At 41.5% G+C, this 144179-nt stretch overlaps 3 protein-coding genes, 1 long non-coding RNA gene and 3 other non-coding genes across 18 annotated transcripts in view; 5 read left to right on the plus strand and 2 right to left on the minus strand.

Moving 5' to 3' along the window:
- Positions 1 to 6195: 6195 nt before the first annotated feature.
- Positions 6196 to 23690, minus strand: LOC118144311 (uncharacterized). Its single transcript, XR_004728992.3, has 4 exons — positions 23532 to 23690; positions 20089 to 20320; positions 9273 to 9388; positions 6196 to 8312 (listed from the first exon to the last, which is right to left on the minus strand). It is a non-coding gene; the product is annotated as an uncharacterized LOC118144311 (long non-coding RNA).
- Positions 23325 to 23396, plus strand: TRNAD-GUC (transfer RNA aspartic acid (anticodon GUC)). The gene has a single exon. It is a non-coding gene; the product is annotated as a tRNA-Asp (tRNA).
- Positions 23691 to 24054: 364 nt separating the features above from the next.
- On the plus strand, positions 24055 to 24126 carry TRNAW-CCA (transfer RNA tryptophan (anticodon CCA)). The gene has a single exon. It is a non-coding gene; the product is annotated as a tRNA-Trp (tRNA).
- A 9894-nt stretch (positions 24127 to 34020) lies between these two features.
- Positions 34021 to 67101, plus strand: TMPO (thymopoietin). Of its 4 annotated transcripts, XM_002752893.7 has the most exons (9): positions 34021 to 34563; positions 43701 to 43827; positions 47620 to 47778; positions 52886 to 52983; positions 60946 to 61065; positions 61164 to 61259; positions 61663 to 61773; positions 62789 to 62877; positions 64343 to 67101. In XM_002752893.7, the coding sequence occupies exons 1-9, from the start codon at positions 34285 to 34287 to the stop codon at positions 64626 to 64628; spliced, it is 1365 nt and encodes a 454-aa protein (XP_002752939.2). In that variant the 5' UTR covers positions 34021 to 34284; the 3' UTR covers positions 64629 to 67101. The 4 variants fall into 4 exon arrangements, with proteins under 4 accessions (XP_002752939.2, XP_035113249.1, XP_003733873.1 ...); XM_035257358.3 differs by lacking the exons at positions 60946 to 61065; positions 61164 to 61259; XM_003733825.6 differs by lacking the exons at positions 60946 to 61065; positions 61164 to 61259; positions 61663 to 61773.
- Positions 67102 to 111657: 44556 nt separating this feature from the next.
- Positions 111658 to 119996, plus strand: SLC25A3 (solute carrier family 25 member 3). Of its 8 annotated transcripts, none has more exons than XM_035257360.3 (8): positions 111658 to 111700; positions 111984 to 112144; positions 113424 to 113548; positions 116355 to 116534; positions 117160 to 117341; positions 118166 to 118338; positions 119453 to 119563; positions 119650 to 119996. In XM_035257360.3, exons 2-8 carry the CDS (start codon positions 111988 to 111990, stop codon positions 119808 to 119810), a joined length of 1089 nt encoding a protein of 362 aa, XP_035113251.1. In that variant the 5' UTR covers positions 111658 to 111700; positions 111984 to 111987; the 3' UTR covers positions 119811 to 119996. The 8 variants fall into 8 exon arrangements, with proteins under 8 accessions (XP_035113251.1, XP_009002663.1, XP_035113252.1 ...); XM_009004415.4 differs by lacking the exon at positions 113424 to 113548 and adding an exon at positions 113721 to 113842; XM_035257361.3 differs by having other exon boundaries at positions 111988 to 112144.
- On the plus strand, positions 117848 to 118094 carry LOC118144694 (small nucleolar RNA SNORA53). The gene has a single exon (XR_004729444.2). It is a non-coding gene; the product is annotated as a small nucleolar RNA SNORA53 (small nucleolar RNA).
- Positions 119997 to 133176: 13180 nt separating the features above from the next.
- IKBIP (IKBKB interacting protein) overlaps positions 133177 to 144179 on the minus strand; it is a 24267-nt gene continuing 13264 nt past the window's right edge. The window contains exon 3 of one of the 2 annotated variants that reach the window (XM_035258508.3): positions 133177 to 134013. In XM_035258508.3, the coding sequence (XP_035114399.1) occupies positions 133258 to 134013 (756 nt within the window). In that variant the 3' untranslated portion in view covers positions 133177 to 133257. Of the gene's footprint in view, positions 134014 to 142588 lie in introns of those variants that run through there. The other variant, XM_009004416.5, reaches the window with a different exon arrangement.

A 144179-nucleotide genomic window follows, 5' to 3' on the forward strand; every position in this document is an offset into this window, starting at 1 on the left:
AGAAAACAGAAGCTGTAGAAGAAAACTTCGGAAAGACTCCCTGATAGTCTCAAAATGAAAATATTTTGTTTCCATAAAACAAGAACTAAATCCTATCATCTGAGCGTAAGAATGACCACTGGATACTTTAAAAGATGCTAACATAATTAAAAGCTCAAAATAAGGAATGGAAGATAAATTTATAGAAATCTTCCAAAAGTAGAGCAAAAAGACAAAGCTATAGGAAATAGCAATTAAAATTTTTTTAAAAACTAGCCCAGGTCAGGTGCAGTGGCTCATGCCTGTAATCCCAGTACTTTGGGAGGACAAGGCAGTGGATCACTAGGTCAGGACTGCAAGACCAGCCTGGCCAAGATGATGAAACCCCCATCTCTACTAAAAAAAAAAAAAAAAAAAAAAATACAGGCTTGGCGCAGTGGCTCACACCTGTAATCCCAGCACTTTGGGAGTGGATCGCCTGAGGTCAGGAGTACAAGACCAGCCTGGCCAAAAAGGTGAAACCCCGTCTCTACTAAAAACACAAACAGTAGCCTTGTGTGGTAGTGCATGCCTGTAGCCCCAGCTACTCAGGAGGCTGAGGCAGGAGAATCACTTGAACTTGGGAGGCAGAGGTTGCAGTGAGCCGAGACCATACCACTGCACTCCAGCCTGGGCAACAGAGCAAGACTCCTTCTCAAAAAAGAAAAAAAAAAAAATACAAAAAAATTAGCTGGGTATGGTGGCACATGCTTATGATCCCAGCTACTCAGGAGGCTGAGGCAGGAGAATCACTTGAACCGGGTAGTCGAAGGTTGCAGTAAACCAAGATCACACCAAGCCAAGATCAAGCATTCCAGTCTGGCGACAGAGCAATACTCCATTTCAAAAAAAAAAGGAAAAAGACTAGCCCAGGAAGTCCAATATCCAAATACAGTGGTTCCAGAAAGGCAAAACAGAAAAAATAAGTAGAAGAAAATAGTCAATCTAGAAAAATGTCTTAGAACTACAAGGCATGAGTCACCAGATTGAAAGGCCTCTTGGCCAGGCATGGTGGCTCACACCTGTAATTCCAGCATTTTGGGAGGCCAAGGCAGGTGGATCACCTGAGGTCTGGAGTTTGAGACCAGCCTGACTAACATGAAGAAACCCTGTCTCTATTAAAAATACAAAATTAGCCAGACATGGCAGCACAGGCCTGTAGTCCTAGCTACTCAGGAGGTTGAAGCAGGTGAATCACTTGAGCCTGGGTGGCAGAGGTTGCAGTGAGGTGAGATCGTGCTATTGCACTCCAGCCTGGGCAACAAGAGCAAAACTCTGTCTCAAAAAAAAAAAAAAAAAGAAAAGAAAGCCCTCTCTGGGAGCCATACACCATGGACAAAGACAGAACCACTCACAAAACATCATTGTGGAATTTCAAAACACTAAGGAACAAAGAGATGATTCTATCAACCCCCTGAGAGGTACAAAAGGGTAAACACATAAAATATCAGGAATCAATATCACTTCAGATACCTCAACAGTGATGCTGAGAGCAAGACAACTGATATGATTTGTTTGTGTCCCCAACCAGATCTCATCTTTAATTGCAGTTCCCATTATTCTCATGTGTCATGGGAGGGACCTGGTGGGAAGTAATTGAATCATGGGGATGGGTTTTTCCCATGCTGTTCTCACAATAATGAATAAATCTCAGTCAATCTGATGGTTTTATAAAGGGCAGTTTCCCTGCACACCCTCTCTTGCCAGCCACCATGTAAAATGTGTCTTTACTCCTCCTTTGCCTTCCACAATGACTGTGAGGTCTCCCCAGCCATTTGGAACTGTGAGTCCATTAAACCTCTTTTTCTTTATAAATTACCCAATCTCAGGTATTTCTTCATAGAAATATGAAAATGGACCAATACAACAAATTAGTTAGGATTTGACCAGGAGAACAGAAGACACTCTTGGTACAGAAATAGGAAGAGCACTAACAGAGGAAATCAAAGGTCCATAGAACTAAGTGTTGAGGCTGGGTATGATGGCTCACACCTATAATCCCAGCACTTTGGGAGGCCGAGGCAGGTGGATCACTTAAGGCCAGGAGTTCAAAACCAGCCTGGACAACATAGCGAAACCTTGTCTCTGTTAAAAGTACAAAAATCAGCCAGGCATGGTGGTAATCTCCATTTCAACCTGGGAGTGGAAGTTGCAGTGAGCTGAGGTTGTGCTGCAGCCTGGGTGACAGAGCAAAACCCCATCTCCAAAAAAAAAAAGAACTAAGTGTTGAGGATGTGACAGTCAGGAGAGCAGCCAATAGAAGAAAGTAATTCTCAGAACTTTACTGCAAGCCATGGAAAAATCTCAGCAATCTAAGGTAAGCCATTGCCTTCAATCCCAGCTTCTCACAGCACCAAAACAGGAAACTCTCAAGAGCTGGCCTTCAGCCCATGTGTCTGCCTTCAACTGCCTCTGTCGAATAATGGTTTCTTCTTTTCTATTTCCTTCTCATGCAAGTGCATCTCATTGGCAAACTCCAACTTGGAATCAAATGAAGGAAAGGATTCTGGCACATGTAACTACAAGTTCCTCTTCTTTAATACAGAGCGGACTCTAGAAGGGATAATGGGGATGCACAGCTGGACAACAGACAATCCAGCACAATGAAAGTGAAGTGATGCCTTCAAAATTTTGAGGGCTAACAACTTCCAACTAGAATTATATTGTCAGCTAAGCTATCAATCAAGTATAAACATAAAATAAAATCCAGGCATAGTGGCTCACACCTGTCATCCTAGCTGCTTGGGAGGCTGAGGCAGGAGGATTCCTTGAGCTCAAGGTTACCATGAACTATGATCATGTCACTGCATCCCATCCTGGGTGACAGAGCAAGACCCTATCTCTAAAAATAAAAATATAAAGGTTTTTATGGCTGGGTGCAGTGGCCCACACCTGTAATCCCAGCACTTTGGTAGGCAGATCATCTGAGGTCAGGAGTTTGAGACCAGTCTGGCCAACATGGTGAAACTCCATCTCTAGTGAAAATACAAAAATTAGCTGGGCATGGTGGGACATACCTGTAATCCCAGCTACTCGGGAGGCTGAGGCAGGAGAATCACTTGAACCCAGGAGGCGAAGGTTGCAGTAAGCCAAGATTGCACCACTGCACTCCAGCCTGGGTGGCAGAGTGAGACTCCATCTCAAACAAAAAAAAAGTTTTTTTAGACATAAAAAGTCTGAAAAAATTTAACTTCTGTGTACCGATTCTCAAGAAGTTTCAAGAAGATTGGCTCCACCAGAATAAGAGAAAAGCAAAAGATTACGAATTAAGAGTAAAGAGGAAGAAATGGGATGCAGGTAAGAAGCAATTCAACACGAGAGAAATAAAAAGGATCCTCAGGAGGATGATAAAAAGAGGTCCTAGAATGATGGCTGTCTGTCAGATGCAGAGGACAGTCAATCAGATTAGAGCAATGTGACAGAAAATGCAGACATCAAAGGAGCCATCTCCAAGATACTCTTTGCCATTTGACCATCTTTTTGAGGCCTGGTGAGTCTGACCTAGATTTTGTCTGTGCTTGGCATATCCTGACTATGTACCATTTAAGTTTCTGCCCTCCTCACTGTGACAGGCAGAATTCTAAAATGGTCTCTATAATCTCCACCACCCCTAGTTATGATTAGGTTTATGTCACCTTGCATGACAAAAAATTTGCAGATGTCATTAACGTGATTAATCAGTTGACTTTAAGACAGAGGATTATCCTAGTTGACTTGACTTAATCACATGAGACCTTTACAAACATTTAAAAGCATTTTCTCTGGCTGGTAGAAGAAGAGAAAGCCAGAGAGATTCTAAGCCAAGGGAAACTCAACATAAGGGAGACTCATCATAAGGGAGAGTCTCCATTGCTGAGTAGAGGAGCCCACCTGAGAGCAGCCTCTAGGAGCTGGCAGCAGTCCCCACTGACAGCCAGAAAGAAAATGAAAGCCAGGAGCAGTGGCTCATACCTGTAATCCCAGCACTTTTTGGGAAGCCAAGGCAGGAAGATCACTTGAGGTCAGGAATTCAAGACCAGCCTGGTCAACATGGTGAAACCCCATCTCTACTGAAAATACAAAAACTAGCCAGGCACGGTGGTGAATGCCTATAATCCCAGCTACTTGGGAGGCTAAGCCAGGAGAATTGCTTGAATCCAGGAGGCAGAGGTTGCAGTGAACCTAGACTGTGCCATTGTACTCCAGCCTGGGCAATAGACAAAGACTCCATTTAAAAGAAGAGGAAGAGGAAGAAGGACAAGAACAAGAAGAGGAGGAGGAGGAGAAGGAGAGGGTGAGGGAGAAAAAGAAAACCAGGAGGAGGAAAGAAGAGGAAGAAGAAGGAGGAGGAGAAAGAAAAAAGAAAGTGGAGGCTTCAGTGCTACATCTGCAAGGAAATGAACTCTGCTAACAACCTGAGCTACCTTGGAAATGAATCGTTCCCTATTCCAGCCTCCAGAGGAGGGGCCAGCCAACCAATGTCTTGATATCAGTCTAATGAGACCTTGAACAGAGGAACCAGCTAAAATGTGCCAGACTCCTGACCTGTAGAAACTGTAAGACATGTCAGTCACTGTGGCTCATGCCTGTAATCCCAGCACTTTGGGAAACTGAGGCAGGTGGCTCACCTGAGGTCAGGGTTTCGAGACCAGCCTGGCCAACATAGTGAAACCCCATCTCTACTAAAAATACAAAAAAATAGCTGGGCGTGGTAGTGGGCACCTGTAGTCCCAGCTACTCAGGAGGCCAAGGCAGGAGAGTCACTCAAACACAGGAGCTAGAGGTTGTAGTGAGCTGAGACTGCACAATTGCACTCCAGCCTGGGCAACCAGATCAAAACTCCATCTCAAATAAAAAAAAAAAAAAAAGAAGAAGAAACTGGGCACAGTGGCTCATGCCTGTAATCCCAGCACTTCGGGAGGCTGAGGCAGGTGGATCACGAGGTCAGGAGTTCAAGAACAGCCTGACCAATATGGTGAAACCCTGTCTCTACCAAAAATACAAAAAATTAGCTGGGCATGGTGGCACACACCTGTAGTCCCAGCTACTTGAGAGGCTGAGGCAGGAGAATCGCTTGAACTCAGGAGGCAGAGGTTGCGGTGAGCTAAGATCATGCCATAACACTCCAGCCTGGGCAATAAGAGCGAAACTCCCTCTCAAAAAAAAAAAAAGAAAGAAACCATGAGACAATAAATGTGTGTTGTTTTAAGCTGCTGTATTGCTGATAATTTATAATGTGGCAATAGAAAACTAACATACCCACCATGACATGCTGTCTGCATGAACTGAGGAAATTTGCCTTACCCTATACCCCCTAGAAGGGATTTTCTTTGATTTCTTCTTGAAAGTAGGTGAGAAACCATGGAGAGCTTGGGAGCTGCAGATAGAGAGCCTCCCACTTCTTAACTATGTTTCTGCAGATATTCATTACCTAACCCAAACTACAGCCCTGGCAGATGTCACAGCTCTGATATATCCTGTTTCCCAGAACTCACTCTTGACCCTGACCACAGACTTCCTAAAGGAGCTCTTGCATTCTCTCAGGAACGCTGCCACTGCACTTGACCCAGAGCTTATCTTTTGAGAGCCTGTTGCAGTGGTTGGGCTTGCCACTCAGTTGTCAAAAATAAGCAATATTTTTGAGCCGAGATCACGCCATTGCACTCCAGCTTGGGCAACAAGAGTGAAATTCCATCCCAAGAAAATAAAGAGGCCAGGTGTCATGGCTCATGCCTGTAATCCTAGCACTTTGGGAGGCTGAGGCAGGCAGATCATTTGAGTCCAGGAGTTCAAGACTAACCTGGGCAACATGGCAAAACCCTGTCTCTACCAAAAAAAAAAAAATACAAAAATTAGCCATTCATGATGGTGCATGCCTATAGTCCCAGCTGACTGGGGAGCTGAAGCGGGAGGATTGCTGAAGCCTGGGAGGTCAAGACTGCAGTAAGCTGTGACTGTGCCACTATACTCCAGCCTGAGCAACAGATCAAGACCCTGTCTCAAAACACAACAACAGAGATATTTTTTGGTCTCATCAAAGATAAGAAATAAACAAATAAACAATATAGTATTTAAGGATACATATAGGTAGTAAAACTATAAAGTAAAGCAAGAAATAATTATCAAAAAATTAGAACAGTGGTTACCTCTTGGGGAGGAAGAAGAAAACGATAAAGTAGCGTGCACAGAAGATTTTCAAGTCACTGGCAAAGTTTTATGTGTTCATCTGGATAATAAGTACAGAGGTATTCATTTTACCATTGTTCTACAAATTGTCCATATTTTTATACAATCTTCTGTGGCATTATGCTTAATATATAAATGCTTAATAAAAGATAGTACTATTATAAATTGAGGAAGTGGAAGACATGAAACCACAAATTAAAATTACATCCTGACTGCTTTGCCCTTGAGTTTCTTTCCTTAGAATTTGCAGAGTGTTAAAAGTTTCATAGGAAATAGTCTCTGAATATGAGGAACCTTTCAGAGTTTCCACCAGTGGGGAACAGATGAGCTATTCAATAAACAATATTAGATTTTATTCACATCTCAAAACTTACACCAAAATAAATTTCAGATAGATAAAGAGTTACATAAGAAAAAACTGAAAACTTGAAAGTAAGACAAGAAAATATGGGAGAATTATTTTACAATCTGGGAAAGTCTAAGCTTGATGCAAAATATAGATGCAATGAAAGGAAAGAAGCTAAATAAAAATTCATGTTTTAAATTGTGTTTACAACAACACCATAAACAAATGCAAAGACATGAAAACCTTGGAACAACTATTTGTATTTTTACAGATTGATAAAAGACCAGTAATTCACTGGGAAAAAAAAAAATGGGCAGAGGATATGAACAGACAGTTCTTAGAAATTTCAGACGGCTTTTAAACATACGAAAGTATGCTCTATCTTTTCATAATAAGGGAAATGCAAATTTAAACTACCAGATTGGCACAGATAAAAATTTTGATAACACCATGTGGTTGAAGGTTAGAGAAACAGATGCTCTCACATATTGCTGGTGGGAGTGTAAACCGGCTCAGCCCCTGTGGAGAATAACTTGACGGTATCTATCAAAATCTAAAACGCATGTTTTGGCAGGCACCATGAGTTGTGTACCCCAAAATCATTGCTTCATATTCCTTGTTAATAGAATCCATTTGTTCAAGTGGCAATGTGCCAAGTCCCAAGAAATGAATTTATGCACAGATGTATTCATACTTATTAAGCACTTACTGGGTTCTGGGTACTGTTCTGGGCTCTGGGGATACAACAGAGAAGGAGGCAGAACAAACCCCACCCTTTATGATGATCCTGCTCCCACTGGTGGAGACACCGTAGCAAAATGCCAATAGTGGTATTTTGATGTGTATTTCAGATAATAAATGACCTTTTTTTTTTTCTGGTGAGACCAAGTCTTGCTCTGTTGCACAAGCTGGAATACAGTGGCCTGATCTTGGCTCACTGCAACCTCTGCCTCCTGGGTTCAGTGATTCTCCTTCCTCAGCCTCCTGAGTAGCTGGGATTACAGGTGCCCAGCCTAATAAATGACTTTTCATCAAAATCAGACACTTTCAAGATTGAATGCAATCCTATTATAAAATATACTAGGGCCAGGTGCAGTGGCTCACACCTATAATCCCGTCACTTTGGGAGGCCAAGGCAGGAGGATCACTTGAGGTCAAGAGTTCGACACCAGACTGGCCAACATAATGAAACCCTGTCTCTACTAAAAATACAAAAATTTATCAGGCGTGGTGGCGCTTGCCTGTAATACCAGCTACTCGGGAGGCTGAGGCAAGAGAATCACATGAGCCCGGGAGGTAGAGGTTGCAGTGAGCCGAGATCATGCCACTGCACTCCAGCTGGGCAACAGAGCGAGATTCTGTCTCAGAAAACACACACACACACACACACACACACACACACACACGACAAGAGGTATAAACTGGCACTGTCTCAAGTCAACTGGGAAATATGGTTACCTGTAATCCTAAAATATTGATGATGTCAATACTGCCTCAGTTGCTATGATGCCCTTCAATTCTAAAATAACTCCATCAGGAAAGTGAAGAAAATCAGAACCCAAACTAGCTCTGGAAAAAAGATATTCAACCTCTTTAATAATGGGAAAATTAGAAACAAATAAATAATAAGATGCCTTGGAAGGAATTGGAAGACAAGAAGGATAGGATCAGAATGGTTTCAAAACTTTTCCAACTTTTCTAACATGGTGATGTCTGTGTAAAAAAAAAAAAAACTTGTCCAACTTGGATTTGAAATTGCAATGCAGTTTTCTGGATGTATCTCCTGAAACAAAAAAGATGAAAACATCATTGTTGAATTGAGGAGAAATGGTGTTACACTAACAAATTTTCATTCTTACACCCAGCAGAGAACACTAGAATACAAAAACAAAAAAACTGATAGTAGAATCACTATCCATTCCCTTTTGCCTGAGAGTCACTTTCCCAGCCTCTGTGTGACCCAATGGTGGTTAACGAAACAGGAAAGCAACCACCAGGATTTCTCTAGGAAGGCTTTCTCCCAGTTAAAAGGGACATTCAGAAGGAAAGTGTGTAGGCCGGGAGTGGTGGCTCATGCCTGTAATCCTAACACTTTGGGACGCCAAGGAGGGCAGATCACCTGAGGTTGGGAGTTTGAGACCATCCTGACCAACAGGGTGAAACCCTGTCTCTACTAAAAATACAAAAATTAGCTGAGGGTGGTGGCACATGCCTGTAATCCCAGCTACTCAGGAGGCTGAGTCAGGAGAATTGCTTGAATCGAGGAGGCAGAGGTTGTGGTGAGCCGAGATCCCACCATTGCACTCCAGCCTGCGTGACAAGAACAAAACTCCATCTCAAAAAAAAAAAAAAGGCAAATGTGCTGGAGCTGCCTCTTCCTTCATGTTCTAGCTTTGAAAGTGGTCATGATGGCTGCAGCAGCTATCTTGTAGATGACTCACGTGAAGTGACAAATCGTGAAAAAGAAACGTCCCTTTGCTAAAGGTAGCAGAGAAGAAAGACCCAGAATAAGAACAGAGTACCCAAAGCCTCTGATGGCCTTGTTGAGCTGCCAGATCAACCCGAAATCACTCAAGAGAATGTTATTAATTAGAAATGAGAGACAAGCCGGGCACGGTGGCTCACACCTGTAATTCCAGCAATTTGGGAGGCTAAGGCAGGCAGATCATTTGAGGCCAAGAGTTCAAGACCAGCCTGGCCAACCTGGTGAAACTACATCTTTACTAAAAAATACAAAACTTACCCAAGAGTGGTGGCATGCCTGTAATCCCAGCTACTCCATAGGCTGAGGCAGAAGAATCACTTGAACTCGGGAAGCAGAGGTTGCAACAAGCCAGGATCATTCCATTGTACTCCATCCTGGGCGACAGAAAGAGACTTGTCTCAAAAAAAAAAAAAAAGGAAGAGAGACTTTCCTCTGTATACCTTCTGGTAATTTTTGAACTTTGTTCTGTGTGCATGAATTGCTTATTCAAATAAAACTGTAATGCCTGAGATTTTGTTTGTTTCATTGATTTTTGGGGGGTTTTATCGTTTTGGGGGGATTTTTTTTTAGACAGAGTCTTGCTCTGTCACCCAGGCTGGAGTTCCTTGGCACAATATCAGCTTACTACAATCTCCGCTCCCAGGTTCAAGTTATTCTCCTGCCTCAGCCTCCCAAGTAGCTGGGATTACAGGCACATGCCACCATGCCTGGCTAATTTTTATATTTTTAGTAGAGATGGGGTTTCACCATGTTGACCAGGCTGGTCTCGAATGCCTGACCTCAGGACCTCAGGCCAGACCATGCCTGGCCTAATACCTGAGATCTTATCAATCAAATATTTAAACCAAAAATATTTTACATCTACATTTTTTAGTGGAAATATTATTTTAAAAAGCACAGTTTGGCCAGGTATGGTGGCTCATGCCTGTAATCCCAACACTTTGGGAAACTGAGACAGGCAGATCACTTAAGCTCAGGAGTTCGAGACCAGCCTGCCCAACATGACAAAACCCTGTCTCTACTAAAAATACAAAACAAAACAAAAATTAGCCAGGCATGGTGGCAGACCATGTCCAGCTGCTCAGCTGCTCAGAAGACTGAGGTAGGGAGAATTGCTTGAACCCAGGAGGTAGAGTTTGCAGTGAGCCAAGATCATGCCGCTATGCTCCAGCTTGGTTGACAGAGTGACTTCAGCTCAAAAAAAAAAAAAAAAAGGCACAGTTTGAGGGCCGGGGCTCACACATGTAATTCCAGCATTTTAGAAGGCTGAGGAGGGAGGATCTCTTAAGCCCAAGAGACCAGACTGTGGAACAAAGTGAGATCTCATCTCTATAAAAACCAAACAAAACAGCTTGGTGAAAAAGGCGATACAATAAAGTATATTATAGACAAAAGGAGCCTTCAGTATCAACTCTCACATATTGATTGTCAATGAAGAAAAGAGTTAAACTCTGTAAAATATTTGAAAAGACTTATTCTGAGACAAATATGAGTGACCATGACCAGTGACACGGCCCCAGGAGATCCTGAGAACATGTGTCCAAAGTGGTCAGGCTACAGCTTTTTATTTTACATTTTAGAGAGACATAAGACATAAATCAATTCGTGTAAGATATACATTCATTCACTCCAGAAAGGCAGGACAACTCCATACTGAGTGAAGGCGGATGGGGTGCTTCCAGGTGATGGGTGGATTCAAAGATTTTCTGACTGGCAGTTAGTTTGAAAGAGTTTGATATCTACAGAAGGGAGTGCATCCCTTCTATACAGATGGGGACCAAGGTTCTTTTTTTTTTTTTTTTGAGACAGAGTCACCCAGACTGGAGTGCAGTGGCACAATCTCAGCTCACTGCAACTTCTGCCTACTGTTCAAGTGATTCTCCTGCCTCAGCCTCCCAAGTAGCTAGGACTACAGGTACGCACCACCATGCCAGGCTAATTTTTGTATTTTTAGTAGAGATGAGTTTTCACCATATTGGTCAGGCTGGTCTTGAACTCCCTACCTAGTGATCCACCCCACTCAGCCTACCAAATTGCTGGGATTACAGGTGTAAGCCACCATGCCCAGCCTCAAAAACCAAGGTTCTTATTATGCAGATAAAACCTCCAGGTAGCAGGCTTCAGAGAAAACAGATTGTAAATATTTCTGAGTCTCACTCCATCACCCAGGCTGGAGTGCAATGCTGCAGTCTCAGCTCACTGCAGCCTCCACCTCCCAGGCTCAAGTCATCCTCCTACCTCTCAGCCTCTGGAGTAGCTGGGATTACAAGTGCATGCACCACTATGCCCAGGTAATTTTTGTTTTTTTTTTTTTTTTTTTTGAGATGGAGTTTCGCTCGTTACTCAGGCTGGAGGGCTATGGCGCAATCTTGGCTCACCACAACCTCCACCTCCTGGGTTCGGGCAATTCTCCTGCCTCAGCCTCCTGAGTAGCTGGGATTACAGGCACGTACCACCATGCCCAACTAATTTTTTGTATTTTTAGTAGAGACAGGGTTTCATCATGTTGACCAGGATAGTCTCAATCTCTTGACCTCATGATCCACCCACCTCGGCCTCCCAAAGTGCTGGGATTACAGGTGTAAGCTACCGCGCCCAGCCCAATTTTTGTATTTTTAGTAGAGACAGAGTTTCACCATGTTGTCCAGCCTTGTCTCGACTTCCTGGGCTCAAGTAACCCACCTGCCTCAGCATCCAATAGTGCTGGGATTTCATGCGTAAGCCACTGCACCAGGCCAGATTGTAAAAATTTCATTTTTTACCTTTTAAAGGTGCAAGACTCTTAGTTAATTCTCTCCTGGTTAAGGAAAAAGATCTGGAAAGGGAAGGCGATTCTCTACTGAAAGCAGATTCTCCCCACAAGAGACACCTTTGCAGGCCCATTTCAAAATGTGTCAAATATATATATGCATTTAATTATATAATTATAAATGTATATATATATATTATATATATATATGGGTAAAATACTTCAATTTACTTCAGGGCCTACTATCTGTCATGTTGGTGTCTTACTGCTACAAAAAGCCTGCTTTGTCAGACTTAAGGTCTCTGATTTAATGTTAATGCTGGTCAGATGTATGTGAATCCCAAAGGGAGGAGAATATAATGAGGCTTGTCTGACCACCTGGTCTCATCACAGCATGAACTAGTGTTTCGGGTAACTTTGGAATGCCCTTGGACAAGGAAGCATTCATTCAGTTGGTTGGGGAGCTTAGAATTTTATTTTTGGTTTACATGGTAAAGCTTACAGTTAAAGAAATCACTATCCTCAGTCAAGCTGAAGCCTAGGTAACCAGACCTCTTTCACCTAATTTATTTGCAATTAACCCAAAGTCCTAGGCCAGGCACAGTGGCTCACACCTGTAATCCCAGCCCTTTGGGAGGCGGAAGCAGAGAGGATCACCTGAGGCCAGGAATTCGAAGCTGCATTGAGCTAAGATTGCACCACTGCTCTCCTGCCTGGGTGACAGAGCAAGACCCTGTCTCTAAAAGAAATTTTAAAAGCAAATAACAATGTACTGGTTTATGCTGTGTTTATAAAACAACATATGTAGTAACATTTTCTTAGTTTGAGAACCCAGAAAGCTGTATCAAATGCTTTGAGAACTGACTTATTTACTATTAGGTTTTTTTAAAATTCTTGCAGCCCAGATACTGCTTTTAATTTTTTTTAAAAAAAGTATCCATTCTTACAGGCTCTGATTAAGTTTCAAAGACTAAGCCTGCCGTGCTTGTCGGTGTACGATTCCTTCCTCTAAGATTCCAGACATTCCCGTCTCCAGGCATCACTGTGTCGGGAGAGCGCTGTGTGAAAATGGCTGTGATCTTTGTGGGGTTTGTCCGGTTATACCTCATTGGGACACCAGAGGGAGCAAGGAGGGCCAGCACTTGTTTTTCTTTAAATCTCGAATACAAAGTCCATGCAGAGAACAACAAAAGACCCGGAACCCAGGGGCCCTGAAACAAAGGGACTCAGGGGAAAAGGCTGCACGCCCTGTTTTACTGAAGTTGAATTTGCTTCTTCACCCTCCTCACCTCCTCCCCACCTTAAAAAACTAGAAATAAACGATTTAAGCTGCAAAATAATGAAATCTTTGGTTAACAAGGAAAGCCAAACTAACATGTAATAGGCTACGAGGACTATCACAAATGTACAGTAGAGCTATTTGCTTTGCCTAATATTAGTAACTTTAAAGAAAATATTATTTCCTTTTCTGAGTTCAAGAATAATATTTGAACATAGAATATTTAGAAAAGATGGAAAAGCAAAAAGGACAGAGATCAACACACTCTTACCTAGATATAACTACTTTTAATATTTTCAGCTACTTCTTTCCAGATTTTTTTTTTTTTCCAAGACAGAGTCTCACTCTGTTGCCAAGCTGGAGTGTAATGATGCGACCTCAGCTCACTGCAACCTCCACCTCCCGGGTTCATGCGATTCTCCTACCTCAGTCTCCCAAGTAGCTAGGATTATAGGCACGTGCCACTATGACCCGGTAATTTTTGTATTTTTAGTAGAGATGGGGTTTCACCATGTTGGCCAGGCTGGTCTTGAATTCCTAACCTCAAGTGATCTGCCTGCCTCTGCCTCCCAAAGTGCTGGGATTACACCTGTGAGCCACCAGACATGTTCAATACTTACAAATGCATAGAAAAAAGATGTAATTCTGAGTACTAGCTTGTGCTGGTTCTCTTCTTATTACTGGATCACTAACTTCATTTTATTGATAATCTCTGATGATAAAACTTTGCTGATCACATGAGTTAATCAGAGGCAGGAGAATAGGAAATTTCAAAAACACTATAGGCAGCTTTTTTCCTAAGATAGCAGCAACTTGAATTCCAGACCTGAGTCATGCATTTGAAGCAGAAGTTTTTCTGTTGCTTTGTGTTTAGAAAACAGGTAAAGACTAAAGAAAAGGTTGGATGAAGTGGCTCACGCCTGTAATCCCAGAACTTTGAGGTTCCAAGGCGGATCACAAGGTCAGGAATTTGAGACCAGCCTAGCCAAAGTGGTGAAACTCTGTCTTTATTAAAAATACAAAAATTAGCTGGGCATGATGGCCCGCACCTGTAGTCCCAGCTACTGGGGAGGCTGAGGCATGAAAATTGCTTGAACTTGGGAGGCGCCAGTTGCAGTGAGCCGAGATCACACCACTGCACTTCAGCCTAGGCAACAGAGTGAGACAGTTCTAAAAAAAAAAAAAAAAAAAAGGAAGTAGAAACTATTCCATCCCACTCCAAACAGGCTGAAGAATTTGTCCTTTCCCGTAGTAGCCTGAGGACTGAACGCCAAAGGGCCAGAGGAGAGTGTGGGTCACCAGGCCCCCTTGTTCCTGATACAAGGGCTAGTGCTTGCCTTAAGGCCAACAAGATTAGCAAAGCTATTAACCCAGATAGGTCAGCAGGTGTTCAGCAAGGCAGGAAAAAAGTCAGGAACAGGGAGGGTCACTGATCTCCTGTTGGCTTGGGGCCAATGATGGTAGGCCAGTTCCCTGAAAGAAGCCTAGGCCAGTTCAGGAACAGATAACCCTAAGGAAATTGATGGCAAGATCTGAGGCCCTGGAAACCTCTGAGGGACACCTAATCACTAAGCCCACAGATTCCTTAATTTACAGCAACAGATAAAGGTGATGTTCTCCGCCACAGGAATTTAGTTAAATCACTGGAGCTGTCTGGCCTGAGTTTCCTTATCTGTATAATGAAAGGATCAAGAAGATCGGTAAGGTTCCCACCAGTTCCTCAAAGTCTGTGATGTTTAATTCTCCCCAGTTGTGCATTATAATGAAAGGTGAAGACATTTCCTGCTTCCTGCTACTCCGGTCCCCTAAGCAGCTGTCCCTCCACCATATACTCTGTCCCACATTGCCACATTTCCCAATTGCCACATGCTCTGAGCATTTGTATTAATGTTTCTCTGTTCCCTAAGTGCTAGAAAATATTTCCCCCATTCTTCTTCTAAGTTCATCATTATTCTTTGGAGGTCCAGCTAAAAATAGGTCTTTGACCACACCAGTCTTCCCTTCTCTGTAATCCCATAGTATTTTGCACACATGTCCATCACTTTCTACCTCTGTAGCCCTCATCATCCAGTGCCTCAGTTTCCTCATTGTAAAAAGGAGAAAATTATTATAGCAAACTCATAGGATTTAAATAAGGATTAAATAGTATTAAATAAAATTTATAGTAAGTCATTGGTTTGAACTGAGCTCCTACACTAGGCCCAACAGATAAACCAAAATAAAAGTCACTCATGCTGGAGTTCCACACCACCAAGTGGAAAATAAGTTGCTTATCCAACCTTGAAGAAATCAGGAGAGGGGCGGAGCCTGGTGGCTCACACCTGTAATCCCAGCACTTTGAGAGGCCAAGGCAGGTGCTGAGCTTGAGCTCAGGAATTCAAGACCAACCTGGGGAACATGGGGAGCCCTCCTCCAACACCACCACCTGTCACCCAGGCTGGAGTGCAATAGCACAATCTCAGCTCACTGCAACCTCACCTCCCGGATTCAAGCAACTCTCCTGCCTCAATCTCTCAAGTAGCTGTGACTACAGGGGTATGCCACCCTACTAATTCTTTGTATTTTAGTAGAGACAAGGTTTCACTGTGTTGCCCAGGCTGGTCTCGAACTCCTGAGCTCAGGAAATCCACCCACCTTGGCCTCCCAAAGTGCTAGGATTACAGGCGTGAGCCACTGCACCCAGCCTGTAATTTTACTTTTTTTGTTGTTGTTATTCTTTTACTAGTGATATGTGTCTCCTCCACTAAAATGAAAGTTCCTGGTGATCAGGGTCTTTGTTCATCATTGTATTTCCAGAACCTACACAATGAGTACTCAACCATTCAACTGACTCTTTGATGTCTCACCCTTAACACATCCAAAACTGAAATGCAGATCATCCGCCCACTCCCACCAGGGTCACTACTCCACATGCAAGGCTGCCATGGTGCACAATTCCAAGGAGTGCCATCCACAGCACGGTCAATGGATGGTACCTTGCCTCTGTTCAAGCGAACTAAATATAGCTAGAGAAGGACACCGTACTTTCATATTTGAGTCCTTGTGGACAACTGTAACCTAACTTAATGGGTAGACAAGATTGAAAACCTAATTTAGGAATATGCGCCTGCAACAATAGCTGGGTCTTAGCCAATCACAGCAGCCATACTTCAACCACTCATAAACTGAGTGTTCAAACTGTGTTCAAATAGGCAAACGCCAAACTGTAACCAATCCAGCTATTTCTGTACCTCACTTCCAATTTCTGTACCCCACTCCCCTTTTTGCCTGTAAATTTGTTCTGACTTCCAGGCATCCCTGCAGTCTCTCTGAATCTGCTGTGATTCTGAAGGATGCCCAATTCGCAAATAGTTTATTGCTCAGATAAACTACTTTACTTTTTTTAAAATTATTTATTTATATTTATTTTTGGGTTTGTTTGTTTTGAGACAGAGTCCCGCTCTGTTGCCCAGGCTGGAGTGCAATGGTGCGATCTTGGCTCGCTGTAACCTCCACCTCCAGGGTTCAAGTGATTCTCCTGCCTCAGCCTCCTGAGTAGCAGAGATTACAGGTGCCTGCCACCACGCCTGGCTAATTTTTATATTTTTAGTAGAGACAGCATTTCACCATGTTGGTCACACTAGTTTCAAACTCCTGATCTCATGATCTGTCCACCTTGGCCTCCCAAAGTGCTGGGATTGCAGATGTGAGCCACCACACCTGGCCCTTATTTATATTTATTTTTTTTTATTTTATTTAGATGGAGTCTTGCTCTGTTTGCCCAGGCTGTAGTGCAGTAACTGCAACCTCGCCTCCTGGGTTCAAGCAATTCTCCTGCCTCAGCTTACAAGTTGCTGGGGTTATAGGCATGTGCCACCACGCCCAGCTAATTTTTGTATTTTTAGTAGAGATGGGGCTTCACCTTGTTGGCCAGGCTGCTCTCAAACTCCTGATCCTCCCGCCTCAGCCTCCCAAAGTGCTGGAATTACAGGAATGAACCACCGCACCTGGCCAAACTCCTTTATATTTAATTCAGCTGAAGTTTTTCTTTTAACAACTTCTTCCCAGTTGTGCCCTTCACATGACTGTCAATATGAATGGTGCCCTCTGAAGCTGTGCATTACTCTTCTCAACCTCAGTAATGGCAGCTCCAGCCTTCCAGTTGCTCAGGCCAGCCAAAAATTTTGGAGGCGACTTTGACTCCTCTTTTTAACTCATACCACACATTTACTCTACCAAGAAATTCTATTGGCTCAACCTTCAAAATACATCAGCACTTGGGGCCAGGCACAGTGGTTCAGGCCTGTAATACTGGCACTTTGGGAGGCCAAGGTAGGAGGACCCCTTGGGCCCAGAAGTTCGAGACCAGCCTGAGCAACATTGTGAAACTGTCTCTACAAAAAATACAAAAATTAGCCAGGCATGAAGGCATATGCCTGTGGTCTCAACTACTCAGGAGGCTGAGGTGGGAGAATCTCTTGAGCACGGGAGGTTGAGGCTGCAGTGAGCCCTGATTGCATCACTACACTCCAGCCTGGTGGCAAAGTGAGATCCTGTCTTAAAGAAATAAATAAATGGCCAGGCACAGTGGCTCACGCCTATAATCCCAGAACTTTGGGAGGCCAAGGTGGTGGATCACAAGGTCAGGAGTTCGACCTGGCCCACATGGTGAAACCCCATCTCTACTAAAAATACAAAAATTAGCCAGGTGTGGTAGCACATGCCTGTAGTCCTACATACTCCGAAGGCTGACGCAGGAGAATCACTCGAATCCAGGAGGCAGAGGTTGCAGTGAGCTGAGATCACGCCACTGCACTCCAGCTTGGGCAATAGAGGGAGACTCCATCTCATAAATAAATAAATAAACAAACAAACAAACAAACAAAATACCTCTCATCTTCTCCATCACTTTCACTGTAGCCCGAACCACCCACCAACATCCCCTATATGGATTATTGCAATAGACTTTATAGTTCTTGCTTCTGCTCTTGCCCTCCTACAATCTACTCTCAATCCAAGACCCTTTTCTTTTTTTTCTCTCTTTTTTTTTTTGAGACCAAATTTTGCTCTTATTGCCCAGGCTGGAGTACAGTAGCATGATCTCGGCTCACCACAACCTCTGTCTCTTGGGTTCAAGCAATTCTGCTGCCTCAGCCGCCAGAGTAGCTGGGATTACAGGCATGAACCACCATGACCAGCTAATTTTGTATTTTTAGTAGCAATGGGGTTTCTCCATGTTGGTCAGGCTGGCCTTGAACTCCCAACCTCAGGCAATCTGCCCTCCTAAGTCTCCCAAAGTGCTAGGATTACAGGCGTGAGCCACTGCGCCTGTTCTGATCCTTTTTTTTTTTTCTTGAGACAGAGTTTCACTCTGTTGCCCAGACTTCAATGCAATGATATGATCATAGCTCACTGCAGCCTCAAACTCCTGGGCTCAAGTGAGCCTCCCACCTCAGCCTCTCAAGTAGCTAGAACTGTAAATGTGAGCCACAACACTCAGTTAATTTTCTTAATTTTTAGTAGAGATGGGGTCTTGCTATGTTGTCCAAACAAAGACGCTTTAAAACATAAATCAGACCATACACTACTCTCTTCAAAACCCTGCAGTTCTCATGAAGGTAGAATAGAATGATACTTATCAGAGGCTGGGAAAGAGCAAGGTGAGGAAGATGAAGACAGGTTAGTTAATGGGTATAAACATACAATCAGATAGAAATAATAAATTCTAGGCCAGGTGCTATGATTCATGCCTGTAATCTCAGCACTTTGGAAGGCCAAAGCAAGTGGATCACCTGAGGTCAGTTTGAGCCCAGTCTGGCCAACACGGCAAAACCCCGTCTCTACTAAAAATACAAAATTAGCCAGGCGTGGTGGTGCATGCCTGTAATCCCAGGAACTGGAGGGCTGAGGCAGAAGAACTGCTTGAACCCAGGAGGCGGAGGTTGCAGTGAGCCAAGATGGTGCCACTGTGCTCCAGCCTGGGCAACAAAATGAGGCTCCATATCAAAAAAAAAAAGAAAGAAAGAAAGAATAAATTCTAGTGTTGAATGGCATAGTAGGGTGACTACAGTTAACAGTAATTTGTTGTATATGACAAAATAGCTACAAGAGAGGATTTGAAATATTCCCAACATGAAGAAATGAGAAATGTTCGAGGTGATGGGTGTGCTGAATACCCTGATTTAATCATTACACATTGTACGTATGTATTAAAATATCACATACACTCCATAAATATGTATCAATTTTTTTAATGTTAAAAAAAAACCAACAACCCTGAAGTGGGTCCCCATTTCCCTAATAATAAAAGCCAAAGTCTTTACTGTGACCTCTAAGGCCCTCAGCCCTCCCAGACAGCTACATGACTACATCTCTTAATTCCTTCAAGTAGGCTCAAATTAGACCTTTGGCCAGGTGCAGTGGATCATGCCTGTAATCACAGCACGTTGAGAGGCCGAGGCAGGTGGATTACTTGAGGCCAGGAGTTCGATACCAGCCTGGCCAACATGGCGAAACCCTGTCTCTACCAAAAATACAAAAATTAGCCAGGTATGGTGGCACACACATCCATGATCACAGCGACTTAGGAGGCTGCGGCACAAGAATCACTTCAACCAGGGAGGGTAAGGTAGCAGTGAGCCAAGTTCTCACCACTGCACTCCAGCCTGGGAGACAGAGGGAAACTCCCTCTCATGAGGTTTACCTTGACCTATTTAACTTGCCACTCTCCAAATCCCCTTACTCTGCTATTTTTATTTCTGCTCTTATAACTGTCTAACATACTTATGTATAATATCTGTGTCAATTTATTGTATTCATTGTTTACTATCTGTATTTTTTCTGTTAGGATAAAAGATCCAAAAGAACAAGATTTATTTATGAAAACCTCCCCATGCATCTAAAACAATGTCTGGCACATTGTAGTTTCAATAAGTTAATGAATAACTACAGGATCTACCAAGTAATTAAAGATGAGCAAATATTAATATGGGAACAAGGGTGACATGTAGGTTGATACTAGTTATAAAGTTTTTCTCTCCATAGTATGTACTTATTTGTTAACATACATGTATATGGAACTGTGCAGCAGGGTGAAAATTGCAGTTTTTGCAGTCAGAGCTTGGGTGATTCCTGGCCTTTCTGTGTGGTCTTGCAGAAGATTCCCTTGGTCCACTTGTAAAATAGGAGTAAAAACACTCGTCCCGTTGACCCGGGAGGCAGAGGTTGCAGTGAGCCGAGATCACAGCCTGGGCGACAGAGTGAGACTCCATCTCATAAATAAATAAATAAGCAAACAGGCTGTTGAGAAAATAAAATGAATGTGAATCATTTAGCAAGCTGAGGTATGCAACATAGTTCTTTGGGAAGAGCAGGATTTGAAACTCGGTAACACCTATTGCCATCATGCCATTTATTCCCAAAGAGAGTTCTGTGACCTCTGTACTGCCGATCAGATTTTAACCTTTATTTTTGCCCAGTGCTGACAGGGAGGAATCTCTGAGCTCCCTCACCCTGTTCAGGTTAATTGCCCTCTCTTTTCCTTTCCATTTTCGGAAGATGGACAGCAGGTGCTGCGTTCCAGGATCCCTGATCTTGCTGACTCAGGCTGCCTCTTACTTTCACCAGGGATGAAAAAGGAGCAGTAACAACATGTGTGTGAGCACTGGCATAGCTTTATGAGAGCTTCAATGGACAGGATGTCTCTTCCAAAGGAAAAGATGAAGACTTTTCTCCCACAATGCAGAACAGGGGGCAAACAGGTGACTCAGGAGACCTGAGTTCACTGCCCCATACTCTAGGAAGTGAGAGATTTGGGGAAGTCCCTTCGATCTTACCAGGTCAAGGACATAGTCATGGCAATCACAGTGCCCTTTGGCCCTGGCAAAAGTTTTTGGAGGGACAAAGTGGAAGGAGGCCCCTGCACACTGAGAGTTTGTTTTGAGGCTTTTGGTGTAATTAAGAGTGAAAAAGGGGCTGGGCGCAGTGGCTTATGCCTGTAATCTCAGTACTTTGGGAGGCCAAGGCAGGTGGATCACCTGAGATAAGGAGTTCAAAACCAGCCTGACCAACATGGTGAAACCCCGTCTCTACTAAAAAGACAAAATTAGCTGGTTGTGGTGGCACATGCCTGTAATCCCTGTCACATGGGAGGTTGAGGAAGGAAAATCATTTGAACCCAGAATGGAGAAATTGCAGTAAGCCGAGATCACGCCATTGCACTCCAGCCTGTGCAACAGGAGCGAAACTCCAAAACTCGGTCACAAGCACGCAAAAAAAAAAAGAAAAGAAATAAATAAGAGTGAAAAAGGGCCGAGCACAGCCGCTCACACATGTAATCCCAACTCTTTGGGAGGCTGAGGCGAGTGGATCACTTGAGGTCAAGGGTTCAAGATCAGCCTGGCCAACATGGTGAAACCCCTGTCTCTACTAAAATTAGTTGGGCATGGTGGCTCAAGCCTGTAAGCCCAGCTTCTCAGGAGGCTGAGGCAGGAAAATCGCTTGAACCCAGTTTGCAGTGAATGGAGGTCCAGCCACTGCACTCCAGCCAGGGGGACAAAGCAAGACTCTGTCTCAAATAATAACAAGAATAAAAAGAGCAAAAAAGAAAGAAAGACAGCCAAACAAGCCTCAGAAATTGCCATTTGTTTAATATCTGCATTAAAAAATTATCCTTTCCATCAGATGAAAAATACCTTATAATTTATTATCGATAATACATTAGTTCGTAAGCACACTAGAAACAAGGGATTCCTTAAGGCACATATGAGGGTATTTCATTTTTATTTTATTATCTTTAAGGATAATTTGGTGGGCAGGGGTCAGTGAGTCGGGAGTACTGATTGGTTGGGTCGGAGATGAGACGTGTTAGGTTTAAGTTCCATAATGAAACGCTTTCAATCGTGTCAGTTTATCTGTACCTATAAACACACTCCTTTAGAGAAAAGTCAAAAGTAGACGACAGGGTTCAGTGGCTCACGCCTGCAATCCCAGCACTTTGGGAGGCCGAGGTGAATGGATAACCTGAGGTCTGGAGTTGGAGACCAGCCTGGCCAACATGGTGAAACCCCATCTCTACTAAAAATACAAAAAATTAGCCAGATGTGGTGACCGGCGCCTGTTATCCCAGCTACTCGGGAGGCTGAGACAGGAGAATCGCTTGAACCCGTGGAGCGGAGGTGGCAGTGAGCCAAGATCGCACCACTACACTTCAACCTGGGGAACAAGGGCGAAAATCCATCTCAAAAAAAAAACAAAAGTTTATATGTGAGGCTTTTTTAGTATTCCTGAGAAGAGGGTTTATCCTGTCTATGAAAGGGCTTAGGATGACATTAATTATCCGATGAGTGCCCTTTCCTAACCCTGTGTTTAATCAGTGGCAATCCTAGATTTGAATTATTTAAACGTGTTATTATTTAGCCATTTACGTACTTCGTTTGTCACTTCCAGGTAAATGGTAGCCACCTACAGAGAGTAAAACAGAAGTTGGCTGATAACATTTCATTTGAGCGCCTTCGGTTACAAAAGTGCGTGAATTGGTCTGGCACGGTGACTCATGCCTGTAATCTCAGCACTTTGAGAGGCCAAAGAGGCGGGTGGATTACCAGAGGTCAGGAGTTCGAGACTAATCTGGCTAACATGGTGAAACCCTCTCTCTACTAAAACACAAAAATTAGCGGGACCCGGTGGTAAACGCCTGTAATCCCAACTACTCGGGAGGCTGAGGCGGAAGAATCACTTGAGCCTAGGAGGCGGAGGTTGCAGTGAGCCAAGATCGTGCCACTGCACTCCAGCCTGGGCGACAGAGCAAGACTCCCTCTCAAAAAAAAAAAAACAAAACAAAAAATGCTTATGAATTGTTTGAAGAGGCACGGAGACCGCGGCAATCCTAACTGTTCCAGACATCTGGCAGCCATATGCTAACCTTGAACTTGAACTTCAGAATGAAAGTATAAATTTGTAAGGGGGAAGTTCCGCCGCAATTCACATACTCCTGGTCAAAAAAAAAAAAACAAACCCTCAGACCGGCAACCTAAATCATTTAGAAAGCTCAAGAGCCCTGAGAAAAACTATTTTCACACACTTCCCTAGCACTAACATGGGAAGTGCGTTTGCTTCACATATTCCAAACCGTTCACTCTTCCCACCAACATCAAAAGCCTAAGGCGCCCAGGGGTCATAGTAAACCTATCAGCCTCTCCAAGAAACAGGGCTTTAGTACTTTCCCAGCAGCAGGCGAGGCTGACCGAGGCTGGAGACCTTATTACTCCTTGAAGAATTGTCTGAGAGGAGCGGTGCTTACGACTCCTCGTTAGTATAGTGGTTAGTATCCCCGCCTGTCACGCGGGAGACCGGGGTTCAATTCCCCGACGGGGAGACAGTTGGCGTTTTGTCCAACGTTATTGTTTTCTGACAGGATGTTCCTGTTAAACAAACATAATGTGTTAAACCAGCTCTTGTAAGTTCACAACCATCTCTTTTCAAAATGGTGACTTTTAAGCTTAACGCTCACCGCAAAATGAAGACCTCTCCTGAAAGAAAACTCCTTATATTGTTTGCAGGAATTGAGGAAAGGGAAAAAGAAAACGCTCTAAGAGCTTCTGTCCTTGCCTCCAGCCTCCAGCTGGCAAAGGCCTGCGGCTGCGCAGTGGCGCCCCGCCAGATTACAACTAAAGGTCGCGAACTCAGCGCGCCCAACCCGTTGGCTGAGGGGAGAGAAGGCGGAGTCTCGCGCCCAACAGGGCGGGGGCAGGGCGGGTATAACGGAAATCATTTGGTAAAGAAGAGGAAGAGCCAATTTCCTTGGATCCTGGAGACTAAATGGGAAGCCCCGTTGTCTCGCCTCTGCTGGTTACGTCCCAGCCTTGGTAGAGTACTATCAGTCAGCAAAGTATGGACGCTTAAGGAATCGGTCTCCTGGTCCAACAGATACTGGGGTGGAGGGGCAGAGAGTGAATGAAGAGAAAGCTGGGTATTCTTGGAAGAAACGCCACTAATCGGTGTCCTAAGAAACTACGCGAGCCACAGCCCAGCAGGACCTCGTGGCGCAACGGTAGCGCGTCTGACTCCAGATCAGAAGGCTGCGTGTTCGAATCACGTCGGGGTCAAGGGTTTTTGTTTTTTCCTCCATATTTTAAACTACTGAATTCTAGAAGCTGCGGTATATTCCCGCCAATTTCCTTGACTATTACAATTAAGTTTTCCTCTTTCAGGTGTTTTGGTAGTAATCTTTTGTTTGCAAGAAGATACGGTTTACTCTATATTGAAGAGCCTCAAGGCTGATGTTTGTATCATTTGGCTTTTTAAAGTGAGGGTTTTTTTGGTCGCTTAACATGCATAATGTGTAAAGAGGTGAATTATTACTGCTGTGCATTAGTGGGCATATCAGTCCACTGGTCATCACATGAAGTGTGCAATATACTGTACAAGCTGTTTTTCCAAACAGTTTTAGGCTGCTTGCCTTTCGAAAGTGAGTACAATAGCATACAAGTTCTAATTTTGAATTATTTACTAATCAAGTGTTTTAGCCCTTACCGTGCCAACACTGTGAACAACCTCACAATGTGTAACTATTATCCCACTTTACAAATGTGGCTGTGGCACACAGGGTTAGTAACCTGCCAAGGGTCACTCAAGATTCTGAACCAGGTGAGTGACTCCGGATCCCTCTTTATAAATGCTTTATAATAAAGGTGGAAACAAACGGTTGAAAGAATGTGCGACTATTGGGCGCAGTGGCTTCCATCTGTAATCCTGTTAGAAATGGATTTATAAGGTTGGGAAAAATCCACACCAAGACAATGGATCACTCAGCAAGGTTAGTTTACTTCCTGCAGGAAGGGGGCAACTCGCCAGCAGTCTTGCCAGGAGAGCACAACTGAACAAGGGGACAGGGACATTTATAACTTTCACAACCTGGCCAGAAGAGCACAACGGAACAAGGAGACAGGGACATTTATAACTTTCACAACCTGGCGCAATCGCCCTACTGCTGTGTGCAGTTTCCATTGGCCGGAAGGGACCTCACATTCTATGCTTGACCCGATTGGCTAAAAACTTGGAAATTTCCTGAATAGATAAGGAGAAAAAACGACAAGGAAGAAGAGGAAGCTAGTTAGAAGAAGGTCAGGAGGGTTTCCAAATAAGGAATGGCATGCACCAGGGTTTGGAGCTTGCCCAGTTCTGTTCAGACATGCCAGAGCGAGTCAAGGTAGCTGACTTAAGACATAGCTGATTTAGAGAATATATATACATGGGTATATGTTTATGCTAATAGCGGATAATGGCCATAGAGCAAGAGATTATTACTCCTTATAATGTAGTCTAAGATAAAAACTTTGAAGAACTTTACCATCTCTCACAAATCCCAACACTTTGGAAGGCCGAGGTGGGAGGATCACAAAGTCAGGAGTTTGAGACCAGCCTGGCCAACATGGTGAAACCTGTTTCTACTGAAAGTACAAAAATTAGCTGGGCATGGTGGTGCACACCTATAATCCCAGCTACCCGAGAGGCTGAGGCAGAAGAATTGCTTGAACTCGGGTGGTAGAGGTTGCAGTGAGTCAAGATCGCACCACTGCACTCTAGCCTGGGTGACAGAGCAAGACTTCCTCTTGGGAAAAAGAAAAAGAAAACAAAGAATGTGCGAAAAGCTGTTGGATTGAGCACTTTTTATGTTCTCACCGATTCATGCAAGTAATGAGTAGTTACCACTTTTAACATTTTTTTTTTTTTTTTTGAGACGTAGATTTTTGCACCTGGCCCACTTTTGACTATTAATCTCTTTAATAGCAGGGAGCAGAGCTCACCCACTCACCTTTGTAAGCTCCAGGACTCTTAGTACTAAATAGTGCCCTACACGTCAGTGTCAAATATTTGTTGAACAAAAAATGAACAAGAATATGAGAAATTAATAGTTTTAGATTTTGACGTCATGTTTTGTAAAAATTCTGAGGTTTTCTGCTTAGTATTTTGTAAACATCAAACACTAATTTCTTTTGATTCAACCTAATGTAGCAGTATACCTGGAAATTATATTTGCACATGACATGGTTTGTTCTTCCCTGTCTTGTTTGGATTAAAATTAGATCATCAGGTCAGGCGCGGTGACTCAGCCCTATAATCCTACCACTTTGGAAGGCCGAGGTGGGGAGATCACAAGATCAGGAGTTCAAGACTACCCTGACCAATACGATGAAACCCTGTCTCTACTAAAAATACAAAAATTAGCTAGGTGTAGTGGCGCAAGCCTGTAGTCCCAGCTGCTCCAGAGGCTGAGGCAGGAGAATTGCTTGAGCCCAGGAGATGGTGGAGGTTGCAGTGAGCCAAGATCACACCACTACACTCCAGCCTAAGTGACAAAGCGAGACTCCATCTCAAAAAAAAAATTAAAAATTAATCATCCATTTCAATGGATATTTATGACTGCCAACTCCAATGAGCCTGATACTGTGCTAAGCACTGAGGATGAGGATACGCTGAGTAAAAATGGGTTTTTTTTGAGCATCAGGAGACAGATACGTTAAGCCACCAAATGCCATAATGTGTTGCGGTAAGTTCATGCTACTTGCTAAGAAACATGGTAAGAACCATGAAAGTAGCATAAACAGAGTGGTATGGGGGAGCTAAAACAGTGGACATTAACTCCACATCGGGTTTTATCAGGCTGTAACAAGGTGATACAACCTGCTCCATCTACATCACAAAAATAGGGTTTTGTCCAAATGAGTTAAAATGCTTGATCCAAGCTAAGATATATGATATGCAGTATATGCAAATGGTGCCAGAGGGAAGAAATGGCTTCTGTTATGAGCTGAATTTCATCTCCCCAACATTCATATGTTGAAGCCCTCACTCCTAGTACCTCAGAATGACCATAAGACATGATTAAGGAAAACTGAGCCCATTAGGGTGGGTCCTAATCCAATCTAACTGGTGTCATACTTATAAGAGGAAATTTAGACACACAGACATCAAGGATGTGTGCACACAGAGGAAAGGCCATGTGAGGACACAGCAAGAGAGCGGCCATCCAAAAGCCAAGGTCTGGGAAGAAACCAACCCTGCTGGCCTCTTGATCTTGGACTTCTAGCCTCAAGATCTCTGAGAAAATAAATATCTGTTTACTTTTATTACGGCAGCCCTAGCAAACGAATAGAGCTTTCGTGAAGAACTACTAGTTCTATAGAATGGCTGGAGAGGAAGAGATATAAAGTTGGAGAAGTAAATAGGAGTCAGCATACAGGACCTGTGTGCCATTACAACTAATTTAGATTTTATTCTGAGGGCAATGCAGAACTATAATTCATGACTGAGACAATCCAACCAGCTTCACAAATACTAAAAAATGGCTAAAAACTGTTCCTGGACCAGCAACCTGGGAATAAGTTAGAAACGAAAATTTTCAGGCCTCATCTCAGACCTACAGACTCAGAACATGGAGTGTGAGGCACAGCAACAAACCTTCCAGGCCATTTTGATGCAAGCTGAAGGTTGAGAACCTCTAGCCTATAAAGCAAGGCAAGACTAGAGGTCCTACTTACTCCACAGGTTAAAAGGATCAAATAAGATAACATACATCAAAATGTTTTCTAAGCTGTTACACATGTCGTTATTAATACTGTTATGGCTCTAAAACTATCACTTCCCAGCTCCCAGATTCTTTCCCAATGCTGGCATATGTAGTTTTTTAGAATGCTCCATCTGATGATTTGCTGTAACTTTGAAGTGACTGCAGATCCAACACTTTTTAACTTAATCTTCTACACATCATGATATAGGATGATACATGGGAAGAGTTTTATAGTAAAGGTGGAAACAAAGAGCTATTAATTGTCAGTACTTGGGAACTGAAACATGGACATGTCTAGAACAGCTCTGTAGATTTGTTCTACTTCACTAAGAAATGTCTGTTCATTTATTCTTCCAAGAGGACTTTCCACTATTACAGAATGCTCTGAGCATTTATTTCACCTGTTTAATAGCCTAGCTTTCCCCTCTGAAATTATTTTAATTGCTTAAGACCTGTGAAAGAAAAACAAATCTCAGTGTTACCAGGGTCCTGATAGACTGCAAAAGAGGGTTCTTGAATCTCACACAAGAAAGAATTCAAGTTACATCCATAAAGTGAAAGCGAATTTATTACGTAAAGGAATAAAGAATGGCTACTCTATAGGCAGAGCAGCCCCAAGGCTGTACCCGGCTTCTTTGGATATTTTTAAAAAATATACACATATCCACAAACTTCCATAAAAGTGTTCCTGGCCAGGCGTGGTGACTCAAGCCTGCAATCCCAGCACTTTGGGAGGTCGAGGCAGGTGGATCACCTGAGGTCAGGAGTTCGAGACCAGCCTGGCCAACATGGTGAAACCCCGTCTCTACTAAAATATTAAAAAATTAGCCAGGTGTAGTGGCACACACCTATAATCCCAGCTACTCAGGAAGCTGAGGCAGGAAAATCACTTGAACCTGGGAGGCAGAGGTGGCAGTGAACCCAGATGGTACCATTACACTGTGGTCTGAGCAACAAAGTGAGTCTCCATCTCAAAAAAAAAAAAAAAAAAGTTGAGGCCAGGCTTGGTGGCTCACGCCTGTAATCCTAGCATTTTGGGAGGCCAAGGTGGGCGGATTGCCTGAGCTCAGGAGTTCAAGACCAACCTGGGCAACATGGTGAAACCCCATCTCTAAAATAAATAAAATTTTTAAAAATTAATTAATTTATTTATTTTTATTTATTATTATTTTTTGAGACGGAGTCGCTCTTGTTACCCAGGCTGGAGTGCAATGGCGTGATCTTGGCTCACCGCAACCTCTGCCTCCTGGGTTCAGGCAATTCTCCTGTCTCAGCCTCCCGAGTAGCTGGGATTACAGACAAGCGCCACCATGCCCAGCTAATTTTTTGTATTTTTAGTAGAGACAGGGTTTCACCATGTTGACCAGGATGGTCTCGATCTGTTGACCTCATGATCCACCCACCTATAAATAAATTTTTTAAATGCATCAATTTTTTTTCAAGTTTTAGCTTCACAGAGAAATATCTTTTCACTATTTCTCAAGGTTTGTGGGCATCAATTCTGTGGTATTTTAAGGATTTTTAAAAATGTTAATACTTGTTTAAACATAAAAGGTAACTTGGCCAGGCGCAGTGGCTCACACCTGTAATCCCAGCACTTTGGGAGGCCGAGGTGGGTGGATCACGAGGTCAAGAGATCAAGACCATCCTGGTCAACATGGTGAAACTCCATCGCTACTAAAAATACAAAAAATTAGCTGGGCACGGTGGCGCGTGCCTGTAATCCCAGCTGCTTAGGAGGCTGAGGGAGAATTGCCTGAACCCAGGAGGTGGAGGTTGCGGTGAGCCGAGATAGTGCCATTGCACTCCAGCCTGGGTAACAAGAGCGAAACTCCGTCTCAAAAAAAAGATAACTTTAAAAATACTTGATCAGTGCAACACAAAAGGCTGGGCATGGTGGCTCATGCCTGTAATCCCAGCATTTGGGGAGGCTGAGGCGGGTGGATTGCTTGAAGCTAGGAGTTCAAGACCAGCCTGGGCAAAACCATTAAACTCCATCTCTACAAAATATACCCAAATTAGCTAGCATGGTGCCCACCTGTAGTTCCAGCTACTAGGGAGGCTGAGATAGAAGGATCTCTTGAGCCTGGGAGGTTGAGGCTGCAGTGAGCCATAACCTCATCAGTGCACAGCAGCCTTGGTGACAGAGTGAGACCCTGTCTCTAAATTAATAAAGACTTTTTTAATTCAGAAAATTTCACAAGGAAATGAGAGTTTTTAGAAGTCTTGATATTCTGACTTTGGTCAGAATGTCCAATAGAGACTAGTGATGCATAAGAAAGGAGATGACGAAAAGAGTCAATATCTTAAGGAAGGTGAGAGCCAGAGTGGTGGAATTTGCTTCTGACAAGACACATCTTTCCACTGAAAAGAAAAATGCAAGAGAAAATGAATGAAGATTTGAAAGTCTGACGTTGAAGCATTCCCCACAGATGGTTTTTATTTTCTGAAGTTGAGGCAAGGTCACCAGCTAAAAATGAGAGGTGAGGAAAAAGGATGTGAGAAATTTGAGAAGTGAACGTATGAATGGTTAATCCAGAGACTGGAATAGCATTGCCAGCCAGTGTTGAGTGCTCCTGAGAGGACTGAGCTCATGAATTAAAACCAGCTAGACTGTTATATGACTGACTGACTTTTCTCCAGCAGCTTTTGCTGTTTGGATGCAAGCAATGAGGAAGATCATCTGGAGCATGGTTTAGTCTACGCAAGGTTGATATTCTTTCAAGCAAAGAAGGAGACAGTGAGACACTGAGATTAGAGATTTGAAAATGTATTTTACAAATATGTATTGATTGGGAGAAAAAAATAAGAAAATGTTTGTTATGACAAGCACTGATTAGGGAATTTAAGGCAGGTGAGTTGCAAAATGATTATATGATGACAAAGGCAGAAGAGTTGAGTTTTTTAAAGTGTGGGGGTTAATAGAGTGGAGGTCTTAATTAGGTAAATGAGAGTACAAAAAATTAGCTGGGAAAAAAGGCTAGTGATTGACAACTGGGAAGCCTGAAATTGAGATTTCAACTGATGACAAGGTTCAGAGTCTGACGCAGAAATGGTTAAGACCGAATAGAGGAACAAATTGTTGGAGATGGAAGAGGTCAGAGGTCTAAGAGGCCAAGCGTTGGTGTTGCATGGGTCACCTACAAGGATGTTGAATTCAGATAGAATGTAGACAAGAGGGACAGTGAGGAAAACCTAGGGCAAGCAGCTCTATAATTTCTGGGAAGTGGCCAGTAGGCTCGTGGATGATGGCAGTAAAGATAGTAGAAGGTGATTTAATCAGAATATATGAACTTCAAATATTTCTGAAGGAGAAAAGAACAGAAGTAGTTTGGAAGTAGTAATTAGGACGAAAGAGACCACCCAACTCAGTGGCCCAACCTCTTAGCCTCAGGGTACACAAAATATGATAAATGTAACCTCAACTTCTGGAGCTCTACAGCAGTAAATCTGCAAGTAACCACCTATAGCTTATGTCCAGGGATAAGAAGAAGAAAGATAATGAAAATGTTTTTGCTCAGGGAACATTAATTTCAGGCATCTAGAATGCAGTTCTTTGTGAATTATATCTTGAATGTTGGCCTGTAGGACATGATATTGTGTATTCAAAACAACTTTTAGACTCAACAGTTTGGTGAGGGATTTTTGGCTTGTTTTTTTGCTTGTGGGGGAAAAAAAGATGAGTTATTGTCTCTAAGGATTAAACTATCTGGAAAATTTCTGGGGAAAATTCCTATGAATAGAGTTCCAATGTTGCATTCCCAGGGGGCTTTGAGACTCTGATATTGTACTCTACACACATAAAACTTAGGTAGAAGAATATTATCTTGAAATATCAGTGATGCCTCCTCCTCTGAGGATCCACTTAAGGGACCTGGCTGCCCAGGTACTGTCATACCATAGGGCAACTGTCCGAGCCTGGAGAACCTGCTATGTATTCCACCTTTGTCAGATAAAATCTAGCCCTGGTGACTCTGACCCTTTTCAGTCGGAACAGCAAAACCTACTTCTTAAAAACCAATAGTACAGTCAAGCTAGAACCAAATCTTCCACTAACAAGCTAACAATTTAACAAGGTAATTTGTTAATTCAAATAGGGTAGAACAGACTCACCAACAGACCCTGCAGAGATGAAGCTCAGGACTTTGTTGCTCCACCCATTATAATGTGAGATTATACTGGAAGAAATAATTGAACTGTGGTAGGCCCATTGCAGATTGGGACAGTCCCACATGCATTAGATGTGCTGGCTTACCAGTCATTGCAAAATCGTGGTCCTTTGCCTCTAAGCTCAGTTTCCCTTCTGAAGATAAAAACATTTGCCTGTGTCCAGGGAAGCTGAGGGGGCAAAAAAACCAAACAACTTTTACAAGGGATCATAAAAATCTACCTAACAACTTGCTAATTAAAACCCAATTTTAGGCCAGGCGCTGTGGCTCCCACTTGTAATCCCGTTACATTGGGAGGCCGAGGTGGGTGGATCACTTGTGATCAGGAGATTGAGACCAGCCTGGCCAACACAGTGAAACCCTGTTTTTACTAAAAATACAAAAATTAGCTGGGCTTGGTGGTGGGCACCTGTAATTCCAGCTACTGGGGAGGTTAAGACAGGAGAATTACTTGAACCTGGGAGGTGGGGGTTGCAGTAAGCTGAGATCGTGCCACTGCACTCCAGCCTGCGCAACAGAACTAGACTCCGTCTCAAAAAAAAAAACCCTAATTTTTTTCAGTACTTTTTAATGGAAACGACTTGACCAAAAATTTGTCACAGAATTTTGAGACCCATTGAAAAAGTTTAATGAGGAAAAAAAACCTGATTTTTAATTTGCATTACTAAGTTTAATACCATTGCTTAATAATACTCAGAGAATACTGAGATTTTTTATAGAGGAATTAAATAATTATCACTAAAAGAAATAATGTCTCCTCAATTTGAACAAATGAGCTTAAATCCTAGGAAACATTTTTAGTGAAGGCATTTGTTTTAAATGTATTCTAACTTAACAGTGTAGAAAGCAACTAAACATTAAAAAAAAATTTAACCAGTTTCTAAAACATAGTTTGGAGCTCAGATTCTGGGGAAATGATTAGGATACCCTAAACCCAAGGTCTCCTTTCCTTTATTTCGTTTTAGTTTTTGAGACGGAGTCTCACTCTACTGCCCAAACTGGAATGTAGTGGCTCAATCTCGGCTGACACCTTCGCTTCCTGGGTTCAAGCGATTCTCCTGCCTCATGAGTAGCTGGGATTACAGGCACGCGCCACCGTGCCCGTCTAATTTTTGTATTTTGAGTAGAGAAGGGGTTTCACCATGCTGGTCAGGCTGGTCTCGAGCTCCTGACCTTGTGATCTGCCTGCCTCAGCCTCCTGGGATTACAAGCGTGAGCCACCGCACCAGGCTTTCCTTTCCAGAACGAAAGCTTCTTTAAACATACATATTTATCAGAAATACAAGTATTTGTCATGAGTGATACAAATTTCCAGGAAAAGATTTTAATTGTAGTAAATTTGTTAGATTCTATCAGGTTTTAACTCAGATCAGTAATATGGGTTTGATTAGGGTTCTAGTCCTAATGATAGGTCACTAGGCTTCCTTTAGGGTTTTGTACCATCTCAGTTATTTTTAATTGACCAGAGAAGGTTCCCAAAGGTTCTGCTTCGTTTTGTTGTTTTAAGATTCTTACGGGTGATGGGATCCACAGCCAGAGATGGCTTTCAACAAAATTGCATGCGTGAATTTGTCTTGAGTCTCAACGCACTGTTCAAATTAAACAATTTAGACATGCCCCAACTGTAAGACCAAGAAGTGAATGGTATAGTACAATTACGTCACAAATTCAAGGGCAATCTAAAGTGCCGGATGGTAGAGGTCTGGCTTCTCCTGGGTTTCTGGAACAAAAGAAGCGTTCGCGAGTCGAGAGAGGAGTGCGTAACTCCCTGCCCTCCCCCTCCCAAAGTAAATCAAATCAAGGCATATGAGTGCCTACAGACAAGCCTCGCTTCTTTTCTTAGCGTTTGGGGAAGGCAAGGCTGTGGGTACTCTTCGGTGCTTCAGTGTCCCGGCAGAAAGAAAGGCCCAGCCAAGGGTCCTCACAGCTGGCGTAGAATTCGGCCCGTTCGTAGGCGATCGACCCCAGAGAGGAAAGCTGCTTCTCAAGCTGGCGGAAGGAGAGGAAACGGCGCACAAAAGCAGTACGATCTGTCCCCTTATCGGCGTCTAAGGCGAAGGGTGGAGAAAATGAAAACAGAAGCGGGCCGGGTGCCTCGGCTCCCGCCCCAGCGCCTTTTAAACTGCGTTTCTACCTCCTCTCGCTCAGCGCGGCGGCTAATGGAACCCGCGCGAGCCCTCCCGCCAATCAGCGCCGCGCTTCCTCCCGTCGCCTGCCAATGGCGGCGCGCGTTCTTGGGGCGTGGGCGAAGCAGGCTGCTCGCCTCCTGCCTGTAGTGTGTGGGCTGGGGTTGGTGCGGGCTTCCAGCTTGGCCGCACTTGGTCCCTAGTTCGGCTCCGGGGGCTTTTGTGTCCGGGTCTGGCTTGGCCTTGTGTCCGTGAGTTTTTGCTCCTCTCCGCGGCGTTCCTCCCGGGCAGGAGCCGTGAGGCTCGGAGGCAACACCGCGGCCCCCGACCAGGAGCAAGCGCGCCAGCTTGAGCGGCGGCGGCGAAGACTGCGGGGAGGGGGCTTCGCAGATCCCCGAGATGCCGGAGTTCCTGGAAGACCCCTCGGTCCTGACGAAAGAGAAGTTGAAGAGTGAGTTGGTTGCCAACAATGTGACGCTGCCGGCCGGGGAGCAGCGCAAAGACGTGTACGTCCAGCTCTACCTGCAGCACCTGACGGCGCGCAACCGGCCGCCGCTCGCCGCCGGCGCCAACAGCAAGGGGTCCCCGGACTTCTCCAGTGACGAGGAGCGCGAGCCCACCCCGGTCCTCGGCTCTGGGGCCGGCGCCGCGGGCCGGAGCCGGGCCGCCGTTGGCAGGGTAAGGACGTGGGGATGGGGCCACAAAGGCGAGCGTTTGGTGGTTGCCGCGCGCGCTCGCCGCCCGCCGCAGCCCCTCCCTCCCGAGCGTCCCTTCGGGCCTCCCAGGTGCGGTGCTGTCCCTGCGTCCCCTCGCGCCGCCCCTTCCGCGCTTGGCTGCAGGCGCCGGAGCGGAGAAGTCAGAAGTTGGGGCCGCGGCATTCGCGTTCTTTGACCTGTGGTCTGGGAGGTGTGGAGTTGCGTTGGCGGCGGTTGTTTTGCACGCGGGTGGTGGGGTCCCCGCGCTGGCGATGTCGCGTCCGTCGACCACCAGCCGCCGGCAGCGGGCGTTTAGACGAGGACTTACGTGCCCTTTCGAAAGCTCACGAGGGGTGGCCCCAAAATGCGATAGGTTAAGTTCGAGCATTTTCCCGCTTTATTAACTGAAATGACTCGCAACAGAGTCTCAGAGCGCTCCCTGGAGGGCAACTGATGACACACTAATTTCTAACCAAAATTTGAAATGAGAAAATTCCCGCCTTTTTATACTTTTGCGTATGGAGGGCTTTTTGAACCGTTTATGTTTTCTAGTTTGTCTTAATCTTTCCTTGCAACAGGCCATCTTTTGGCGGGACAACTTCACGCCAAATTAAAATAAGCATTTTAAACTACATTTTTAAGCACCTATCATAAATATTTAAAAATCTAAGTAAATTAAAAATCACTCACAGTTTGGATTGAGTTTTCCCCCGTATTGGTAAATTTTGCTTGAGGAAAGGAAAGACTTAGGATTCAGGAAAATTTTATTTCATGACATTCTGGTGTATCGATATTGCAATTTGGAATGTCTGATCCCAGTTAAATCTCAAATCGGCTCTAGCAAAGCGTGTTTTGTTTGAGAGTAGTGTGCTTTTTGTTCTGTGGATTTTAAAATGCTTTTTGTGGGTTTGCTTATGCCTGCCGAGTTACAGGGCTTCACATCGTAATAGGATGAAGCTAAACCTAGTAATGGGTGTAACTTAAGCCTTGTAAGACAGTGAATGTGGTGTTTGAAGTTGTTATTGATCACTAGTGTAAACCAAAATTACTCCTTCCTTCAAAGTTTGCAACACTTTGGTTTTTAAAGAACCTGTCTAATGTGTTTTCTTGGCTACTCAGGCGGAAATAAAAGACAAATGTAATAGACACATGTAAATTTAATTGAAAATCTTAGCCTGGGCTTTAGAGAAGTTGAAAGTTTTAACGTCTTGAGTACCGTGTCTCAAATGGTAGTGCCAAATATATGTTGGACGAATAAAAGACCAATCACACCTTACTGTTTCTGATATCTTGTTTTATGGGAAGCTACTTTTATTAATAATAAATAAACTTACTTTTGAAATAAAGCGTACCCGCTTACCCATTATGTCGCCCTGCTCTGAAAAAGAAAGTATTTAAACCCTTTCAGTAAAGGCCGGGCGCCGTGGCTCACACCTGTAATCCCAGCACTTTGGTGGAAGGCCGAGGCGGGTGGGTTACGAGGTCAGCAGTTCGAGACGAGCCTGACCAACATGGTGAAACCCTATCTATACCACAAATACAAAAATTACCCAGGCTTGGACTCGTGCCTGTAATCCCGGTAACTTGGGAAGGTGAGGCAGGAGAATCCTTGAACCCGGGAGGCGGAGGTTGTGGTGAGCCGAGATCGCTCCACTGCACTACAGCCTCGGCGACAGTGAGACTCTTGTCTCAAAAAAAAACTCTTTCAGTAATAATTTGGTTGAAAAAATCCGCACAGTTGAGAAAAAACCTAGTTCTTCTCTAAAACCCTGTGTTGGTCCTCTGTGCAAATGTCTTAAAACGTGAAGTTTTTTGTTCTATGCTTATAATAGAATTGCTGGTTATTTGCTTATTTTTAGGCAGGATCTCTCGCTCTGCCTCCCAGGCGGGAGTGCAGGGGTGTGATAGCTCACTGCAGCCCCAAATTCCTGGGCTCAGGAGATCCTCCTGCCTAAGCTTCCCTGAGTAGCAAGGGCCATGGGGCATGTGCTACTGATCTTTTTTTTCTTTCTTTCTTTCTTTTTTTTTTTTTTTTTTTTTAAGACGGGGCTTTCTGTGTTGTCCAGGCTGGTCTACAACTCTTGGCGTCAAGCAATCCTGCCTCAGCCTTGGTTCCTATTTATTTTAGGGACGATTACTTTTACAAGGCAACAACCGTCTCAGTTTTCATGTTTTTCTATCAGCCACTTGGTAAAAGATTTACTTCCCGATCTATCTAGTGTTCTTTGGGGGGTAAGAAGACTAAATGTAAAAATTTTTAAATTCAGATTATCCAGCAATTTTGAGTTCCTACCATGTGTTCTTGACTACTGGATTTAACTTTGGGGATTTTAAAAAATGAATTGTGTTTATTTACTCATATATCCAATTCATATGTTAATTGAAGTTGGTAAGCACCCTGTAAATAAGTTGTGAATAAAAGGAAGTAATTTTTGTTGTTGTTTTGGGGGTTTTTTTGTTTAGTTTTAATTTTTCTCTGACTGATTTACAAAGAATGTTTTGTGTTGAGACCGGATCTCTGTCCCTCCAGTTGGAGTGCAGTGGCGTGATCTTGGCTCACTGCAACCTCTGCCTCCTGGGTTCAAATGATTCTCCTGTCTCGGCCTCCCAAGTAGCTGGGATTACAGGCGTGAGCCATCACGCCCAGCTAATTTTTGTGTTTTTAGTAGAGCTGGGTTTTTACCATGTTGGTCAGGCTCGTCTCAAACTCCTAACCTCAGGTGATCTGCCTGCCTCAGCCTCCCACAGTGCTGGGATTATAGGCGTGAGCTACCTCACCCGGCTCCCTGAAGTATTTAAAACTCAGAGGTGGCTGGTCAAGGTGCCTCAATCCTATAATCCCTACACTTTGTGAGGCCTAGGCCGGTGGATCACTTGAGGTCGGGAGTTCAAGACCAACCTGGCCAACATAATGAAACCTCGTCTCTACTAAAAATACAAAAATTTAGCTGGGCATGGTGGCCAAGTGCTTGTAATCCCAGCTACTTGGGAGGCCTGAGGCAGATGAATCACTTGAACCCTGGAGGCAGAGGTTGCGGTGAGCTGAGATTGTGCCATTGCACACCTAAGCAACAAGAGTGAAACTCCGTCTCAAAAAAAAAAAACTCAGATGTCTACCCTTGACTGGGCTTAATATTAGAGCCAACAAAAGAAAAAATATTTGTAGTCAGTAGCATCATTTTCTGTTTTAAAGTACATTAAGTATAAGTGAGTTATAATTACGAATCTGGTCAATGTTTTTATCAGGCATAGGAAAAAATAATTTTGAATTTACAAAGAATCTTAGGACATTTGTGATAATTTATGTATAAAATTATTCTTCACCTGGGTGTGGTGGCTAATCCTAGTACTTTGGGAGGCTAAGGTGGACAGATCACCTGAGGTCAGGGGTTCAAGACCAGCCTGGGCACAATGGCAGGTGCCTGTAATCCCAGCTACTTGGGAGACTGAGATGGGGGAATCGCTCGAACCCTGGAGATGGTGGTTGCAGTGAGCGAAGACTACCCCACTGCACTCCAGCCTGGGCAGCTTAGCAAGACTCCATCTCAAAAAAAAAAAAAAAAATATATATATATATATATATATATTCTTCATGTCAGATTCCTCTTATATATACTATGTTTTATGTTTTGGTCATTTTAGCCCCATATAAAAATAATACCAAGTCATATTTCTTAAAGAATCTTTATAATCTGCATAATGGGATGGCAAAATAGAAAAAAAGATGTTTATAATATAGGAGAAAGCCAAATTATGTTTGAGAGTTGCAGATAAGGCAGATTTTTAACATTTTAAGACAAATCAAACATCAGTGTGGATTTGGCCAAGATTAAATATTTGCATAACATACACCTTCTATTTAATCATGGGTTTATGAGGAATATTTTTAATTACAAAAGAAATTGTTTCATTTCAGCCTCTATCATAGACTCTTGAGTTCACTCAGTATAACATGAGAAAACTTTGCACGTTAAAAGTTTTGCTTTGATTTCGTTTTCTTATTTCTAAGCTTTTTATTTTATGCATCTAGGTACCAGTATTTTTAGGTGTTAGATTTGTGGACACAAAAATACACATTTACAGAGTTGGCAGTTTGCTTTTTTGTTCTAAGGGGCAGAGCATGAAGGCACAGCTGTTTGAATCTGGTGGAGCATAATATTCTTGAATGATCTGTTCTGGTGAATTATGAGTGTGTGTTTGGGTGGGGTTTTTTTTTTTTTGTTTTTGGTGTTTTTTTGTTTTTTTTTTTGAGATGGAGTTTCACTCTTGTTACCCAGGCTGGAGTGCAATGGCGCGATCTTGGCTCACTGCAACCTCTGCCTCCTGGGTTCAGGCAGTTCTCCTGCCTCAGCCTCCCGAGTAGCTGGGACTACAGGCACGCACCACCATGCCCGGCTAATTTTTTGTATTTTTAGTAGAGACGGGGGTTTCACCATGTTGACCAGGATGGTCTCGGCCTCCCAAAGTGCTGGGATTACAGACATGAGCCACCACGCCCGGCCCGGGTTTTGGGTGTTTTTTTTTTTTTTTGAGATGGAGTTGAGCTCTGTCACCCAGGCTGGAGTTCAGTGGTGGTATGATACCGGCTCACTGCAACCTTCCACCTTCCAGGTTCAAGCGATTTTCCTGCCTCAGTCTCCTGAGTAGCTGGGATTACAGGTGAGTGCCACCATGCCTGGCCAATTTTTGGATTTATAGCTGGGATTACAGGTCCACACCATCACAGCCGGCTAATTTTTTTTTTTTTTTTTTTTTTGTATTTTTATTAGAGACGAGGTTTCTTCATGTTGGTCAGGCTGGCCTTAAACTCCTGACCTAAGGTGATCTGCCTGCCTCGGCCTCCCAAATATTTTTAGAATTTTATTTATAATTCAAGACCAGGCTCATCTTGAACTCCTGGCTTCAAGGGATCCACCCACTTGGGCCTCCCAAAGCGTTGGGATTGTAGGTGTGAGCTACTGCTCCTGGCCACATTATGAATTCTCAGTAGGAAATATTTGAAGACTTGGAAAAGAACAATAAAAAGTAGGCTGCCAATAAGAAATGTTAATTAAATCACAAATTGACCATGACTGTTACAATAAAATGTTAAGTGTGCAGACTTGTGAATCATAGAGTTAATACATTCAAATTCCAGATCTGCCATTTATTCATATGACCCTGAACAGTGTCTTAATCTAAGATCTTCCATTTTCACCTGTAATGGAGAAATAATCTAATAGCAATACCTACTTAGTCAGATTGAGGATTACATGCAGTTGCATATGTGAAGTGTCTAGTGCTCAGTAATTAATACCTATTACAACAAATGATTTCTGAATTTTTGTCTTTAATGTCAGGTCAATACAGTGCAAAGTTACTAAAATATAATTTTGGGAAGCCAATAACATGGATATATGAAAGTAATGTGTATATTATAGCATGCAGATATCCTGAGTTAGTGAAGCGCATGCTTGAACCTCAGTTTTCTAAATTGTCAGGTGGGGATATTAGTATCTTATTCCATAGAGTATTTTAGGATTCTGTAAGTTAATATACCTGGAACACAACTTAGTATATAATAAGTGCTCAATAGAATCTGTTACAATACTGTTACAGTCCAGCATCTTTGATACTAGAGGTAGAGATTAAAGGAGTTAGAGTAGCTCATGGGTGGTATCAAAGAACTCTTGGGGTGTATGGGTATGTGTGTGGTGTTTGTTTGTTGAGATGGAGTCTCTGTCACCCAGGCTGGAGTGCAGTAGCATGATCTCAGCTCACTGCAACCTCTGCTTCCCGGGTTCAAGCAATTCTTCTGCCTCAGCCTCCTGAGTACTTGGGACTACAGGCTCATGCCACTATGTCCAGCTAATTTTTGTTTTTTTTTTTTTTTGGTAGAGAGGGGATTTTACCATATTGGCAAGGCTGGTCTCGAACTCCTGACCTCATGATCTGCTCACCTCAGCCTCCCAGAGTGCTGGGATTACAGGTGTTTTTATCCTTATTAAATTAGAGATTTATAAAATGACATTACTTTTCTGGAATTTTTTCCTGACAGATTAAAAATCACATATTTGGCCAGGCACAGAGGCTCACACCTGTAATCCCAGCACTTTGGGCTGGCAGGTGGATCACCTGAGGTCAGGAATTCGAGACCAGCCTGGCCAACATGATGAAACCCATTTGCCGAGGCAGGTGGATCACCTGAGGTCAGGAATTCGAGACCAGCCTGGCCAACATGATGAAACCCTGTCTCTACTAAAAATACAAAACTTTACCAGGCATGGTGGTGTGCACCTGTAATCCCAGCTACTTGGGAGGCTGAGGCAGGAGAAATGCTTGAACGCGGGAGGCAGAAGGTTACGATGAGTCAAGATGGCACCACTGCACTCCATCCAGCCTGCGTGACAAAGCAAGACTCTGCCTTTATAAAAAAATTTTTTAAAAAAGACATAAGATATTTTTTGAGATGGAGTCTCGCTCTATCGCCTTGGCTCACTGCAACTTCTACCTCCTGGGTTCCAGTGATTCTCCTGTCTCAACCTCCTAAGTAGCTGGGATTATAGGTATGCATCACCACACCTAGGTAATTTTTGTATTTTTAATAGAGACAGGGTTTCACCATGTTGGCCAACCTGGTCTCAAACTCCTGACCACAAGTGATCCGCCTGCCTTGGCCTCCCAAAGTGCTGAGATTATAGGCATGAGCCACCTCGCCCATCTCCGAGAGATTTCTTGGAAATCTCTCGGGCACGTATGAAAAGTTGGAATTTCCTGGATGTTTTGTTGATAGTAAATTTGAACATTCTGTGGTAGCGTGGATTATGTACAAATAATTTGAACTTGATTGATTGTTTTTTCATATTTTACTTTTATTTTAAGCATTATTTAGTTTCTCTATACTACCGGACTGTACTTTTTGGAAAGTTCGACTAAGTCAGTAACAAAGGATTGAGTTTGTTTGATTAAATCTTTTCTTGAAAGAAGTAAGTCTTAGAACTTTTAGATTATAGGCAACTATTTGGATATTATGGTGTGGGTTGCTTCCAGATTTGAGCCTGGCAGTTCTAGGTTAGTGCAATGTTAGGTGAATTAAAAGCCTGCTGAAAGTACCCTCACTGTAACTCTCCATAGCCATCTTTTTATTAAAGATTTTTCTTGAGTTAACATAATTATTCTTATGAGCAACTATCTTTTTGGTGAGGGTTTTTTGGCTTCTGATTATAGAATGATTAGCAATTAACAGCTTTTAAAAAAAGAATTTCTCATAGCTTGCTTTATTTGAAGTATTTCAGGCCGGGTGCGGTGGCTCACGCCTGTAATCCTAGTCATTTGAGAGGCTGAGGCAGGCATATAATTTGAGGTCCAGAGTTAGAGACCATCCTGGCCAACATGCTGAAACCCCATCACTACTAAAAATACAAAAATTAGCTGGGCGTGTGGTGCACACTTGTAATCCCAGCTACTCTGGAGGCTGAGGCAGGGGAATTGCCTGAACCCGGGATGGAGAGGTTTCAGTGAGCCAAGATTTGTGCCACGGCACTCCAGCCTGGACAAGAATGAGACATAGTCTCAAAAAAAAAAAAAAAAGATTTGAGGCTGACAGTTTTAGATCAGAGTATTTTTATTTGTTAAAAACAGGGATTATAGTACATAGCCAAATAATGCCTGATTTTCCCCCCACTAATATTACTGGAAAGTGAGCATTCCATACAACTTGAGAATTTTAGCCTTTTTCATACAATTCTCTTTGATGTTGTAATTCTTTTAACAGCCATTTTTTGTTCAGTACTCTGTTTTTGCTGAGGGCACTGACCCATTTGTCAGGTTGTTTGCCACAGCCTTAAAAGGTATCCATACTTTTGCTTCCTTTTTACTTGTTCAACCTTGGAAATTTAGTTTTCCCAGTAAATACTGCCGTTGTATAAATTAATTTTAAAACTTTAAAAATTTCTCTCAAAGTTTGTTTCATGTTATTTTGATTATTTTTAGTAAACTGATGGTACAGAAGTGAGTCTGGTGACTAAACTGTCACAGATGATAATGTAACCATGAAGTCTGTCAGATTTCTTCCTGGTCATAAACTAGCTACTAAAATAACTATGTTTACAGTCCTCTCTCCTATCCTGGGGGTGGAGATTGGTTACAGGACCCGGCCATGGTTATCAAACTCTGGGGATGCTTCAGTAAGTCCCTTAATATAAAGTGGGGATGACACACATCCTCCCATATACTTCAGATCATCTGTAGATTACTTATAATGCCAAATACAATGTAAGTGCTATGTAAATAGTTGTTATACTGTATTTTTTATTTGTATTTTTATTGTTGTATTGTCATCCCCCCACGCCCACCCCCGAGTATTTTTGATCTGTGATTGGTTGAATTCACAAATGTAGTGAAACTCCTTGTAACATTTTAGTAGCTAGTTGTTATCCCTTGCCATCAGAGTTATATGCTTTAAGAAATGAAATATAATTTTTGGTTACTTAAGCTGTGTGCGATGGCTTACACCTGTAATCCTAGCACTTTGGAAGGCCTAGGTGGGGTGATCACTTGAGTCTAGGAGTTCAAGACCAGCCTAGGCAACATGGCAGAATACTCATCTCTACAAAAAAAAAAAAAAAGCAGCAGCCAGGGTTGGTGGTGTGCACCTGTGGTCTCAGCTATTTGGGAGACAGAGGTGAGAGGTGAGGGTTGCAGTGAGCTGAGATGGTGCCACTGCACTCCAGCCTGGGCGACAGAGGGAGACTATCTCCAAAAAAAAAAAGGAAACAAGGAAAAAATAGTTATTGAAAAGAAAATGTTATCTAAAGTCAGTTAGTTTTACTTTTATTTGCTCTTTTAGATTTTTGATGTCATTACTACCTCTTTTAGATAAGTAATCCAAATGGACTACTTTTAACAATAATGTCTTTAAAATTTAAGTTACTTGCTTGTCTATTAGGTTTGTATGATTACAGTTCAACTTAGAAAATATTTTCCAATAATGAATTGCTCTTAATTTAATTAAATTGCCAAGGCCTAATATTACTATAAACCAACTTGGTGGTGAATTGTATGTTTGTTATCCAGTGTTGTTATCTAATACGTGGACGATTTTTAATTCATGTGGAAATGATTACTGAACTTTGTTTACAGAAAGCCACAAAGAAAACTGATAAACCCAGACAGGATGATAAAGATGATCTAGATGTAACAGAGCTAACTAATGAAGACCTTTTGGATCAGCTTGTGAAATACGGAGTGAATCCTGGTCCTATTGTGGGTAAGTTGATAAAATTTCAAATACAGTGTCTTTTCTCTGAAGTGAGACCCCAAATTATTTTCTCCTTTCACTTAGCAGTTTCTTTAGGTTCTAAGGACTGGTTTGTCATTAATCATTTGTATTAGCAGAACCTATCTATCTATCTATATTTTTATATATATATATATTTTTTTTTTTTTTTTTTTCTGTTTTTGACATAGTCTTGCTTTGTCTCCCAGGCTGGAGTGCAGTGGCGTGATCTCTGCTCACTGCAGCCTCCGCCTCCTAGGTTCAAGCGATTCTCCTGTCTCTGCCTCCCAAGTAGCTGGGACTAAATGCGCATGCCACCACGTCTGGCTAATTGCTTTTGTATTTTTAGTAGAGACAGTTTCACCATATTGGTCACGCTGGTCTCAAACTCTTGACCTCAGGTGATCCACTGGCCAAGGCCTCCCAAAGTGCTGGGATTACAGGCATGAGCCACCACACCTGGCCACCTGTGTTTCTTTAAATGAGTGAAATAAAATGAGAGGATTGAGTTGGATAATCTCCAGAATTACTTCTGTTGTTAAGATTTTGTTGTTTTTTGTTTGAAACAGAGTTTCACTTCAGTTGCCCAGACTGGAGTGCAGTGGCATGATCTCGGCTTATGGCAACCTCCTGGGTTCTAGCAGTTCTTCTGCCTCAGCCTCTCAAGTCGCTGGGATTTTAGGCATGCACCATCACACCCACCTAATTTTGTATTTTTAGTAGAGACGAGGTTTCTCCATGTTGGGCAGGCTTGTCTTGAACTCCCGACCTCAGGTGATCCACCCATCTCAGCCTCCCAAAGTGCTGGAATTACAGGTGTGAGCCACTGTGCCCAGCTGTTGAGATTGTTTTATATGATGCTGATATCATACTTCTGCTGAGACATGGGTCTTATATGACAGTTGAGGAAAATCTGAGGTAACATAGCTGGCCAACTTTGTGCGAATAAATGAGTTAGTGGCTCGGCGCAGTAGATCACACCTGTAATCCCAACACTTTGGGAGGCCGAGATGGGAGGATTGCTTGTGCCCAGGGTTTCAAGACCAGCATGAGCAACATAGGAAGACCTCATCTCTACAGAAAATTTTTAAATTAGCAGTGTGTGGTGCCACAATTCTGTTGTCCCAGCTACTCAGGAGGCTGAGGCAGGAGGATTGCTTGAGCCCCCCACCCCGGGGCCAGGGGTGGGGGGTTGTCAAGGTTGCAGTGAGCCATGATGGCTATTGTACTCCAGCCACAGAAGTGAAGCAAGACCCACTTTCTCAAAAAAAAAAAAAAAAGATGACTGACTTGTTAATGCCGTTATTAAATTCCTAGCCTTAGTATCTTTTTTTTTTTCCTCTCTGAGACAGTTTGCTCTTCTCACCCAGGCTGGAGTGCAATGACACGATCTCAGTTCACTGCAACCTCTGCCTCCTGGGTTCAAGCAAGTCTCCTGCCTCAGCCTCCCAAGTAGCTGAGATCACAGGCATGTGCCGCCATGCCCAGCTAATTTTTTGTATTTTTAGTAGAGACGTGGTTTCACCATGCTGGCCGGGCTGGTCTTGAACTCCTGACCTCATGATCCGCCCGCCTCAGCCTCCCAAAGTGTTGGAATTACAGGCATATGCCACCATGTCTGGTCTGTTTTGATATTTTTTCTTTTCTTTTTTGGAAACAAGGTCTTGCTCTGTTGCTCACTCTAGACTGCAGTGGCATAGTCACAACTTGATGCAGCCTCAACCTGCTGGGCTCAAGTAATCCCACCTCAGCCTCCCAAGTAGTTGGGAACACAGGCATGTGCCACTACACGTAAATAATTTTTGTATTTTTTGTAGGAATGTATTTTTTGTCACCATATTGCCCAGGCTGGTCTTGAACTCCTAGGCTCAAGCAGTCCTCCCACCTAGGCCTTCCTAAATCCTAGGTGTTTTTGGCATGAGCTACTGCATCTGCTCTTGATAGTCTTAAAGTTACATAAAATTGTGAACACTAGAGATTTGGTAGGTTTTGCTATAGGTGTAGTTGCAAATAAAGATTTAGAATATTTTGTTTTAATGTATACACTGCTTCCACATAATAGTAAGCCTATTTGTGTACAGTTAGTTATCAATGGATATCCATCAAACTCTTAACATTTTTTAATTTAAAATTCTAAAAGGGCCTGGGCATGGTAGGTCATGCCTATAGTCCCAGCTCCTTGAGAGGCCAAGGCAGTGGAATTGCTTGAGCTCAGGAGTTGAAGAGCAGCCTGGGCAACATAGTGAATCCTCGTCTCTATCAAAAAAAAAAAAATTAGCCAGGCATGGTGGTGCATACTTGTAGTCCCAGCTACTCAGGAGGCAGAGGTGGGAGGATTGCTTAAGCCCACAAGTTCAAGGTTGTAATTAGCTATGATTGCATCACTGCACTGCAGCTTGGGAAACAGCTAGACCCTGTCAGAAAAAAAAAATTTCAGAAGGGAGACTGAAAAATGTGTGTTTATAATATCAGCATACATTAAATTACATGTTGGTGTATCACCTGTTCATCTTAAGGCTACTTATATTACATTTCTGGACACATATTACTTCTAAAAACAATACTCATTGTTATTTTGCTCATCCTTCAGAAGTTAAAGAAAGACTCACAGCTAGTGTAAAACAAAATAAAATCTATTTTGGTTTTAAACTGTCATTGCTGTTGGAATTTATGATCAATTTTGCTTTCTGATATGTGTTTTCCATGAAAGGTCATTTTAACTGCAAAGTTGTATATTTAAATGTGATTTATAGAACTTTTCCCTATAACTGAATGGCTAATTACAGGCATATTGATATCTTAGAGTTATGGAAGTTTAATCATAGTTATTCTTCATAGATGTACAATCTCCTTATATGTTATCTTGCTACGTTGGTGAGTACTATTACACAGTAATGGAGAAAATACACAAGTTTAAGACTTTAGTCAAAAATAGCTATATATGGCTCTTTAGTAGGTCATCTACAGTAAGGCCTGTGTTCATCTACTATGTATTGCATGCTATTAAAAGAAATGTCGTTTCTCAGAAAAACACCTGTTGTAGAAAAGAGTTCATTATATAGTTGTGGGTACGTGTTTATTTATTCTTTTTTTTTTTTTGGAGATGGAGTTTCACTCTTGTTGCCCAGGCTGTAATGCAGTGCTGCAGTCTCCGCTCACTGCAACCTCTGCCTCCTGGAGCAGTTCTCCTGCCTCAGCCTGCTGAGTAGCTGGGATTACAGGTGCCCACCACCAGGCTTGGCTAATTTTCTGTATTATTAGTAGAGACGGGGTTTCACCGCTTTGGTCAGGCTAGTCTCGAACTTCTGGCCTCAGGTAATCCACGGGGCCCAGCCTTTTCAGCCTTTTTTTTTTTCCTTTTGAGACAGTGTCTCACTCCCTCGTCTGGGCTGGAGTTCAGTGGTGCGATCTTGGCTCACTGCTCCTTCTACCTCTAGGTTCAAGTAATTCTCCTGTCTCAGCCTCCCAAGTAGCTGGGATTACAGATGTGTGCCACGCCACCTGGCTAATTTTTGCATTTTTAGTAGAGATGCAGTTTCACCATGTTGGACAGGCTGGTCTCAAACTCCTGACCTCAAGTGATACACACCTGCGTCAGCCTCCAGAGTGCCAGGATTACAGTCATGAGTCACTGTGTCTGGCCACATTATATAGTGTTTTTAAGAATTTGAGTTTAGAAAAGGAAAAGGTGAAAATAAACTTAAAATGTTGCTGAAGATATTGTCCGAGCTGCACCCTAAATGAGACAATACAAGTACTAAAGCAAGTTCTGCTTTAACTCAGGAACAACCAGGAAGCTATATGAGAAGAAGCTTTTGAAACTGAGGGAACAAGGAACAGAATCAAGATCTTCTACTCCTCTGCCAACAGTTTCTTCTTCAGCAGAAAGTACAAGGCAGAATGGAAGTAATGATTCTGACAGATATAGTGACAATGAAGAAGGTAAAATTTTAAATGATTTGATCAAATGTATGTAATTTTTTCACACAAAATGCAGTGACCATGAAGAAGGTAAAATTTAAAACAATATTGACAAGATATACAATTTTTATTAATGTCATTAGGATAATTTTGTTAGTAATTTGATTTAAATACTTTTTATTGAGAAATCTAAGAAACAACATAGTACAAATTTCTAATTTTCCATCACCTCAAATTGCCAGTTAGCTTATCTTTTTTGCTTCAAATCTCATTTTTCTTTTTTTTCCCCATTTTTCTGAGAGAATAAAGTATTACAAGTAAAGGCAAAGTTTCTTGTACTTACCTGTACCAGTTGCCTCCACAGAAGTGTAACTACTGTTATCAATTAGATGCCTATCTTTCCAGTTTATTTTTTACGTACACATTTATCTAATACATGCTATTATTTAGTACTTTAAGAATAAAAATTGATATAAACAATATGCTAAATCTTATCACTTGCTTTCCCTTACTCGGTATTTTTAAAATCCTATTAATTACATCTCTATTTGTTTGTTCCTCATAATTAATACATAGTGGTAGCATTTAAATATGGCATATTTTCTATGGTCTCTATTGATAGGCATTGAAATTATGTAGTGTTTTTGTTAGTCTGACCTCAAGGCAACTTTAAAGCAAATATTTTGACCATATTCTTAGTAGACTATGGTAGCTTAAAATTTGATCATTCTGTTTAAATATTTTTTTAGTACATTAAAGAAGTGTCCTTTAGGGCCGGGTGTGGTGGCTCATTCCTGTAATCCCAGCACTTTGGGAGGCAGAGACCAGTGGATTAACTGAGTTCAGGAGTTTGAGACCAACCTGGCCAACATGGTGAAACACCGTCTCCTCTAAAAATACAAAAATTAGCCAGGCATCTGGGCGCATGCCTGTAATCCCAGCTACTTGGGAGGCTGAGGCAGGAGAATAGCTTGAATCCAGGAGTTGGAAGTTGCAGTGAGCCAACATTGCACCACTGCAGTCCAGCCTGGGCAACAAGAGTAAAACTGTCTCAAAAAAAAAATTATAAGTACAACTTGATTTTTGTAAACTTTTAATTCATGTCTTGTGATTATTTGACCCAAATTGTTTATATCTCCATAAGCATTGTCTATCAGGGCAAATCTGCCAGATTAGTTATTCAGAATATGAAATTATAGTCTTTTCCTTTGACAGCACTATTTTTAGCAAAGAGGCAAAAAATAAAATGAGCTCAAACACAGGTAATGCTTAAACTTCCTGCCTCTTTTGCCTCTACAGGAAAGAAGAAAGAACACAAGAAAGTGAAGTCCACTAGGGATTTTGTTCCTTTTTCTGAACTTGGAACTACTCCCTCTGGTGGTGGATTTTTTCAGGGTATTTCTTTTCCTGAAATCTCCACCCGTCCTCCTTTGGGCAGTACTGAACTACAGGCAGCTAAGAAAGTACATACTTCTAAGCGAGACCTACCTAGGGAGCCTCTTGTTGCCACAAACTTGCCTGGCAGGGGACAGTTGCAGAAGTTAGCCTCTGAAGGGAATTTGATCATTTCATCCAAGTCTAGCCATGATAGGTGTTTAGAGCAAAGTTCTTCATCATCTTCTCAGCCTGAACACACTGCCATGTTGGTCTCTGCTGCAGCTTCTCCTTCACTGATTAAAGAAACGACCACTGCTTACTATAAAGACATAGTAGAAAATATTTGCGGTAGACAGAAAAGTGGAATTCAACCATTATGTTCTGAGAGGTCCCATATTTCAGATCAGTTGATTCTCTCCAGTAAAAGGAAAGCACTAGAAGAGTCTGAGAGCTCACAACTAATTTCTCCACCACTTGCTCAGGCAATCAGAGATTATGTCAATTCTCTGTTGGTCCAGGGTGGGGTAGGTAGTTTGCCTGGGACTTCTAAATCTATACCCCAACTGGATGTAGAAAACATACAGAAGATAATTGATCAGTCTAAGTTTCAAGAAACTGAATTCCAGTCTCCTCCACGAAAAGTCCCTAGACTGAGTGAGAAGTCAGTAGATGAAAGGGATTCAGGTTCCTTTGTGGGATTTCAGAATATACCTGGATCTGAACTGATGTCTTCTTCTGCCAAAACTGTTATCTCTCATTCACTCACTACCTTAGGTCTAGACATGTGTAAGCAATCACAGCATGATAAAATAGATGCCTCAGAACTCTCTTTTCCCTTCCATGAATCTATTTTAAAAGTAATCGAAGAAGAATGGCAGCAAGTTGATAGGCAGCTGCCTTCACTGGCATGCAAATATCCAGTTTCATCTAGGGAGGCAACACGGATATTATCAGTTCCAAAAGTAGATGATGAAATCCTAGAGTTTATTTCTGAAGCCACTCCACCAGCAGGTATTCAAGCAGCCTCCACTGAGTCTTGTGACAAACAGCTCGACTTAGCACTCTGTAGAGCATATGAAGCTGCAGCATCAGCATTGCAGATTGCTACCCACACGGCCTTTGTAGCTAAGGCTGTGCAGGCAGACATTAGTCAAGCTGCACAGATTCTTAGCTCAGATACACACCAAGCCCTTGGGATTCTGAGCAAAACATATGATGCAGCCTCATATATTTGCGAAGCTGCATTTGATGAGGTGAAGATGGCTGCCCATACCATGGGAAATTCCACTGTAGGTCGTCGATACCTCTGGCTTAAGGATTGCAAAATTAATTTAGCTTCTAAGAATAAGCTGGCTGCTACTCCCTTTAAAGGTGGAACATTATTCGGGGGAGAAGTATACAAAGTAATTAAAAAACGTGGAAATAAGCACTAATAAAATTAAGACAAAAAGACATCTGATCTTTGATATGGGGAACCCAGAAGCTTTTCTATGAATTTCGGGTACTTTATGCCAACATTTTCTTTTCTGTTAAGGTTATTTTAGTTTCCAGACCAGGCTAATTGCAAAATGTTAAGCTTCTACCCATTAAATTACAATATAAAAGTAATTTCCTGTATAGAACTACTTTTCTTTTTTACAGATTTGGATAGATAGGAAGGCTGGTACAAACGATTTAAAGCTTTCTAGATCACATATTAGTCTCTAAGTGGTTTTCTATTTCCTGTTTTACTTACACTTTTATAATTCGCCAAAAAAAGAGAATTCTAATTAGGCTATAAGGAGTCTTTACTGTTTAATAGCATAATATGTATTCTGCTTTATACCTAGGACAGAATTAAACATTTACACATTCAGAACAGTGATTTTGTTTTTGATACTTTTATCTCAGTATCTTTTCACTTTCTAAAACTTACCTATATTTTTGCTCATATTTTGTTTATTTACTCATGTGTGCAACATCATTCATAGTAGTCTAGATCAATGCAACTCAAAATGCCAGTCCACAACTGTTACTAATCCACAGGCAAGATAAGCATGCAGAAGAATTTAAATCTAGAGATACTTTTTAGGTCAGTTATCTTTTCATTGACTGGTAGCAACCAATTCATGGACCACACTTTGAGAAACACTTCTTTGGATAATAGTAGATATCCTGGGATAGTGCATGTTCACCATCTATTTTGTCAGATAATGGGGCTTTAAAAAAAAATACTAATAATACTTTGCTTTCACGATATATTGTATTTTGTGGAAAGTTAAGTTTAACAATACAGAATCTAAAAGCAAATTTAATATTTTTAAGCCATAAGAAATTATACTATATTCCAGTATCTGTGTATCTGTATAAAGCAGTGTATTATCTTTTCATTTCTCTGATTGTAAGATAATAGTCTAACTATAGAAGTATTGTGGAAAATGGTAGCCCTAAGTGTAACAAAATACGGTCTCTTGGGTACTCCCTCTGGCCATTACCACATTCTTAGATTATACGTGTCTATCTTTGCAGCTTTGTGAGAGTAATTTTATTTGTTGTCTTCTGAAATGTACATGTATACATGTACCTACTGAGTGCTATGTGATTTTTTTTAATGTAATACTGTAGAATGCTTCTGCAAATTCAATAAAGTTGTTAAATTTGAACAGTGTTGTGTGGTCTCCAGAAACATGTTGTTATGTGTGCTTTATTCTTGGAGTTGCATCAAGTTGAACATTTGCATATGAACACCCCTTTTCCATTTCATCATTAAAACTGACTTTGACATTTCGGTAGTATAATTGAAAATATTCTGATTATTATATGGTTTTTCTTCCGTTTGAGGAAGAAAAACCATGTTTTTATTGACTGTTGGAATCTAAATTTATAAGAGGAATTTAATCTGTAACTTGATTAAACGTATTTGTTTAATCCGTTTCTATTCCACTACTAATGGGTCTTTTTACTTTGTGGTTTCTAATTCTTAGATTCTGAGTTAACAAAGCATAAAATGGACTTTATATTGCTGGGGGTTGTACCAAACAAAAAGATTTGATAGATCATATTCCTGGATTGTTAGGCTAGTAACTATCATGGTGACAAGTCAAACTATATTTTCTTCTAAGAAATGTTATTTTTGTTCTATGGAATGGGATGAGAAGTGATTTATGATTGTTTATACTTTTCTGTGAACAAGATTCCTTTACCTCAGTTGTGTCTAGGTTTTTTGTAACTAGATCTAAAAACCTTTTATACTGTACTTACTAATGTTACGGCAGTTATTTATTAGAAAAGCTTGGTGCTATATGAGGTTTTTTTCTGTTTCATTTTTAAAATTTCCCTTCCATGTTCCAAATTATAATTTAGTAAGCCAACCTTTGCTGTACAATAGTAGTATACTGTATGAACAAAACAATGGTAACAACTCTGTGTTTTAAATGGCCTGTTTCCACATCTAAATTGTTTTTAGTGAAAAGATTTTGTGGGAGCATTTTGAATTCACTTCATGTTCAAAACTATTAGTCCCAGATAAAGGAAAGGAGAAATAGGAAGAAATGGTCAGATGAAAGAGGGAGATAAGCAAAAAATGGGATAAATCATGGAAAAGTTTTCAAGACATATTGCAGTTAGACAATTTTGACTAGTGAGGTATTACCAGTAGACTTGTTTTTTACCTTTTAATGTGCCTAAAACCAGGGTTCCAGATTAATATTAGGAATACATTATCATTTATTGTGTTTCCAGAGAGTAATGGTTTCTCCAATGTTATTTCCAGACTCTAAAATAGAGCTCAAGCTTGAGAAGAGAGAACCACTAAAGGGCAGAGCAAAGACTCCAGTAACACTCAAGCAAAGAAGAGTTGAGCACAACCAGGTATCTTTAGTTTTATGATCACCATGTACAAGTATAAATAATCTGACAACACTAATTTTTAGCCTTTAAGGGTTGACACCCAGATTCCAGCACACTAAATAAACTTAATTTTGTTGTTAAATGATATTAGAAATCCCAACTTTGTGAGTTTGGTCAGTAGTGTAGCCTTTGATTACAGCAAAAGCAAGTTTTTAATATATGTCTCATCTGTGAGTCTGTGCTAAGCGTAGTTCAAAGGCATTTATACTGCATCTTGAAGAAATATTTTAAAAGGTGGAAATATCTAGGTACTTTTGACACAGTTTCTTTAAAAGGCAATGGAAAGGTATTATATTTGTGTCTTTGTCTCTAGATTTCTCACTTTGATTTTATGTGCCTGTCTTGTCTTCTGTGATTCTTCCCTAAACTCTGAAGCTAGTCAGGTCCTAAGACCACAGTTTTCTTTCCTAATTTCAGATGAAAATTTGCCTTTTTTATTGTGGGAGAGGCAATTCAGTTTTTCAGAACTAAAATTTGAGAAACTTAAGGGAAAAATAAGCATAGGTGTAAATGAACAGAGAACCAATTGTTGACTAACCCAGCGTTAATTTGGCTAATGCTTTATAAGACAGCTATTCCTAGAGTAATTTACCCCTACTATATCTAGCACAAAGATCTGCCTAGTTGGTTATTTATCCTTTCCATCTCCTGTTTGTCTTTTTTTTTTTTCACTTTCTGAGACAGAGTTTTGCTCTTGTCGCCCAGGCTGTAGTACAGTGGTGTGATCCCTGCTTACTGCAACCTCCGTCCACCACATCCTCCCCTTTCCCTCAGCAAGTGATTCTCCTGTCTTAGCCTCCCCAGTAGCTGGGATTACAGACACATGCCACCACCCCCAGCTGATCTTTGTATTTTTAGTAGAAATGGTCACCATGTTGGCCAGGCTGGTCTTGAACTCCTGACCTCAGGTGATCCACCCACCTCAGCTTCCCAGAGTGCTTGGATTACAGGTGTGAGCCACCACACCTGGCCTGTTTGCCATTTTAAAATCAAATCCTTAGAGGAATTATTCTTGACTCCTTAAGCCAAATCTTTCCCTTCATTTGCTTTAGTTGATAAGTTGAATTTCAGAACGATTTTTTGGAAATGAGTTTAGTGACAAGAATGTACAGAGCATTGAATGAATGAAGATTTTGTTTAACATAGAACCAAATACTGGAATACACATTTTACTGCCCTTTTATGTAGTAGTTCCTAACAAAGAGCTTCAGGAGCATGTTGAAGAATAAGGAAATAACAGAACAAGAGAACTTAGGAAAATCTGGTGAAGGACACTGAAACAGAGAAGCATGGAAAATTTTGGTCCAAAGTTTGAAGGCAAGATGATATGGTGCTAGCAAGAGTATGTGACTGATCATATAATAGGTTAAAAGAAGGGGAGGGGGCATGGTGTTAAAGATGGTCTAGGTATTAAAGATGGTCTAGGCCAGGTGGGTGGATCACCTGAGGTCAGGAGTTCAAGACCAGCCTGCCCAACATGGCAGGGGCCTGTAATCCAGCTACTTGGGAGGCTGAGGCAGGAGGATTGCTTGAACCTAGGAGGTAGATTTTACAGTGAGCCGAGATAGCCCCACAGTACTCCAGTCTGTGTGACAAGCGAAACTCCATCTCAAGAATAAATAGCCGGGCGTGGTGACTCAAGCCGGTAATCCCAGCACTTTGGGAGGCCGAGGCGGGTGGATCACGGGGTCAACAGATCGAGACCATCCTGGTCAAAATGGTGAAACCCCATCTCTACTAAAAATACAAAAAATTAGCTGGGCATGGTGATGCGTGCCTGTAATTCCAGCTGCTCAGGAGGCTGAGGCAGGAGAATTGCCTGAACCCAGGAGGCGGAGGTTACAATGAGCCGCGATCGCGCCATTGCACTCCAGCCTGGGTAACGAGCGAAACGCCGTCTCAAAAAAAAAGTAAATAAATAAATAAAATAAAGATGGTCTAAGGGATAATTGAGCTGGGGGAATCTAAACTGAGGGGCAAAATAGTCAAAGGAGTGTTGGTTTAGATGACAGGCAGAATTAGACAGTGGCTTTAATGCAGAAAATTTAAAACATGTAGAAGAGTGGAGGGAAGAGTTAATGACCTTCCAGTTACAGCTGTGCTACAGTTGTCAGTTATCAGTGTTTCGTCAGTTTTGTTTCATCATCTTACACCCTCCAGCTTTCATTACTTTTTTTTTTTGAGATGGAATCTCCCTCTGTTGCCCAGGCTAGAGTACAATGGTGCGATCTTGGCTCACTTGAAACCTCTGCCTCCCAGGTTCAACCAATTCTCTTACCTCAGCGTCCTACTCAATTGAGATTGCAGGCATGCACCACCACACCTGGCTAGTTTTTTTGTATTTTTATTAGAGATGGGGTTTCACCACGCTGGCCAAGTTGATCTCAAGAACTCCTAACCTCAAGTGATCCATGCCTTGGCTTCCCAGAGTGCTAAGATTATAAGCATGAGCCACCGTGCCCTGTCTTAAATTGCTTTTGATTTTTTTGTTTTGCTTTTTTTTGGAATATATTGAAGTAATCTCTGACATATTGGTTCACATATTAAAAAGTCAGTATTTTAGCATATATCTCTGAAAGTGCTGTTCCAGTAACAATGTCAATATCACACCTAATAAAATTAGTTTATTCATATCTAATTCGTGTTCAAATTTCTCTAGTTTCATAAATGTGTCATTTATGATTATGTTGTTCAAATCAGGATCCAAACAGGAGCCACATATCATGTTTGATTTTTAGTTGTTTTAATCTAATTTTAATCAAATCTGTAACTCTTACCACTGTAACTGTTTCTCTTCCCTCCATTTATTTGGTGAAGAAACTAGGTTGTTAAAACTAGGTCGTTAGAGAATTTCCCAACATTCTGGATTTGGCACGTTGCTTCTTTATGTCATTTAATTTGATTTTCTCTGCGCTTCATTTCTGTAGAGTGGGTTAGACCTGTAGTGAGCTATGCAGTAGACCTTTCTGTGATAGAAATGTTTTGTATCTGTGCTATCCGTTACAGTAGCCACTAGCTGTTGACTACTTGAATGGTGGCTAGTGTGGCTGAGAAACTTTTTAAATTTTTATTTAAATGGCCACATGTGGCTAGTGCCTAACATGTTGGATGGCACAGATCCAGAGGGTTGTTCAGATCCGCGTTCAGTTGCTTTCACAAGAATACTTAATAAATGATGCTGTGGCCCTCCTATTACATCGTTTCAGGAGGTATAGAGCGTCTTTTTGATTATGCCAAAATTAGAATTGGTTTAGATGTTGAAAGCCTAATCCATCCATTGTAAAGTTCCACATTGCCCTTTCATTTAGTGGTTCTAACAGCCATTGATGATTATTTCCTAGGTCTATTTTGTAAGTAAAAGTAAGCTTTCGTTACTTTTTTTTTTTTTGAGATGGAGTCTCTCTTAATCAAAAAAATGTTTATTTTTCTCATTCTTTTACTGAAATTCCTCTATGAAGAATTTTTCCTTATGAACTTCATAGTTTCCTTGAAATAAATTCATACAAGAGAACTAGGAGAAATGCTTTTCCCTTTTGTCAGTTTTTAAATTAATTATTGATGTCACTTCAAAAGGTGATCAATAAAAAAAATTTTGTGTGTCAGATGCTCTTGCCCAGGCTAGAGTGCAGTGGCATGATCTATATCCTCAACCTTGAGCCCAAGGGATCTTCTTGCCTCAGTCTTCCAAGTAGCTAGGACCGTAGGCGCACACCACCATACCTAGCTAACTGTTGTATTTTTTGTAGAGAGAAGGTTTTGCTGTGTTGGCAAGACTGGTCTGAAACTCCTGGGCTCAAGTGATACTCTCACCTTGGCCTCCCAAAGTGCTGGGGTTACAGGCATGAGCCACTGTGCCTGGCCAATTCTTTTTTTTTGATTACTCTAGTTTTTTTATGTATTGAATTTATGATCAGTTGTCGTCATTATTCTTTTTTCATGTTCACATTGTGCCATCTCTAGCCATTAGGAATTACTAAGTTGGTTCCTGTATTTTTTAATTCCCTCCCCCATTTATCTTTGATAGTTTCTTGTTTTCTTGAACACTAAGATGTCCCAGGCTCTTGTATACTTCCTGTATCATACCTGGAATCAGCCATGTTTCCAAGGAACCCTGATCCTTTTCATAGAAAATACTATATGGAGGCAACAGTTTGTGTGTTGTCCTGTTCGTTACTACTGGTTGTCATTGTTTCCGGGTCTTTTTGTAGGTAGTACTTGGTAAATCATTAATTCACGGGGATATTTCAAATTTACAGATACAGGCTAATTTTGGGTGTTATACTTGTATCTTTTTCTCTTATGCTGAATATCTTGGTTCTTCAAATGATATTTTTACTTATGTAAGTATCACAACATATATGTGTTTCTAAATAATACAGTATTGCTACTAACAATAAGGCTGTTAAATGCAATCTGGGATTTTGTTTTCCTTGTCTGGACATAGCCCACTAGAATGTAAAGTCAAACTACTGTGCTTAAATTCACTTGAAAGGATTTTTTTCTTTGTGTCATACGGCCACCAACTTAATATATAGTTAGGTTTTTTGTTCTGTAATATTAGGATTGTATTTTCTTTTATTAATTTTTAATTGTATATATGTAGTTCTATGTAGGCAAAGTAAGGTAGAGTCAGAATTCTGGCTTCTATCCTTTCCCCTTCCATCTGTAGATAACCATTTTTATTAAGTTTTGGTTTCTATTTTTGTTTTTGAAAATATAAGTAACTATATAGATTTATATATGCTTTCCCCTTACATAAAAGGCAGCCTGCTTTGTACCTTTATTTTTCTGTTTTTAACCTAAACACATATCCTAGATATTACTCCATGTCAGAATATAGCCATCTTCCTTATTGCTTTGCACAACTGCATTTTATGTGTTGCATTTTATGGATGTACTGTAATTTAACCACTCTCCATTTGGTGAATATTTGAGTTTTTTTCAGCTGTCTTGTTATGAATAATGCCAGGAAGAACCATGAGCAGCATTTTACATGTGTCATTGCATATTTTTTGCCAATTTATCTTGGGGATGTCTACAAGTAAAATTGCTAGGTAATTTCACCATTACACTCCTCTACATATGAGTTGAAGCATTTCTCATTCCCATGAGCAGTATCTGAAAGTACTGTTCTTTAATGGAGGAATATGAGACTGTTTTTTTGTTGTTGTTGTTTAAATTTAGTATGAATAACCATGTTGGTCATGTTTTACTTAAATTGATAGTGGGTTATTTAGATTAAGGTAGATTTTAATTATCTCAGGAGCTTTAGAAATTATCTATGCCCAGGCCCTTCTAGAAGAGATTCTGATTTAATTGGTTATGGTAGGGTTAGGGGCATTTGATTTTTTTTTTTTTAAAGCTTTCCTTGATGATACTGTGCCACAGGATTGAGAATCTCAAATTATAAAACTATTCTTTCAAATATTTAGAAATTGGACTATTAAAAAGCATTTACTTTGGCCAGGTGCAGTGGCTCACACCCTCAATCCCAGCACTTTGAGAGGCTGAGGAGTGGGTGTATCACCTAAGGTCAGGAATTCAAGACAAGCCTGGCCAACATGGTGAAACCCCATCTCTACTAAAAATACAAAAAATCAACCAGGCGTGATGGCTAGTGCCTGTACTTCCAGCTACTCAGGAGGCTGAGGTGGGAGAATCGCTTGAACTTGGAGTTTGGAGGTTATAGTGAGCTGAGATTGTGCCACTGTGCCCTAGCCTGAGTGTCAGAGCAAGAGTGTCTCAAAAAAAACAAAAAGCACTTACTCTATGTATGTCTGTAATTTGTTTACAGATTTCTCTTTGGGAGTAATTTGCATTCAACAAATATTTCCTAATTGATAAGGAATCCAGAGATTCTGATTGTGACTGAAAACTCCTCTCTCTCTCTTTTTTTTTTTTTTTTTGAGACGGAATTTTGCTCTTACTTTCCCAGGCTAGAGTACAATGGCACGATCTCGGGTCACCACAGCCTCTGCCTCCCAGGTTCAAGCTACTCTTCTGCCTCAGCCTCTCGAGTAGCTGGAATTACAGGCATGCGCCACCACTCCCAGATCATTTTGTATTTTTAATAGAGAAGGGATTTCTCCATGTTAGTCAGGCTGGTCTCGAACTCCTGACCTCAGGTGATCTGCCCATCTCAGCCTCCCAAAGTGCTGGGATTACAGGCATGAGCCACCACACCTGTCCTCAAAACTCTTACAATGTCAATTCCAAATATAGATAAATACAAAACCATGACTTATGAGACTATGTCTGTAACTTGCGTAGTATTTTTTGTTTTTGGTAACATTACTTCCAGCCATTTAGGCATATTTGTTGGATGACCACTATTATAACAGGATTAAAGTTTTTAAAAAAATGTTTCTTTAAATTTCATAGACACTGACTTGGACATAAAATTATCCGTTAGTAATCTAGGTTAAATATTAGCTTGAAAACAGAAGTGACAACAGAGACACATTCTATAATACTAATCATTGATGGATGTTCTCTAGTTAAAATAATTTAAAAGAATCATCTGGTAATAGTGGGTTCAAAACTGAAAACCTTGCTACTAGGAGTTTGGAATTTCAGACACTACCCAAGAGCTATGGAATCAGAATCTGCATTTTAACAAAAGCTTCAAATGATTGATAGGCACATTACAATTTAAGAACTGGTCTTAATGGGTTTTAAATTAGTATGTAAGAACTGCTGGATTTTTTTAAAATGAGGAATGATCAGTGAAAGAAATTATTCTGGGATTGGCTGTGCGAGGCGGCTCACACCTGTAATCCCAGCACTTTAGGAGACCAAGGTGAGCGGATCACGAGGTCAGGAGTTCAAGAGCAGCCTGGCCAACATGGTGAAACTCCATCTCTACTAAAAATACAAAAATTAGCCAGGCATGGTGGCAGGCGCCTGTAATGCCAGCGCCTTGGGAGGCTGAGACAGGAGAATCTCTTGAAACCAGAGGTGGCTGTGAGCCGGGATCACACCACTGCACTCCAGCCTGGGCAAAAGAGCGAAACTCTGTCTCAAAGAAAAAAGAAATTAATCTGGGATTGAAAGGTAACAGCTATTACTTTCTATCTTTCTGTAATGACATATGGATAGCATTGAGATTTGAAAGTGACAGTAGGCTTGCATATTCATTATAAGAGTGACCACAGGAGTTTTGTGGCTGCCTAATTTTTTATCTATTTCCAAGAAAAGTTTGACACCTGTGAATTCTTTAATGCAAATAAGCTATATGTGGGATTATAATTTAAACTCATTCTACTAAAATGATTCTGACCATATGAAAATAACGTTTAGTGTATGCTAACAATTATAAAAGTTTGTTTTTTTTTTTTGGTGGAGATGCCGGGGAACGAACCTGGAGCCTTATAACAACAATTATAAAAGTTTGTATTTTTGTTTTAAAAGGAAATTAACTTATAATAGATGACTTTCTTCTAAGTCATGATCAGTCTGCTTTTTGTTTAGACAGATGTAGCAGCTCCAATTCTAGAGCCAAATAGCAAACAATGAGTCAAAAAGGGAACCAGTGATAGTTGATGTACTTTTTTTCCCATCATTTTTATGATAATTTATGAGCTAATATAGGTGGATTCTTTAGTGTATTTTCCCACGTTTAAGGGTTTTCTGAAACAAAAAGTCAAAAAGGAACTGGTGATGATAGATGTGTGTTTTTTCCCATCATTTTTATAATTTGTGAGCTATTATAGATGGATTCTTTAGTGTATTTTACCACTTAAGTGTTTTCTGATGCCTAAATATTAGTTCAATTAATTTAGGAATATTTTGAGGGCATAGCATTGTTTGTAAATGCCAGCATTTGGAGGCTTTTATTTTATGGCTTCTCAGTGTGCCATTATGGCCTTTATTACAGTATTTGATGTTAGAATATGACTTTTTAATGTGTTGATGCTTGAATAGAGCTATTCTCAAGCTGGAATAACTGAGACTGAATGGACAAGTGGATCTTCAAAAGGCGGACCTCTGCAGGCATTAACTAGGGAATCTACAAGAGGGTCAAGAAGAACTCCAAGGAAAAGGGTGATGCAAGGCTTATTCCTTAGAATTGGGTTTTCAGATTGGTAGGGTTTTAGTATTATTTTATATTTATTGTTTTCGTTTTGTTTTCAAACTAACAGGTGGAAACTTCAGAACATTTTCGTATAGATGGTGCAGTAATTTCAGAGAGTACTCCCATAGCTGAAACTATAATGGCTTCAAGCAACGAATCCTTAGTAAATATGTTTCATAAACTATACAAGTGGTTTTCTTTGTAAATTGCCCTTTAATTGGAAATGGGGAGGTGGTAAATTTTGGCAAATCTCAAATTTACATTTTTTTTTTTTTTTTTTAGTTTTAAACTGATTTTTCCCATATAGTTCTGAATTTTAGAATTTTTCTATAATATCCAATTTATGTACAGAAATCTGATTCATGTACAAGAAAGTATAAGAATAATTTTTGTTAAAATATTTGAAGAATGAGCTTTGTATATGAAGCACAGAGTTGTGTTTGTAGCTGCTGTTGCTTAAATCTTTACTAAGGGAAAATTTCTAATATTACAGAGATAAAATATCTTTTTAAGTGTCTGTGTTATGTTTGGATAATTCTGAGTCTGAATAATTTGAATCTTGGCAGGTTGTCAATAGGTTGACTGGAAATTTCAAGCATGCATCTCCTATTCTGCCAATCACTGAATTCTCAGACATATCCAGAAGAGCACCAAAGAAACCATTGACAAGAGCTGAAGTAAATGAATATCATTTAGATCGATGATATCATTGATCTTTCAAAGAGGAAATATTTATTTATATTTGTTTTCTTTTTTTTTTTTTTTGGAGTGGGAGGGAGCAGAGCTTTCTTTATTGGGTGGTGTGTGTAAATATGCATATATTATTATTTTAAGGACACTTTTATTATTGAAAACAGAAATAACTAATATATTATGACATGCTAATACTCTCCTCTTGCTACTATATTCGTTTTAAGCTCCAGTTTTCAAGGGAGTGGTCATTTGTGTGCTGCTTACAAATATGTTCTGTTTGTCATGAATGCAAGTTTGAAAGTGCTGCTGGGCTGTGAGGGTGGCTACACTTTATTTTGTTGACGGGTCAAATAAGAGACTTTAAGGTTACTTTATGTGGTGCTGGAATGGATTAACTTCTGTATAATTAAGCTTGAAAGTACTAACTGCATGGTGCATATTAATTTGGATGAATCCTTACAAAAGGAGCTGAAACATTTATTATTTTGTTCTGGACATAAAGGTAAACATAGCAAAACAAGCCAAACATTATTCTGTATTCTTTAAATTTGGGCATATTGCATTGACTCTATAGTTTAAAAACAAAATTTGCTAAAGGTTCATGTTAATTGAGTATCTTCTGAATTTTATCTTTTATTATAGAATTCTTAAATGAAGAAACAATATACTCTTAATAGTGAAAAACATAGAAAATCAATGAGGGAATTAACACTGCCGTGTTAGGTTACTGAATTTTTTTCCCCCAATTATTTGAATGTGTGGCAGTTTTTCACCCTGATAACTACATAGATAAGGTATCTTTATATTAAAGAAACTTGAAGAGAGCCTTGGAAACATGTGAATACCTAGATAATACTTTAGAAATGGCAGTTTTAAAATCTGCCAAATGATAGAGTTTAAGGGTATTTGTTCTCTAAAACTTTTATTTAAAATTATGTTTTAATTATTTTGCGTTTACACTAAATTTTAACTTGTGATTGTTTGTTTGTTTCTTATTAGGTGGGAGAAAAAACAGAGGAAAGAAGAGTAGAAAGGGATATTCTTAAGGAAATGTTCCCCTATGAAGCATCTACACCAACAGGAATTAGGTATTCAGATACATTGACACGAATACTGGTGTATTCTAGTAGGGAATCTTTATTTTTAATTCTTCATCACAAAGTTAATGTACCTCTGTGCCCAGAATTAAGCTGTTCTTTTGGACTCTGGTACAATAGTGCATGCCTATAGTCCCAGCTACTCAAGAGACTGAGGCAGGTGGATTGCTTGAGCCCAGGAGTTTGAGACCAGTCTGGGCAACATAATGAGACTCCATCTACTCCCTGACTCTTAAATAAATAAGTGAATGAACTGTTTTTTGGGGGAACAGTTTAATTGCCCTAAGCCCACCAGTAAATACCCTTGAAAGTTGAATGAGTTTCAAAATTAACTTTGGTAAAAGGATTTTAAGTAAATCATTTACTTACTACTTAATTTATATTTTAAAATCTAAACAAAATCTAGTAAGAGATACTTTTCCCCCCAAATTTCTCTTTTCTAATTGAAAAGGCTGTATTTGTGTATATATATTTAATACATATTATATGCATATATATATATATATATGTTTTGTTTTTGTCTTTGTTTTTGTTTTGTTTTGGGGATGAAGTCTTACTCTGTTACCCAGGCTGGAGTGCAGTGGCATGATCTTGGCTCACTGAAACCTCCACCTCTTGGGTTCAAGCAGTTCTCCTGCCTCAGCTCCTGAGTAGCTGGGACTACAGGTGCGTGCCACCACAGCCAGCTAATTTTTATATTTTTAGTAGAGATGGGGTTTCACCATGTTGGCCAGGCTGGTCTCGAACTCCTGACCTCATGATCTGCCTTGGCCTCCCAAAATGCTGGGATCATAGGCCTGAGTCACCGTGCCTGGCCTGTATATCTTAAATTTTAACTGAAAGAAACACAACCAAAACTATGTTTTGTTTTTCCTCTTTACTCCTAAACATTAGCTTTGAAGAGCCTTTAAGAAGGCAGGTTTAGTGACTATCAATGTTTTGAATATTATTTTCTGATAAAGAATGCATTTAACTTTTTTTTTTTTGAGACGGAGTTTTGCTCTATTGCCCACACTGGAGTGCAGGCGTGCAATCTCGGCTCATTATAATCTCTGCCTCCCAGGTTCAAGGAATTCTCCTGCCTCAGCCTCCTGAGTAGCTGGGATTACAGGCACCCGCCAGTCAGCCTGGCTAATTTCTGTAGAGACAGGGTTTCACTGTGTTGGCCAGGCTGGTCTTGAACTCCTCACCTCAGGTGACCCGCCCTCCTCAGCCTCTCAAAGTGCTGTGATTACAGGCATGAGCCACCATGCCTGGCCCATCTAACTTTTAAAATAGAAAATGTTGAGAAGTTTTAAATAGGCTGACTGACCTCACTGCTTTATATATATATCGATTTTCTGTTATGTCAGAGAATGTGCTTGGAATTAGGAGTGGCAATGACATTTTATGTTATTTCTCTAAATCATGTCTTTATCTAAAATTATTTTTCTCTTCCTCCTTTCACTCCCAACAGTGCTAGTTGCCGCAGACCAATCAAAGGGGCTGCAGGCCGGCCATTAGAACTCAGTGATTTCAGGATGGAGGAGTCTTTTTCATCTAAATATGTTCCTAAGTATGTTCCCTTGGCAGATGTCAAGTCAGAAAAGACAAAAAAGGGACGCTCCATTCCCGTATGGATAAAAATTTTGCTGTTTGTTGTTGTGGTAGTTTTTTTGTTTTTGGTCTATCAAGCTATGGAAACCAACCAAGTAAATCCCTTCTCTAATTTTCTTTCTGTTAACGCTACAAAATCCAACTGAATGGTATCTCTTTGGCACAGTCAACTTGGTCTCCTATTTTTAATAACTGTGTTGAAAAACATTTGTGTACACTTGATGACTCCAAGAACTAAAAATAATGTGATTTTGCCTCAGTAAATGTAGTATTCCATTGAAAAGCAAACAAAATATATATAAATGGACTTCATTAAAATGTTTTTGAACTTTGGACTAGTAGGAGATCACTTTGTGCCATATGAATAATCTTTTTTAGCTCTGGAACTTTTTGTAGGCTTTATTTTTTTAATGTGAGCATATTATTTCATTTTTTAAAAATGTCTGTTTTTTGTGTATTTGGGAAACAAGAAGGGCAAAACATGGTAGTATAATGTGAAGCAACACATTTAAATACTTAGAATTCTTACAGAAAAGATTTTATGAATTCTCTGCTGAATAAAAACTACAAACGTGAGACAATGAAATTCAGTAAGAGGAAAAGTAACTTGGTTGTACTTTGTGTAACTGCAACAAAGTTTGATGGTGTTTATGAGGAAAAGTACAGCAATAATGTCTTCTGTAACCTTTATTAATAGTAATAATATTGTTGCAGCCCTATCATACTTTTTAAGACTTACAGTATCATGAAAGTCCTACTTCAGTAGACCCATTTATATACAATTGATTTTTAGCAGAGATCATTTAGTGTAACATACACATATTTTAGAGAATTGTTAGCTAGCTATTTATGTTTTAAAAAGCTGTTAGCTAGCTATAAGGCTATAATCAGTCAATCCAGTTTGCAACCAAAATATGTTTTGGATAAGTGTATGTATGTTTAGAAGTTAGAAATTGTAAACACTGGTCTTACGTTTCACTTAGATTCATTATTGCATTGTCTAGTTACCAAAAGGAAATTTTGCCAAGTTTTTTTTGCCCTGTATTTCCCAGCATAATTTGATTAGAAAGTACAGAAAGGGCCGGGCATGGTGGCTCACGCCTGTAATCCCAGCATGTTGGGAGGCCCCTACGGAAAGATCATGAGATCAGGAGATTGAGACCATCCTGGCCATAAATGGTGAAATCCTGTCTCTACTAAAAATACAAAAAAATTAGCTGGGCGTGGTGGCGTGCGCCTGTAGTCCCAGCTACTTGGGAGGCTGAGGCAGGGGAATCGCTCAAACCTAGGAGGTGGAGGTTGCAGTGAGCCAAGATCACGATACTGCACTCCAGTCTGGCAACAGAGCGAGACACTGTCTCAAAAAAGTACTTGCTTTTATTTTACATCATACGCAGTAGTTAATAAAGTTGTATACTCTGAATAAGAGGTGGGCATTATGATTTTTTTTGTTTTTAAATTTTTAAATTTTATTTTTATTTTTTGAGACAAAGTCTCACATTTGTCACCCAGGCTAGAGTGCAGTGGCACAATTACAGCTCACTCCAACCTCTGCCTCTTGGGTTTAAGCAGTTCTGCCTCAGCCTCCGAGTAGCTGGGATTACAGCTGCCTGCCACCATGCCTGGCTAATTTTTGTAGTTTTAGTAAAGATGGGGTTTTACCATGTTGGCCAGGCTGGTCTTGAACTCCTGACCTCAATTGATCCATCCGCCTTGGCCTCCCAGAGTGCTGTGATTATAGGCATGAGCCACTGTGCCCAGCTGGCATTATGATTTGTGTACTCTTGAAATGGTTCTTTGTGGTTGATTTTTTTTTTAAGCTGAAATTTACCTCATGAATTACCTGGTTACGTAAAGTAGTAGGTGATGAAAATTTCAATAGAATTAAATAAGACGTAAACATTTTAAACTGACTCATTTGAGTTTCAACTTTACAGTCATTGGCCATAAAGCACACTAAAAATGTAAGTTATTTTTAAATATCATCTGAAATAAAGATACTCTTTAAAAAGGAAGAAGCTGAAAATGTATATTTAGACCAGCACACAATTTTGGTTTCAGTTAGCCCTGTTCTGATATTTAACTTTTATATAGTTTGTACACATTTTCACATACTTTGCAATTAAGACCAGAAAGACTTGGAGGTCTTTCTGCAGAGTGAACAAGTCCTACAGAGTGAGTGGGAAGCTTACTCCTATATCAGAAATGTTTGCCTCTCTGAGTAAAAGTGTTTCTTTGAGATGAGCCATAGAGGGGGCACCTTTTACTCAACTTTTCTTTGTTTTTAAACTTTGTTTCCCATATTGTTTTCAGTCTTTTGTTTATGATTAGAAATTGTGAGAAGCTTCATTTAGTGTTTAAAAATGTGGGGAGATAAATCAGACTTAACATGTATGTAAGATCAATTCACTTTAAAGTATGGTCCAAATAGCAAAAATAGGACCAGGTAAAACATGTAGTCATATTTTAAAAACATGTACTTGGTCTTTTGTGTGTGTCTGTTTTATTCCATTAGAATAAATGTGTCCTTGATGTAAATGCAAAGCATTTCTTTCTGATTAAATTGTAGATGTAGACTTTACAATATAATTCAATAATAAAAAAGTAATTAACCTCTAATTTTGTCGTTGCAACAAATGATTTTCAGATAGCACAAACTATGATTTCTAGATAACAATTTTTATGTGGGACTTATGGATTACTTGGTTTTCTTATTTCAGTCTGTTCATACATTTTACTTCTAATCATAATCAGGTCCTCATTTGTTTAAAGGTAAGCAATGCATAGCTATTATACTCGCAGAGTGACATTAGGAAGCTCTCCACGGCACTCTCCCACTCTACGGTATAGTGATTGCTACTTGTCGGTCTAGTTCCTTTTTTCTACAAGTTTTACTATATTTACCTATGACCCTTATGATTGTTAGTCTTGCTTTGAGATTAAGCCAGTGTCACTGTGATACATCATGGAGCTGTGCTCACAAGATGAAAGTGCCATTCTGTCTCCATCATTCATATGTCCGCAGAGGTGATTTTACTTAGAGTGTTTGTCAAGGTAGTATAGACACCATAATTAATTAGAAAGCAAATCGCATCAAAGGCTTAAAACAACGGTAAGTTTTATTGCATACTTACCATGTGCTAGGGACTCTTCTGTGTGTTTAATATGTATTGTTTCACTCCAGCCTCATGATAGTCCTATGGAGTAGGCATTTTCTTAATTTCATTACAAATGAGAAAATTGATGGTTAGAGATGTTAAGAAATTTCATGTTTGCACACAGCTGAGAAGTGATGGGTCTGGTTGCATATAATATCGCAGAGGGAACCTTAAAGACCAGTTCTCTGTTTACATGCTTTAAACCAGTTTTTCTGTGTTCAGCCCTGCTCCTTTCGCAACTTTGGTGGTATCTCTTAAGTTTTGAACCGCTAAAGGGTTCTTTTGGGTAAAGTAGCTCACTCCTAGGTTTTTGTTTTCTTTGAGGCAAGGTCTCACTTAATCTTTCTCTGTGGCTACTTAAATTTAAACTTTCTGCCCAGGTGTGGTGGCTCATGCCTGTAATCCTAGCACTTTGGGAGTCTGAGGTAGGTGGATCACCTGAGGTCAGCCTGGCCAACATGGTGAAACCTTGTCTCTACCAAGAATACAAAATTAGCTAAGGCAGATGGATCACCTCAGGTCAGGAGTTGGAGACCAGCCTTGCCAACATAGCAAGACAATTTTATTAGCCAGTTTGGTGGTGGGTGCCTGCAGTCACAGCTACTCAGGAGGCTGAGGCAGAAGAATCACCTGAATCTGGGAGGCAGAGATAGCAGCTGAGATCATGCCACTGCACTCCAGCCTGGGCAAAAGAGTGACTCCATCTCAAAAAAAATAGCAAATAAATAATAAATTTAAGCCTTCTTTAATTTTGCTAATTCATTTTATGTTTCTTAATCTTTTTTTCTTTTTCTTTTTGGACAGTCTTGCTCTGTTGCCCAGGCTGGAGTGCAGTGGCGCCATCTTTGGCGCCATCTTGGCTCACTGCAACCTCTTCCTCCTGGATTCAAACGAGGCTCTTATTTCAGCCTCCTGAGTAGCTGGGACTACAGCTGCACCACCACGCCCAGCTAATGTTTGTATTTTAGTAGAGACGGGGTTTCACCATGTTGGTCAGGCTGGTCTTGAACTCCTGATCTCAGTTGATCCTCCCAAAGTGCTAGGATTACAAGCATGAGCCACCATGCCAGACCTAATCTCTCTCTTTTTTTAATCTTCCAAACAGCTTTTTTGAAGTATCTTTTGCTGTCTCACTCTACCTTTGTCATCTGTGTTAAACACTTTTTTAATTGTCAGTATTCAAGTCTCAGTAGAAAGAGGCTGTAAGCCTATGGTCAGCCTGTCACCTTCAGTTGATGGTCACTGAGAGCTTTTCAGAATTCACATATCCTTTTCACCAAAGATTTGGTTGAAAAGTAGAGGAGCAGACAGGGTTTGAGTGCAAGGGGACTCTATGTATTCTGTTAAGCTCTCCTGATTATGGAATCATTAGTTGAACTGACAACCTTTATACTATATTTACGGTGCTTTTAAATGGATTGAAATTTATTGGTTACCAAATTTTGCCACTTACTGCAAAAGGCATTTGATGCTTCCTCTGTGAGAAGTACAATATGTAGTTAATGGTGCATGGGTGCAGTTTTAGAATTTTTTTTGGACTTAGGTTGAGGCATTCTTTGGAAAATTGCTTTTTAAAAGCATTTGATGCTGGGCATGGTGGCTCATGCCTGTAATCCCAGCACTTTGGGAGACTGAGGTAGGCAGATCACCTGAGGTCAGCCTGGCCAACATGGTGAAACCTTGTCTCTACCAAGAATACAAAATTAGCCGGGTGTAGTGGTGCATGCCTGCAGCCTCAGCTACTTAGGAGACTGAGGCAGGAGAATCTCTTGAACCTGGGAGGCGGAGATTGCAGTGAGCCAAGATCATGCCATTGCAATGTAGTCTGGATGACAAGAGCAAAACTCCGTCTCAAAAATAATAAAATTAAAACATATTGACTATTCCATTAACTACTAACCAGGTAGCAATTTAAATATTGCTATTAATTGTTTATTGAGAGAAACTAAAAATGATCTTATAGTCAAAGAACTAAAACTGTGCTTATTTGGAATAAATTAAAGCTGATTATAAAAATTCAGTCCTGACAATAGACCACTAATGACTTTATTGTCCAGAAATTAACACATTGGTCTTGTGAATACGTTTTCTTTCTTTTTGGAGGAATGGGATATAAGCCTTTAGCAGTTATAAATGCATTTCCAACTTATGATGAATTTATTGGGACATACACCTCATCATAAGTTGAGGAGCATCTGTACATGGCATGTCATGGATGGACCCAGCAGACGTAATGTTGATGGAGCAAGCCTGGGATAAAGTAGTGCATTATTCCATTCAAAATTCCTAATGTAGAAAAGCAAAAATAGTCTGTGGCTATAGAAGTCAAAATAGTAGATACGTTTGAGGAGGAATGGCTGTTAACTGGGTATGAGAGATTCTTGGACGGTGTTAGAAATTTTGTGTCTTGGCTAGGTGTGGTGGCTTAAGCCTGTATTCCCAGCTCTTGGGAAGCCAAGGCAAGGTAATCACTTAAGCCCAGAATACTAAACCAGCCTGGTTAACATAACAAGACTCTCTTTCTATATTTTTTGTAGGAAAAATACAGGTGTGGTGGTACATGCCTGTAGTCCCAGCTACTCAAGAGAAGACTATCTTAAAAAAAAATTACCCAAACTGAAGCAGAGAGAGGAAAAGGCTGAAAAGAACCTGAACAAAGCCTCAGTAAACTGTGGGGCACTCTCTAGCAGTCTTTCATAGATGGTAATACAAGGGGAGGAGAGAAAGTGTAAGAAATGGCTAGAAATTTAAGTTTTGCAAAACTAAGCACCTAGAGAAAACCGTACACAAGACGTAGGTAACTAGCAGTTAGTTACTACTACTCAGTAACAGTGCAAGCCAGAGAGTAATGAAACATCTTTTTTGAGATGGAGTCTGGCTCTGTCACCCAGGCTGGAGTGCAGTGCAGTGGTGGCATCCTGGCTCACTGCAACCTCTGCCTCCTGGGTTCTTGCAATTCTTCTGCCTCAGCCTTCCAAGTAGCTGGGACTACAGGCACATGTCACCACGCCCGGCTAATTTTTTCTATTTTGGTAGAGACGAGGTTTCACCATGTTGCCCAGACTGGTCTCAAACTCCTGAGCTCAAGGAATCCACCCACCTTGGCCTCCCAAAGTGCCAGGATTACAGGTGTGAGCCACTACACCCAGCCAATGAAACATCTTTAAAGTGATGAAATACCAGTGTAGATAACCAGCAAAAATATTCTTCAAAGTAAACGTATCTTCAGATAAAACTACCAGTGGAGGCCAGGCTCCATGGCTCACGCTTGTAATCCCCCACTTTGGGAGGCCAAGGCGGGCGGATCACAAGGTCAAGTTTGAGACCAGCCTAGCGACCATGGTGAAACCCTGTCTCTACCAAAACTACAAAAAATAAGCCAGGTGTGGTGGTGCATGCCTGTAGTCCCAGCTACTCCAGAGGCTGAGGCAGGAGAATTGATTGAACCAAGAAGGTAGAGGTTGCAGTGAGCCAAGATCACACCAGTGCACTCCAGCCTGGGCAACAGAGCATCCATTTCAAAAACAAAGCAAAAATGTACCAGTGGAAAAGAATACTAGATTTAAAACTGGAACTACACAAAGAATGAAGCATGCCAGAGATGGTAAATTTATGGGTAAAGATTGTGTTGGGTTTTTTTGTTTGCTTGTTTTTTTGAGACAGAGTCTCACTCTGTAATCCAGGATGGAGTGCAGTGGCGCAATCTCCGCCTCTTGGGTTTAAGCAATTCTGCCTCAGCCTCCCAAGTAGCTGGGACTTCAGGCTCACGCAATCACACCCAGCTAAATTTTTGTATTTTTAGTAGAGACGGAGTTTCACCATGCTGGCCAGGATGGTTGCAACCTTCTGACCTCATGATCAGCTTGCCTTGGCCTCCCAAAGTGCTGATATTAACAGGCGTGAGCCACAGTGCCCAGTCTCGAACTATCTTAAGTTAGGAATTGTCTGTATATCATTGTATTATAAGTGGTCCAAAGCAGGATTGTCCAATCTTTGACTTCCCTGGGCCACACTTGTACAAGAATTGTCTTGGGCTACACATTAATTCCACTGACGCTAACGATAGCTGATGAGCTTAAAAATTAATCATGGCTGAGCATGGTGGCTCACACCTGTAATCCCAGCACTTTGGGAGGCTGAGTTGGGTGGATCACCTGAGGTCAGGAGTTCGAGATCAGCCTGGCCAACATGGCGAAACCCCATCTCTACTAAAAATTTTTAAAAATTAGCGATGTGTGATGGCAGTCACCTGTAATCTCAGCTACTCAGGAGACTGAGGCAAGAGAATCGCTTGAACCCAGGAGAGGTTGCAATAGCCGAAATGGTGCCATTGCACTCCAGCCTAGGTGACCAGACTTTCTCTCAAAAAAAAAAAAAAAAAGATTGCAGAAACAATCTCGTGTTTTAAGAAAGTTTATGATACATTAATATCAAATAAAGTAGGCTTTAGGAAAAGTAGTATTACTGTAGATTTTTACAAAGACTTTCATAAAGGGTCAGCTTATTTAGAAGACAAAATCCTAAATGTGTATGCACCCAATAACAAAACTTCCCAATACATGAAGCAAATCATGACAGAATCAAAAGGAGACATAGACAAATACTGAAGTCCAGTTGGAGATGTCAACACTCTTCTTTCAGTAACTGGTATGACAAAAATTCAGCAAGGTTATAAAAGACATTAACAATACTTTCAACTGATTTGACCTAGTTGACATTTATAGAATGCTACATCCAATGACAGCAGAAAACACATTGGTTTCAAGGGCACATTGGAGCATTCATAAGGATATAATTTAAGTAATGTCTCAAAGTCTCAGAACTGAAACACAAACTACGTACTTTCTCATCAGAATAGAATTAAAAGTCAAAAACATATATTTGGAAAATCCTCAAATATTTGGAAATTAACATCATTAAATCCATGGATCAAAGAAATCACTAGGGAAAGTATTTTGAACCAAATGATAATGCAAATTCAACATAACCACATATCTCTATACACAGAGAATATTTGCATTATGTAGATCTGCCAAAGAACTTGCATTCAGAATATAAAAATTGGCAGGGCGCTGGGATTACAGGCTTTGGGAAAAGAAAAGTTAGTGTCAGATGTATTAGCCTTAAAATTGGAAAGGTAAAGCAATAAATATTTTAGAAGACAGCATAGGAGAAGAGTATCTTCATAAACTTTGATTAGGTAAAACTTTATTAAATGTTTTTGAAAAGTAACTAATCAAAATAATTTATACATGGGACCATATATAGTAAAATTTAAAACTTCTGGACCAGGCACAGTGGTTCATGCCTGTAATCTTAGCACTTTGAGAAGCCGAGGTGGGCAGATTACAAGATCAAGAGATGGAGACCATCCTGGTCAACATGGAGAAAATCTGTCTCTACTAAAAATACAAAAAATTAGTTAGCCGTGGTGGCGGTTGCCTGTAGTCCCAGCTACTTGGGAGGCTGAGGCAGGAGAATCGCTTGAACCAGGGAGGCGGAGGTTACAGTGAGCTGAGATGAGGCCACTATACTGCAGCCTGCCAACAGAGCAAGACTCCATCACCAAAAAAAAAAAAAAAAAAAACCTTCCGTTCACCAAAAGACATCACTAAAAGAGTGGAAAGGCAAACCAAAGAGTGGGAGAAGATACTTGGCTATACATGGGTCTGACAAAGCACTCATATCCAGACTATATAAAGAACTTCTACGAACTGATTTAAAAAAAAAAAAGCTAATAGAAAAGTGATCCAAGACTGAAAAATTTCACAAAACCAGATGCCTAAATGTTCAACCATTACACACATCAGCCCACTAAAATTTAAATCATGCAATAGCCAAAGAGCATGTGGGGCCGGGCATGCCCGTAATCCCAGCACTTTGGGCGGCTGAGGTGAGTGGATCATTTGAGGTCAGGAGTTTGAGACCAGCCTGGCCAACATGCTGAAACCCTGTCTCTACTAACAATAGCAAAAATTCAGCCGGACGTTTTGGCGGGTATCTACAGTCTCAGCTTCTTGGGAGGCTGAGGCTGGAGAATTGCTTGAACCCAGGAGGCAGAGGTTGCAGTGAGCTGAGATTGTGCCACTGCACTCCAGCCTGGGCCACAGAGTGAGAACTTGTCTCAAAAAACAAACCAACAAAAAAAAAAAGCATGTGGAATAATGGGGATACCCAGGTACAGTGGTGGAAGTATAAATTGGAACAACTCTGAAAAGCGGTTCGACATATATGTTGAGCATAGCTGTATGCAACAATTGAGTAATACCATGCCTAGGTAGACACCCTAGGTAAACTTTTATTTTTTTCTTTTTGAGACAGTTTTGCTTTTTCACCCAGATGAGTGCAGTGGTGCCATTTCAGCTCATTGCAACCTCCACCTTCCAGGTTCAAACGATTCTTCTGCCTCAGCCTCTTGAATAGCTGGGACTACAGGCTCGCCACCACCACACCTGGCTAATTTTTTATATTTTTAGTAGAGATGGGGTTTTGCTGTGTTGGCCAGGCTAGTCTCGAATTCCTGGACTCAAGTGATCTGCCCACCTCAGCCTCCCAAAGTGTTGGGAGCCACCACCCCAGCCTCTAGGCAAACACACCTGCAGACAAGAACACATGTAAAGGAACACAAGGACACAAGGAGGGAAGCACTACACACTGGGGTCTGTTGGGGGGAATAGGGTGGGACAGCGCGGGGTGGGGAGTTGGGGATAGATAGCAGGGGAAGAAATGCCAGATATAGGTGAAGGGGAGGAAGGCAGCAAATCACACTGCTACATGGGTACCTACACAACAATCTTGCATGTTCTTTGCATGTACCCCAAAACCTAAAATGCAATTAAAAAAAAAGAAAGTTTATAGCAGTACTGTTCATAGTTATCAAAAGCCAGACATTTAATAAAACTTCCCATCAGCAGTAAAATGGATATATATATATATATATATATATGAATAATATGATATATGCAATGTGTGAATTGCTGCTACACAGCATGGATGAATTTCACGATGTTCAGTAATATATGCAAGTTAAAAATAGTACATTATATGATTTAAATTCAAGTTGAAAATAGGTAAAATTATAGTGTTTGAGGATGCGTACTTAAGTGTTAAAAGTATAAAGAAAAGAATTACCAAAAAAATCAGAATGCTGACAACCTGTGAAAAGGAGGGAATTGTGATCAGGAAAGGATGTGGAAGGAAGGGAGTAACTGGGTATAGTGTTGTGCTTCTTGAGCACGGTGGTGGTGAAATAAGTGTTGCTTCATGGTCATGAAATTGTATACTAAATTAGCCAGGCATGGTGGCACACACCAGTAGTCCCAGCTACTTGGGAGGCTGAGGCAGAAAAATTATTTGAACCCAGGAGGCAGAGGAGCAGTGAGCCGAGATTGCATCACTGCACTCCAGTCTGAGACACTGTCTCCAAAACAAACAAACAAAAATGAAGGTGAGTGGTGTCTTACCTGAATAGCAAAAACAATCTTGAAAAAGAACAGGCTGGGCGCAGTGGTGCACGCCTATAATCCCAGCACTTTGGGAGGCCTAGGCCGGTGGATTACGAGGTCAGGAGATAGAGACCATCCTGGCTAACATGATGAAACCCTGTCTCCATTAAAAATATAAAAAATTAGCCAGGCGCGGTGGCACATGCCTGTAGTCCCAGCTATTTGGGAGGCATGAACCCGGGAGGCGGAGGTTGCAGTGAGCCTGCATCGCACCACTGCACTCCAGCCTGGGTGACAGAGCCAGATTCAGTCTAAAAAAAAAAAAAGAACAAAGTTGGAGGTCTCACACTTTCTTATTTTTTTTAATTTTTGAGACTGTCTTTCTCTGTCTCCCAAACTAGAGTGCAGTGGTGTGATCTCAGCTCACTGCAACCTCTGCCTCCCAGGTTCAAGTGATTCTCCCATCTCAGCCTCCTGATATGGGACTACAGGCATGTGCCACCATGCCCAGCTAATTTTTTTTTTTTTTTTTTTGAGACATAGCCTCACTGTTGCCCAGGCTGGAGTGCAATGATGTAATCTCAGTTCACTGCACCTCTGCCTCCCAGGTTCAAATGATTTTCCTGCCTCAGCCTCTTGATTGGCTGGGATTGCAGACACCCACCACCATGCCCAGCTAGTTTTTGTATTTTTAGTACAGATGGGTTTTCACCATGTTGGTCAGGCCAGTCTCAAACTTCTGACCTCAGGTAATCTACCTGTCTTGGCCTCCCAAAGTGCTGGGATTACAGGCATAAACCACCGTGCCTGGACACACTTTCTGATTTTAAAGCATATCACAAAGCTATAGCAATCAAAGCAGTGTGGTACTGGTATAAAGACAGACATATTGACTAATGGAATAAAATACAGAATCCAGAAATAATCCCTAGCATATATGGTCAAATAATTTTCATTAAGTGTGCCAAGACTGCTCATGGGGAAAGAACAGTCTCTTCAACTAATGATGCTGAGAAATTGGACATCCATATGTAAGAGAATGAAGGTAGATCGTTTTCTTACACCATGTACAAAATTTAACTCAAAATAGATTAAGGAGGCCAGGCAAGATGGCTCATACCTGTAACTCCAGTGCTCTGGGAGGCCGAGGCAGAAGGATCTTTTGAGCCCAAGAGTTCAAGACCAGTTTGGGCAACATAGTGAAACCCCATCTCTACAAAAAATAAAATTAGCCAGGCCTGGTGGCACATGTCTGTAGTCACAGTTACTCAAGATGTTGAGGTGGGAGAATCAAGTGATCACATCTGGGAGGTCAAGGCTGCATTCCAGCCTCCATGACAGAGCAAGACCCTGTCTCAAAAAAAAAAAAAAAAAAGATTAAGGACCTAACCATAACACCTAAAACAATAAAACTCTTAGAAGAAAACAGAAAGCTTCATGACATTGAATTTGGCAATGATTTTTTTCATATGACACCAAAAACATAGTTAACAAAAGCTAAAATAGGCTGGGCACAGTGGCTCACTCCTGTAATCCCAGCAGTTTGGGAGGCTGAGGTGGGCCTCCCAAGGTCGGAAGTTCAAGACCAGCCTGGCCAACATGGCTGAAACCATGTCTCTACTAAAAAGACAAAAAATTAGCCAGGCATGGTGTTACGCACCTGTAATCCCAACTACTCTGGAGGCTGAGGCAGGAGAATCACTTGAACCCAGGAGGCAGAGGTTGTGGTGAGGGAAGAGCATGCCATTGCACTCCAGCCTGGGCAACAGAGCAAAACTCTGTCTCAAAAAAAAAAGCTGAAATAGGCAATAGAGCTACATCAAACTTAAAAACATCTGAGCATCAAAAGACAACCTATGGAATGGGAGAAACATGTCCAGAATATATAAAGAACTCCTGCAATTCAACAACAAAAAATCCAAACAACCTAATTTAAAAATAGGCCAAAGACTTAAGTAAACATTTCTCCAAGGAAAATAGACAAAGGGCCAATAAGCGTATGAAAAGATGCCCAACATCATTAATCATTAGAGAAATGGGAATCAAAACTACAATGCAATATCACCTCATACGTATTAGGACTATTGAAAAAATAGAAAATAATAAGTATTGGCAAGGATGTGAGAAATTGGAACCTTTATGCACTGCTGGTGGGAATGTAAAATGGAATAGCTGTTACAGAAAACAGTATGGAGGTTCCTAAAAAAAAATTTAAAGTAGAATTGTCATATGATCCAGCAAACACACTTCTGGGTGTATATACAAAAGAACTGAAATCAGGCCAGGTGTGGTGCCTCACTCCTGTAATCCCAGCACTTTGGGAGACCAAGGCAGGCAGATCACCTGAGGTCAGGAGTTCAAGACCAGCCTGGCCAAGATGGTGAAACCCCGTCTTTAAAAAAATTTAAAAAAAGAAAAAGGAAAAGAAAAAAATTGAAATCAGAATCTGACAGAGATATTTATACATCTCTTCTTTCCTTCCTTCTTTCTTTCCTTCCTTCCTGCCTTCCTTTTTTCCTTTCTTCCTTTCCTTTTTCTGGCTTAGTTTCATATATATACACATATACATATATATACACACCTACATATACATACATACAGTTTTTTTATCCACTCATTGATTGATGGGCATTTGGGTTGGTTGCACATCTATTCTCATAGCAACATTATTCACAATAGCCAAGAGGTGGAAGCAACCCAAATGTCCACTAAGTAAAGAAAATACGGGATATTATTCAGCCTTGAAAAGGAAGGAAATTGTGTCATGTGCTATAACATGGATGAATCTTGAGTACATTATGCTAAAGGAAATAAGCCAGCCACAAAGTCAAATACTATATGATTCCATTTAATTTGAGGTATCAAAAGTACATGTAGACAGAAAGTAGACTGGTGGTTCCTGGGGGAACAGGAAAAATGGGAAGTTACTGTTAAATGCGTATAGAATTTAAAGATTTTGTTTTTTGTTTTGATGGTGTTTTACTCTGCAACCCAGGCTGGAGTTCAATGGCATGATCATAGCTTACTGCAGCCTCAAACCCTTGGGCTGAAGCCATCCACCCACGTCAACCTCCCTAGTAGCTGAGACTATAAGCATGCACCACCATCCAGGCTACTTTTTGTATTTTTTTGTAGAGATGGTGCGGTAGGGGGTGGTCTCGCTGTATTTCCCAGACTGGTCTGAAACTCCTGATCTGAAACTCCTGAGCTCAAGTTATCCTCCCACCTCGGCCTTCCAAAACTCCAGGATTACAGGTGTGAACCACTGTACCTAATTTTAGAATTTCAGTTTTGAAAGATGAACAAGTTCTGAAGTTATTTGTGTCTGAATCTATGAATTTTAAATGTATATCACAAGTAAAATGAACAGGGCAAGCATAGAAGATGTTATGTAAATATCCTCAGTTATTTTTTGTTAATTGTGGAAACTTTGTTCTAGTTATAAATAGTATACAATATTTTCAAACTTTATCTGTTTTTTTGAGTTATTTTTATTGTGTCCCCAAAACCATGACTCTTATAATCCTGCGGGTTGTTTTTCTTTTCTTCTTTCTTTCTTTTTTTTTTTTTGAGGCAGAATCTCCCTCTATCTTTCAGGCTGGAGTGCAATGGCGCAATATCAGCTCACTACAACCTCTGCCTCCCAGGTTCAAACCATTCTCCACCCTCCCAAGTAGCTGGGATTACAGGAGCCTGCCACCATGCCCAGCTAATTTTTGTATTTTTACTAGAGACTGGGTTTCACCATGTTGGCCAGGATGGTCTCCATCTACTGACCTGGTGATCTGCCTGCCTCAGCCTCCCAAAGTGCTGGGATTACAGGCATAAGCCACCACGCCCAGCCAATCCTGTGTATTTTTAAACATGTTGCTCCTTACAATTTCAATGGTAAGTATCTCAAAAGATGCAGATAAACTATTCAATAAAATTCAACACTGTTCATTATTTTAAAACAAAACAAACTTTTGCAATATAACACTGAAAGGGAAGGTCCTCAATTGATAAACATTTAACTATTAAAAAAAGTTTGGAGGCCGGGCACGGTGGCTCAAGCCTGTAATCCCAGCACTTTGGGAGGCCGAGGCGGGTGGATCACGAGGTTAATAGATCGAGACCATCCTGGTCAACATGGTGAAACCCCGTCTCTACTAAAAATACAAAAAATTAGCTGGGCATGGAGTCGCATGCCTATAATCCCAGCTACTCAGGAAGCTGAGGCAGGAGAATTGCCTGAACCCAGGAGGCGGAGGTTGCGGTGAGCCGAGATCGCGCCATTGTACTCCAGCCTGGGTAACAAGAGCGAAACTCCGTCTCAAAAAAAAAAAAAAGTTTGATTGGCTGGGCATGATGGCTCATGCCTGTAATCCCAGCACTTTGGGAGGCCAAGATAGGAAGATCATCTGAAGTCAGGAGTTCGAGACCAGACTGGCCAACATGGTGAAACCCCATCTCTACTAAAAAAATACAAATAATAGCAACCCAAAGGAACTATTTTTAGACTGCAGTGTCAAGTGTTGTACTAAATACTAATCCAGCTAAAATAAGGACAGTGAGAGCCCCAACCATGTTGTACAAGAAGAATTAATAAGCAGATTTTGGTTAGGCCATTTACATCAGGATTTTAAAAATAATGCCTAGTCATACAGCCACAAGCTGGTATTCCAGCCATTGAGTTTAAATGGTTTTACAAAAAGAGTACACTAGATGTCGCTGTGAAGCTCAGTGTAGATTGTGATAGTTCTACTATGGGAGAGCTCTGTCAAATAGTCTGTTATTTGTTATTAAAATGTGAGTTGCTGGCTGGGCGCAGTGGCTTGTGCCTGTGATTCCAGCACTTTAGGAAGCTGAGGTGGGCGGATCGCTTGAGCTCAGGAGTTTTAGACCAACTTGGGCAACATGGCAAATGCTATCTCAACCGAAAAAACAAAAATTAGCTGGGCATGGTGTTAGGCATCTGTGGTCCCAACTACTTGGGAGGCTGAGGTGGGAGGATCACCGGAGCCTGGGAAGTGGAGGCTGCAGTGACCTGTGATTGTGTCACTGTACTCTAGCCTAGACAACAGAGTGAAACCATGTATAAAAAAAATTGTGAATTGCTATTTGTTTGTTTGAGACGAAGTTTTGCTCTTATTGCCCAGGCTAGAGTGCAATGGAGTGGTCTCGGCTCACTGCAACCTCTGCCTCCCAGGTTCAAGGAATTTTCCTACCTCAGCTACTCCTCCGAGTAACTGGGACTACAGGCGCCCGCCACCATTCCTGACTAATTTTTGTATTTTTAGTAGAGACAGGATTTCACCATGTTGGCCAGGCTGGTCTCAAATTCCTGACCTCAGGTGATCCACCAGCCTTTGACTTCAAAAGTGTTGAGATTACAGGTGTGAGCCACCGCACCCGGCCAGTTTTGGTCTCATTGCATGCTGGCTCAGAAATACTATTATACTTTAATCATTATGTTCACATATTGACAACAAAATGAACATGACAGTGGAGTAATAGAAAATCAATAAATAGGAAATAAGCAGACTTAATTTTAGCTTTCTATTTTCACTATAATATAACTTGATTGTCAAGGTATATATATATATATATATATTTTTTTTTTTTTTTTTTTTTTTTTTGGAGATAGAGTCTCACTCTATTGCCCAGGCTAGAGTGCAGTGGTGTGACCTCAGCTCACTGCAACCTCTGCCTCCCAGGTTCAAGCGATTCTTTTACTTCAGCCTTCTGAGAAGCTGGTATTACAGGCACCCACCACCACGCCCAGCTGATTTTTGTATTTTTAGTAGAGACAGGGTTTCACCATGTTGGTCAGGTTGGTCTCGAACTCTTGACCTCATGATCTGCCCGCCTCAGCCTCCCAAAGAGCTGGGATTACAGGTTTGAGCCACCGTGCCTGGCCAGGATCATTTTCTACTGTCAACATAACTCTTTCATAAGAGCAGGAGCCATTTGGAGTACTAATTGGGATATTGTGAATCTTGGAATATCCAGAAATGTCAGAGTAATAATTTTTTGTTTCCTTTTTTTAAAAAAATAAATATTTTGGCCATGCATGGTAGCGCACACTTGGGAGGTATGTTTCTCAGCTCCAGACCCACTCCTGTATACTTTCTGACAATTGGGCTGAGACAATGCAAAACACTATTTTAGGCTCACCAGCAGGGGTACTAAAGGAGATTGGACGGCAGGAGGAAGATGGGACTTGGCTGCTGCTCCTGTCCCAACCCTTCACATCTTCCTCCCTTCACTCTGGCAGCAACAGTTGGTCTGTACCCAGCTTTTCTTTTGTTTCTTTTTTTTTTTTTTTTTTTTGAGACGGAGTTTTGCTCTTGTTACCCAGGCTGGAGTACAATGGCGCGATCTCGGCTCACCGCAACCTCCGCCTCCTGGGTTCAGGCAATTCTCCTGCCTCAGCCTCCTGAGTAGCTGGGATTACAGGCACGCGCCACCATGTCCAGCTAATTTTTTTGTATTTTTAGTAGAAACAGGGTTTCTCCATGTTGGTCGGGCTGGTCTCGAACTCCCAACCTCAAGTGATCAGCCTCCCTCAGCCTCCCAAAGTCCTGAGATTACAGGCGTGAGCCACCACACTTGGCCCTAGATCTCACTCTTTTTTTTTTCTTTTGAGACATGGTCTCACTCTGTCACCCAGGTTGGAGGGCAATCTGGAGCAATCTCAGCTCACCACAGCCTCTGCCTCCCGAGTTCAAGGGATTCTCCTGCCTCAGCCTCCAGAGTAGCTGGAATTACAGGCACACACCACCACGATTAACTTTATTTTTTCTTTTGAAGTGAAGTTTCACTCTTGTTGCCCAGTAAATGTAAGTAAATGTTTCCTTGAGTTCTGTGTGTAATGGCTTGATCTCAGCTCACTGCAACCTCTGCCTCCCGGGTTCAAGCGATTTACCAGCCTCAACCTCCCAAGTAGCTGGGATTACAGGCTTGCGCCACCATACCGGGCTAATTTTGTATTTTTAGTAGAGACAGGGTCATGTTGTTCAAGACCAGGGTGATCTTGAACTCCTGACCTCAAATGATCCACCCTCCTCAGCCTCCCAAAGTGTGGAGCCTGGAATTACAGGTGTGAGCCACGGCGCCCGGCCTATGCCATTAGATCTTAATAGAAGGGAGAACGTTGAAATTGTGGTGTCTTGAACTAGCCCAGCTGCTAAACGACTAGAAGAGTTTTGTGATACAGCCTGTATGTTTGGGTTTTTTTACTCTAGACAACCTGATATGAGCAAAAATGATAACAGCACATTTCAGCTAGCATACCCAGCTTTTTCTAGCATTTCCAGAATCAGCCTCATTGAGTTCTTTGGCGGCAAGCTCCAGCCAGGCAGGGCCTTCTCAAGAGGTTTGGGTCCTAGTTCCACAGGGAACTGCCCGCTGCTAAATTCTAATAACGCCAACCTCTTCCCTCTGTGCCTCCAGCACTAGGGATGGTAGTTCTTTCTGCAGTTACTCTCTGTGTGGACTCAATCTTGGTGACTTTAAACTTCTCAGTGCCAGTTTAACCTATTCCCATAGGCAACATTCTGTTAGAAAAATGGTGTGGTTTCTTTTTTTCCTGATAGAACTATTATAGTCCCAGTTTCATCAAGGAAAACAGCATAAAATGCTCTACTTAACTATATACAGTGTATTTTGAATTAATACCTTGCTTGGAAGAATTATAATTGTGTTTTTCCTATTCTCTCACTCAACACAATAATCAACACAGAAGACTTTAACGACCAAATGTGGACGATTTCTCCCCATTAAGAAACAAGCAATCAGTTCTGCAGCAGACACCAGCTAAATGTCCTCTAATTCAATTCCAACCTCATCTACCTGGAGATAGCGCCACATCCCACAGGTTGAGGGCTCCGTCTCCACACCTGCCCACCACTTCAGACACCCTAGCAAGTCTGGGCCTCTGGAACTTCTGTCCAACTGGCTTCAAGTTGGGGTTCCCAGAATCCACTCTTTGGGTTCAATTAATTTGCATGTGTGAAGGCTGGGTGTGGTGGCTCATACCTGTAATCCGAGCACTTTGGGAGGCCGAAGCAGGCAGATCACGAGGTCAGGAGTTCAAGACCAGCCTGACCAACATGGTGAAACCCCTGTCTCTACTTTAAAAAAAAAAAAAAAGTAGCTTGCCTGTAATTCTAGCTACTCAGGAGGCTGAGGCGGGAGAATCGCTTGAACCTGGGAGGCAGAAGTTGCAGCAAGCCGAGACCGTGCCACTGCACTGCAACCTGGGCAACAGAGCAAGACTCAAAAAAAAAAAAAAATTTGCATGTGTGGCTCACTGAACTCAAGGAAACATTTAGATTTGCTGGTTTTTTATAAAGGATATTACAAAGAATACAGATGAAGAGATGCATAGGGCAAGCTATGGGGAAAGGGGTGTAGGGCTTCCATGCTCTCCCCAAGCACAGCACTCCCCAGGAACCTCCCTCCACATGTTCACCTGTCCAGAAGCTCTCAAACCCTGCCCTCTTGGGAATTTTGGGGGGGATTTCATTGGATAGACATGATTGAAGCAAGAACTACCATGCGATTGGACAAAACGGGTATGCCCTAAACCCAGAAAGATTATTTTTTTTGAGACAGGTGAGGCTGGGCGTGGTGGCTCACACCTATAATCCCAGCACTTTGGGAGGCCAAGGTGGGTGGATCACCTGAGGTCAGGGGTTCATGACTAGCTTGACCAACATGGTGAAACCCCATCTCTATTAAAAAAAAAGAGAGAGAGAGAGAGACAGGGTCTCACTCCCATTTCCCAGGCTGGAGTGCAATGGTGCCATCGTGGCTCACTGCAACCTCAACCTCCCAGGTTCAAGCAATTCTCCTGCTTCAGCTTGCTGAGTAGCTGGGATTACAGGCGCACACCCCTACACCCGGCTAATTTTTGTATTTTTTGTAGAGATGGGGTTTCACCATGTTGACCAGGCTGGTCTGGAACTCCAGAGCTCAACTGATCCATCCGCCTCGGCCTCCCAAAGTGCTGGTTCAGCAAAATTCTTGGCCACTCTATGTAACATTCCGTCCTCCAGGTTATAGGACAGGATCCTCTCTGAAATGATTAGATTAGAGTTCTCCCATGGGCAGGTGAAGGAAGGACAGGAGAAGATCAGAGAGATTATCTTTATTGTGACAGGGGCTATGGGAGTTATGAGCCAGGAACCGTAGATGAAAATCTATGTATATGTCACATGCCTCAGATTTTATAGGTTAGTTCAGTTGCAGTTAAAGTAACCACAGTTACTAACATTGCTTTTTTTTTTGAGATAAAGTCTCACTGTGTCACCCAGCCTGGAGTACAGTGGTGTGATCTCAGCTCACTGCAACCTCCACCTCCTGGGTTCAAGCTATTCTTCTGCCTCAGCCTCCTGAGTAGCTGGGACTACAGGCACGCACCAACATGCCCAGCTAATTTTTGTTTTGTTTTTGGAACAGAATTTTGCTCTTGTTGCCCATGCTGGAGTGCAGTGGCATGATCTTGGCTCACTGCAACCTCTACCTCCCGGGTTCAAGCAATTCTCCTGCCTTATCCTCCTGAGCAGCTGGGATTACAGGCATGTGCCACCATGCCCGGCTAATTTTTGAATTTTTACTAGAGATGAGTTTCACCATGTTGACCAGGCTGGTCTCAAACTTCTGACCTCAAGTGATCTGCCCGCCTCAGCCTCCCAAAGTGCTGGGATTACAGACATAAGCCATGGCACTTGGCCTAAAATTGCTTCTTAATTGTTTAGAAAATCTTGAAAACAAGGCATCTTACAAAAAGGCTCTGAGCTGGGTGTGGTGGCTCACGCTTATAATCCCAGCACTTTGGGAGGCTGAGGTGGGCGGATCACCTGAGATCAGGAGTTCGAGACCAGCCAGACCAACACGGAGAAACCCCGTCTCTACTAAAAATACAAAATTAGCCAGCTGTGGTGGCAGGCGCCTGCCTACTTGAGAGGCTGAGGTAAGAGAATTACTTGAACCTGGGAGGCACATGTTGCGGTGAGCCGGGATCATGCCATTGCACTCCAGCCTGGGCAACAAGACCAAAACTCTGTGTCAAAAAAACAGAAGAAGAAAGAAAAAGAAAAAAGGCTTATGTAAAACAATTTTTGTAGACTAAGCTGTTGGCTTCTACAGGCTTCTAAAACAATATAAATACTAAAGTGAACTGTAGGACAGATAAGTCTATTTTAGGCTATGACTCTGTAACATGGTGAGTGCAAAGAATGTAACTGCTCTGGGCTGGACACAGTGGCTCACATCTGTAATCCCAGCACTTTGGGAGGCCGAGGCAGGTGGATCACCTGAGGTCAAGAGTTTGAGACCAGCCTGAACAACATGGTGAAACCCCATCTCTACTAAAAAAATACAAAAATTAGGTGGACGTCGTGGCAGGTGCCTGTAATTTCAGCTACTCAGAAGGCTGAGGCGGGAGAATTGCTTGAACCTGGGAGGCAGAGGTTGCAGCGAGCCAAGATCGTGCCATTGCACTCCAGTGTGGGCAGCAAGAATGAAACTCCATCTCAAAAAAAAAGTAACTGCTCTATAGTGACCCTTGAACTTAGAATTGGAACAATATCTCAAGTAGGTTTCTCCAAAGTAGGCTTGGTAGCATTCACTCATTCAGAAAATATTTATGTTATGCTTTAGATGTACATGGCTGGCACCCTAGGGGCAGAGAGTCCACTGATGAGCAAACCAGATTCTTGTAGAATTTATGATCTTATGACTAATGTAAAGGAACTAAATGCTTTCTCAGCCTGAGTAAATGGGACCAAATTCAACCCTGCAGTTCAGAATGCCTGAAATAAATAGATTGAATAAGGTGAATTATTCCTGAAGAAAGGATTAAGGAGTGCCCAGGTTCCTAAATACCATCACCCTATAAAAGGTACCAGGGCTTTTTGTAATGACTGATGCCAGGGTTAGAACATGAAAAGCACACATGAGCCAGAAATATCCTGCATCAGAAAGTAAGGAAGGCTGGGAGCCATGGCTCACACCTGTAATCGCAGCACTTTGAGAGGCTGAGGCAGGAGGATCCCTTGAGCCTAGGAGTTTAAGACCAGCCTGGACAACATAGCAAGACTCTTGATCTGTATTAAAAATTTTTAAATATTTTAAAAATTAAAATTAAAAATACAAATATAAATATTTTTTAAAAGAAAGTAAAGATATGCTCAAAAAGTGATGGGACATATTAAAAGGACACAGGAGCCAGCTGGCAGGGACTCCCAGCTGGGATAATTCCAACATCAAAACAATAGTAGGCTGGGCTCTGTGGCTCACACCTGTAGTCCTAGCACTTTGGGAGCCAAGGAGGCCAGATCACTTGAACCTAGAAGTTGAAGACTAGCCTGGGCAACATGGTGAAACCCTATCTCTACAAAAAACAATACAAAAATAAGCTAGGTGTTGTGGCATGCTCCCAGCTATTTGGGAGGCTGAGATGGGAGGTTCGCTTGAGCCCAGGAGTTCAAGGGTGCAGTGAGCTATGATTCTGCGAGTCTGTGCCACTGTACTCCAGCCCGGGTAAGACCCTGTGTCAAAAAATAAAAATAAAGCCAACAAGACACCTAACTAGTAATGTGTTATAATCTAGATTCCACAGTCCATATCTAAACTGATAACAAATGAATGAATGAAGAAAAAAGAAAGCTCTTTTTTTTTTTTTTTTTTTTTTTTTTTGAGACAGAGTCTTGCTCTGTTACCAAGGCTGGAATGCAATGGTGTAATCTTGGCTTGCTACAACCTCTGCCTCCCAAGTTCAAGTGATCCTCCCCACCTAAGCCTCCCAAGTAGCTGTGATTACAAAGGTGCCCCACCACAACTGGCTAATTTTTGTATTTTTAGTAGAGATGGGGTTTTGCCATGTTGGCCAGGCTGGTCTCAAACTCCTGGCTTAAGTGATCTGCCTGCCTCGGCCTCCCAAAGTGCTGGGATTATAGTAGATGTGAGCTACTGTTCCCAGTGAAATCTCCTTTTTTTTGAGATGGATTCTCACTCTGTCGCCCAGGCTGGAGTTCAGTCTCTGCGCACTGCAACCTCTGCTTCCCAGTTTCAAGCCATTCTCCTACCTCAGCCTCCCAAGTAGCTAGGATTACAGGTGTCCGCCACCCACAGCTAGCTAATTTTTGTATTTTTAGTAGAGACAGAATTTCACCATGTTGGCCAGGCTGGTCTCAAGCTCCCGACCTCAGGTGATCTGCCCACCTTGGCCTCCCAAAGTGCTGGGATTATAGGCATGACCGCCGTGCCCAGCCAGCTCATTTTTTTTTTTTTTTTTTTTTTTCTTTTCTCTGTTGCCTAGGCTGGAGTGAAATGGTGCAATCCCGGCTCACTACAACCTCTGCCACCTGGGTTCAAGTGAGTCTCCTGTCCTAGCCTCCCGAGTAGCTGGGATTATAGGCATGAGCCACCATGCCTGGCCTCAAATTTCATTTTTTAAAAGCAAGAGCACTCAGTATGTCTCATTAAAACTAAACTTGAAAAACTTGAAAATGGCCAGGTGCAGTGGCTCACACCTACAATCCCAGCACTTTGAGAGGCCAAGGTGGGAGGATCACTTGAGCCCAGGAGTTTGAGACCAGCCTAGGCAACATGGCAAAACCCCATCTCTACAAAAAAAAATTTAAAAATTAGCCAGGCATCGTGGCATGTGCCCATAGTCCTAGCTACTTGGGAGGCTGAGGTGGGAAGATCACCTGAGCCTGAGAGGTCGAAGCTGCTGTGAGCCGTGATCATGCCACTGCACCCCAGCCTGGATGACAAAATGAGACTTTGTCTTAAAGAAAAAAAGAAGAAAGAAAAAAGAAACACTTGAAAAATGCTGTTTCTGGTTCTTAGAAACACTGGCTTCACCAGCATTGGGAAGATAGTGGCTGCTTCCATGAACACACCCTGAGAACTTGTTGAAATTCTCATTGCCATGTGTATAATGGCATTTCACAAACTGTGACCCTTTCACATCCATGAGACTCTCATGATGCCCCATGTGTTTGACAGAGGAAATACAGAGAAACTGAGACCCAGAGGGGTGTGAGTTTCGTAAGAATGCAGTAGTAAGTTAAGTGGCCCAGCTAAAACCAGAAACCTGGGGTGGCTTCATTTCGTTCATTAAACAAATGGTGAAAGCAACATAATAGAGGATTTCAGTGCAATAATTTTTTCTTTGAACTCCTCTGCATGTTAACACAAGAAGTATCATGAAATAGGCATTTGACTCTGTGCCACTTACATTCAAGTCCTGTCCTTATCGGTCTAGAAAGTCAGGCTTCTTTTTTTTTTTTTTTTTTATGATGTTTAACGATTTTTTTTTTTTTTTGAGGGAAAAAGAGAAAAAGAAGGGGAAAAAAAGAAAAAGAGGGAAAAAGGAATATTACTTCATTCCTAAAATGGGTTTCAATAATGGCCGATCAATATTTTGAGTGTTTAAAGTGGTTAATGCATATTTTATGTGTTTAAAATGGAGACCTCTGTTGTGTTTATTTGTTCTGGTTCTGAGTTCAAGTCCTGGATATCTTATCAATTTGTTGTCTCGTTGAATCTAAATCTCATTATGTGTCTTATGTATCTGGGTGTTAAGATCTCTTATTGTTGTATTAATCCTTTTACCCTTGCATCCTTGTAGCTTTGAAATCTATTTTATTAAGTGTGAGAATTGCAACTCCTGCTTTTTATTTATTTATTTTTGCTCTCCATTTGGTTGGTGAGCTTTTTTCCATCCCCTTGTTTTGAGTCTTTGTATATCTTTAGATATATCGTTAGATTTTGTGGATAATGTATATTTTGTGTGTTTAAAATGGAGAGCCCTATTGAGTTTATTTGTTCTGGATCTTAGTTCCAGTCCCGGATATCGTTATCAATTTTCTGTCTCGTTGAATCTAAATCTCATTATGGGTCTTATGTATCTGGGTGTTAAGATCTCTTATTATTACATTAATCCTTTTATCCTTGTATCCTTGTAGCTTTGAAATCTATTTTGTCAAATGTGAAAATTGCAACTCCTGCTTATTTATTTATTTTTGCTCTCCATTTGGTTGGTACGTTTTTTTTTTTCCAACCCTTTATTTTGAGTCTATGTATATCTTTGGATATACCGTTAGATTTTGTCTGTATCTTTTGATTGGGAGATTTGGTCGATTTAAATTTAGGGTTGCTGCCGTTTGATATTAACTGGCTATTTTGTCCTTTCATTGATAAAAATTCTTCTTTATGTTAATGCTCTTTACTTTTTGGTGTATTTTTAGAAAGGGTCATACTGGTTGTTCCTTTCTGTGTATAGTGCTTCTTTTAGAAGTTCTTGTAAAGCAGGCCTGGTGGTAATAAAATCTCTGAGTACTTGCTTGTTCCTAAAAAATTTTATTTTTCCTTCAAATGTAAAGCTTAAATTGGCAGGATATGAAATTCTGGGCTGAAAGTTGTTGATTAAGTATATTGAATATTGGCCCCCACTCTCTTCTAGCTTGTAGGGTTTCCATTGAGAGATCTGCTGTAAGCCTAATAGGCTTACCTTTATGGGTAACTTGATCTTTCTCTCTGGCTGCCCTTAATATTTTCTCCTTAGTTTCGATCTTGGTGAATCTAACGATTATGTGCCTTGGGGTTGGTCTTCTTGAGGAATATCTTTGTGGTGTTCTCTGTATTGCCTGGGGTTGAATAGTGTCCTGCTTTGCTAAATTAGGAAAATTTTCCTGGATAATGTCCTGGAGAGTATTTTCCAGCTTGAATTCATTCTCTCCGTCACATTCAGGTACACCAATCAAGCGTATATTAGGTCTTTTCACATAGTCCCATATTGCTTGGAGACTTTGCTCATTCCTTTTTATTCTTTTTTCTCTATTCTTGTCTTGTTGTGTTGTTTCATTAAGTTGATCTTCGACCTCTGATACCCTTTCTTCTGCTTGATCCATTCGGCTGTTTAAGCTTGTACATGTTTCACTAAGTTCTCGTGTTGTATTTTTCAACTCCATAAGTTCATTTGTATTCCTCTCTATATTGTCTATTCTTTTCAACATTTCATCTAACCTTTTTTCCAAGTTCTTAGTTTCTTTACATTGGGTTAGAACAAGTTCCTTTAACTCCCAGAAGTTTCTTATCATCCACCTTTTAAAGCCTACTTCAGATAATGGAACACAGTCCTTTTCCATCAGGGCTTGTTCCGTTACTGATGAGTCCTTTTCCATCAGGGCTTGTTCTGCTGCTGATGAGTCCTTTTCCATCAGGGCTTGTTCTGTTGCTGATGGGTTCTGATTTTGAGTATACTCGGCCTTCTTAGGCTGTTTTTTTCCCTTCATTGTAGATGAACCGCCTTTCTAATTAGTTTTCTGAGTCGACGTCCGACTTATTGATTCCCAGTGCTGGGATCCGAGCAACCCACTGTGGCAGCCTAAATAGCAGCGATAAGACTGATGGTGCTCTTCTGCCCGGGAATCTCTGGTCTGGCATCCCTCGAGTCCGCAACAAGCGGCTCTGACTTCCCGGAGCTCCAAACCCCGGTCAGTAGGGGAAGCAGTCCCGTTGGCTCTACATGAAGAGCTGCTGCGCCGAGACGCCGGCAAAACCGCTGCGGCGGCCACAAGAGTCGCGCTGGCGACCCGTGGGGCTCCTCCACTGGGAATCGGCTGATCGGTGAGTGACGAAAATTCGTCTAAAAGTGGCGTCGTCTCGTTCTCTGGGCTTTCACTGGGAGCTACAATCCTGAGCTGTTAGTGGTCGGCCATCTTGGATCGATCTCAGCTCATTCTTATAATAGAATGGCCAGCTAAAAAAAATGCAGAAGAAACAAGGATTTATTTGTTGTTGTTGTTGTTTTTGTTTTTGATTCAAAGTCTCACTCTGTCACCCAGGCTGGAGTGCAGTGTGGCATAATCTCAGCTCACTGAAACCTCTGCCTCCTGAATTCAAGTGATTCTTTTGCCTCAGCCTCCTGAGTAGCTCTGATACAGGCATGTGCCACCACGGTGTGGTGCCCGGCTAATTTTTGTGTTTTTGGTAGAGATGGGGTTTCACCATATTGGCCAGGCTGGTCTCAAACTCCTGACCTCAGATGATCCATCCACCTCAGCCTCCCAAAGTGCTGAGACTACAGGTGTGAGCCACCGCACCTGTTCTGAAACAAGGATTTAGAAAATCATTATTTTATAACCATCATGGTAATTGTTGATTCAGGCAAGAATCATCAATAGATGTGAAATTAAGTGGGTATGTGATTTTTGAGAAACAGGATATTTACATAGTCTCAAAAGTATCTCTTTATAAATTGCTGATGAATTACAAAGGGAAAAATAATAACTTTACAATGAAGAAATTTGACAGACATCACCTTGAACCAAATGATCAAAGTTAACCTCACTTTGGTAAAAATCACCAAGTGTTTCCTGAGTGGTGCACTGAGCAGAACACATCACTCACATAGTATCCCTTCCCTAAATGCACACTCTGAATCGAATCACAAGAAAACTTCAGACAACTCTCAATGAAGGGAAATAGTACACAAATCACTGGTCTGTACTCCTAAAAAATGTCAGGCCATTCTAACTGGTGTGAGATGGTATCTCATTGTGGTTTTGATTTGCATTACTCTAATGACCAGTGATGAGCTTTTTTTCATATGTTCCTTGGCCACATATATGTCTTCTGTTGAGAAGCGTCTATTCATATTCTTTGCCCACTTTTTGATGGTGTTGTTTGTTTTTTTCTTGTAAATTTATTTAAGTTCCTTGTAGATTTTGGTGATCATTAAAAAGTCAAGAAAAAACAGACCCTGGAGAGGATGTGGAGAAATAGGAATGCTTTCACACTGTTGATGGGAGTGTACATTAGTTCAACCATTGTGGAAGACAGTGGGGTGATTTCTCAAGGATATAGAACCAGAAATACCATTTGACCCAGAAATCCCATTACTGGGTATATACCCAAAGGATTATTAATCATTGTACTATAAAGACACATGCACACGTTTATTGCAGCACTATTCACAATAGCAAAGACTTGGAACCAACCCAAATGCCCATTAATGATAGACTGAATGAAGAAACTGAGGCACAAACACACCATGGAATGCTATGTAGCCATAAAAAAGGATGAGTTCCTGTCTTTTGCAGGGACATGAATGAAACTGGAAACCCTCATTTTCAGCAAACAGAAGAACAGAAAACCAAACACCTCATGTTCTCACTCATAAGTAGGAGTTGAACAATGAGAACACATCAATACAGGGAGGGGAACATCACACACCAAGGCCTATGGGAGGTGGGGAGCCAGGGGAGGGTTAATATTAGGAGAAATACCTAATGTAGATGATGGGTTGATGGGTGCAGCAAACCACCATGGCACGTTTATACCTACATAACAAACCTGCATGTTCTGCACATGTATCCCAGAACTTAACGTATAGTTTAAAAAAAAATTAGCCAGGTGAGGAAAAAAATAAAACATCTGGCCAGGCACCATGGCTCACACCTGTAATCCCAACACTTTGGAAGGCCCATGTGGGCAGGTCACTTTAAGCTCAGGAGTTTGACACCAGCCTGGCCAACACGGTGAAACTTCATCTCTACTAAAAATACAAAAATTAGCCAGGTGTAGTGGATGGCACCTGTAATCCCAGCTACTTGGGAGGCTGAGATTATAGGATCACTTGAGCTGGGGAAATAGAGGTTACGGTGAGCCAAGACGGTGCTGCCACCACAGTCCAGCCTGGACGACAGAGTCAAACCATCTCAAAAAAAGAAAAAAAAGTCAATGCCATCATGAAAGACAAAGAAAGGCTGAGAAACTTACAGAGCAAAGGGAACTAAAGAGGCATGCCTACTAAATGTAATATGTCATCCCGGATTAGATATGGACCAGAAAAAAGGCATTGTTATAAATAAAGGATGCTATTGGGACAATTAGCAAAGTTTGAATGTGGATTATAGGTTACATTATCAGTGTTAAATTTCCTGATTTTGATAATTATACTGTGCTTGGGTAAGAGAATATCCTTGTTCTTAAGAAATGCAGTCTGAGGATGGGTGCAGTGGCTTATGTCTGTAATCCCAGGCTTTGGGAGGTTGAGTCAGACAGATCACTTGAGGCCAGCAGTTTGAGACCAGCCTGACCCCATCCATGCAAAACCCCATCTCTACTAAAAATACAAAAATTAGCCAGGTGTGGTGGCACACGCCTATAGTCCCAGCTACTCAGGAGGCTGAAGCACAAGAATCACTTAAACCTCGAAGGTGGAGGTTGTAGTGAGCCGGGATGGCACCACTGCACTCCAGCCTGAGTGACAGAGAAAGACTGTCTGGGAAAAAAAGAAATGCACCTGAAGTATTTAGGGGCTAAACAGTATACTCTGCAGTTTACTCTCAAATGGTTCAAATTATATGGATAGATGGATGGGTAGAGGGATAGTAGGTAAGTAGATAGATAGAGAGCCAGACATAGAGATAGATGGGAAAAAAGAAACCATTAAGCAATTGTGACGAAATATTAAAAACTGGTAAATCTAGATGAAGAGGTATACATGAGTTATTTGTACGATTCTTATATCTTTTCTGTAATTTTGAAGTTATTTGAAAATTTAAAAGCAGTTATAATTAGAGGAGGAAGCACAGGGCTGTATTTTATAGTGTAGTTTCTGAATGAACTCTTCCCAATCATCCAGATACTTACTAGGGCCACCAGGAAAAAAGCATGCTAGCATTTGGACTAGGTGTGGCTGTGGTAGACACAATCCTGATAACTACTGCTAGAAAAAAAATGGCTTTAACTCAACTAATCCAAAACCAAAAGCACGTTTTATGGATGACTGTTGCTTTTACCACCTTATAACTGAAAGTTGGATATAATCGTTGTGCTCATTGTTTCCTGGTCAAGCTCATTGCTACCTTCCAGGAATGTCCACCCAGAAGCTACACATAGCTTATGTAATCTAGATACAAACAGAATCTATTCCAATGTATCTGCTGGGTGTAGAGGAGACTGTCAGTGCTGTCTGAAAATCCTTGTGCTCCTTCATATTTTCTCAGTCCTGTGCACCTGGATGGTGTCATGGGATTAACTCTTGTCAAAGGAACATAAACGGAAGTGATGTGTCACTTTCACTCCGAGGCAGTTGAGTGCAGATGTGTCCTCTTGTTCCACCTCTTCCCCTTTAGCTGAACCTGGGGAGGTCATGTGGTGAGATGGCAGAACCATGAAATGAAAGCAGTCTGAATCCCTGAGTCACCACTTGGGGGAAAGTTCTCTGGAAAACCACCTGATCAGCACCAGACCTTACAGGAGCAAGAAGTATTATTGCACTATTTATTGTGTTACATTGTTAAGATTTGAGGTTAATGAATTCATTCAAGATAGACATATTGACTTACCCTTCCTCTTTCTCTTCCTCCTTGTTCCTTTTTCTTGTCTTTAAAAAACATTTTTATTGTTTTTTTCTTTCCTTCTCTTCAGGCAGGCAGGGCCAGTGGACCTATAAGGTTGGTACCAAAGAGGCAGCCAGGAGGGTTAGGAAGTTGGTTACATATAGGGGTAATAGGCAAGTAAGTAAACATATTGAAGATAATGATAGCCAGGTTTATCTCTGTCAGAGAATGAGATTACAAATGTGGAAAGAAAAATTGACTGGAATGAATCCTGTGGTGTTGTGATTTGAAACTGGAGAGATCAGAGATCAGTGTGAATTCATGTCTTGTTATCGTTTTTTTTTTTAGATGGAGTCTCACTCTGTCACCCAGGCTGGAGTACAATGGCATGATCTCAGCTCACTGCAACCTCTGCCTCCAGGGTTCAAGCAATTCTGCATAAGCATCCCTAGAAGCTGGGATTACAGGCATGTGCCACCACACACAGCTAATTTTTGTATTTTTAGTAGAGTTGGGATTTCACCATGTTGGCCAGGCTGGTCTTGAACTCCTGACCGCAAGTGATCCACCTGCCTTGGGCTCCCAAAGTGCTAGGATCACAGGGATGAGCCACTGCACCTGGGCCAGAACTCATGGGTTTTGTTTGTTTGTTTTTTTGTTTGTTTGTTTGTTTTTGAGATGGAGTTTCGCTGTTGTTACCCAGACTGGAGTGCAATGGCGCAATCTCGGCTCATCGTAACCTCCGCCTCCTGTATCTGCAATTCTCCTGCCTCAGCCTCCCAAGTAGCTGGGACTACAGGTGCGCACCACCATGCCCAGCTAATTTTTGTATTTTTAGTAGAGACGGGGTTACACCATGTTGACCAGGATGGTCTCAATCTCTTGACCTCGTGATCCACCCGCCTCGGCCTCCCAAAGTGCTGGGATTATAGGCGTGAGCTATGGTGCCCGGCTGGAACTCATGGTTTTTAAAAGAAATGTTAGCCAGGCGTGGTGGCTCATTCCTATAATCCCAGCACTTTGGGAGGCTGAGGTGGGTGGATCACAAATTCAGGAGTTCGAGACCAGCCTCACCAACATGGTGAAACCCTGTCTTTCAAAAAAAAAAAAAATTAAATTAAATTTTTTTAAAAAGAAATGTTAGAGAGATAGAAATGATAGAGATGGATAGAGATAGAAATAAATGAATGACAGATAAAGATAGATAAAGATTGGTGGATGGTAGAGATAGCTAGATAGATCAGATAGACAGAGGTGAATGACAGAGATGGATAGAGATAAGTGGATGACAGAGATATAGTCCAATGAATGAGAGAGAGATAGGTAGGTAGATAGATGAGATGCATGATAGAGATGCATAGACAGAAATAAATGGATGAGGCTGGGTGAGGCGACTCAAACTTGTAATCCCAGCACTTTGGGAGGCTGAGGCAGGTGGATAACCTGAGGTCCAGAGTTCGAGACCAGCTTGGCCAACATGGTGAAACCTTGTCTCTACTAAAAATACAAAAATTAGCCAGGAGTGGTAGCAGGTGCCCGTAATCCCAGCTACTTGGAAGCCTGAGGCATATACAGTAGTCTTTCATATCAGTGGGGACTGGTTCCAGGACTGACCCCACTACCTTCCTGCTCTACAGATACCAAAATTTGCATATGCTCAAGAAAAGCCTTACATAAAATAATATAGCATTTGCATGTAACCTACGCACATCCTCTGGTATACTTTAATCATCTCTAGATCACTTATAATATGTACTACAATGTAAATGCTTTGTAAAGAATTGTATAATACTGTATTTTTTTTTATTTGTATATATCCCCTGAAAGAGCCCAGAGGCAACAGCTTTGCAAAAGCAATGAGCATATTTTGCTCCCAGATCTTGGTTTATAGATGCTGTTCTCCTCTAAAAGAAACAAGAGCACTTTGGAGAAATGGTTGATTCCAAGGCTGAGGGGAGTAGCAAAAAGTATAAGCTTACCTAGGAACATCTTGCTGTGCCAGAAAGTAAGGAAGTAGTTAAAAAGTGATGAGGGCCAGATGCAACAGCTCATGCCAGTAATCCCAGTGCTTTGGGAGGCCAAGGCAGGAGGATTGCTTGAGCCCAGGAGTTCGAGGCTGCCCCAGTGAGCTATGATCACACCACTGCACTCAACCTGGGCAACAGAGCAAGAATCTGTCTACAAAACGAAACAAAACATTTGTCAAAAAAATAAAGGATCAGATTAAAGGGGTGCCCACTGGCCAAATATCGAACAATGTGAGCATCAAAATAAATAATGTTAGTGTTTGATTATAGCGCTTCAATTAAATTGAGATTAATTAATCAATACTGATAAAAATAAATGAAGAATGAGCCGGGCGCGGTGGCTCACGCCTGTAATCCCAGCACTTTGGGAGACCAAGGTGGGTGGATCAAGAGGTCAAGAGATCAAGACCATCCCGGTCAACATGGTGAGACCCCCGTCTCCACTAAAAATACAAAAATTAGCTGGGCATGGTGGCGCACGCCTGTAGTCCCAGCTACTCGGGAGGCTGAGGCAGGAGAATTGCCCAAACCCAGGAGGCGGAGGTTGTGGTGAGCCGAGATCGCACCATTTCACTCCAGCCTGGGTAACAAGAGTGAAACTCCATCTCAAAAAAATAAATTAAATAAATAAATAAAGTAAAATAAAAAATAAAAGAAGAATGAACTAAATAAATGTGGAGAAAGAAAGACATTTCCTTATGGTGGAGTACCAACTTCTAAATGTGAAGGATTGATGGAGCTAAAAAATTACCACCTGCCAATCATCACAGTACTAGCTGATTCAGGCAAGAATCATTGATGGATGTAAAACTTAGTGGGTGAAAGTGTGCTGAACAGAATTCTTACATGGTCTCACAGTATCTCCCTGTAAATTGCTTATAAATAACACGGAAAAATAGTAACTTTACATTGAAGAAACCTAGCCGCCAACCCCTTGATCAAATGATCAATGTTCACCTCACCAGTAAAAGGACAAATCAATATCATGTACTTCATGACATGATATGCCAAGAAGAACAAAGCATCCCTTCTATGCTATTCTAATGCATAACCTAAATCTGATCAAGGGAAAACATCAGAGAAACTCAAACTGAGAAACATTCTCCCAAATAAATGTCCCATACTTTTAAAAAATGCCAAAGTCGTGAGTGGCAAAGAAAGATTAGAAGAACTGCTTCAGACTGAAGAAGGGTAAAGGGACATGAAAATCAACACTACGTGTGTTCCTGGACTGGATAGTAGACTAAACTTTGGAAAAAGTAATTTTGTCTTGTTTTGATTTGTTTTTGCAACAAAGGACATTATTGAGAGCTTTGGAGGACTTGGTTGCATTATATCCATGTTAATCTTGATGTTGATCTGCGCTTGGTCCTTTAGGAAAGTATTTAAGGGTTATGCAGCATCATGTATTTAACTTAACTCTCAAATGGTTCAGGAAAAATGTGTGTGTGTGTGTGTGTGTGTGTGTGTGTGTGTGTGTTTGGGTATACATTTTTTATATGTGTACATATAATCTGCATATCTATATATAGGTATATATGTGTGTCTCTCTATGTGTGTATATGTGTGTGTATATATTTGTTATGAATATGTATGTAGATGGAAGACAGAAAGAGAGAAGAGAGAGAGGGAAACACAGAGATAGAGAATTATAAAGCAAATATAGTAAAACGTTAACATCAGAGAACCTGGGTGGAGGGTTACAGAAATTCTTTGTACTATTCTTGCATCTCTTCTGTAGCACTGAAATTACTTCAAAATAAAAATATATAAGTAAATGAAACCAGAAAATATGAAAAATAAAAGACTGAGACTTTTCCCATAAAGGATGAAAGCTGATCCTATGGGAGTAAAGGAGATTCCTGGGAAGAGCATGTAAAATATGAGAGGTCAAAGAGAACTTTGAAAATATTCACAGTACTCTAAACTAGATGTTCAATAAATATTAAATAATTTTAAATAGATAGCCCAGGTTAACCTGGCTAATACACTGGGATTTTTTTTATTTTTTTATTTTTTATTTTTTGAGACGGAGTTTCGCTCAGCCTGTTGCTCAGGCTGGTGTGCAATGGCCTGATCTCAGCTCACCGCAACCTACAACTCCGAGGTTCAAGCGATTCTCCTGCCTCAGCCTCCCAAGTAGCTGGGATTACACACATGAGCCACCACGCCCAGCTAATTTTTTTTTTGTATTTTTTAATTTTTTTGTATTGAGATGTAATTTCTCCATGTTGATCAGGCTGGTCTGGAACTCCCCACCTCAGGCGATCCACCCACCTCTGCCTCCCAAAGTGCGGGATTACCAGCGTGAGCCACCACACCCAGCCATATACTGGGTTTTTAAGTATTGAAATCTAAAGACTGTCTTGCTTCTATTTTTCGTAGACATATTTACATATTTTAATAATCATGCTACAATAAACATCTTTTTTTTTTAGATGGAGTTTCGCTCTTGTTACCCAGACTGGAGTGCAATGGAACAATCTCGGCTCACCACAACCTCCGCCTCCCAGGTTCAAGTGATTCTCCTGCCTCAGCCACCTGAGTTACTGGGATTACAGGCATGCACCACCACACCCAGCTAATTTTGTAGTTTTAGTAGAGATGGGGTTTCTCCATGTTGGTCAGCCTGGTCTCAAACTCTTGACCTCAGATGATCCGCCTGCCTCAGCCTCCCAAAGTGCTGGGATTACAGGCATGAGCCACTGCGCCCTACCCAGTAAACATCTTAATAGTCAAACCATGTTTCTGACTTCTTTTATAATTACTCTGGAACCATTGTCATAAAGCAAATTCCCAAACTTTTCATCAAATTTTTCAAGATATGTGGCATTACCTTGCCTTGTTTCTGATTTGCTTTTTTCAGTGATATTTCTTTTCTTTTGTAGACTGAGTTTCACTTTTGTTGCCCAGGCTGGAGTGCAGTGGTGTGGTCTTAGCTCACTGCAACCTCCGTTTCCCGGGCTCAAGAGATTCTCCCACCTCCGTTTCCCAGGCTCAAGTAGCTGGGATTACAGGCATGTGCCACCACACCCGGCAAATTTTTGTATTTTTAGTAGAGACAGGGTTTTACCATGTTGGCCAGGTTGGTCTTGAACTCCTGATCTTAGGTGATCCACCCGCCTTGGCCTCCCAGAGTGCTGGGATTACAGGCATGAGACACTGCTCCCAGCCAGATATTTCTTTTCTTTTCTTTTTTTAAGATGGAGTCTCACTGTCACCCAGGCAGGAGTGCATTAGTGAGATCTTGGCTCACTCTACCCTCCACCTCCTGGACTCAAGTGAATCTCCGTCCTCAGCCTCCTGAGTAGTTGGGATAACAAACACAGCACCATGCCTGGCTTGCTTATTTATTTATTTATTTATTTATTTTTCATATTTTTTGGTAGAGACGGGGTTTCACCATGTTGGCCAGGCTGGTCTCAAACTCTTGACCTCAAGTGATTTGCTGGCCTTGGCCTTCCAAAACGCTGGGTTTACAAGTGTGAACCACTATGCCCAGCTGATTCTTTTCTTTTTTTTATTTTTTTTTAACTGAGCACTTTTTATATTTATGGCAAACTGGGAAATTTAAACTGCTGTCTCGTTTTACAGGAGGACACCTCTCTCAAACTCATTCAACAGGCTACGTCACTCCTGCCTATCTTGGAATCCCTTAGATTGTTGGTTTCAAAACATGGTTGATTATAAGATCTAGGATCTTTTGGCTGGGGATCTTTCATTTTTATTTTTCTGAGATGGAGTATGGAATCTTGCTTTTGTCGCCAAGGCTAGAGTGCAATGATGTGATCTCAGCTCACTGCAACCTCTGCCTCCCAGGTTCAAGCAATTCTTCGGCTTCAGCCTCCCAAGTAGCTGGGATTACTGGCACGTATCACCATGACTGGCTAAGTTTTGTATTTTTAGTGAAGACAGGGTTTTACCATGTTGACCTGACCTCAGGTGATCCACCTGCCTCAGCCTCCCAAAGAGCTGAGATTACAGGCGTAAGCCACTACGTCTGGCTTTGCCTGGGGATCTTTTAAAAATGGCAGATTCCAGGACACTTCATCAGCCTCAGTAAAATAGAATCTTTTGAAGCCAAAAACCATCTGTGTCGGCCGGGCCCGGTGGCTCATGCCTGTAATCCCAGCACTTTGGGAGGCCGAGGCGGGTGGATCACGAGGTCAAGAGATCGAGACCATCCTTGTCAACATGGTGAAACCCCGTCTCTACTAAAAATACAAAAAAAAAAATTAGCTGGGCATGGTGGCGCGCGCCTGTAATCCCAGCTATTCGAGAGGCTGAGGCAGGAGAATTGCCTGAACCCAGGAGGAGGAGGTTGCGGTGAGCCGAGATCGTGCCATTGCACTCCAGCCTGGGTAACAAGAGTGAAACTCTATCTCAAAAAAAAAAAACGTCTGTATCTTGCCAGGCGCTTTAATGAGAAACCAGATTTGGCGCGGGGCACAGCGGTGTGTGCCTGTAGTCCCTGCTACTTGGAAGGCCGAGGCTGGAGAATTGCTGGAGTCCGGGAGTTCTGGGTTGTAGCGCACTATGCTGGTCGGGTGTCTGCACTAAGTTCAGCATCAGTATGGTGACCTCCTGGGAGCAGGGGACCACCAGGTTGCCTAAGGAGGGGTGAACCAGCCCAGGTCGGAAATGAAGCAGGTCAAAACTCCCATGCTGATCAGTAGTGGGATCACACCTGTGAAGAGCTACTGCACTTCAGCCAGGGCAACATAGCAAGACCCCATCTCTTTGAAAGAAAAAAAAAGGAGAAACTAGATTTGGGAACCTTTACTTGTGATGGCCAGGCCTCACTCGAAGTGTCTCTTGGGTTTATGGACTGTAGCCACTGAGTGACTAAAGTTGCCACATATGCATCTACCTTCTGTAGAGACTATCTTAAGGTCTGTCATATCTAGATATGCTTCCCCACTAGAGGACAAAAACTATTTTATGACTGCAATGATGGAATATTTTAAGATATCAAGAAGGAAGAAACTGAGCAAATGAATTCACATGCCTATTATTTCCTATAAAATACAACGTCTGCTGGGTGCTGTGGCTCATGCCTATAATCCCGCCACTTTGGGAGACCAAGGCTGGTGGATTACCTGAGGTCAGGATTTCAAGACCAACCTGTCCAACATGGTAAAACCCTGTCTCTAGTAAAAATAGAAAAAAAATAGCCACGGTGGTGGATGTCTGTAATCCCAGCTATTCAGGAGGCTGAGGCAGGAGAATCGCTTGAACTCAGGAGGCGGAGGTTGCAGTGAACTGAGATACACCATTGCACTCCATCCTGGGCAACGGGAGTAAAACTCTGTCTCAAAACAAAGCCAAAAAAAAAAAAGCAAAAAAAAGGTCTCTGAATATGCAAGAATAACTTTCATTGCTTTCAGCCCCCTGCACAAACATGGATGAATTCAAGAGTCTGAACCTCAGCCCCAGAGCTGGGGCTGCTCTCAAGGCTGAACTTAGGATACCCTTCAGAAAAAGAATAGGGGTGTTGTGTCTTTCTAACACTGTCCAGAATGGAAATTATGGCCCCATTTAAAAAAATAAAAATCAAGGCCGGCCTCAGTGGCTCATGCCTGTAATCTAGCACTTTGGGAGGCTGAGGCAGGCGGATCACCTGAGTTCAGGAGTTCAAGACCAGCCTGGGCAACACGACAAAACCTTGTCTCTTCTAAAAATACAAAATTTAGCCTGGTGTGGTGGTGGGCGCCTATGATCCCAGGTAGTTGGGAGACTGAGGCAGGAGAATCACATGAACCCGAGAGGCAGAGGTTGCCTTCACTTTAGCCTGGGTGAAAGAGCAAAATTCCATCTCAAAAAAAAAAAAAGAAAGAAAAAATCAAACAAAAGGCGGCTGAACGCAGTCACTCACACCTGTAATCCCAGCATTTTTGGAGGCCAAGGCAGGCACATCACTTGAGTTCAGGAATTCAAGACCAGCCTGGCCAATATGGTAAAACCCCATCTCTACTAAAAATACAAAAAATCAGCTGGGTATAGTAGCCCACACTTGTAATCCCAGCTACTTGGGAGGCTGAGGCAGGAGAATCCCTTGAAACCAGGAGGCAGAGGTTGTAGTGAGCCGAGATTGACCCACTGCACTCCAAACTGGATGACAGAGTGAATCTCAGTCTAAAAACAAACAAACAAGATTCCTAGTAATAATAATAATAATAAAAACAATAAATGAAAGTGTTAGTGGATATTACTCTTTTTTCTCTCAGAGTAGATATGAAAAGGGTTATCATGAGGGGCTTTGGTCTGCCTTGCATAATTTGCTAAAGCTGTACCAGGAATTATTTAAGGATTTTCTTGTTATACTCCATGTTAGGAATGATCTTTAAACCTACAAGTTCATCCTTGATCTGTAGCTCTAAGTTTACACATGTCTGTTGGCAGAGTTTCACTTGAATGTCCTAACATCTCAAATTCTAACAACCTTGACTTTAATCTCTCAAATATGGTTCTGGATTAGGATTGGCCACAGGGAAATCTGTGAAGATAGGAAGGCAGAAGTGAAGCAGCAGCCATTGCAGTCTGAAGGTCAGTCCAGGCCACTAGGCACATCTCATGCACACTGTTGCTCATCTGCTGCTCACCCTTGTGTGGGGCAGTAGCTGAGTCTAGAATTCTTGCAGCTCCTCCTGGATCTTCAGTTTCTGCATGTCTGGGTGAGGCACAGGTGCAGCGCATGGCTCCTATAAGCACCTGCACCAGGCTCTTGCAGGCATCTGCCTCATTGAGGTGTACGTGGTAAGAGACAGATGCCAGTCTAGTTTATCTCCATGGGATCCAGATTCTCTTCGTGGGTTCCAGCTTGTTCCTGCCCACGTTCACGTCATGCGTAGCTTTTCTTCCTAATGGTAAGCAGTACTGATTTATGAAAATTTCAAGACCAATACCAGACACAAAGATATTAGACTCCTACATAGACCTTTTCCCACACTCACAATTTCATGAGACCTAACCCCTAAAAAAAGTTTCTTATTCCACATGACTTACAATGCTCATACTTTGAAACAGGATAATGTTTCAAGTCACCTTGAAACAGACAGTGGTATTGGACACAATTCCAGGAGAACAAAGCTTTAGGAATGGGTTCGTTGAATTTGTTCTGGGTTATCTGGATTGGTTCTCTGATCTCATTATATTTAAACACCTTGCAAGACAACTACCTCAGGGGAGGCCGTTACAGATTTAACAAAGAAGAGACTAACCTCAAAGAAGGAAGGGCTGGCCAGCTGTAGTGGCTCACACCTATAACGCCAGCACTTTGGGAGGCCAAGAAGGGCAAATCACTAGAGGCCAGGAGTTAATCTGAGACCAGCGTGGCCAACATGGCAGAACCCCATCTCTACAAAAATTAGCTGGGTGTGGTGGCACACACCTGTAATTTCTGCTACTTGAGGGGCTGAGGCAGGAGAATGGCTTGAACCCAAGAGGCAGAGGTTTTAGTGAGCTGAGGTCACGCCACTGTCTTTAAAAAAATAAAACATAAAAAAAAGAAATAAGGGTGGGTTTTTTTTTGTTTGTTTTCTTTGGGTTGTTTTTTTTTTTTTTTGGAGACGGGAGTCTTGCACTGTCACCCAGTCTAGAGTGCAATGGTGTGATCTTGGCTCACTGCAGCCTCTGCCTCCTTGGTTCAAATGATTCTCCTGCCTCAGCCTCCCAAATAGCTGCGATTACAGGCACCTGCCACCATGCCCAGCTAATTTTTTTTTTTAAGAAGGGGTTTCACCATATTGGTCAGGCTGGTCTCGAACTCCTAATCTCAGGTGATCCACCCGCCTCAGCCTCCCAAAGTGCTGGGATTACAGGCGTGAGCCACTGCGCCTGGCTAATGACCAGCTAATTTTTGTATTTTTAGTAGAGATGGGGTTTCACCATTTTGGCCAGGCGAGTCTCAAGCTCCTGACCTCATGATCCTCCAGCCTTGGCCTCCCAAGGTGCTGGGATTCCAGGCGTGAGCAACCACAACCGGTCTGGAAGGGGTGTTTTTACTGCCAAAGGATTCTCAACAGAATTTAGGGATTCATGATCCTGATGTCATCATAACCTTGCCATGTGACCCTATTCCAAAATTTGGAATGTTACCTTCCCTCCAAAAAACGCCCTAATTTTAAAAGGAGACCCTATGAGATTGGAAATTCATTTTGCATTGTAACTCATATGTTGAGTTTGACTTTTAGAGAGTATAGCCTTGCAAATACAGGAAGGGAATAATACAAGCTTTAGTCAGTGATAAAGGCAACAGTGTTGTCTATGGCATGCATTAGCAAAAACAATTTCTTAAATTATTACCTGTAATCCAGTGCCTAAAGAAGGCAAGGTGTTGGGTGACCAAGTGAATTCTTTGGGTTGGTTGGATTAGTCTAATTATGTTGGATAACTGGGGGAAAAAAACTGATAAGCTTAGGGCTTTAACTTCTCAGTTAAACATCAGATAAAGGACCAGAAAGCCTTGATTGCTTTACTGTATCTGCAATGTTGTACTTTCTAAAAATCAAACTCAAAATCTAATTCTGAATTACAAAGCAAATTGAAATCCCAATCTCATAGTGTTTCAAGTTAAAGTTAGGGCAATTTTTTGAGCAGAGGTGAGACCCAAAATTTTGGAATAGTGACACCTGGACAAATTATGATGACACTAGGATCATGAACCCCTGTATTCTTTTTTTTTTTTCTTTTTTGAGACAGGGTCTCTGTCACCCAAACTGGAGTACAGTGGCGTGATCTTGGCTCACTGCTACCTCTGCTTCCCAGGCTCAAGTGATCTTCCTGCCTCAGCCTCTTGAGTAGCTGGGACTACAGGCTCATGCCTGGCTAATTTTTTTTTTTTTTTTGGTAGAGGCAGGGTTTCCCCATGTTTTCCAGGTGGGTCTTTAATTCCTGGACTTGAGAGACCCACCTGCCTCGGCTTCCCAAAGTTCTGGGATTACAGGCATGAGCCACCATGCCCAGTCAGAACTCCTACATTCTGTTGAGCCTCCTTTGCCAGTAAAAGAAGCCCTTCCTCTACTGTCCGAGGAGGTTAGTTTCCTCATCCCTGTGATACTTATAAAGCCTTCACCTGAGATGGTTGCCTCATGGGATCTGCTGATTCTTCTCAAAACTACTGTTATCACCTCTCATTATTTCTAGACTCCATTACAGAAGAAGGCCCTAGAGGGTAAGATAAAAAGAGTGTGCCAGGCATGGTGGTTCACACCTGTAATACCAGCACTTTGGGAGACCGAGGCAGTCTGATCACCTGAGGTCAGTAGTTCAAGACTAGCAGGCCGATATGGAGAAAGCCTGTCTCTGCTAAAAATACAGTAATTAGCCAGGCGTGGTAATGTGCACCTGTAACCCCAGCTACTAGGAAGGCTGAGGCAGGAGAATCACTTGAACCCGGGAGGCGGAGGTTGCAGTGAGCTGAGATCTCTCCACTGCACTCCAGCCTGGGTGATGGAGCATGACTCTGTCTCAAAAAAAAAACAAAATCAAAAACAAAAAGGTGTGTGAGATTTCTATTAATAGAAACATACGTGGGGATGGAGACTGAGAATGTTGGGTGGGGTGTGTCGTAGTCAGCCTCTAGGACGGCCCCACCAATACCCACCTCTTTTCCCACACTGTATCTGGATTGGTTTGTGTGACCAATAAAATACAGTAGAAGTGATGGTGTGTCACTTCTGAGATTCGGTTAAAAAGGACACTGCAGCTTCTGCCTTGGTTGCTCTCCTTCTTTCTTGATTTACAGACTCTGAGGAAGCAATGTCATGAGCAGCTCTGTGGTGAGGAGCACTTGTCCAGGAACTGAAGTTTTCTGCCAATAGCCAAGTCAGAGAGCTTGGAAGCCAATCCCGCAGCCCTGGTCTATTCTCTAAAGACCCCAGTCCCACCTGATGGTTTGACTAAAACCTCATGAGTGATCCTGAGCCAGGACCACCCAACTAAGCCACACCCACTTTCCTGACCCTCAGAAAATGTGAGCTGATAAGTGTTTGTTGTATGCCCATAAGTTTTGGGGTAATTTGAGAGCTTGTTTGGAGGTTCTAGCAGGGGAGCATAGCTACTTATATACCTTTGACTGAAGAATAGTCCTCCTCTATCGGGAAAAGGTCATCTTCTTTGACCCAGTGCACGGCTTTGGGAGGGACGCACAAGGAGCAGTGAGGGAAGAAGGAGACATGAGCTTAAGCAACCAGATCAGCTGAAGCAACCCTGACTGTCGATGGGGTGACAGATGTCACAGCCAGATCGCCTTCATATCATTTTGGGGTAATCTGATAGGCAGCAAAAACTAAAATAGAATAGAAGAAATATAACAGTAGATCAAGCCAAATTTATTAATATGGGTACAGTACGCAGAGTGTCTCAATGCATTGTTTTCATTCAAATGACTGGGACTGACTCTAACGGTCTGACTGAAATTTAAATTCAATGGTGGCCTATACTAAATGGAATTAAAAAGTCAGACTTCCTTGATATACCAGATAGGAAGGTATTGACAAAGACTCTCCTTGATCTAACTTTAGTCAGGCTTCTCTGAAACCTTTTTTGACTAGGCCCCATCTTGGGGCATGCCCACCAAAAGCCCAGTCATAGCAAGAATCCCCCACCCTTGATATCTGATCACCCTCCATATTTGATCAAATTCTTCATCTTCCACTTTCCCCAAGGTGATATCTGATCACTCTGGTTTGCCTTCTGCAAGAATCTTATTAGATTTGTTTAGCACAAGTTATCGTACCCTTTTAGTAATTTTCTATACCTTGGCACTCTCCCCGCATCCTGCTCCTTGGCTATAAACTCCCACTTATTTTTGTTGCATTTGTAGTGGAGCCCAATCTCTCTCACCCACTGCAAAACCCTATTGCAGCTCTTCCTACATCTATCATAATAGTTCTGAATAAAATCTGCCAAATCTGAACAAGTGTCAGAATCATTGTTTTCTTTAATAGTGTCCAAAAGTTTAGAAAGATTACAATGCTGGAATAGATTTATTATTTTAAGATATTCTCATTTACCTCCTAATTTTCTCAAGAGTCCAGAGGACAATCCTTTATCAAGGGCATGAGAAATACATTCATAGGAAAAACCCCAGCATTCTATGTAGTAGCCATTCACTGTAGACCAGGAATGATGATGAGAATTGCCATCATTAAACTGGGGCTCCCTAAATTCGGTGGGCTTCTAGGATAGAGGGTGATCTTTACTTACCAAAGACCAGTCCAGGCATGGTTACTATAATGGACAACAGAAGCAACAGTCAGAATGGTTTGATCTGCAGAGATCTTTGGCATTGCCTGATGGATCATGGTGTCCTTAGAACTAAAATAAATGAACAGCCTAATAAGTTAGTTATGTGTAAGTGAAAAGACTCCTGATCTGGTGAACAGAAGTCTGATTTGAATCTCCACAGTGGAGAGTTAACGGTCTTTCAGGAAATTTCCCTACTTGTGTCATGTCAGAGGCCCAGAGCCTCTTGAATATTAAGGAGGCCAAGCCCCTTGTCTTAGTCCATACCTGCTGTGGTAACATCACCCAAAGAGGGACAAAAGGATTTTGTATCCTTTTCTGGGGAGAAATAGCATGTTCACAATTGTCTAAAGGACAGCTGCATCATGTTAGGTTAGGCCTGACTTTGCTCTTTAGTTTTTATCTGGAAGTTAAATATCATTACAAGAGGTGTTCATTGATGCCATGTTGACAACAGACTGTGGTGCTTTTTTTTTTTGAGACGGAGTTTCGCTCTTGTTACCCAGGCTGGAGTGCAATGGCACGATCTCGGCTCACCGCAACCTCCGCCTCCTGGGTTCAGGCAATTCTCCTGCCTCAGCCTCCTGAGTAGCTGGGATTACAGGCACGCACCACCATGCCCAGCTAATTTTTGTACTTTTAGTAGAGACGGGGTTTCACCATGTTGACCAGGATGGTCTCGATCTCTTGACCTCGTGATCCACCTGCCTTGGCCTCCCAAAGTGCTGGGATTACAGGCGTGAGCCACCGTGCCCGGCCTTGTGGTGCTTTTTTTGCTGTTGTTACGTAGTTTTAATTCTTTTTTTTTTGAGACGGAGTCTTGCTCTGTCACCAGGCCAGAGTGAAGTGGCGCAATGTCGGCTCACTGCAACCTCTGCCTCCTGGGTTCAAGCGATTCTTCCACTTCAGCCTCCGGAGTAGCTGGGACTACAGGCGCGTGCCACCACACCTGGCTAATTTTTGTATTTTTAGTAGAGATGGGGTTTCATCATGGCTAGGATGGTCTCGATCTCTTGATATCGTGATCCGCCCACCTCTTAGTTTTAATTTCATAATCATAAACTTGACTCTGCAGTCCAGCTAGTCATGGAAGGGAACAAGGAAAACAACCCAAAGGGAACTGCAGTGAGAGCACAAAGAGATACGGCCCAAGGGCTCGATGTCGGAGAACACGGTGGGGTTGACCATGGCTCCTGGCGGCAGTGGTGTCTGCAAAGCTCTGTGGTGCTTTTTTATTGTGTCAATTTAGCTAGGCTAGAACCACATTTCCTAGATTCTTTTCCCTGTATAGTTTTCGGTTAAGGTTAGCTATAAGAGAAATCCATGCAATTTGGAAGGCAAAAGTGGAGCAACAGTCATTACATTCTGAAGGTCCCCAGCTCCTACATGGGGTAGAAGCTTGGCCTGCAGCTCCTTCAGCTACCACTGGATCTTCTAGATCAACTTCTCTGAGTTCTGAGCCACAAGCATATGCAGCCCCATGGTGAAGGGTATCAGCTGTTCCAGCTGAAAAATTGTGCAGCAAGGGGACACAGTATTATCTGGTGCTGGGGGAAGGGAATAGAAAGATACTCTACAGTTATATATTTTTATATAATATTTGTTTTTTTCATGACAAAGGATTTTTAAATTAGAGTTAGTAACATAAAGTTGAATTAACGAGAAAAGAGAGAAAGACCAGACCCTTCCATGACTGCCTTTGTCTATATAAGATCAGACTCCTCAGTCTGGTATTTGAGGCCCTGGACAATCAGGTGCTAGTGTACTTTTTTAAACTTTTTTTTTGTTTTTTGTTTTTTTTCTTTTTTGAGATGGAGTTTCACTCTTGTCGTCCAGGCTGGAGTGCAATGGCTTGATCTTGGCTCACTGCAACCTCTGCCTCTCAGGTTCAATCGATTCTTCTGCCTCAGCCTCTCGAGTAGCTGGGACAACAGGTGTGCGCCACCCGCCCAGCTAATTTTGTATTTTTAGTACAGATGGGATTTCACCATGTTGGTCAGGATGGTCACAATCTGTTGACCTCATGATTCCCCTGCCTCAGCCTCCCAAAGTGCTGAGATTACAGGCAGAAGCCACCACGCCTGGCCTACTTTCTTAACTTTATCTATCACGACTTCCCGTCCTGTGCCCTCCACTCTGGAATTCTTCCTGGGACTCTGGGACGTTAGTTGGGCCAGAGGGCTGGGTCTGGGGTAGGCTTGCTAAGAGACTGCCATGAAGCTGCAGCCTCAGAGCTAATTTTTTTTTTTTTGAGACAGAGTCTCGCTCTGTCACCCAGGCTGGAGTGCAGTGGTATGATCTGAGATCACTACAACCTCCACCTCCTGGATTCAAGTGATTCTTCTGCCTCAGCCTCCCGAGTAGCTGGTACTACAGGGACACCTCACCACGCCCAGCTAATTTTTTTGTGTGTGTAATTTTAGTAGAGATGGGGTTTCACCATATTGGCCAGGCCGGTCTTGAACGCCTGACCTCGTGATCGCCTGCCTTGGCCTCCCAAAGTGCTAGGATTACAGGTGTGAGCCACCGTGCCCCACCTAGAGCTAATTTTTTTTTAAAGAGAACATCTTCTTTAGACTTATAGATGTTATCTCATTGAGTTCTCATAGACTGCAAGATAAGTATTACTCCAGTCCAGAACCAGCCACTTAATTTGCAGGGTTCAGTGCAAAATAAAAAATGTGTAGCCCCTTGTTCATATATTTATTAAGAATGTCAATCTGGGCATGGTGGCTAATGCCTGTAATCCCAGCACACTGGGAGGCCAAGGCGGGTGGATCACCTGAGGTCAGGAGTTCGACACCAGACTGGCCAACATGACAAAACCCCGTCTTTACTAAAACTACAAATATTATCCGGGCGTAGTGGTGCACGGTGGTAGTCCCAGCTACTCTGGAGGCTGAGACAGGAGAATCGCTTGATCCTGGGAGGTGGATGTTGCAGTGAGCTGAGATGGCGCCCTTGCACAAAGCAAGACTCCATCTCAAAAAATAATAATAATAATAATAATAAAATTCAAAATGACATCAGAGCATTAAACTAAGTGTAAGGCCATGTGTGACTACCAGTGTGAACCTATGAGTCCAGTCCCACCCCAATCTTACATCTAAGGAACAGGTTCACAGAGATGAAGTAAATTCCCAAGGTTACTTTGCCAAGAGCTGGGAAAATATAAGAACCAAAGTCTAACGGTTTGAACCCCTGTTAAACTCTCTGCAACTAAACTACGCCCCTCCCTGTTGAGCTGAATTTAATGAAGCCTTCCTAAATGTATTAAGCACACACAGCACCATCTACCATCAGTCACTTTCAGTAGTTCATCCCTGTAACACCTCAGGTGTTGAATGTTTCAACGTGTTCTATTTCAACGTGTTCTAGACTATAGTGGTAAAGCGGCAAGCTGTCTTAAGACTTCTTACTGCACATTTCCTTTTAAAATATTCTCCAGAAGTCTGATGAAAAATGCAGACATACCTATTTAATGTCAATGGATGGAACTTCTTATAAAAAGTACTGTAATGGCAGAAATTGTGATCCAAAATACTGCAGTGATGTTCTAACACCAACACCGAAATATATCATCAAGTATTCGTATTTTGTTTTGTTTTTTTTTAAGTGACTACTAGATAATGTGATTCACTTTAGATAACTGATGCCTGGGGTCAACGAGAGACACCTGAAGGTGAAGGGACAAAGCGAGTAGGGCAAGAGAGCCCGTGCCTAACCCCTATCAAAAAAAAAAAAAAAAAAAAAAAAAAAAAACTACCCGGAACGCGCGCCTGCGCAGAACAAATCCTCCGCCGCAGAAACCGGGCCGGAAGAGCTGGGGTGGCAGGGGCGGGAATAAGGTTGCTAGGAGAACGCGATGACGATACGGGCTCGTAGCTCTTCTCCACCAATGGGTGACGCGTACTTGCAGTGACGGACTTGTGCGTCACGCTGACGACGCGCGAAGGGCACACATCTTAGGGCCGGGAGGACGTTCGGCCTCTGTGAGCAGCAACCTTTCCCAGGGAGTGGTTGGGTGATCGCCATCTTAGGGAGTGAGTGTGGCCGGGCTTTCCCCTGTGGCGGGTGTGGGGAGCCGAGCCTAGAGCCCCTGTGGGGCCGCTGCTTTGGCGGTGGGCCCAGCAGGGAGCAGCCGCCTTCGAAGGCCTCCGTGACCTCTTCAAGGGCGCGGAGGCGGGAAGGAAAAGGCCGCGGTTGGAGTCCGAGGGTACCGGTAACATTAACTGGCGCCTTGCCTATCCTCTAACTGCCGCTCCGTCTTCCCAGAAAGATGTTCTCGTCCGTGGCGCACTTAGCGCGGGCGAACCCCTTCAACGCGCCTCACATGCAGCTGGTGCACGATGGCTTCGCGGACCTCCGCAGCAGCCCTCCGGGGCCCACAGGCCAGCCCCGCCGCCCTCGCAACCTGGCAGCCGCTGCCGTGGAAGGTGAGATCAGACCCTGCCCAATACAGTCGCGTGGTGTACTCGTGGTCCGCCCAGCCTTGGAGGCCTGGACCCGGCTTGGAGGACAGGGAAGGACGAGTCCAGCCCCGTCCACCGTAGTACGGCGCCCAGTTACTTGCCCTGGGATATCGGCCTTGTCCACCCTAGGCGGGTGTCCGATCCTTGGCCCTCCCTCAAGGGCGTGGAAGGGCTGAGGCTCAGTGTCCCTTCGTGACCTCCATGTCCCTGAGGGAAGAGAGGCCGTGACTAGCTCCTTATCTTCTCTGTCGTGAGCCTGTTTGGTCAGCCGACCAAGTACTGGATAGTCTCCTTCCCAAACTCCTAACCACCCATAGTTCTACTATTTCCTGTCCTTTGATTTGGCCTTAGTTTTCTTAAATATCATCCTTTCCTAAGTTTTATATTCGTCGACTCCAGGTCAGTCATTTTTGCGCTTAATTGCATATGAGATAACTGAGGAAGCAGCTTACAGCCCTACATAGGCAATAGAAAGGAGATGATTGATGGGCATCCTTTTGGTGTGATTATCTCTTGGGATTTTTGGTGGTTGGCCTGGGCTTTAACTTAACTGTGTTTTAAATCCTAGTGAAGTATGTGCATACAGAGGAACCGAAAACCGAATTGTAGGAGTCCTGAGAGTGTTACCTACCCTGTGCCTGTAAAACCCAAAGATTTTTTTTTTTCTTTAAATCATTCATGTGCTTCTGTTATGTCTTTAGTATGGATTAAAAGTCCTTACTTACACTATCATTCTGTCTTTCAGTTTAAAAGTTAAAGCTAACTTTGTGAGTTAAATGTATTTGACTGCAGGAATTTATATGTACCTGTTTTTTTATGTTATAGGAGTTTGTAAGTGGGAATAGTATTGGTTAGTGGCTAGGATAAACTTTGAGGTTGTTTGCAAGCCTTTTACATGTCGAGTTTCATTACTTTCTGAGTTTCATTTGTACTCTGAAGTGTGCTCTTACTAGTGGCTAATAATTCAAAGTTTGACTTTAATTGTAAAAGCCCTTAATGCCTAATCCTTTTTTCCAAAATTAATATGGCAGAATACAAGTTATTAAGGTATCAGATACAGAACCCCCATAATTTTTAAATAATCTGGTTTTGGCAGTGAATTTTTTTTAAGCCACTTAATTGTGGCCAAAGCTACTCAGCTGTGATAACAATATTTCACCGGAAAACAGTTTTCTTTCCTTCCAGTGGCCTTAGTCGTCTCTGAAGAAATACTTACTTGATTTTTTTTTTTCCAATCAAACAGAGCAGTATAGCTGTGACTATGGATCTGGCAGATTCTTTATCCTTTGTGGACTTGGAGGAATTATTAGCTGTGGCACAACACATACAGCATTGGTTCCTCTAGATCTGGTTAAATGCAGAATGCAGGTTTGTTTTGCATGCTGGACTAGAGCATATTGAAGCATGACTGACTGTTAAGTTGTAAGATATAGTCATCTACTAACAAGCTGTGTGGAAACCTAACTGTCCAGGAGGTAAGTTTATGACCAGTAACATGAGTTTTATATTAAAATGCATGGTGTGTCTTCTCTTACTACAGAGTACAGTTGTGAATTTGGCTCCGCGAAGTATTATGCACTGTGTGGCTTTGGTGGGGTCTTAAGTTGTGGTCTGACACACACTGCTGTCGTTCCCCTGGATTTAGTGAAATGCCGTATGCAGGTTTGTATTGAGATAACATTGAAAGTATCTTTCATGTGACTTCAATTAAATCTTAAAGCACTTCACAAATGAGAATTTGAAGACATCACAACTGCTAGAAACTTCAGTGAGAAACCAAACTAGAGTTTTTTTAAATTTGTGGTCTTCATTTTAATTAGTGTTTTAAATCCAGTACATTTTTGTGTGAGTAAATTATTCACTCTTAGACTCTGGCTTTAAATGGCTCTTTGCTGCAGCTCTTCACTTCTGGCCAGAGTTCTTCAAGCTTACTAGTACCCTGAATAATCAGCTGTGTGTTGGAATGGGTAAACAAGTCTGTGTATTATGTGAAGTAATGATGTCCTTTATCTACTAATAAGACCAAGGCAAAGAGCACATGTAGATTGCTTTAAAATTCTCTTAATATCTTAATATGAAAATTTTGTCTGATTAGCCTCTTGTATATTTACATAAAAATTTTAAATAATTTGCACATCTTTTAATTAAGATTATTGAAACAAAAATAATAAGACAAAAATTTACTTGTTCCAAACAGGATTAGAAGTCTACTTACCTAAAAGAGAAAGGAATTTGAAATATTAGGAGAGAGAGGAAGGTGATGTATACCACCTTCTGCCAGTATAGTACTGGCAGAAATAGTGAAATAAGCTTTTCCCCGCCAGTAGTTAATATATAGGATATGAACTGTACCTTTGCTAAAACATCTTATGAATATCTCTTGAAGTGAATTTAGTTTATGTGCTTTTTTTTAAACTTTTAAACTTGTATTTAGTTTGTTTAATGTTCATAAAACTTTATGCTATAAGCTACTTAAAAAACTAGCCTCATGCCTGCAATCCCAGCACTTTGGGAGACTGAGGCAGGTGGATCACAAGGTCAGGAGATGGGGACCATCCTGGCCAACATGGTGAAACCCTGTCTCTACTAAAATACAAGAAACTAGGCAGATGTGGTGGCAGGCACCTGTAGTCCCAGCTACTCTGGAGGCTGAGGCAGGAGAATCACTTGAATCCAGGAGGCAGAGGTTGCGGTGAGCCAAGATTGCACCACTGCACTCCAGCCTGGTGACAGAGTGAGACTCCATTTCAAAAAAAAAAGAAAGAACTAGGCATACACTAGGAATACTGATATATCTGTTATCTAGCTGGTAGCTTTTAAAAAGTAGTGGGAAGTGGGCCAGGCATAGTCGCCCACGCCTGGAATGCCAGCACTTTGGGTGGCTGAAGTGGGCAGGCCATTTGAGGTCAGGAGTTTGAGATCAATCTAGCCAACATGGTGAAACCCTGTCATTACTAAAAATACAAAAATTAGTCAGGTGTGGTGGTAGGTGCCTTTAATCCCAGCTAATTGGGAGGCTGAAGCAGGAGAATCGCTTGAATCCAGGAGGCGGAGGTTGCAGTGGGCTGAGATCACACCACAGCACTCCAGCTGGGGTGACAGAGTAAGGCAAAAAAGAAAACCCAAAAAAGTAGGAGTTGAGTAGTAAGCAATGTCTTAAGAATCAGTTTTATTATGTATTTTTGTTGAAATTTTTTACCTACTTAACTGTCACTGCAAGACTTAGATTTGACACAGAAAGCTAGACCTTAGTGGACAAAAGTTTCTATTAATTTTTTTAAGATGGGGTTTCACCATGAAGGCCAGGCTGGTCTTGAACTCCTGACCTCAGGTGATCCACCCACCTCGGCCTCCCAAACTGCTAGGATTACAGGCATGAGCCACCGTGCCCAGCCTTATTATTTATTTATTTATTAATTTTTGAAGTTTTATTTACTTACTTTTTTAAGACAGGGTTTCACCATGTTGGCCAGGCTTGTCTTGAACTCCTGACCTCAGGTGATCCAAAGTGCTGAGATTACAGGCGTGGCCACTCCCGGCCAAAAGTTTCTATTTATAAAAGTAATCATAGAGGCCGGGCTCAGTGGCTCACACCTGTAATCCCAGCACTTTGAGAGGCTGAGGTGGGCGGATTGCCTGAGCTTAGGAGTTGGAAACCAACCTGGGCAACATGGTGAAACCCCGTCTCTACTAAAAAGTAATCACATATAATCAGCTGATAATGCAGTGAACTTGTACAGTAGTCCTCCCCCTTATCCACACAGGCTGTGTTCCAAAATTCCCTGTGAATGTGTAAAACCTCAGTAGCACACCCAATGTCTACTTTGTTACTATACATACACATCTTTAATAAAGTCTAATTTATAAATAGGCACAGTAAAATACTAACAATAACTAATTAACAGTTAATAAGCATAAACTGTAATAGTTACATGAATGTAGTTCCTCACTCAAAATATCTGAATATTTTCAGATGTCAGTTGACCTTGGGTAACTGAAGACACAGAAAATGAACCCTTGGATAAGGGGGGGCTACTGTATTTACCTTTTGTGTAGTTGCTGAAGTTTATTATAGAACCCAAACAAAAATCATCATGAGATCAGATTTTCATGTTAGGTTTTTATGTTAGCTGTTTGGTGCATTTAATTTTTTTTTTTCTTGTTTTAAATAAAGGTGGACCCCCAAAAGTACAAGGGCATATTTAACGGATTCTCAGTCACACTTAAGGAGGATGGTGTTCGTGGTTTGGCCAAAGGATGGGCTCCGACTTTCATTGGCTATTCCCTGCAAGGGCTCTGCAAGTTTGGCTTTTATGAAGTCTTTAAAGTCTTGTATAGCAACATGCTTGGAGAGGTATGTAATTAACTTTGAAATTGAACGTTCTGAGTGTTTAAGACCGAAAAGGTTCTTGGATTTTCTGTCCTGCCTTATTTTAGCATTGAAGAAAATGGTCTTACAGAGTGAGCAGCATGTCTTAAATCATAAGCCTGTTTTAGCAGAGACAGGTTGAGAAATAAAATGTATTTCATTAAATTACAGTTCTCTTTTTCATATACTATCTTGTTTTCTAAGTTAGTTGGATTTTGAACTTTTTAGAGAAGGGCTCTTGGGACTCCTTTGTGTGGTTCCAGGGCTAATTCATGGTATCTAGATACTTTATTTTTTATTTTTAAAGATGGGGTTTCACCATACTGGTCAGGCTGGTCTTGAACTCCTGACCTCAGGTGATCTGCCTGCCTCAGCCTCCCAGAGTGCCAGATTACAGGTGTGAGCCACTGTGCCCAGCTACATTTATTTTTTCAACGTTCACATTGTTCACCAGACACGTTTGGTTAATGAGGTTATGAGACCACATATATATTCCATATCATCATGTGTTACTTTATAAAATGTCTGAGTTTAGTTTTCTAGAACTGTCACTTCAATTGAAAACCAACACAACAGCAATTCACATCCTTCCTTGTGTTTTGGATTTTAGGAGAATACTTATCTCTGGCGCACATCACTATATTTGGCTGCCTCTGCCAGTGCTGAGTTCTTTGCTGACATTGCCCTGGCTCCTATGGAAGCTGCTAAGGTTCGAATTCAAACCCAGCCAGGTTATGCCAACACTTTGAGGGATGCAGCTCCCAAAATGTATAAGGAAGAAGGTCTAAAAGCGTAAGTAAACACAAATTTATACTATAGAAGTACTTATTTTCAGTGAACTTTTTTTTTTTTTTTTTTTTTTTGAGACACAATTTTGCTCTTCTTGCCCAGGCTGGAGTGCAACGGTACAATCTTGAATCACCGCACCTCTGCCTCCCGGGTTCAAGCAATTCTCCTGCCTGGGCCTCCCAAAGTACTGGGATTATAGGTGTGAGCCACTATGCCTGGCTGTGAACTTAATTTTTTAGCATTAAACCTACCAGGCTTTTGAAAAGGACTATTATAATATTTAATGTTTATTTACCTGTATATAGAACATAAACTTGAGAGTTAGAGATAAATTAATACATGGTTTGAGCCCCAGACTGAGGTTTTTTTTTTTCCTAAAGTAAGGATCATTTGTCAGTCTACAAATGACTCGATATTTGGCCTAAACCTTTACTATTAACTTTTAGGGAGGGCTTGTTAGAATCCTTGTGATCTATTCACAGTTAAGAATTTCTGTGTAGTCAGACCACAACATGCTTCCTTAGATCCACCTTTGTGGATGAATCTTGAACTGAGTTCTACTTGTAAACCTACTGTTTCTTGTGGTTCCAGTTAAAGAAACATCCAGCAACTTTTTTTGGTTGTGTAGTCAAAGGTGCTTGAGTCATTGGCATGTGAGAGAAATATACCTGCATGTTAGTCTAAGGTTCTGATAGAAATGACATGCACTTATGCTGCCATTTTTTACTATCAGGACTCGACTTGTGTGCGGACACTTTTGTTAATAATGAAAATCTCTGATAGATGAGTATATGCAACTGGGTAAAACAAGTCTCTTGATTTCCTAGATTCTACAAGGGGGTTGCTCCTCTCTGGATGAGACAGATACCATACACCATGATGAAGTTTGCCTGCTTTGAACGTACTGTTGAAGCACTGTACAAGTTTGTGGTTCCCAAGCCCCGCAGTGAATGTTCAAAGCCAGAGCAGCTGGTTGTAACATTTGTAGCAGGTTACATAGGTATGAATGAATTACTTAGAACACACTTAACTGAAATTACTGATTAATAATAATTTCCATTATTGGCCTTTTTTGAGAGAGAAAAATATTCCAAAGGTTACAAAGCAGGTTTTTTTTGTTTTTGTTTTTTTGAGGCATAGTCTTGCTCTGTTGCCAAAGCTGGAGTGCAGTGGCATGATCTTAGCTCACTGCAACCTCCGCCTCCCAGGTTCAAGCCATTCACCTGCTTCAGCCTCCTGAGTAGCTGGGACTACAGGCATGCACTGCCACACCCGGTTGATTTTTGTATTTTAGTAGAGGTGGGGTTTCACCATGTTGACCAGGCTGGTCTCGAACTCCTGGCCTTAGGTGATCCTGCGTGCCTTGGCCTCCCAAAGTTCTGGGATTACAGGCGTGAGCCATCGCTCCCGGCCTATAAAGCAGTTTTATCTTCCTGTAACATTTTATATGCTTTTTAGGATTCATAAATACTTGCTAACTAGTTTCTAAAAGGGTTGTTTTATGGGATGTCATTATTAGGCTTGGGAATGTATTTTTTTCTTTTTTTGTTTTGACATGACAAGTTCCATTTTTCAGTACAGCTTTTTTCTTTTTTTTTTATTTTTTGAGATGGGGTCTCACTCTGTTGCCCAGGCTGGAGTACAGTGGTGTGATCTCTGCTCACTGCAACCTCTGCCTCCCGGGTTCAAGTGATTCTCCTGCCTCAGCCTCCCGAGCAGCTGGGACTACCGGTATGCGCCACCATACCTGGCTAATTTTTGTATTTTTAGTAGAGATGGGGTTTCACTGTATGGCCAGGCTGGCTGGAACTCCTGACCTCGTGGTCCACCTGCCTCAGCCTCCCAGAGTGCTGGGATGATAAGCATGAGCTGCCGCGTCCAGCTTGGTTTAGTTTATTCCGAATTTTATACAGAAAGTATTGACTAAAATCTGGAAAAAAAAAAAAAGATTGTTCTGTTTTACATAAGGTAGATGGCTTGATAACTGTACCCATTTCACCCTGAGTGGGATTTTTATTCTAGAACTAAAAAAAACTATTTTAAAGTCAGAAAAATTATTATTGGCTATGTGAATTTTTATTTTTAACTGGCACTGTATGGGATCTTTTTTCTAGCTGGAGTCTTTTGTGCAATTGTTTCTCACCCTGCTGATTCTGTGGTATCTGTGTTGAATAAAGAAAAAGGTAGCAGTGCTTCTCAGGTCCTCAAGAGACTTGGATTTAAAGGTAGGATGATGTTTTTTTTCTTGAAAGAAAGAACAGCAGTTTTGGATATGTTCCATTTTTTCATTTGTGTTTCCTGTTTGAACCAGGTGTATGGAAGGGACTGTTTGCCCGTATCATCATGATTGGTACTCTGACTGCATTACAGTGGTTTATCTATGACTCCGTGAAGGTCTACTTCAGGCTCCCTCGCCCTCCTCCACCTGAGATGCCAGAGTCTCTGAAGAAGAAGCTTGGGTTAACTCAGTAGATAGATCAAAGCAAATGTGGACTGAATCTGCTTGTTGATCAGTGTTGAAGAAAGTGCAAAGGAACTTTTATATATTTGACAGTGTAGGAAATTGTCTATTGTCTATTCCTGATATAATTACTGTAATACTCTTGCTTAAGGCAAGAGTTTCAAATTTACTGTTAAAATAAACCCAACTCTTCATGATTTGCCTGTGACTTATTTTAAAAACTTTTTAAAAAAAGATTTAGCTTTAAAATAGTTGGAAAGAATGAAGTATAAGCTAAGGGAAAAATACAAAACAGGCCATTGTTGGTTGAATATATCAGTTGCTGTTCATAAATTGTCATATGTCTCAAGTTTTATCACACAACAAAGTTCCTGTATTTTTAGGGAAGCAGACTTTAAATTTCTAAAAACTTGATTTAATTATAGTTAAATATGTATAATCATTTGTGGTTATTTTGGCAAGTTAATGTCAGTATATACTTACATTTTTGCAGCATGTACTACACTTTTTTTTATGTTGATGAGTTTGCTAATCCTCATTTGTAATACAAAGTAACCCAAGGTAGGCCGATTCTTAGAATGATAGTAAAGGACCAAAGTGATTGACAGCTGAAAACTATTTCAGGTACCCTAATTCTCTTCACACACATCTGACTTTTTAACCCTATGTTCAGTCTGGTATATTCAAGAAAAGTACGCTTGACAGCTGAACTAGATGAATGCCACTGGAGAAAAAAGCATTCTGTCTCAGATAAGAGATTTGATTAGTCTTAAACCCATTTTTAAAGAGCTCCTAGAAAGTAAATTAGTTTTTGTGTTTAGATTCCCCATAAGTTTGGTTAGGAAGTATGAAAGCTCAATCTTGTAATAACAGCCCACCACTGGGGGGGGGGAAAAAGCTTAGTATTATATAACAAGCTGTTTTTCAAACACTACCTAAAGTCCTTGGGTGTAATAGTAGGTGGGGTTAACAATCCCTGCATAAAACATACAGATGGCCTGGGGAAGAAACCTTTTTCAGAGATTCTAATCAGGAGAGAAATGTTTCTACAAACTCAGTAAGGTCAGTGAACTCAGTTTAGAAGCCAGGGCAGCTAGTTGTGTTAGCTTCTTTACATCATCATTGCCTGAACTTGTTTAAAGATCCAACCTTATTTTACCTGTGCTGCAGGAAAAAAGGAAGAGTTGTAGGTACAAATTTGGACTAAACTTTAAAAAGGTAGAGTGGGGTGTCTTCTGAACCCAACCAAGTGGTGGCTGTGGTGCTTAGCAGTATCAACTGTACGTGAGTTATTGCTGTGTTAGCAAAGCATCCAAAGATTAATGGTGTAAGATACATTTTCTGTGAGTCAGGAACTCGGGAGTATCACTTCTGGTTCTGAGTCTCAAGAAAGTTTTCACTTCTGAGCTGGAAGAATGCTCTTTGTGCATCTCCCTGTTAGTGATATCTTTCCCCAAGGTCTCTAGCACGGTGGCTTCAGGACAGCTGGACTTAGGTGGTATTTCAGGGCTCCAATAGAACTTGGCATAGTTGGCTTTTTAGGACTTAATGTCACATAATATCACTTTTACCATACTCTTGGTTGCAACAGTGTTAAGTCTCAGAGACCCAATCCCAGATTCATGAAAAAAGGAACACAGTCTCCACCTCTTGTTGAGAGGAATGCCAGTCAAATTATAAGAGGGGCAAGTGGAAATGCATTGGTGCAGCCAGCATGAAAGTGTACCATAGATGTAAAACATTTTGGGTATGCAGTTCAGCCAGCCCTCACTGAGGCAGTTCTGCCAATCAGGATTCAAGTTTTATTTCCTAAGAAATAGAGGTTTTTTGTGTGGGCATTGATATAAAATATGCTGTGTTCAAGCTATGGAGAGTGCTTGCCATCTGTAGTTACTAGAATTACAGTTCAAAGCTATTTCTGAGAGAGCCACTTCATCCTCAAAATCCAAGTAAGGCCCACTTAAAGAGGTGAATTTTCATTTCAGGTTTTTAAATTATACTAAAAGATTCTAGTAAGGAAATTTTAATATATGTATTGGGGTTCTTTTTACATTCTATTTTTTATTTTACATTTTATTTTTTAATGAAATGTCTACTGTCAATTTTATAAAGCAGAACCCAGTGGAATAAGAATATGTGAAATTGATAGTTGAATTATGTTGAGATTCAGGGACAAGATAGCATTGCAGAGTAACTTTGCAGGATCAAATAGTTTCAGAGTGGCTAAAACGTCAAGGAATCCTGATATGAAATTATGCCTTCTGATAGGTGCAATGAAATTGAAGAGTAACAGCTTAACTTCCATTGTGTGGAGGTTTTATGAAATGTTTTGACTTTTTTTTCTCTAGACAACAGGGTTCTTGCTCTGTTGCCCAGGCTGGAGTGCAGCCTTGAACTCCTGGGCTCAGGTGATCCTCCTGCCTCAGCCTTTCCAGTTAGCTGACATGATTGGGATGTGCCACTACTTGTTCCTGTTTTTTCAGATAGGTCCTGCTGTGTTGCTTAGGCTGGTCTTGATTCCTGGCCTCAAGCAGCTTTCCTGCACCAGCCTCCCAAAGTGGCTGGGATTGCAGGTAGTGCCTTGTCTGGCCTGTTTTGACCATACTTACTTTATTTTTTAGATAAGGTCTCACTCTGTTGCCCAGACTGGAGTGCAGTGGCACGATGATAGCTTACTGCAGCCTCGATCTCCCAGGCTCAAGTGATCCTCCCACTTCAGCCTCTTGAATAAATGAGACTGCAAGTGTGAACCACCATGTCTGGCTAATATTTTTTATTTTTAGCAGAGATGAGGTCTTGCTATGTTGCCAAGACTGGTCTTGAATGCCTAAGCTCAAGCGAGCCTTCTGCCTTGTCCTCCCAAAGGCTGGGATTACAGGGCTGAGCCACCACACTTGGCCAACCATATTTTATTTTTTAATTTTTAATTTTATTTGTTCCTTGTTCTGAAACCATACTATAAAGTGAGTTTAATATTTTTGGCTGGGCACAGTGGCTCACTCCCGTAATTCTAACACTTTAGAAGGCTGAGGTAGGAGGATGCCTTGAACCTAGGAGTTTGAGGCCAGCCTGGACAACATAGACAAAAAAATATAAAAATTAGGGGGTGGGGGTGTGATGACACATGCCTGCAGTCTCAACTATTTGGGAGGCTGAGGCAGGAGGATTGCGTGAGCCCGGGAGGTTGAGGCTCCAATGAGCCATGTTTACCCCATTACACTCCAGCCTGGGCAACAGAGTGAAACCCTGTCTCAAAGAAAAAGTAACATTTCTATATGATTTTTGGGATACAAATGTCCATAATGTTAATGAAGTGCATAGCAGTCACTGCTAAATTAGGAGTTATACATTGGCATAAGAAATTGTATGTCAGGCCAGGTGCAATGGCTCATGTCTGAAATCCCAGCACTCTGGGAGGCTGAGGCGGGCAGATCGTTTGAGGTCAGGCGTTTGAGACCAGCCTGGCCAATATGACGAACCCTATCTCTACTAAAAATACAAAAATTAGCCAGGTGTGGTGGTGCATGCCTGTAATTCCAGCTACTCAGGAGGCTGAGGCAGGAGAATCATTTGAACCTGGGAGGTGGAGGTTGCAGTGGGCTGAGATCACACCACTGTATTCTAGCCTGGGCAACAGAGTGACACTCTGTCTCAGAAAGAAATTGTATATCAGGTTGGGCACAGTGGCTCATACCTGTAATCCCAGCACTTTGGGAGGCCCAGGTCGGGGGATCACTTAAGCCCAGGAGTTGGAGACCAGCTTGGGCAACAAAGTGAGACCCCTGTCTCTACAAAAAGTAGATTTGCCAGGCAACGTGGCACCTGCCTGTAATCTCAGCTACTCAGGAAGCTGAAGGAGGATCACCTGAGCCCAGGAGTTTGCGGCTACAATGAGCTACAATCACAGCCCTGCACTCCAGCCTGGGTGACAGAGTGATAACCTGTCTCAAAAAAAAAAAAAAAATGTATAATCATATTGCAATTTTCATTGCATTACTGATGTAAAATCTCAAAGTAATTGTAAAAAATCCTGGATATTACATGGTTGAGAAACAAACTTTGATTTTAAACTTACACGACTCTGTAGTTCACAGTTGAACACTGTGCCTTCCTGAAATATCAAAGAATAATGTACCTTAATAAGCCTGCTACTATTGGCATCTTGTAAAAATTAAAAAATAAAAGTTCAAACATTATCTGTGGAATCATTTGTCTTTTACAAGCCAGCCCTGACTTCACATTCTCAGAGGTGTTCATAGAAGTGCATGAGATGTTAACCTCACCACTGATAAGTTTATGAATCTCCTGGTTATTAAGGTGTGACCTGACAAGTTTCCTAGACAGCAACTATTCCAAAGTTTTCATGTGTGTTTTTATAGACTTTGAAGTGCACGTATGCAACAGTCACTTAATAAAGTCTTGCTCTACTGAATTAAAGATCCTTGGGGATGTGTCTCTTACACAAGATGTAATTCCTACCCAATACTGTGAATAATAATAATTTGATGTTCAAATCAGCCAGCCTGCTTTGCGGAATACAGTGTATTGTAAGATTTGAAAATGGAAAATAATTCTTGTGACAGGCAATATAATTATTCCAAGACCCATGATCATAACACTGGAGGGCTATATTAGCCAAGGTTAAAGCTGCTAAATCTCAAAGTAGCATTAACATCTGAAAATATGATATACCCGACTTTTACTCATGGATAAGTTTGATGGTAAAATGTTATTTTACTTGATGTTAATAGGTTATAGTCATTACTGGGAAAAAAAATAGGTTATTGAAAACTGTTACTTTAAGGGAAACCACAAATAATGAAACCATTTTTACCACAGGCTAGTTGATGTAAATAAGAGTTAAGTTCCAAAAAAAAAAAAGTTAAGTTCCTATAACGTATTTCTGGTCACAAAAATTAAAAAAAAAAACAAACTAATAACCTAAAACAATTCTAATATTAAACATTAGATAAATATGAACTATACATGCATTTAAAGAAGATTAATAAGGTTGGGTGTGGTGGCTCATGCCTGTAATCCCAGTACTTTGGGAGGCCAAGGCAGGTGGATCACCTGAGGTCAAGAGTTCGAGACCAACCTGGCCAAAATGGCGAAACCCCATCTCTACTAAAAATACAAAAATTGGCCTGGTGTGGTATCAGGTGCCTGTAGTCCCAGCTACTCGGGAGGCTGAGGCAAGAGGCTTGAACCCAGGAGGCGGAAATTGCAGTAAGCTGAGATGGTGCCACTGCACTTCAGCCTGGGTGACAGAGCGAGACTCCATTTCAAAAAAAATAAATAAATAATAAAAAAGATAAGCTAATTATTACCTGTTTATTCCAGTTCAGGGAGGCTGGTGGCTGGAGCCTGTCTCAGGCACTCAGGACACAGTGTGGTAACCCAAACCCATGCTGGACAGGACGCCATTCATTTTAGGGCACACACACACACACACACACACACACACAGACACACACACACTCATACTGGGTCCAGGCAGACACACCAGTTCACCTGAAGTGTACATCTCTGCCATGTGGGAGGAAATCTGAGTACCTGGAGAAAACTCAGTCACAGGGAGAACATGCAAACTCCACGCAGACGGCGGGCCCAACCTAATCGATTTTCTCATCATTACAATGAAACAACTTTGAACAAAATGTTATTTGAAAACCCACTCTTTGCTTGTAGCCATTACTGGAGGAAAAAAAAAATAAGGAAAACCTGCTCTACTGGTTATGAAAATCATTCCTCATGACCGAATAGCTGAATTTATACTATTAAATGCTGAAAATTTTCTTTTAAAATATTTTTCATGTAAGTTTTTCTCAAATGAATTAGTTTCTTATTAAAATGATAACATGGGACATAGTTTATGCTTCATTTGGGTATTATCATTATGAATACCAAACACCACATCAGAATGTACTAGAGTGGTGCTCTTCCTGCGTTTACACTACAAAGAATAGTTCTATACTATGTTACATAGAGCTTATGTTGACTGGCATGTCTCCAAAGTGGAGTGTGGGAAGAAGAAAATATTAGAATACCTATATAATAATTGTTTTTATCTCATCCTTTTAAAATTTCTATTTTGGGTTTTTGTTGTTGTTGAGACCAAGTCTCGCTCTGTCACCCATGCTAAACTGCAGTGGACAATCTTGGCTCACTGCTACCTCCGCCTCCGGGGTTCAGGCTATTGATTCCTGTGCCTCAGTATTCTAAGTAACTGGGATTACAGGCATGCACCACCACGATCAGCTAATTTTTTGTATTTTTAGTAGAGATAGGGTTTCGCCATGTTGCCCAGTCTGGTCTCAAACTCCTGGGTTCAAGTGATCCACCTGCCTTGGCCTCCCAAAGTGCTGGGATTACAGGTGTGAGCCACTGCACCTGGCCTATTTTAGGTATTTTAAAATACTAATTAGTATTAAAAATTGCAATGAAGAAGTCAGCTGGCTTCTGACTGGGGAATGCTCCTTCTTATATGCAGACTTTTAAAAAGTTTTTTGGAAATTGTCAAACCTGATTTTTTATTTTTATTTTTCATTTAATTTTTTTATGAGTAAATAGGTATATAATTTATGTTGTACATCAGATATTTTGATACAGACATACAATGGGTAATAATCACATCAGGGCAGATGGAGTCTCTAATACCTGATTTTTTAAAAAAGTTATCTTTGTTTGGTTTGGTTGATTGGTTAGAGATGATTTATGCTTTTTCGAATTTTTTTTTTTTTTGATATGGGAGTCTCGGTCTCTTGCCCAGGCTGGAGTGCAGTGGCATGATCTCGGCTCACTGCAACCTCCGCCTCCCAGGTTCTAGCGATTCTTCTGCCTCCGCCTCCTCAGTAGCTGGGATTACATGCACACGCCACCATGCCTGGCTAATTTTTGTATTTTTAGTGGAGATAGGGTTTCACCATGTTGGTCAGGCTTGTCTTGAACTCCTGACCTCGTGATCTGCCTGCCTTGGTCTCCCAATGCTCTGGGATTACAGGCATGAGCCACCGCATCCCACCTTATGCCTTTTCCTTTTAAGTATTTGTATTTTCCACATTTTCTGCATAAGCAACAGTAGTTTTGTAATTAGAACAAAGCAATTCAAATAATATTTATAATAATGGTAATATCTCATGGATTACCTTTTAATGTTCAGGCATTGTGCTATGATTAGTATAAGCCTTCAAAGTGGATATTACTCTCATTTAATGGATGAAGAAACAGGCAGAGTGATTAAGTAGCTTGCCCAAGGTCACACAGCAAAGAAGTGACAGGGATAGATCTGAACATTGCTTTGTCTGATTTCTTGACCCATCAAACTACTCTTAATTATCTAAGCAAGTCCAGAAACTAGAGAGTTTTAGACTGAGCAGTGATAGCTACTATTTACTCAGCACTAGTATAGCCTGGTAGTGTGTTAGATGTTTTACATATGTTATCTCCTTTAATCTTCCTAACTACAAGGAAGGTATCATTTTTGCTAATTTGTAGATAATAAAATGCAATGCTTTAGATTAGATGATTGATGTCAGATCTAGAATTTAGGCAGCGACAGGACAAACTAGAGAGCAGCATCACTGCCAGGGAAGTGCCGCCCTTGCCTCCTTCCATTGGAATTTAACTTCTTTGATCCTATATCATTTAAATGACCATGTTCCATACTCTTTTATTCCCTCTTTCTGCCTCACACCCACCCTGCTGCCCTCATCTAATTGTTCCAGGGTTAATCCAAGTGGCTTTCTGATTCAAGGACAGAGAGTCTATGGTCTACCCAGTAATTGATGTTTCACAGCACTGCTTGAGAATATGCTGGACTGGTTTTCTGTCTTCGGGTTTTAGAATTGGGTAACTAGAGACAAAGCATTTTACAATTAAAGGTGAAAAGCCACAATACAGAAAGAAGCCACAGAGAGGCTGGGGAATGACCAGGATGTCCTTGGACAAGCCGGTTGCATAAGGAAATCATGTGAAAACAGAGAGAGCAAGTTGGCAGAGTGAGGTGGGTCTATGGAGAAGCAGCAAATAACTCCCAAGATCACATGGCCCCTGAGAAAGTGCCTCTACTGACACTGGCCTTCCATTCCAGATCCCAAGAGAACTCATTATACCATGATTCTTTTGGGGGATGCTGGTGAGATAGCCTCCTTTTTTTCTTTTCTCCTTTCTATTCCTTCCTTCCTTCCTTCCTTCCTTCCTTCCTTCCTTCCTTCCTTCCTTCCTTCCTTCCTTCCTTCCTTCCCTCCCTCCCTCCCTCCCTCCCTCCCTCCCTCCCTCCCTTCCTTTGACACAGTCTTGCTCTGTCACTCAGGCTGGAGTGCAATGGAGCAATTTTGGCTCACTGCAACCAACCTCCGCCTCCCAACTTCAAGCAATTCTCCTGCCTCAGCCTCCTGAGTAGCTGGGATTACAGGGGCCTGCCACCATGCCCGGCTAATTTTTGTATTTTTAGTAGAGACAGGGTTTTGCCATGTTGGTTAGGCTGGTCTTGAACTCCTGAACTCAACAGATCCCCTCACCTTGGCTTCCCAAAATGCTGGGATTACAGATAGGAGCCATCGCACCCCACCTCTTTTTCTTTCATGAGCTGATTCTTAAAACCACAGCCCTAACTAACTCCCATTATGGCTGTCAGTTCTGTGAGATCAGGGAACACTTGATGATAGCTACTAGTTACCCACTGTGTATCCACTGAAGCACCTACCCTGCTGTTCCACACGTATTCATAAATGTTTTTGAACAAATGAATCAAACAACTGAGGGTAAAACTATCTGCCATTTATCCAGAGGCAGAACGAGAATCATGGGCCCTTGAGTGGACATGAGTAGCAGGATACGGAATATTGTTCAACCTGTTCTAGATGTACCTATAACCTCAGTGTCTGAATACTAGACTGAGGTGGAACTGAGACAGGCCATAGGTGAGAAAACTATTTTACAAGTAAGCTATATCCCATAGCCCTCTTTAAAAGAGTAAGACAATGATAAGGTGTGACAGTTAATTTTATGCATCAATTTTCTGGGCCATGATGTCCAGATATTTGGTTTAACATTATACTGGATGTTCCCGTAAGGGTGTTTTTTGAACAGATTAACATCTAATCAGTGGACCTCGAGTAAAGCAGATTGCCCTCCATAATGTGAGTGGCAATCCACGTCCAATCAGTTAAAGGTGGGCCGGGCATGGTAGCTCATGCCTGTAATCCCAGCACTTTGACAGGCTGAGGTGGGAGGATCACTTTAGGTGAGAAGTTTGAGACCAACCTGGCCAACATGGTGAGATCCCCGTCTCAAAAAAAAAAAAAAGTTAAAGGCCTGAATAGAACAAAAGAGTGACCTCCCTCCCCGCCAACTTTCACCAAGCAAGAAGGAATTCTGCCTTCAAACTTGAACTGCAACACCAGCTCTTCCCTGAGGATCCAGCCTAATGGCCCACCTTGGAGATTTTGCACTTGCCATCCTTTATAACCCATGTGAACCAATTCTTTAAAAGAAACCTCTCTCCCTCTATCTGTCTCCACATCCTGTTGCTTCTGTTTCTCTGGAGAATCCTGACTAATACACAAGTTTTTGATAATGATGACTCAAATTTTCTTTTCTTTTGAGACAGGGTCTCACTGTCACCCACACTGAAGTGCAGATCATGGCTCACTGCAGACTCTACCTCCCTGGCTCAAGCGATTCTCCCACCTCAGCCTCCCCATTAACTGGGACTACGGGTGCACACTATACTGGCTAATTTTTCTTGTATTTTTTGTAGAGATGAGGGTTCACCACGTTGGCCAGGCTGGTGTCAAACTCCTGAGCTCAAGTGATCTGTCTGCCTCGGCCTCCCAAAATGCTGGGATTACAGGTGTGAGCCACTGTGCCTGGCTATCAATTTTTCAAATAAGAAAGAACATGTTAAATATTTCCTGGTCAATAGCTTGGAGAAGATGAATCAAGAGTATATAGTTAACTTTTTCTTGGCAAAAAGCCCAAGGGTTGATGATGAGCCACTCTGGTATAAGAATTCATAAATTCGCCAGGCACAGTGGCTCATGCCTGTGATCCCAGCACTTCGGGAAGCCAACACAGGAGGACTGCTTGAGCTCAGGAGTTTGAGACCACCCTGGGAAGTATAGGCAGACTTCATCTCTACAAAAAAAAAAAAAAAAAAAATCAAAAAATTAGTTGGGGTTGGTGATGAATTCATGTAGTCCTAGCTACTGAGGGGGCTGAGTGGGAGGATTACTTCAGGTCAGGAGATAAGAGGCTACAGTGAGCCATGATCATGCCACTGCACTCCAGCTTAGGCGACAAAATGAGACCCTGTCTCAAAATAACAACAACAATAAGAACAAGCACACAGAATTCATAAACTCTTATTTTTGAGGTGACTAGCTCTGTGTATCTGAATACCCTTCATGCTAGGCATTTGAAACTGGGGATAATGCTGTGTAGGTTTACTTTACGTTATTATATCATACTTAAAAAACTTTATTAATGAGTGATTACATATCTAAACACAAATATTTCAAGTATGTACTGTAATGCTAGAACTTCGAGAGGCCAAAGCAGAAGAATCACTTGAGCCCAGCAGTTTAAGTCCAGCCTGGGAAACATAGGGAGATCCCATCTCTACCAAAAACCAAAACCAAACAAACAAAAAAGCCTAAAAAAGAAATTAGCCAGGCATGGTGGCTTGCAACTGTAGTCCCAGCTACTCAGGAGGCTGAGGTGGAAGGACCATTTGAGTCCAGGAGATTGAGGCTGCCGTGAGCCACGATCATACCACCACACTCCAGCCTGGGTGTCAGAGTGGGAACCTCCCTCAACAAATAAAAATAAATAAATATTTCAAAAGCATACAATTTGGCCAGGCACGGTGGCACATGCCTCTAGTCCCAGCTATTTGGGAGGCTGAGGTGGGAGGATCGCTTGAGCCCAGGAATTCTGGGCTGTAGTGTGCTATGCTGATCGGGTGTCCACACTAAGTTTGGCATCAATATGGTGACCTCCCAGGAGTAGGGGACCACCAGATTGCCTAAGGAGGGGTGAACCAGCCCAAATCGGAAATGGAGCAGGTCAAAACTCCTGTGCTGATCAGTAGTGGGATTGCGCCTGTGAATAGCCACTGCACTCCAGCCTGGGCAACACAGCAAGAACCCATCTCTAAAAAAAGTAAATAAAAAAACATTTTTAAAAAAGTGTACAATTTGATGAGTTTGATGTATATCTATCACAATGAAGATAATAAACATCCTTCACTCCTTAAAGTTTCCTTGTGGCTCTTTGTAATCTACACTGGTCTCCATCTCTATCCCTAGGTCTGATGGATAATTTTATGTTTCAATCTGCCTGGGCTAAAGGATGACCAGATAGCTGGTAAAACATTATTTCTGGGTGTGTCTGTGACAGTGTTTCCAGAAGAGCTTAGCATCTGACTTGGCAGACTAAGTAAATAAGATCACTCTCATTAATGTGGGTGAGCATCATCCTATCCATTGAGGACCTGGATAGAACAAAAAGGCAGAAAGGTGAATTTGCTACTGTTTGAGCTGGGACATCCATCTTTTCCTGCCCTCAGACATCATTTGCTCCTGGGTTTGGGCCTTTGGTCTTGTACTAGGACTTAGGCCATCGGTTCCCTTGGTTGTCAGGCCTTCAGACTCACTCTGAATTAAACCACTGACTTTCCTAGTTTTCCAATTTGCAGATGAAAGATTGTGGGACTTCTTGGCCTCCATAATCATGCGAGACAATTCCTAGAATAAATCTATTTAACTATATCTATCTATCTATCTATCTATCTATCTATCTATCTATCCATCCATCCATCCATCCATCCATCCACCCACCCACCCACCCACCCACCTACCTACCTACCTACCTACCTATCAATCATCTATCTATCCATCCATACTATTGGCTTTGTTTCTCTCGAGAATCCTAACACAACAGGCAACCATTGATCTACTTCTGTCACTTGATATTACTTTGCATTTTCTAAAGTTTTATGTCATTGGAATTGCCAATGCTGTTAGAGCCTCCTTTTTTTTTTTTTTTTTTAAGATGAAGTCTTGCTCTGTCTCCCAGTCTCCTAGTCTCCCAGGCTGGCGTGTAATGGAGTGATCTCTACTCACTGCAACCTCCGCCTCATGGGCTCAAGCAATTCTCCTGCCTCAGCCTCCCAAGAAGCTGGGATTATGGGCATCCACCACCTTGCCTGGCTAATTTCTGTATTTTTAATAGAGATGGAGTTTCACCATGTTGGTCAGGCTGGTCTCAAACCCCTGACCTCGGATGATCCACCCTCCCTTGCTTGGCTTCCCAAAATGCTGGGTTACAGGGGTGAGCCACCGCGCCTGGCTTAGAGCCTCCTTCTCTAGTTGCTTTGGCTACTTCTGGTCACATCATCATCACACGAGTTGTGTTGATTTGAGGCAGAGTCTCTGTCTGAGGCTTGACAAGCCCCCTTCAATCCATCTCCTCCCCAACAAACCTTGCTCTAGAAGCCACTTTCCAACCCCTTTTAAGTAACCTACTTGCTATGACCTGAATGTGTCTCCCCAAAATTCATAGGTTGAAATCCAAGGTGAGACATTTGGGAGGTGATTAGGTCATAAAGTAGGAGTCTTCATGAACAGGATTAGCGCCCCTATAAAAGAGGCCCCAGAGAGCTGCTTGCCCTTTCTACTATGTGAGAACACAGCTAGAAAGTGCTATCTATGAACCGGGAGGTGGGCCCACAGCAGACACCAAATCTTCCAGCGCCCTGATCTCAGACTTTCCAACCTCTAGAATAGTGAGAAATAAATTTGTTATTTATAGGCTATCTAAATTTCTTGCTATATTCTGTTAAGTAACAGGCCAAACAGACCAAGACACTATTGTTCCTTTCCCTGTTTCCTAAAGCCATGAAAGACCCAGAAAGATGTACTTTTTATTTCCCTGCAGCTCGCGGGCTGTGACCTTTTTAGTTTCTCTTCCTCTAATTGGATAATGAATGTTGCAGCCCTGTCCCCTGAGGGGTAGTTCTTCAGTTAGGTCCCCAACCACACAGGCTGGGCTACCTAGGGGAGGGGATTCAGATTCTGCCCCTTTGAGATTTCCCAGTGCTATCAGCAGATTCTGCCTCTCCTCATGTGTATGTGTGTCTGTGTATAACAATATGCATGTCAGAAGGATGGATAAAGTTCTTGCTATATAAATTTGCAAAAATAGGTTTTAGCATATTTATTTTGGAAAATCAACCTGTTTAAAAATTTTATTTTTGCTGTACAAAATAGGATTAAATACAAAATGACTTTTACTCCAAAATATCATTATTTATGATTACCAGTCTTCTCATAACAAGAGAGGTCCCATTAAAAAAATTACCTTAGTCTAATCTCAATAATGTCAAACTAATTCTTTTTTATTTTTATTATTTTTTTCTTTTTTCCATGGGAACCATCAAACCATAATGTCGAACTAATTCATATCTGAAATGTGTGCAATTTCATCTTTAATATCCTTAATCTCAGCTTGGACTATTGTTAAATTAGATATTTTTTCATTTAAGAAAGCAATTTCTTTCCCTCTTTGTAGTAAGTCAGTAACCAATCTCCCAATGCGTAGTGTTAAATCATTAACTAATGGTTCTAAACGAGCAAAGTCCTTCTTTAGATTATATACCTTTGGTTTTAGATCATTTGCAAAAGTCACTGTCTTCAGAACTTTGGCTCTGTCACTTTCTAAGCTTAGAAATCTATCTGTATGTTTGTCGAAGTCACTCTTTAGCTCAGTTAGTGTCTGCTTAACAGAGTTAATTCTTTGTGAATTTTCAGATGCTACCTTTCGGAGCGTTGCTGTTCGATCAATACTACTTGAAAGAAGATCACCAATATTTTTTACTGTACTTGTTTCTACTTTTTCTATTTTAGTTTCTAGTTCTTGCACAGAATCTGTCAATGATATTACATCAGTTACTAAACCTGAAATCCGTCGCATATCTGTTTTTACAGTTGTAATCTTGAGACCAACATCTTTTGCCATGGAAGTTGTACTTTGTTCTACTTTTGCAATGTCTTGAGAAAGCATTGTCAGATTGTTGTTCAGTATATCCTGTTTTTCAGTTATCCCGTTGAACCAAATTTTTACCTCATTAATTTCTTCCTGTAGATGCTTTAGATGAGCAATTATTTGAAAAGACTTCAGTTGTTCCATGATAGCTTCAGATTTCTGCCACTATAAGAAAATACAATATCACAATGATTAAATGTATTAGAAGCTTAGCATTTAAATTTCTTCTTAAATTTTGTGGCTTTTTTTTTGAGATGAAGGTTTGCTCTGTCACCCAGGATGGAGTGCAGTAGCATGACCTCAGCTCACTGCAACCTCCACCTCCCGAGTTCCAGTGATTCTCCTGCCTCAGAAGGTATTCTCCTGAGTAGCTGGTACTACAGGTGTGCACCACCATGCCCAGCTAATTTTTTTTTTTTTTTTGTATTTTTAATAGTGACAGGGCTTCACCATCTTGGACAGACTGGTCTCAAACTCCTGACCTCTGGTGATCTGCATGCCTCAGCCTCCCAAATCCACATCTGGGTTTACAGGCGTGAACCACCATGCCCTGCCTTATGTTACTTTTTAATTACAATTTTACAGTTCTTCTGGAAAGCATATGGTAAAAGATGGCTTCAAAAGTAAGAGACTTTAGAACAATGTAAGTGAATTACTAATGAATCAGAAGGAAAACATTTGAGAAAATGTTGTGAAATGTTACTGGAAATTAACATTATTTATGTTATATTATTTTCACAATTGGTCCTCTGTACAGTAATAAAATGAGCTACATGAGACCAGTGATGTGTTTTTTCAGTTGCTGGAGAAGAGGAAAAAAAGTTTCTTCCAATGGAGCTTTGCGGGGTGAGACAAGGTAACAAAACTTCTTATTTCAGCTTTAATAAGGTATAATTGACAAATTAAAATGTATATATTTATTGTGTACAATGTAATGTTTTGATATACATATATACACACATATTGTGAAATGATTAAATCAAGCTAATGAACATATTCATCACCTCACATATTATATTTTTTGTAGTAAGAATATTTAAGATCTACTCTCCTAGAAATTCTTTCTCTTTTTTTTTTTTTTGGAGATGGAAGTCTCACTCACTTTGTCACCCAGGCTGGAATGTAATGGCCCCATGTCGGCTGACTGCAACCTCTACCTCCTGGGTTCAAGTGATTCTCCTGCCGCAGTCTCCTGAATACATGGTATCACATTCGTGCACCACCACACCTGGCTAATTTTTGTAGTTTTAGTGGATACAGGTTTTCACCATGTTGGCCAGGGTGGTCTGAAGCTCTTGATCTCATGTGATTCACCAGTCTTGGCCTCCCAAAGTGCTAAGATTATCAGGTGTGAGCCATTGCACCCGGTCTCTTAGCAATTTTCCAGTATATAGCATTATTATCTATAGTCATCATGCTATACAATAGCTCTCCAGAACTTATTCATTCTCTCTTTTTTTTTTGTTTTTTGAGATGGAGTCTCACTCTGTCACCCAGGCTGGAGTGCAATAGTGCAGTCTCAGCTCACTGAAACCTCTGCCTCCTGGGTTCAAGCGATTCTCCCACCTCAGCCTCTGGAGTAGTTGGGACTACAAGCACATGCCACCATGCCTGGCTAATTTTTGTATTGTTAGTAGAGACAGGGTTTCACTATGTTGACCAGGCTGGTCTTGAACTCCTGACCTTGTAATCTGCCTGCCTGGGCCTCCCAAAGTGCTGGGGTTACAAGTGTGAGCCACTGCGCCTGACCTATTCATCCTGTTGAACTGAAACTTTGCATTCTTTGATCAACATCTCTCTATTGCCCTAACTGTCCCCTCCAGTCCCTTGTAACCACCATTCTACTCTGTACTTCTATAAGTCTGACTCTTTCAGATTGCATGCAAAATTGAGATCATGTAGTATTTGTCTTTCTGTGCCTGGTTCATTTCACTTAGCATAATATCCTTTAGGTTTATCCATGTAGTCACAAATAACAAGATTTCCCTCTTTTTAAAGGCAGAACAGCATTCTATTGTGTGTGCCTGTGTTACTTATCCATTCATCTGCTGATTGACACTTAGAATGATTCTACATAGCTTGGCTACTGGGACTAATGCTGCAATGAATGTGGGAGTACAGATAACTCCTTGACATATTGATTCATTTCTTTTGGATATATATCCAGAAGTGGGATTGCTGGATCATGTGATTATTCTTCCTGACTTTTTTTTTTTAGAAACCTCCATACTGTTCTCCATTATAGCTATACATTGCCACCCACAGTGTACAATGGTTCCCTTTTCTCCACATTCTCACCAACACTTGTTATCTTTTGGCTTTTTTATAGTATATATTCTAATAGGTGTGAATTGATATCTCATTGTGTTTTAATTTTTCCTTTCCCTGATAATTAGTGATGTCGAGCATTTTTTCATATACCTGTTGGCTATTACTATGTCTTCTTTTGAGAAATGTCTATTCATGTCCATAGCCTATTGTTTAATTGGGTTATTTGTTTTCTTCGTATTGAGTTGCTTGAGTTCCTTATATATTTTGTATATTAAGCCATTCTCATATTTATGGTTCATGAGTATTTTCTCCCATTCTATAAGTTGTCTTTTCACTCTGTTGATTGTTTCCTTTTCTGTACAGAAGATTTTTAGTTTGATGCATTCCTATTTACCTATTTTTGCTTTTGTTGCTTGTGCTTTTGGGATTCTATCCAAAAAAATCTTTGCCAAGACTAATTTCAGGAAGCTTTTTCCTCATGTTTTCTTCTAGTAGTTTTCATTTTCTGGTACTACATATAAGTCTTTAACTCATTTTGAACTGATTTTTGTATATGGTATGGCATAAGAGTCCAGTTTCATTCTTCTGCATAGGATATCCAGTATTCTCAACAGAATTATTAAAGGGATGTCCTTTCCCCATTGTGTGTTTTTGGCACCTTAGTTGAGAATCATTTGAACATATACTTGCAGATGTATTTCTGGGCTCTTTATTCTGTTCCATTAGTCTATTTTTCTTTTTTTGAGACGCAGTCTAGCTCTGTCACTAGGCTAGAGTGCAGTGGTGCGATCTCAGCTCACTGCAACCTCCGCCTCCAAGCAATTCTCCTACCTCAGTCTCCTGAGTAGCTGCGACTATAGGCATGCGCCACCACACCTGGCTAATAGGTTTGGTTAACCTATTTGCCTAGGATGGATAGATGAGTTAAGAGGCTATCAGTAGCTGAAAAGAGCACATTAGTGAAGGCTGGGGATGGTGGCTCACGCCTGTAATTCCAGCACTTTGTGAGGTGAGGTGCGTGGATCACTTGAGCTCAGGAGTTCAAGACCAGCTTTGACAGTGTGGTAAAACCCTGTCTCTACAAAATATACAAAAATAGCCAGGCTAAGATGAGAGGGTAACTTGAGCCTGGGAGGCAGAGGATGCAGTGAGCTGAGATCATGCCACTCCAGTATGGGTGAAAGAACCAGACTCTTTCTCAGACCAAAAAAAAAAAGGTCCATAAGTGATTTGAATATTTATTTTAGTATTATTATTTTTTGAGATGGAGTCTTGCTCTATTGCATAGGCTGGAGTGCAGTGGTGCAATGTTGGCTCACTGCAACCTCTGTTGCCTGAGTTCAAGCAATTCTCTGGTCTCAGCCTCCCAAGTAGCTGGGGTTACAAACATGCATCACCACACCCAGCTAATTTTTCTTTTCTTTTTTTTAGTAGAAACCGGGTTTCACCATGTTGTGAACCCCTGACCCCAAGTGATCCACCCACCTCAACCTCCCAAAGTGCTGGGATTACAGGCATGAGCCACCGCACCTGGCCTGAATATTTATTAAATTCTATAGTGTATTCAAGGTACTAGGCTTAGATGCTGCCCTGTAATGTTAAGTATTGTCTGGATCTACAAGCGCAGCAACATGGTTCAAGACTGATTTCTGGTTCCAATCTTCTTTCCAAAAACTTGTTAGAGGAGTTTTTTTTTTTTTTTTTTTTTTTTTTTGAGACAAAGTCTCTCACTCAGTGGCCAGGCTGGAGTGCAGTGGTGGTATGTCGGCTCACTGTAACCTCTGCCTCCCGAGTTCAAGTGATTTTCCTGCCTCAGCCTCCTGAGTAGCTGGGGTTACAGGCGGCTGCCACCATACCCATCTAATTTTTGTATTTTCAGTAGAGACGGAGTTTCACTATGCTGGCCAGGACGGTCCTGACCTCATGATCCATCTATCTTGGCCTCCCAAAGTGTTGCAATTACATGCTTCAGCCACTGCACCCGGCCAGGATCTTTAAATTCTATTAAAGGACCTGGAAATTTTATTGATCTGTATAATTTAAAACCATTTGGATCAGGCACAGTGGCTCACACCTGTTATCCCAGCACTTTGGGAGGCCAAGGAAGGAGGATCTGTTGGGGTCAGGAGTTTGAGACCAGCCTGGGCAACATAGAGAGACCCCCCCTCATCTCTACTGTTTTTTTAATATTTAAGAAAAGAGTAAATAAGTAAACAAAACCACTTAAAGCCAGAAGGGATCTTAGAGATTATTGGTATATAATAATGAGACCCTTTACTATTTAAAACTAAGCCCTAAAATAAAGTGCCCAGAACATGCAGTGGCAAAACCTATGAATAGATTAGAGGAGTCCAGCTTAGGACTCTTTAGCATTGCTTTCTCCTCTTCTTCAACATTTATTCATTTATTGATTCCTTTTTTTTGACATAGAGTTTCACTCATTTCCCAGGTTGTGGTGCAATGACGCGATCTCGGCTCACGGCAGCCTCTGCCTCCTGGGTTCAAGCGACCTGTCTTAGCCTCCCAAGTAGCTGGGATTACAGGTATGCGCCACCATGCCTGGTTAATTTTGTATTTTTAGTAGAGACAGGGTTTCTCCATGTTGGTCAGGCTGGTCTCAAACTCCCGACCTCAGGTGATCTGCCTGCCTCAGCCTCCCGAAGTGTTGCGATTACAGACGTGAACCACCGTGCCTGGCCTGTTGATTCCTTCTTATGCTCAAGGGCCAAACAATTTTAGAGCACAGCTATAGCTTTTGAGGGACTTAAGAGTCTAGTTTAATGGCAACATGGTAGAGAACACATTTGACTGAATTATTTCTTTTGAGTTAACAAGATAGTTTTACTAACAGCAGATTCGTTGTGATTTTTCTTCCCTGGTTGAATAGTAGTGGGCCCCATGGTGTAGTGAGAGGTCCTTGGCCTCTGGAATTGAACAGACCTAGGTCTACAGTGTGACTGCAAGGTCCCTAATATTCTTAAGTCTCCATTTCCTTATTTGTAAATGGGTCTAACAGCTAGCAAAGGTGTAGTAAGAATTGGTGATAATGACTGGCACAATGTAGGTAATAAACATATAGAGCTGTTAAAATGATGATGATGGGCTGGGCTAGGTGGCTCATGTGTGTAATACCAGCACTTTGGGAGTCCAAGGCAGGCAAATCACGAGGTCAAGGGTTCGAGACCAGCCTGGCCAAGAGACCAGTCTGGCTAGTATGGTGAAACTCCATCTCTACTAAAAATACAAAAATTAGCCAGGCCTGGTGGCGGGCGCCTGTAATCCTAGCTACTTGAGAGGCTGAGTCAGGAGAATTGCTTGAACCTGGGAGGCAGAGGTTGCAGTGAGCTGAAGTTCATACTGTTGCACTCCAGCCTGGGTGACAGAGCTCGGCTCCAACTTAGAAAAAAAAAAAAAAGATGACGAATGTAAATTTCCTAGAAATGCTTGACATACATGTAGGTATATCATTTTAACAGGTGCTAAAATGTTAGTTTTCTCCTCTCCTGCTGTGTAAAGCTGGGTGGAATATTTTGATTTGTATTAAATTAATAGTTTATAGACTGGGTGTGGTGGCTTATGCCTCTAATCCCAGCACTTTGGGAGGTCGAGGTGGGAGAACTGCTTCAGCCCAGGAGTTTGAGACCAGCTTGGGCAACATAATGAGACTCCATTTCTACAAAAATATAAAATTAGCTGGGCATGGTGGTGTGCACCTGTAGTCCCAGCAATCTGAGGAGCTGAGATGGGAGGATCACTTGGGCCTAGGACGCTGAAGTTGCAGTGAACTGTGATCGCACCACCACACTCCAGCTTGGGTGACAGAGTGAGATCCTGTCTCAAAATTAATTAATCAGTAGCTTATAAATTGAAATGACCAGATGCTAGGAAAATTTGCAGAGCTTTTGTCAACTGTGCAAATATGAAATAAGTCTATAAGGAATGGGGTTTTTTTCTTACTGAGTTTGGTAAATTTTCAGCATCATTATTGTGTAATGATATCATATCAAAGTTTGAGCAGAATTATAAATTCATACAAAGGTCTACAATTAGGTTGAGATAAAAAAAAAACAGTACTACTGGCTGGTGAGATGGCTCACGCCTATAATCCCAGCACTTTGGGAGACAGAGGCGGGTGGATTGCCTGAGCTCAGGAGTTTGAGACCAGCCTGGGCAACACAATGAAATGAAACCCCGTCTCTACTAAAATACCAAAAAATTAGCTGGTCGTGGCAGTGTGTGCCTGTAATCCCAATTACTTGGGAGGCTGAGGCAGGACAATTGCTTGAACCTGGGAGGCAGAGGTTGCAGTGAGCTGAGATCATGTTATTGCACTCCAGCCTGGGTAACAGAGCAAGACTTCATCTCAAAAAAAAAAAAAAAAAATTGTAATACTAATTTTGCATCTTATGGGTTTTTCAATGAAGCAATACAGGCTAATAAATCAACATTTTTAGTTGTAAAATACACTTAGTTAATAGTTTCCAATCATTAAGCAAAATTTAAGGCAATATTACTATATTTTAAAATTGCATGTTCAAAAGTTTAAAAACAGATGCTTGTATTGTAAAAGTGATTTATTAATGTTACATTAAAAAAATTGATCCCGGCCGGGCACGGTGGCTCACGCCTATAATCCCAGCACTTTGGGAGGCTGAGGCGGGTGGATCACAAGGTCAAGAGATTGAGACCATCCTGGTCAACATGGTGAAACCCTGTCTCTACAAAAAATACAAAAATTAGCTGGGCATGGTGGCGTGTGCCTGTAGTCCCAGCTACTCGGGAGGCTGAGGCAGGAGAATTGCTTGAACCCAGGAGGCGGAGGTTGCAGTGAGCTGAGATTGTGCCATTGCACTGCAGCCTGGGTAACAGGAGCGAAACTCCGTCTCAAAAAAAAAAAAATGGATCCAGTACTCTTGATCCAGTACTCTTTTTTGTTTTGAGATGGAGTTTTACTCGCTGCCAAGGTTGTAGTGCAATGGGGTGATTTCCGCTCACTGCAAGGCGGAGGCCTTCCTGGTTCAAGCAATTCTCCTGCCTCAGCCTCCCAAGTAGCTGGGATTACAGGTGCCCACCACCATGCCCAGCTAATTTTTGTATTTTTAGCAGAGATGGGGTTTCACAATATTGGTCAGGCTGCTCTTGAACTCCTGACCTCAGGTGATCTGTCCACCTTGGCCTCCCAAAGTGCTAGGATTACAGGTGTGAGCAACCATGCCCAGTCAATCCAGTACTCTTACGCTTTTGAGATAGGGTCTTGCTCTGTTACCCATGCTGGAACACAGTCGTGCAGGTCACTGCAACCTTGAACACCTGGGCTCAGCCTCCTTCATAGCTAGAACTATAGGCATGTGCTTTTTTCTGACTTTTAGTAGACATGAGGTCTTGCCATGTTGTCCAGGCTGGTCTTGAACTCCTGAGCTCAAGCGATCCTCCTACCTCAGCTTCCCAAAGTATTGGAATTACAGGAGTAAGCCATTGTGCCTGGCCCCAATCCTCCTTACACATTTTTTTTTTCATAGAGATGAGGTCTTACTGTGTTACCCAGGCTGTCTCAAACTCCTGGGGTCAAGCCATTTTGCCTCAGTCTCCAAAAATGTCGAGATTATAGGTATGAGGCACTGTGCCTGGCCACTTTATAAGAAATTGATATAAAATTTATTATCAGTTACAAAGATACAAAAATGTGTTTTAGGATATTGATAATTTTCCCTAAAGAAAAGACTAACAATGTAATTTAATATTTGATACACAGGAAAGTTTTCTGAAATTTTAAGCACTGGTTAAATAAATGAATGGAAGAAACAGTGAAAGACAAATTAAGTACATCTGAATCTCTCTAATAAAAAAAATTTTTTTTTTTTTGAGTCAGAGTTTCGTTCTTGTTGCCCAGGCTGGAGTGCAGTGGTGCAATCTCAGCTCACCGCAACCTCCGCCTCCTGGGTTCAGGCAATTCTTCTGCCTCAGCTTCCTGAGTAGCTGGGATTACAGGCACATGCCATGCCCAGCTAATTTTTTGTATTTTTAGTAGAGGCAGAGTTTCACCATGTTGACCAGGATGGTCTCGATCTCTTGACCTCGTGATCCACCCGCCTCGGCCTCCCAAAGTGCTGGAATTACAGGCATGAGCCACCGTGCCCTGCCATAAAAATTTCTTAATAGGAAAACCTCTTCCTAAATACAGTATATATCTATATCTATACACACACACACACATATATACTTTAATAGTTTTCTCATGTTGTATTTATAAAAGTGCAGTTTTTCTTTCCCTTGTGCCATTATAGAGCAGTGGGCCACCCTGTTTCCATTTACTTTCAGTAACCATTACCAGGGTATATATAAGTTCATAATTTTAAATATGTAAGTTCATTAAATGTGGTGATAGGTGAGAAAAAATATTTAAACATGAAGAGTGTAAGAGGTCACATCTGCCTTGACAGGTTGGAGGTTAAAACAACAAAGTTCCAGCTAACTTTACCATCTGTTTTATTAGTATGAAAATAAAAGTAAACACATAAGAGTTTTGTCAGTGCACACAAATAAGAGACATTCAGAAGTCAGTAAGTATAATGTTAAGACCGCAAAAATTAATGCTGTGCCCCTTAATAATATAACTCTTCAGGCTTATTTTTATGACTCGCGACTGTCTACCACCGGCCCTCCTAACTCCAATGCAGACCGAGTTTGGAGGTTCTCCAAAAACTTGCATATTTACATATTAAAACTACTTGACCACAACTACCTTTTTGTAACTGACTGCTTTCAAGTTCTTTGTGTGTTTAATTTCATTGAAACTGCATTACAAAACTGGTAAGGTTATTGACAAAAACAAAAAAGAACAAACTTTCATATGCAGTTGGCTACATTATATAATTTCAAATAAGATAGAATCAATTTGTAAACAAATTTAGTGGTGTGTTTTGGGAAATCTTTAAAATGACTTGCTTTTAACTACCATAGTTATTAGTGTATCTAATTCTAACAGTTAAGTTACTTTTCCCTCCTTAAAACAGGCCACAGGCTTATTTATTTTTATTTTAAGTAGATTATCTAGAGATCATGGATCTAGCAACTCATGTCTAACACAGTTAGAACTTAAAACCCAGGTATATAAAGATATTTCAAAGATTTATATACACATAATTCATAAGAAAGACCTTATGTAAGAACATACTTACTCTGATTTTAAAAGTCTTAGAAGTATGTGTAACACAGTTTAGAACCTTAACAAAAACTAAAATGTTTCCCAGGCTTCATAGTTTCAGAAAGTGCATATTAATTCATAGCAAAGGCACCAGGCTCTCCCTCAGGCATGTTATCTTTTATTTTACACAAAACTCCTATGAACTTGGTTGTCCGGATTCTTAACCTGTAGTGAATTACATAAGAAAGTGAAGAACTGGCTGAGGCAGGCAGATTACCAACTAACCTGACAGCAAGATAAGGTGGTAGAAAAGGTATGAGACATAGGTTTGAAAAACGGCAAATTGGGGCCATTTAGTGAAGCAGTAAATGCTCCCCATTAGCCCCCTGGAGACATCAATATATATGGGTCCAATATAATAGGCAAAATTAATAATGATGTCCACTAATTCTTTAAAAAACATTAAAAATAATAAGTATCTTGTTTTAAAAGTAGAGAAATATTTGTAAAGAACTATTTCTATTTAAAATGGTTACAATGAAATAAATTTTAGTGCTTAAAAAGATAAGCTTCAATTATGTGGATAATCCATTTGTGTGGACATCTTGTTTATTTTCCAATAATGTAGGATAAGATGAGGCATATCAAAATAACTCAAAATCATGGAACTAATCAATTCATGTATAATGATATGGTTCATCAGAATAAATGTCATGAATTTAAAAATCACCACCAATTCCTTTATTTTCTAGATTATATTCTTTTAAAGTTCCCTTTTCTCCTGTACTTGAGTATGCTATAAAATCGTGAACTCTTTCTTTTAGAACATCCAGTTCATTTTGCATCTTTAATATGCTATTATCATACTGAATTCCTTCAAGGATTTTCTGCATCTCCATTATTTCAGACACTGCTT

Source organism: Callithrix jacchus, chromosome 9 (genome assembly GCF_049354715.1).
Source record: "Callithrix jacchus isolate 240 chromosome 9, calJac240_pri, whole genome shotgun sequence".
Classification (NCBI taxonomy): domain Eukaryota; kingdom Metazoa; phylum Chordata; class Mammalia; order Primates; family Cebidae; genus Callithrix; species Callithrix jacchus.

Excerpts from the sequence above, each read along its gene's own strand:
- SLC25A3 (XM_035257360.3), top strand. The coding sequence starts at position 111,988 with ATGTTCTCGTCCGTGGCGCACTTAGCGCGGGCGAACCCCTTCAACGCG. Across the intron at positions 112,145-113,423 it reads GGCAGCCGCTGCCGTGGAAG|AGCAGTATAGCTGTGACTAT; the intron begins GTGAGATCAGAC and ends CCAATCAAACAG. Across the intron at positions 116,535-117,159 it reads ATAGCAACATGCTTGGAGAG|GAGAATACTTATCTCTGGCG; the intron begins GTATGTAATTAA and ends TTTGGATTTTAG.
- TMPO (XM_009004410.5), top strand. The coding sequence starts at position 34,285 with ATGCCGGAGTTCCTGGAAGACCCCTCGGTCCTGACGAAAGAGAAGTTG. Across the intron at positions 34,564-43,700 it reads GCCGGGCCGCCGTTGGCAGG|AAAGCCACAAAGAAAACTGA; the intron begins GTAAGGACGTGG and ends CTTTGTTTACAG. Across the intron at positions 47,779-49,056 it reads ATATAGTGACAATGAAGAAG|GAAAGAAGAAAGAACACAAG; the intron begins GTAAAATTTTAA and ends TTGCCTCTACAG.